At 48.5% G+C, this 142,691-nt stretch overlaps 3 protein-coding genes across 3 annotated transcripts; 2 read left to right on the top strand and 1 right to left on the bottom strand.

Annotated features, from left to right (window-relative positions):
- Positions 1-77,314: 77,314 nt before the first annotated feature.
- Fam217b (family with sequence similarity 217 member B) lies at positions 77,315-83,183 on the bottom strand. The gene is made up of 4 exons (XM_048349426.1): positions 82,484-83,183; positions 82,080-82,165; positions 79,201-79,803; positions 77,315-79,107 (listed from the first exon to the last, which is right to left on the bottom strand). Exons 2-4 carry the CDS (start codon positions 82,103-82,105, stop codon positions 78,693-78,695), a joined length of 1,044 nt encoding a protein of 347 aa, XP_048205383.1. The 5' UTR covers positions 82,106-82,165; positions 82,484-83,183; the 3' UTR covers positions 77,315-78,692.
- Positions 83,184-83,645: 462 nt separating this feature from the next.
- On the top strand, positions 83,646-85,444 carry Ppp1r3d (protein phosphatase 1 regulatory subunit 3D). Its single transcript, XM_048349425.1, has 2 exons — positions 83,646-83,803; positions 84,372-85,444. The coding sequence occupies exons 1-2, from the start codon at positions 83,646-83,648 to the stop codon at positions 85,420-85,422; spliced, it is 1,209 nt and encodes a 402-aa protein (XP_048205382.1). The 3' UTR covers positions 85,423-85,444.
- Positions 85,445-89,392: 3,948 nt separating this feature from the next.
- Positions 89,393-142,095, top strand: Sycp2 (synaptonemal complex protein 2). Its single transcript, XM_048349688.1, has 44 exons — positions 89,393-89,490; positions 93,413-93,474; positions 94,195-94,338; positions 95,932-96,060; positions 97,164-97,268; positions 97,476-97,500; positions 99,511-99,596; positions 100,400-100,485; positions 100,748-100,782; positions 101,498-101,640; positions 101,721-101,773; positions 101,958-102,003; positions 102,812-102,907; positions 106,045-106,105; positions 108,935-109,083; positions 110,070-110,144; positions 110,791-110,937; positions 111,966-112,065; positions 113,134-113,291; positions 115,536-115,605; positions 115,913-115,970; positions 116,616-116,740; positions 116,890-117,320; positions 117,985-118,112; positions 119,013-119,049; positions 120,041-120,105; positions 120,196-120,253; positions 120,715-120,770; positions 121,415-121,472; positions 122,003-122,171; positions 126,400-126,437; positions 127,191-127,358; positions 128,964-129,159; positions 131,110-131,306; positions 134,270-134,455; positions 135,260-135,350; positions 135,578-135,727; positions 136,243-136,373; positions 138,000-138,094; positions 138,211-138,310; positions 139,557-139,615; positions 139,769-139,847; positions 139,954-140,010; positions 141,305-142,095. The coding sequence occupies exons 2-44, from the start codon at positions 93,451-93,453 to the stop codon at positions 141,380-141,382; spliced, it is 4,542 nt and encodes a 1,513-aa protein (XP_048205645.1). The 5' UTR covers positions 89,393-89,490; positions 93,413-93,450; the 3' UTR covers positions 141,383-142,095.
- Positions 142,096-142,691: the final 596 nt, after the last annotated feature.

Raw genomic sequence — 142,691 nt, 5'->3', positions numbered from 1 at the left:
TGTGGTTCGCATGCTGACGCCCAGGGTCTTGTCTCCTCTGCTCGAGGCTGGCACTCTACCACTTGGGCCACGCTTCCGCTCCCAGCCCTTGGCTGGCTTATTGGAGATCAAAGTCTCACAGACTTTCCTGCTGGCTTCCAACCACCATCCTCAGATCTCAGCCTTCCGAGTGGCTAGGATGACTGCAGGCCTGGGCTCGCCAGGGGGAGAGTGGAGGCTGGACACTGTGGGCGGGCAGGCACCGCTGGGCTCTCCACCCCTGGGGCCACAGCGCCCCCGCAGGCGTGACCCCCACATCTGGGCTCTCCCCCCACGGGGCCCCAGCGCCCCCTGCAGGAGTGATCCCCACATCTGGGCTCTCCATCCACGGGGCCACAGCGCCCCCTGCAGGCGTGACCCCCCCACATCTGGGCTCTCCCCCCACGGGGCCACAGCGCCCCCTGCAGGCGTGACCCCCCCACATCTGTGTTCTCCATCCACGGGACCACAGCGCCCCCTGCAGGCGTGACCCCCACACACATCTGTGTTCTCCATCCACGGGACCACAGCGCCCCCTGCAGGCATGAACCCCCACATCTGGGCTCTCCCCCCCACGGGGCCACAGCGCCCCCTGCAGGCGGGACCGACTATCCAACCTGTCTCCAGCCACCGCCAGCCCGTCCACTCAGCTCACACCCAGCCTGTGACAGACGTTTCCACCCATCTCCCAGGCTCTGCCGACCAGGAAGCACCGAGTTCAGGAAGAGGGCCTGGATGGATGGACGTGAACCCCAGAGGAGCAGCCCCCACCCCCGCCCCCTGCAGCCCCTGTTTCTCTGCTGTCTCATTTCTGAGCACCTCAGCTGCCCAGCCAGAAATAGAAGCCTGGCGTGGGCTGTGTCATGGATTCTTACAGCTATAACATTTGGGGCCTTTTACTGGGACATAAACTACAAGCTAAAATGTCACCAGATTTTATTAGACAATCTCAACTTAATTGCGAATAAGTTGATATACTCATAAAAGACGGTGTATGACGGCCGTCTCAAGCAGGGGCGTGGGGACCGGCCAGGAGCACCGAGTGCCGATTCTCCTCCACTCCAGAAAGCACCGCTGCGTTGGTGAAGTACAAAGAGGGAAGAATTATGTTGGCAGGAAGCGACATTATTACTTAATAATAATAACACGGAGAACCAAAGGTTAAAAGAGGTCAGCAAAAACCATGTTCGAAGACCATTTTCTCTGGAATAAAATTTTCATAAAGAGTGCTAAGTCTCTTTTATGGTCCGTAAGACTGTCATTGGGAAATTAATGAGGGATCCGAATGATAAATCTGCTTTCACAGGGAGGAGCCTGGTTTTCTGGGAAAGTGCCCACTGCCCCATGGCTGTAAATGAGGGTAGACACGAGTATGTCTGGAAGAGCCAGGGTCCCCGTTCGGGACATCACAGTTGCTGCAAGTATGACCTAAAGCAACAAGACTGGTTTGCTCTCTGCAGATTGGTCATGAGGTTCCTGGTTGGTTGGTTTGGGTTTTGGTGGCACTGGGGCTTGAATTCCGAACTCCAGGCTTGCCAGGCAGGTACCGCGCCAATCGAGACACCTCTGACCTTTTTCGCTCTTGTGTTTTTGGCAGAGGGAAGTCCTGGACAGAGGTCCGGCTAGGGACCCTTCCTGCTATGACCGGGATGGCAGATGCCCCTCACCACACCCGAAAGGGGTCGGCCGCGCTTCACCCCACCCCCTCCCCACCCCCGAGCGCTGCGCTGACCAGCAGGACCGCGGCCTGTGGTCCCACGCACGTGCAGACGGGGCATCCTCGATCTCAGAACGGCCTCCCTCGGGGCATCCCCTGGCCGCGCCACCCACCCAGACTTCCCCGTCCCTGGGACTGCCAGGGTCAATTAAGGTCGCGCCCTCTTCCCAAGACCAGCCCGAGGCTCCTGCCACCCCTGCTTAGGACTCAGAAGACCCATGCCAGCTCCGGCGCCGGTGCTCCTGCAGGCCATCGGGGCCCCCGGCCGCGCCCCACCACCCAGGCCCTCTACCTAACCTGGGGCCTCCACACTCCCGGAGGGCCGATCCTGCAAGAAGCCCCAAGGAGCCATCCCAGAGCCCACGAAAGGGCACCTCAGCCTCTCACCCTTCCCGGGACTCAGCCCGGAGACCCAGCACCCGCCAAGGCCCACGCAAGAAGTTCAGTGCCGCGTTCCTATGAAATGATAAAACCCACGCCTCAGCCCCACGCCCATCAAGGCCACAGAAACTGTCACGCTGCAAACCCTCCTGCAGTTAGGAGGCCGGGTGAGGTCTGTAGAGAATTAGGTAGTCGAGCCAGGTCTAGAGAAAGAGGGGGGAAAAAACCCCCATAAAACAAAAGAGGCTTCAGCTGCGAGGGCTTTTATGTGCAAACCACGCTATGCTATGCATCTTCGGTGGCCATCTGTCTGTCTGTCTACCGAGATGTACCCACGTGGAAACAGGCGGATTCCAGGAGACAGACCACAGCAGCCTCTCTGAGAAGGGCCAGGCTGCCGAGGGGCGCGGGAACGGCAGGTGGGGGTGGTGCAGCAAGCAGACACGGACAGAAGTATCCGAACCGCCTCTGCTTCCTTTTTCCAAGAGGATGTGTTCATGTATTGATAGCTAAATTAAATATTAATTGCTTTTTTGGAATAGGGGCCTCGTGATACGATCTTGTCTGAAATGTATGGATGAGGCCATTTATAAAGCTGCTCGGGAAGCCAGCACACCAGAAACTCCACAATGCCAGCCCAATGCCTGCTTTGCTTCTCAATTAGAGGAAAATAATTGGGTTACTGGTAAGAAAGGAAAGCAGACTATGGGAATATGTGTGATCCTCTACACCAAGCGGTTATCAATTGACAATTTCTTCAAAAAGCATTGCCCTCACCCTTGGGATTTTCTTACTGGAGATGTTCTGAGGACTGGTGGTTGCTAAGAGACGACTAAAGCTGAGCCCATCCAGGCAGTTTCCTCATTCTTGCAACCGGATTCCTATCTTTTAATTCACGGTCACTTTTTAACGTCGGCACAATGGAGGCAACTTACATTTAAGGACACCAGCGCGCCCGTTCCCTTTGGGTGAGGAGTCATTTTCATAGACTCAGGGAGGCAGACATCACAAATCAAGAGCAGAGCCGGGACACCCCCTGAAGACCACCTCGCCCCACCCCACATTGTGAGTGGGAAGGATCGGGGAGGAGAAGGGACCGCTGTCCAGGAACCTCTGCCTGAGCTGAGCTGGTTAGCAGAGGCCCTGGCGGCGGACTTGCTCGGTTTCCCACGTCTGCTGCCTTTCCCCCAGAGCCTCGGTGGCCCTCTGGTGACTGAAAGAATGACAGTGAATCCTGAGGCGCAGCACACACGCCAGGCCCTGGTTTAACCATCGATTAGGTCGGTGGTCACGGCTCGGCGTTACATCAGCCCTGGCACGGTCAGCCTCCTGTCGGGCTCAGGAGGAACCCTGTGACCCCAAGGCCCTGGGGCGGGGCGAGTCTCTGGCCCTGCGCAAGGAGTGCGGGAAGTCCTTTTCCGCTCACATGGCTGGCATCCTTTTTGTGATCATGAGGAGAGAAGCTTTGTGGCTGGCCAGCAGCGCTCCATCCTGAGAGTCAGCCCTGCTTTGTGTGTTTACACTGGCTGGAGTTAGGTTTTCCCCTCACGTCTGTCCAAACGCACGCTCTCTGGCATACATCCTTCCCAACATTGAGAGCGTGCACCCTGCACAACGTTATGCAGAGGACAATTTGACAGCGCCAATTAACATTTCAAGTGCTTGTCACTCACCCCTGAGGAATTTATCCAAATTTACCCCTATTTCCCTGAGGAATTTATCCAAAAGAAACCTTCACCCAATTATGTGAGGAGTTTTCCCCCAAGGGCTTCGGCTGAACAGTTTACAATAGTGAAAAATTATCAACAACTCTATGTCCATCAACACAGGACTGATTAAGAACTAGGGCCGGCTCCGTGCAGTTCCACAGGAAGGAACCCATGATTCATGGTTAAGTTACAAAAGCAAGCTTGTACGGGCATGGTCAGGCGCTATCTCTTATTTTTGTAAAGTGTGTTAACCATAAGACACTTACATATATCGGTGGAGGAAAGTGTGGTTGAAAGATTCGGGGGATTAAATGAGGGCTTTCTATTTTACAAAATACACAGAATCTTGAGCACTTTGGGCATCTAATGAGGATATACTGCTTTTACGCTGGAAAAAAAAAAAGCAAAGAAATGGTACTTTAAACTCCACAGAGAATAATTTGTCTTGAAGTATTTGACTGTAGTAACTTCACAATGCTAGCGTTGCATAACACGCTTCAACACTCCCTGCCCCTCCTGACCCATAGCTCCTCATGCCTCACTGCGCGAGGCTGTTCCAGAATGTTCTAGAATGTGTGCACTAGCTACTGCCAACACCACTGATGGCCACACGCTTGGAGAGGTGGGCTTCTGTCTTGGGGTATTTGTGTATTCATGGCAACCCCTTTTCTTGTCTATTCTTCTGACCACCAGGATAGTTTGGGCATCGCTCTTAGCCTGAGAAATAGAAGGCAACTTCCCCACTGGCTGGATTTGCCGAGACCATGAGCCTCTTGCAAGTGCAGGGACTCGGCCTGGGACTTGTCCCCTCGGCTCTTTCCTCACCTACAGGGAGGGCACCGAGAGTGTTCCTCAAGTGCTTAGCGAGGGCCGGACAGACTCATCTCTGGGAGTCGTCAGAGGGACTCGCCCTGCTGCCAGGCCCAGGACGCTCACCCCCGGAATCCTAGCTTCTCGGGAGGCTGAGGTAGGAGGACTGAGGGTCGAAGCCAGTCCACACAAAAAGTCCAGTTAACCCTCAAAAAGCTGCACGTGGGGGTGTGGCTCCCAGGGTAGAGCATCATTCTTGGGCAAAGAGTTAAGGAGAACGCGAGACCCTGAGTTCAAGCCCAGCAGAAGCAGAAGGAGAAGGAGAAGAAGAAGGAGAGAAGAAGAAGAAGAAGAAGAAGAAGAAGAAGAAGAAGAAGAAGAAGAAGAAGAAGAAGAAGAAGAGGAGGAGGAGGAGGAGGAGGAGGAGGAGGAGGAGGAGGAGGAGGGGAGGAGGAGGGAGGAGGAGGGGGAGGAGGAGGAGGAGGGGGAGGGGAGGGGAGGAGGGGGAGAGGGAGGGGGAGGAGGGAGGAGGAGGAGGATTATTTATCTGCCTTTGTTTTATTATAGATCCATTTTTTTAATGTGTGCACTCTCCATCATGTGAGATGAAGATCATAAATAGTAACCTTGCCTTGAAGAGTGACAGGGCCTGAACTTACTTGTGAACAGTCCTGACTGGGCCTGCACTTGGGCCCCGGGCTGCGCAGACCCCCTCCCTTCCTTCCCTCCCGTTCTCTCGGGACAAGGCTCTGCTTCCCTCTGGCTCTTTCTCCCTCCTCCCTTCCATCACTGTGGCACAAAAGCCAGAGCGGACGTTCAAAGACGCCTCCTTTGGATTTCCACGCAGGTGAGGGGAGCCTTTGATCTCGACAAGGCTGCGCTGCCACTTCACGCCATGGTTTATGAAACAATTTCAGACTAATTATTTCTGACAACCTGCAAACATTTGTAAACTTCTTCGGGAAGGAAACCACAAGGATGCCACTCCCGGTGAAGGAGGGAGGGGGCCAGGGTGGGGGGGCATTTTCTTTGCTCCTTGGGGCTTCTGTCTTTTCCCATGAGAGAATTCCGAAGCCTTGATCTTCTAAGAGGCTCCGATTTCCACTGGGATACAGAATTAATCATGCCCCCTTGGCAGCCTTTGTGAGTTAAATTTAACTAACAGGTGAAAAGCCAGAGTGGCCGCGTGGTTCCCGGCACGCCGCCGCCACCTCTTTTGTTGAATGGCCGGATGGTCTTGGTCCGGGCTGGACTCCCCCCTAGCTCTGCGGTGCCTTTGTGTGGTTTGAATATGCACCTCCCCCCTGGAGCCCCCACAACCGCACAGTCGGTGACCACCAACCCAAGGGGTTGAAAAGAACCTGGATTCTTAATCAGCTCCACCATTAAGGGAAATGACCCCAAATCGTAGCTATTTGCAATGAACCTGAGCAACCCCAGCCGGAAAAGCCTCTAGTTCCAGAAATTACACATTCAAAGACCAGTGAGACCCCCCCCGGGGATCTGGGCTGCAGAAAAATAGACCCAGGGTCCCTACCAGGGCCACATTTTAATACCCTTTTCATTATTTGCCATTATTAATGCAAGTATACACACCGGAGGCTGGAAGAAATGTTGTGAAGTCAACCAGCCCTTAAACCCCAGCTAATCCCTAGTCAATTAACTATATCCTTTCTTTATTAAATGAAAAAAGAAAGAAGGAAGGGAGGGAGGGAGGGAAGAAGGGGGGAAGGAGATGGGAGGAGGGAAGGAAGGGAGGAAAGGAGGAAGAGAGGAAGGAAGCAAGGAGGAGAGGAAGGGGAATAAACAGCATTTTGAACCTTTTGTTGAATACTAGTGGTGGGGGGGGAGGACTGACCATCCCCTGGGGACCGGTGCCCGTGCCCTCCAGCTCCCCACCTCCTCCAGAGCACGCCCCTCCCTCCTTACTTCCAAACCTCTTCCTTTCTTACTTCCTCCTTACTTCCCCTCCCTCCTTACTTCCCAAACCCGTTCCGCGCGCGGAGGATGAAGCTCTCCTTTCCCTCTCTCCCACCGTGGGAGGAAGTCCCAGTCCAGGCCGTGAGGAACGGGTGACACCCCATGCGTGGCGGCCTGGCCAGGCTGGGTCTTGAGGGACGCAGAGAACACAGACCCACGTGAGGGTTTCACGGGGTGTGTGTCCCTGTGGCCCGTAGAGATGGGTGCCGCCTCATCGGGGAACTCGCACCTGGGGCCGGCGGGGGGGGGGGGGGGAGGCTCACTCCTGGGTCTCCAGGAGGATTGACGAGAGGAGATGGAGCTCACCCTGCCTAGCTTGGCAGCGGCTGATCACGAGGAGCCCCAAGGAATACAAGCAAACGACAAGGCAGCCTTGTCCTGGGGGGAGGGGGCCGCCCCCCCACGCGTCTGCACTGCTCCCCGCGTCGGGGTGCCCCCCTCCCCAGCCGCGTGCTCCCCGAGCCCCATCCCGACTCGGCTCGGCGCCTCCTTGCTGGACCACCACAAACTCAACGTCTTCGCTGCCCGTCTGTCGTCTTTCTGGAGGGAAAAAAGCTGCCGCTCCTCATGAGGGCGATGTGGAGCTGCCCGTCGAAGCCACGACCTAACGGCCAAGACGAGAGACGCCCTTCTCCAGGCGCGAGCTCGGACGCGAGGGGCCGCGGGGAGGAGCCCCTGGCACGTGCACCGCTGAGGAACGTCGGTGGACTTCTCTACGGCAGGAACAAAGGAGGGGATGCACGGCGAGGGCGAGGGCAGCTCGCCACCGTGTCCTGCCGGCCGGGGATGACATACGACAGTCCCTGCTCGCCTCTGACCGCACTGGGGTGCACGCTTGGGAGGAGGTACAGGAGAGAGAGTGCTTCCACAGCTTCCGCTCCGCCGCAGAGCTCACGGGTTGCTTTCCCCACCCACAGGCCATGCAAGGAGGCCTCCGGGAGGTCCCTGTGTCAGGACCTGCCCTGGATCCAAGGCCCCTCCTGCCGCCTCCTCCTCCTTCGCCTGGGACGCTGCTCCGGGCTGGTCGCGGCGTTCCCGGGCCAGCTCCTGGGCCTTGGCTGCACGCATGTGCACTGACCTCTCTGGTCCCCTTGTCGGGAGCTGGCCTCCCCAGGACCTGGCTCCCCTCTTTTCCTCTGATAGACAGGGCAGCAGCCCCCTCCTCTGCCTCTGCCTCGCCACGCTCTCCCCCCAGCAGCGATGACCGCCCCAGCCCCCCCCCCGCCCCCCTCCCCAGGAGGCTCTGCCCTCCCTCGGCCTGCGTCTGTGGCGAGGGACTCATTACAGTGCCTGCGGAGATTTGTGTGCTGCATAAGCGGCCAGGCAGGTATTGACTGCTTCTCTCCAAGAGTGGGCCACCTCCGCGCTCTGCCTGGATGGGCAAAGGTCCCTGCAGAGCGCTCTCGTTCATTCCGGGAGGCGGAGGGCCTCAGCTTCGCAGCTCGTTCAGAACCCAGCGTTCAGACCCGGGTCACGCAGGGCGAGCCCTTCCTCCTCAGTCCGTGCGATGTTCTGGGAGCCCCCACGGACCTTTCCAGACTCTCCAGCCCCAGCCGCTTCCCTTGTCAACGAGGGCAGTGGCTCCGGGCCAGCGTCTCTGATAGGCCCCATCATCCACACAGAACGTCACACCATTCATGGAGAAACCGCAGGGGCCTGGGAGCTGGCTCAGTGTTGGGCGATCGTGCGTGTCCGTGGGTCCGGGGCTGCCGAGAGGCCCCCAGTGGAACATGTCTGGAGAGCTGGCCGGCCCTCCCTGCAGCCCAGGGCAGTCCACCGAGGCAGGAGAGGGCAGGGAAGCAGGCCAGGGAAGAGCAGGTGGGTGGATGGACCGGACAGGGCAGGAAGGAGAGGGGCTACTGGCCAAGGCTGGGTGGGAGGAAGGCCCAGGCAGACCAGAACATTCCTGGTGGATTGCTGCCATTGGATTCCTCATCCTTCCAGGAAGGGCAACCTGCATTTGGTCTTCTGGAAACATCCATGTAGCGTGCGCACGCAAACACCGGCGTTCTCAGTCTTGGTCTCCCCATAGGCTCGAGGCTGGGCCTCTCACCTGCGACACTCGGGCCAGGGTGAGTTCAGTGGCGCTGGGCTCCTTGGCCACCTGCCGGGGCTGGAGTTGGCTCTGAACGGAGAGGACCTGAGCTGGACGCCGCCAGGAAGGCAGAGCAGAGGAAGGGGAAACCTCCTCCCCGACTCCATGTGAGCTCGGGGTCCAGTCGGTCTATGTGCGCCCTTTGATTTCTGAAATCTTGAGTTGGTGCTAAGAACAGCAACCCAGCCACTGACCCACAGGGCGGAGCCACGCTCTGGGTGTCAGTGAGCAGGGGAATGGGCCTGGGGCTCCATCCCGACGCAGGACAAGGCCTTGCTCCAGCTGGCAGGGGATGAAGGGAGAAGCCCCCCAAGTTCTGCACCAGCCCCAGCTGAAATAGAGCTTGCATTAGAGTGGAGTATTTACCAGCTCTAGAGAATCTATCGTGCTTGTGTGTGTGTGTTTGCACATGAGTTGTGTACATGCGCATGCGTGGGGGCTGTTAGGGGGTTGGTGTGGATCATGGCTGTAGGCTGAGCTTGCCTGAGCCCACAGCTGCACGGTGCGGTGCCTGGAACCAGGGCGGGTTCCTGTCCCGTGCTGGGGGGGGGGTGCGGGGGGGAAGCATGCAACCACTCCTGCCCCAGGCAGAGAGCAGTCACCAGGTTCAAGGGGGGCCCAGGCCGATCACGGAGGATCAAAGTTCCCGGGTACTTCTTGCCTCCTCCGCGCTGCCAGATCAAACTTGGAGCAGGCCTTCACCCTTCAACCGTGACGCTCACTCAAGTGTCCTCGGGCCTGGCAGCCTTGCTGTGAAACATCTGCTTAATATTCCATTTGTCGGATGTGCGGCTTCAGATTCATGCTCGCGGAGTCGCGGAGCTAGCAGCTTGTCAGGAACAACTTGAGGTGAATAACAAAAGAAGCCAGTGAGAGCCGCCCATCAAATGTCCCCGCACTGTCACCGGCCAGAAGCCCTGGACAGCCAGCCTCCCGGGCTGCTTCCAGAGCGGCCCTGGGCCTGCGTCCTGACCGGGCTTAATCCCGGTTTCCGGTGCCCGGGGGCGAGGCTCCTACTCATCCTCCCCCCGGGGGGCTGTGGCCTGGGCCGCTCAGGGGCAGCTGTCTGTGAAACTCAAGCCGTGTAGCTGGTTGCACGGACTGTTAACTTCAGCTCAAAAAAAAAAAAAGATAAAAATTATTTCCCTGTCCCCACGGAGACACCATCACAAACAAGCTGCGGAGCCCCTTGGGCTCACCTTGGGTAGGTGCAGAGGGACAAGTGGACCATGACTCTCCTAATAGATTGCAGCTCGTTCTGGGCCGCTTGTTATCGAGCGCGACACCCATGTCCAACTGCCACAGAGTTCATAAACAACAAGCATCGGCAGAACCAGGTCAGCGCGGATCACTAAGGGCAGCTGGACGCCCGACCGTGAGAGGAGCAGAGCGGGGGGAGGGTGTGCATTCACTCCGAGCCCCCTCGGAGTGGGGCTCTGGCCCCTGAAAAGTGCTTGCTGATGCCGGCCATCCCACGCCTGTCTCATTCCAGGAGACACAGGGCAGCCTCGGGGCAGCAACCCCGCCCACCGGGGTCTCTTCGACTTTTTAAAGATTGAATATCCGGGTATCCGATGCAGTAGAAGCTGGAGGGGGCGGGTGGCAGCTCAAGGCTGTTCTCTTCGCCACGTGGAAGTTAGAGATCAGAGTTTTCCAGCCACGAGTGGTCACCGTGGCTGGTAGCATCCATGGGACGCAGCCCAGTGGCACAGAGACGTTGAGGACTGAGCCCACGGTGGGAATGGCAGCCCACGGGAGGAGGAGCTCCTGGCCGCTCACCAGTCCAGCTCTCTCCCAACACAGAAATGGCCACGTTCTCTGGAAGGTGAAAACAGGGCTTGGTTTCACAGTCCGGTGCTCACAGGCCCAGGCCGCCATCTGCATGTGTAGCAGGTAGAAATAGGGCGTCAACAGATTCCAGCACCAAGATGGCGGCCATGCTGGGACTTGGCGACAAATGCCTTAACGCGGCTATTAGGAAGATGCTCTCAATGGCTGCAAGCATCTTTAAAGCCAATGGGACAGAAAGAGTTTGAACAATCTAGAAGCTGGGTGCTGTGGCTCACACTTGTAATCCTAGCTATCCCGAAGGCTGAAATCAAGAGGTTCATGATTCCGGACAGCTTAGTGGTACAGTTCTTGAGACCCCATCTCAAGCATTAAAGAGCTGGGCATGGCAGCACATACCTCTTATTCCAGTTGCTAAGGAAGCAACAATAGGAGGAACGTAGTCCGGTATAGATCTGGCCAGAGGCCGGCGGGGTGGGGGCGGAAGACTCTGTGGCTCAAGCTGTAGCTTTGCCTGGAAGTTGCAAACTCTTGAGCACCTCAACAAACAAATGGATGCGTCAATAAATAAATGAGCATTATGTGGAGGGACTCAAGTGGAAATTCTAACGCTGAAAGATCACAACCAGAAAAAGTTGACTGAATGGATTCAAGATCAGAATAGAGATGTCAGAAGCAAAGTTCAGCTAGCTTGAGAGAGGAACAGAAACCATCTGATCTGAATGCCATTAGAACCCCAAATGGAGAGGAGAAAGAACACGGAGCCAGAAAAGGATGCCTTGAAACAGTGGCTGAAGAGACACAGCGTCGGCAAAACACCTCCAGACTCCAGCTCAGCGAACTAAGCTGGCAAGAACCAAGCCTCGCGGGGCCTGCAGGGGGCCTGGTCTCGGGTCTCTGGGATAAGTCAAAAGGACCAGGGATGAGGCTCCAGGGGCTGGAGGATGGGTTTAGCAAGCCCCAGGCCCTGAGTTCAATCCTTCCCCCTGTAAAAATAAAATGCCCATTTGTTAACAAGCCAAAGGGGCTTCTTTCAACAGGAATGTGAGGAACCAGGAAACGGCAGGTGTCTGAAGGCCTGCAATGCACTCCGAACCTCTGAGATTTAAAAATGCATTTGGTGCTGGGGAGTCACGGTTGGGCCTCCGCTGGCATCCGGGGCGCAGGGGGGTGTAGAGGGCAAGCTGGGCCCCATGCTGCCCCCTCCCTGGCTCCATACCCACCCACACTGGGGGGCTCTTGCTCACGCACTGCGTACCCTGGCCCCATGCTGGGCCTGGGAGACTCTGATGGACACACGGACTCGGTCCTCAAGAGGCTCGGCGTGCTGTGTGTGAGTGAACCCCAGAACCTCCCTGGGAAGGCAGGCCGTCGCCCATCCCAGCCCCTGGGGCTTGGCAGAGCACCGCGCTGCGTCCTCCAGGAGCAAAGCCGACTGGAAGGCCAGCGGCGATGCACAAGGGCCGGCCTCTTCACACAGGTGCGACCGCTCTCGTGTCTGTGGTTTCGCAAATCGCCTTTTATTTTGGCACATACACGGCTAAGGTTGATGAATAGAATATATGGAGGAACAACAGAGAGAGAGAGAGAAACAGAGACAGAGAGAGAGCAAGACAGAGACAGAGGGAGCACCCCCCCCCACAGTGGTGGCCATTCACGGCTCTCAGGATCACATAAGCCGTCTCTAGGAGAGCCAGCCCTGAGCCACCGGAGCCCTGGGACCAAAACCTTCTCCCCATAGCCAGAGCCTCGGCCCTGCCCCCTGGGGACCGCCAGCGGCCGCGGCGATGGCAGGATTTGCGACACGTCCCTTGGCTCTTGACACCGTGGGCGAGGCAGGGCTGGGCCGCCTCCGCCTCCCAGGCAAGCCGCTGCCCAAGGCTGTCATTTCACTTCACCGCTCTCCCATTAAAGGGCCGCTGGACGTGAACCACGGAGCACGAGGGCCGCCTCCGTGTGCCTCCGCTTCTGCAACCCTGGGCGGCGCCCGCTGAGGGGCGGAAGGGGCAGGGGCACTGGGCTGAGCACCAGGCTCTTAGGGGGTCACCCAGCAAGGAGAGCAGCAAGAGCACTGTTGTCCATGCAGCCTTGGGGTGCCGGGCTCCGCCGAGGGCCCTAGGCACCTGGCTGGGTTGAAACTCCCACCATCTGCAGAAGATACCAGTCTGGGGTGGTGGGGGGGAGGCAGGGCCAGGACCCCAGGGCTCTTCTGCTCGCCTTCTGCTTAGGACCCCACCCTGTGTGTGTGCCTGTGAGAGAGAAGAGAGAGAGAGAGAGGAGAGAGAGAGAGAGAGGGAGAGAGAGCGCACGCTGAGGCTGAACAGACACTGGATGTCTTCCATGAGGCTCAGCAGGTTGTCAATCCACAGACTCAGATAAACTTGTGCAGTGGCAGAAGCGGATGAGAAGTTTCTGAAGTCGGTGAGAAATCCCTCCAAATCTCCGGCGGGCTGACAGCCTGGGCCTGGCGTCCTCGCGAGCAGCGCGCCTTGAGTTATTTGCACGCCTCTCCTCCGCACAGCACCGTGTGGACGGCACTCTCCTGGTGCAAGATGTGGGAGGAAGATACGCACACTTGCCCGCGCGCGCACACAATGCCTCCCACAGTAAATGGAGGTAATAATCACACAGTGCACAGCAGAGATGTGCAAGTGCCTTGTCAGGACTGGAGACGGCCACACCTTCCATGCTGCAGCCTTTTCTTCCTGAACGCTGCGTGGCTGGCCCGCGCGGGGCTCGGCTCCCGTCTCTGCTTCCAGTCCCCGCTACCAGGCGCCCTGGTGGGCTTGGCCCCACGGCAGCTAAGCAAGCAGCCAGTGCCACTGCCGCTCTAGCTCACCCGAGACCCAAGGCGCCCACGCAGCCTTACATAGGACAAGGACACCAGGCTGCCTGGAGAGGAGGGGAGGAGGGAGGGAGGAGGGAGGGGGGGAGGGGAAAGAGGGAGGGGAGGGAGAGAGGAGAGAGGGAAGGAGGGAAGGAGGGAGGGAGGGAGGGAGGGAGGGAAGGAGGGAGGGAGGGGAGGGAGGGAGGGAGGGAGGGAGGGAGGGGGGAGGGAGGGGAGGGGAAGGAATTTCCTTTCACTCTTGCCTAGCAGGTGCCTATGGGGGGAGGGGAATGCTAGGGAGGGGGAGCGGGCGTTATTCTGGGTGGGGTTGGCGGGGGCTGGGTCACACACTGGCTGGGGCCAGGCAAGGGCGCCAGGCTTTGCTCTGTGGGGTGGGGAGCTGGGAGGGCCTTCGGGGACAGGGGCAGCACGAGTTCGAGGCTCCGCCCGGCAGGCCCGCGTCTGACAGGAGTCAGCCTCCCGAGCGCAGATGGCTCCCGGCCTGCCGGGTCCCAAGCCTCAAGCCCGTGGACCCCTGAGCCACTTCCGATGATGAGGGGCTGTTGGCTCTGACACTCCAGGTCCTGCCACTGTCCCGTCACCACTGCCCCCCCCCCCCGCTGTCTGTACCCGCCCAGGCTCTGCCCTCCCTCAGTCCCAGCACCAGAGCCCGGGCTGCGGCCCCCCCAGGAGGGGTCTCAGTGTGTGCAGGAGCTGGGTCCTCGGGTTCCCTGGAGGGGAAACCATACGTGAGACCCGGCGCATCCTGGAGGCAGAGGGGGTTAGGCGCGTCCGCTGCGTGTCCACGGGAGCCGGGACGTACAGGTGGCCCCGTGGCCCGCTCAGTTCCCAGGCCGCTCCGGGGGGACACTGCTGACAAGGCACCCGAAAAGTGCCCACAAGGCCCTTCTGCTGCCCCAGCCCTGTCAAGCCAGCACGGGGCTAGTTATCCACTCCGGCTCGTCACGACCCTTCCACGGTCCCTCTGCCACGCGCTCGCGCTCTGCGGCCTTTGCTCTCATCTCGCTCCATTTTGGAGCCATCTTTCTCATTAAGACAAAGCTGTATTTTACCATACCAGAGTGTCTTTATCTAGAAAAGGTCCTTTCACCGACTGCTTACTTGTGTCCCCTTACGCTCTATCAGATTTCATCAACTGCCTCTCAACATAAACACTAACACAATCAATTGGGGTTTTGTTTGTGTTTGCTTTTCATTTAACCTGGCTTTGCCCTTACCTGCCTGCTTGCATTTTGGAAGCACCGTTTGCCTTTAGGACAATATCTTATTCACATGCAATATCCCTTTTTATACAAAGATGTTCTTTATTTTTCAATCATTTTTTAATTTTTAAATTTAATTTCATCGTCAATGTGATGCACGGAGGGGTTATAGTTACATACGCAAGGTAGTAAGGAGAATCTTTTGCCTTTAGGACAAAATCTTATCCACATGCAATATCCCTTTTTATACAAAGATATGCCTTATCTTTATTTTTTAAAAATAAATAACCTTCCTGACCTCTCCTTACCTCCTGCTTGCTGGCGTGGCTCTACCTGGACTTCGGTTTTGGTGGTTAGGCCTTGCTTTGCTTTGAGGACTGGGACTCAGAGCCTCGACTCTCCCTGGGCTTTTGCCCTCCTGGCTGGTGCTCTACCACCTGATGCTGGCGCTCTACTCCTTCCGGCTTCTTGGTGGCTCGTTGGACCTGAGAGTCCCCTGTTTGACACTCCATCCTCAGACCTCAGCTTCCTGGGTAGCGAGAACTACAGATGTTGCCACCAGCACCCGGCTGGCGAGCTCCACGGACCGTGGGTGAGCAAGGCCCTCTGTGTGCCACAGGATGTTCTGTTACCATCGCCCCCCTTGCCAACACCCACGCCGCTCCTCTCGGCCTCGGGGCTCCCTAACCCCTTGCCGAGCTCCTGGGGTCTCTGGGGAGGCACAGACGCTGTGCTCAAGGGCCTGGGTTCAAGTCTCAGCAGCACCCTTCGCAAGCAGGTGAAGATGAACACTTTGTCCAACAACACTGACCCTGAGCAGCTTTCCTGGATGGAGAAGGGGCGGGGCCAGGTGACTGTGGGGGCGGGGCCTGTGGCACAGGCGAAGCCTGGTGCCCTATGGGGGGCTCAGGGTTGGCTAGCCAGGGGTCCTCTGGCTCTCTGCATTCTCCTCTGTGGGTTCTAGCCTCAGACACACAACTTCCCAGCCAAGTCCCCAAACCAGATGCACCCTAATTCATGTAGCCTCACCTTGAAAGTCTATGAAGACTCTTTCCAGTGTTTGCCCCCAAATTGGATCTTTCTTCCCTCTTGGAATTGTGGAACCAACCACAAGACAGCCTCCACCCAGCAGCGAGAGAGACCTTCCTCCTTGGCCAAGAACAGAGGTGGAAATAAACTCACAGCCAACTTCTCCCCCATGGGGCTCAGGAGGGTGTAGAAACAGGGGTCAGCTAGCCAGGGCAGGAGGACTCATGCTGTTTCCCTTTGTGTGAATGGGAAGATCTTTTCTGGGGGCTGTGGAGCCGTCCCTTTCTCCTCCTTTGTGGTTGTCTGCAGCCTTCACCGTGGCAATGGCCAAGTGGCCTGGTGCTGCGACGGACCACCGAGCAAGCGGACAGGGTTGTAAGGAAGTCAGAAGTTGTCTGTGGTCACTCGGGAAGCCAACTTAGTTTGGCCAGCCCACTTGGAAGGAGGACTTCTAGGGGACAGGCCCCTGTCCTCACAGGATTAGGGTGGGGCAGAAATGCACCCAGGTCACCCAGGCAGGACGGAGGTTAACAAGCCAGGTCAACAGATACCGCAGCGTCCTGAGTCGGGGCCGTCCCGGTCTGAGCTCTGTGCCCGCACTGGGGGTCGGCCTCACGGCCGGGGCTCGTCTACTCAAGGCTGGTGCACTCCCACGGGAGCAGCCCACCCCCTCCTCGCCCTGGTTCTGAACCGCGGGACTGTCGCTCTCTTTGTATTTCCTGACTCCACACAAGCTTCCCACGCTTTGGGTGGAGGTTGTGGAAATGCATTCCTATTTCCCACGTTACGTAGTTCAAGTGCGTGTTCTGGGGGTTTCCCTGCGGCCCGGTCTGCTCTGGCCACGGGCCTTCAAGATCCCCTGGGGAGCCGGGCTTTGTGCTCACACTCCCGTCGTCTTTGGTCAGGAGTTCTCCCCAGCTGGGGTCCCCTTTGACCCCACAGTGGAGCATCCCCTGGGACAGAAGAGGGGTCACGGCTGAGGAACGCAGAGCGTTCCGGGAGGGAGCTGCTTCCAACCAGACCCGTCCAACACATCACCGTCAGATGTCCTGCCGGCCAGGTGGGCTGACGCCGGCGGCCTGAGCTCGGGACACACACCAAGGGGGGCACAGTCCGCGCGTGTGTCCCAAGTCCCTTTTCAAAAGGACCTTCACGGGTCACAGAGGTGGATGGATACCTGTCATCCTGAGGACTCGACACAGAAGTCAGAAAACATCTGTAAATAAGGCCGAATCAGGAACTGAGGCTGAAAGAACTCACTGAAAGACTTAGCCAGGCACCAGTGGCGCACACCTGTCATCCTAGCTACTCAGGAGGCTGAGATCTGAGGATCTCAGTTCAAAGCCAGCCTAGGCAGGAAAGTCTGTGAGACTCTTAAAACAAACAAAAAAAAAGCTCCCAAGGCCCAACAGCTGCAGTGGACACTGATGAAAGCAAACTGAGCAACTCAAGACTGGGGGGGGAGGGGATGGGGGAGGAATGAGGGAAAAAGAAGGAACAAATTACACTAAGCAAAAAGAAAAAAAATGTACCTATCACCTGACCTGGAAGGAATTGTTTAACTGTTAATATTCATAGAGTTCATAAGCAGACTAGAATAATGATGTCCACATTTGGAGGGTTAAAAAATGATGAAAGCAAGTGGGGGGGGGTGTGAGGGGGGAAGGAAGGTGGGGGAAAATGAAGAAGGGGGTAACAAGGAAGTAATAAGAACAAGGGGGTACCAAGTAGGACAAGAAATGTATTCACCGCCTTAAGTATATAACTGTAACCCCTCTGTACATCATCTTGACAATTTAAAAAATAACAAGTGTGTGCTACCTATGGCCTAGGGCCTTTCACTAGGTGCGACCTCCAACACTTCCCAACATCGCTGCTAGCAGGAGACCAGGCCTTTAACACTTCTGTTTTTCAGGAAATTTTCCCAACTATAGCTCATATATACCGTTCGTAATGCATAATTTTTAAAAGCCTCCAAACAAAAAACAAACAGCAACATAAAAAACAAACAAACAAAAAAGCAAGTAGAGCGGAGCTGTGGCTCAAGTGGTAGAGCAAGAAAGTCTCATGACAGCACCCAGGCCCCAAGTTCAAGGCCCCATACACACACACACACACACACACACACACACACACACAGATTTAAATATTTTATATTTGAATAAAATGTTTACACTTTAACATCAGTGGCTGCTCCTTTGGAACGTGTCCTCTGCTTCCCGTTACAAATTCTAAGGAGAAGCCACTTAAATGATCACAGTGTTGACCACTAAATAATCGTTCTTGAAGAGCTGAAAAAGAAAAACTCAATCCTTCTTAAGCAAGTGTGTGAATCCATCCCCGGCCTTTCTTTCAGTTGCCGAGCTACAATTCCTTCAATCCTGACACTGTAATCCTGATCCAGAGAGAAATGTTCAAAGTCACAAGAGCACAAACTCCTCTGGTCCAAGCGCCCCTCCACCCGTTGTCTTCGAGTCTGGGTGATGATCTCCAAACAGGAACTTAGCAAAAGAGCTGAAGGCCAGCAGCTGACCATGTATCTCAGAAAAGTTCAATGGGAATCCCCTGCTCAGTGGTGTAAATCCTCCTGGCCTGGGGGTGGGGGGCCTGACCTTTGAGCTTTGAGCTCTCGGTCTCCACGCCTGTGTCCCAGTGCGCTCTCTCTCTTCTCTTGTTCATTTCACTCTGACTCACTAGTCAATCCTTGTTGGTTGTTCACCTCATGAGTCTCATCTATGAATCCCTCCCACCTTGTTTCCTTCCTTGAATTCAAGAGCCTTGGATTCAGGGGGAGCACCCCCGTCTTCTACCCCGGGGGTCCTTCTCATCCGAAAGCCTCCCTTGGGACAGACCCAGGACCCGGAAGGTTGAGGCAGATGGATGGATTGAGCCCCAAAGTTCCAGACTGCCTTGGACAATGCAGCAAGATCCCACCCACCCAAAACAATGGGATACCCCTGGACAAGGGGAAGGAAGAAGGAAAGAAGACCGGAAGTTAGGGACGAGGGAGGGAGGGAGGGAGGGAGGGAGGGAGGGAGGGAGGGAGGGAGGGAGGGAGGGAGGGAGGGAGGGAGGTAAGGCCCAGCTGTAGGCCTACAGGCCAGGAAGAGCCTCAGCCTAGGGCCTGTATCTCCCTCCCTCCCGGCTCAGTCCCAGGCCTTGTCCTGGCTCCACGGGCACCCAGTGGACACCCCCCCCAAGCCTGCAGCTAGGTCTCCCCTTTCCTCCCCCCAGGCCTCCCCATGCACGCAGCACCCGGTCAGGAGCAGCGGCAGGGCTCGGTGTGCCTTCGCAGGCGGACCCAGAGAGCCGGCCCCTCGTCCTCTCTGCCCCCGCCCCTGCCCGCGGCGAGTCCCCATCTCATCAACCCCACGGCGGGCGGAAGATCTGCTCACCAAAATCTTATGGTTCAAACCCATGGGTTTGTCAGCACAACGTGAAGAGATTTCCTCCCCTTCCTTACTGTGACAGACAGATTCCATTAAAGTCTCCACAGTCCCGAAACTCCATCCCATCCCCCCCCACTGCCTCTCCCTAAGACGTGAAAGAGGGGGATCATTAGAAATGACAAGCGCTGCCCTCCCCACTCCAGCTCCAAAGCTTCATTTCCCGGTGGCTGCTGACATCAATAACGCCAGACAGGATAATTGAGTTTGCATAATACAGCCATCTCCAAGGGTCCCTCTGCAGAAATACCCCTCCCCACGTGAACCCCCCGGAAACAGACCCCGCAGATCGCAGGATCCAAGATGGCCTCCACCAACAGTCCCCCGGTACCATCTCCTGGAGTTCAGCTCCTCACCAAGCAACTCCTGAGCCCAGCTGAGCCCCTTCTCAACAGAGCGACCACCGGAAAGCAAGCCGTCATCTTCCTCTCAATTTCCTCCAGTACAATGGAGGTGTACCTAGGTTATCTTCACAGAGTTCAGATGTTGGGGGTCCTGTAACTGTCTTAGTATGGTTTGCAGAAGCAAACAATACAATGCTGCTTTGCCAATGTGCCTACTAACATTTATTGCTGATGTTTCCTTCAAATATAGTTAATAACATGCAGAAAAATGGAGCAACATAGAATTGTCAGCCTCTGATATATCCCAACCTCTGGGTGAAATATTCAAAAGTTTTGAAGATTAATGAGTGCATGGGGAAATTAAGTGAATAATAAGATCACTTCTTCTAAAGGTTGATTGGCAAAATGCAATTGGCAAGTCAGTTGAGAGGAGAAAACCGTCAGGAGCTCTGCTTTTTCCAGCCCAGGCATTGAGATCTGGGGCTCACCTACCCTCTGCATCCAGTCCCCCCTCCAGTCCCCCCTCCCACCTGAGTCCCTGCTCCTCCTGCCCAGGTCGCTTCACCCACTGCTCCTTCCGGAGGCTCAGCCCAGCGCGACGCAAGCACGAGCGTCTTCAAACCCATACTCGGAACAACTGAGGCGGGGAGGAGACGGAGCCAAGCCTGACTGGCTCAAGCTTAATATCCACGGCCAGGGATCCACGGTTCTGCTCCGACGCGGGCACGTGGGCATCCAAGCATCCAGGCCCTCCACACCCACGCTGCGGCTTTCCCGGGGAGCCCGGGCAGCCCCACCACGCCTGGCCTCTGGGCCGGGCTCCCGCACCCCGGCTGCCTTCCCACCCCGAGCCCTGTGCCCAGACGCAGGGGGCCGAGACCGGCAGCCGAGGGAGGGAGTCGCCCGCGAGGAGGTCGGAGACAGACGCCTGGGAACTGGACAGAACTGGGCAGAACTGGGCGTCCTGCCTTAAGCAGTGGCAGCCCAGCCACCCGCAGCACCCTTCCTCTAGGCAGTAATTAAGCTAAAATCACCGGAGAGTGCATGGAGGCTCGGGCACAGCGGGTAAGCTACGGTCTCACCCACAGCGGGCAGAGATGGCGTTGTCCCTGGTCAGGGGACCTGGAAGTTCTGCCCATTGACCTGCCACACCCTCTGCCCTTTGGCTGCTCCTCACCCAGTGTACCATTCAAACACTCACGCAGCCGCACCTCTCGGCTTTCGGCACGGAGCTGGCTCGCCAAATATTCATGAAGTCCACAAAATGTGTCCTGGGCAGCCTCTTGGGACCCTGTGACTTTTCTTTGATTAGAGGAGAAGACTGATTTCCCTCTCCACCTCTCAGTCCTCGTACTGTTTGATGGGCCTGGTCTGGGGGTCACACAGACCTGGGTTCAGATCCCTGCTCTGCCCCTGCACCCTGGGGGACTCTGCGTAGCCCCTGCCGCAGAGACTGAGCCCCTCTGCCCAGCACAGAGATGTCCAGGAAAGCCATGTGGAAAAAGGAGGCCTCCCTGGGCAGCTGAGCACCCACAAATCCCAGCACACAAGGCCCTAGCCCTCACCTGGGGCCGGATGGGGCTGAGGAGCTGAGTTGCATTCAGCGAAAGTGTGGCTCTTTTGTGTGTCACAAACCATTTACAAATCCCTCTCATTCTAAGCATCTTAACTCAAAATCTAGACCCCTGGGTCGGCTCAAAGCTCTCGTCTCTCCCCACCTTCCCTCGCCCCGATTCCCATTGTGCTAATCGGGCTCTGAAGTGCCAAGGAGGTCTTTTATTCTTTCCCAATCAAAAGGGGAGAGGCTCACATCTTAAGTCTGGATGCCGCCTTGACGGGTCACCTGGCGGATGCTCTTGGCTTCAGACGCGGCCCCTTTCAACCGATCCAGACAAATACGTGCTTTCTCCACACATTTGCTTAAAAAGGACCTTCCTTTCTCTTTTGTGGCCAAGGAAGAAGCTAATTTTATCACATCAGAGGAGATATTAAAAGGGCCGAGCAAAATGCAGTCAAATGTGCCAATTACGCCTTTGTGTGGCTTTCGGGGGGCTGGGTAATGAGGGTCCCTTTCCGGCAGTGGCCGGCGGCCAGGCCCCCCCCCACCTTCCGTCGGGCCGGCCTTTCTTGTTCCTGGCTGTGCGTTGAGAGTAGATGAGTCGCCCCACGCACAGAGGGACCTAGAGGGGTGCACGGCAAATTGGGGCAGATGAGTGAAACTCATCTACAAATGCTAAGTTGAGGACAAAGTCAGAGCTTCTGAGCTTCCGGATCAATAGTCCTCCCCTGCTCAGCCTCCCAAACAGCAAGTGCGTGATGGTGACTGAAGCCCGGGGCCCAGCTGCTCCCAGATCGTTAGCTTAGTATTCAGGTATCTCCAGGAAGGAGGGAAATGACAGGGGAGCCCCCGGCCAATCAGAGAGAGAAGGCTTTGCTGGGGTCCTGCACCTGCGTGGCAGAGGCCCCCCTCCCCCCCGCCCCCGCCTCCTGACAGGTGCTCCGGGAGGGCGGGGCCTTTGTGGGGGGGAATGCAAGGGGCTCGCTCCCAGTGCCCACCAAGCTCAGGGGCCAAACCATCGGAGGCAAGGATAAGACGGAATCGCAAAGCCAAGAGTGCGGGAGATGAATTCCCATCACTGGGACGGCCAGCTCTCAGGCCCGTGTGTGCGTGTGCGTGTGTGTACGTGCGTGTGCGTGTGTGTTTATTTCCAGTGTTCCTGGTGAGCGGTGAGCACCCAGAGCTTGCGCGAAGCTGAGGCTCAGGAATCACCAGATGAGTGAAAGCATTTCTGAAAAGAAGGTGCCAGAACAAAATCCAGACCCGTCTCCTGCCTTCGAGGAGGTGATTTCTGGGCCACGCGTTGACAGGTGAGCAGCGTCCCTGAGCGGGACTCGTCCTCGTGGTGAGGACGCCCTCGCCCCTTCCTGTCAGGTGTGGGAGACACAGTGTCTCCCCCAGCTGCGCCACCGCCACCTGCCAGAGCCACTGACAGAACGACTCCACCAAGTCCGTTTGGACTGACGGCCTCCAGATGTTCTCAACGGGGCCAAAGAGAAGGGATGCGCTGCGAGGGCAGGGCCTGGGCCAGGGAGGGACTGGCAGGTCACAGGGAGCTGCAGGACCAGGGACAGAGGCGCCCCCTCCCCCCATTCACCTTCTCTTATCAGGCAGGGGGTGGAGGGGGCCGAGCCGGGCTGGGTCAGGGCTGGGAAGGACCTCCGTGCTCTGCCATTGTGCGGGGCACGATCCCAGCAGGGGACCGCAGCTCAGCCTGTCCTGCTCCACCTCCTGTTTGGAGAGAGAGAAGTAGAAGCGCAGTTGAGGGACTCCAGAAGCCTCTTCCGGCCCACTGAGGAGGGCTGAGCGGGTGCATGGAGACCAGAGCTGCGGGGCCCTCGCCCGCCCCACGCAGGCCCACCCAGCGCCGGGCCTGGGCAGGCGGCGCGTCCCCCCCGCGTGCACTGCGGACACACAGAGCACCAAACCCCAGAGACCCCGAAGCCCCCGCCCGGCCCTCCTCCCTCCCCACACCCACAGCGGAATCTCATTCCTAGAGGATGCACGGCAGGCGATGGTCACACTGCAGAGCTCGCTTTTAATCCGCGCAGATTAGAGATCTCACCGACGACGTGTACGACATACCCAGGTCAGATCCACCCTGCCATTTCCTTCGCCTCACCCCGTTTCCGTCCACATCAATTGGATCGGGTTTCATTGCTCTCTCTTCATACATGCAACTAAGATGCTTCTACCGACGCCGTCCTCACCCACCCTCTCTGTCCGATGCTCTCTCCCTCCGGCACCCCCCACCTCCAACGAAGCCCAGCTTTCTTTCTCCATCTTCACGTATTTTTAATGCATACGAATCGTACCAAAGGTTTTCACTGTGCTTTCCCGGCGTTATACCAGCCCTCTTCCCTTCCTGCTCCTTCCTTATGGACCAAGCCCTCACCGAGGCCCCGGTGCCGTCTTCAGACCTGGCCGCGCTGCGTCTGGACACGCGCCACCCTCCGTCTTTCCTTGTCCTCTCCTTCCCCACACCCCGACGGGGCGCAGCAGTAAGAAGGGTTTCGTGTGGAAGTGACTCTGTGTGTGTGCGTTCCACGGGTGTGCAGGGGTCTGCCCAGCCCTGGATAGCTATGCACAGGTCGCCAGCACATCGGTTCTTCGGGTCTAACGTCCACAAAGCAGTGAAGGCGCACAATATTCAGAAGGCGGTGGTTGGCTTATCTCATTGAACACAACCATCTCCAGTTCCATCCATTTTCCAACGCATGGCACCCTTTTCATTTTTCTTTGTGCAGGTGTAACACTTCATGTTGCACATACGAGGACTGGCTGCCCGGCAAGGTTCGTTTATTAATTGTATTGGTTGTTCTTTTCCTGTTTACCTGGCAAAGATTTTCTCCCATTTCTTGCGTTGTTTCTTAGTTCTGATAATTCTTTTCTTTTGTTCTGCAGAAACATCTTAATCGGATGTGCCTCATTGGTCCATCTTTCTTCTTGCTTTCTGTGCAGTTACAGTCCCATTCAGAAATCAATTACCAGTGCTTGTAACGTCTAGAGATTGTACTGTTTTATTTTGGTAGGTCACGGCGCTTGAACTCGGGGCCTGGGCACTGTCCCTGAGCTCTTTTGCTCAAGGCTAGCTCTCTACCACTTTGAGCCTCAGCACCACGTCTGGTTTTCAAGAGCCTAACAGCCTTTCCTGCCCCCACTGACTTCCAATCACGATCCTCAGATCTCAGCCTCCTGAGTAGCTAGGATGGCAGGTGGGAGCCACCGGCGCCCAGAGAGTTCCTTATTTTGAAATAGTAAGCTTAAAGTTTCAAATCTAATTTTGAGCCTTTTGATCCACTTGGAGTTGATTTTTGTACAGGGTGATAGTTAGGGATCAAGTTTTAATCTCTTGCATGTAGATAATAAATGTGTATATATTATCCACCCTTGGCTCATAAAGTCATGTGTAACATTGTTTCCTGTTCTGACTTAAATTGTTAGATGACAAACCATGTTCTTGCCCGAGTTCTTCCTCCACATTTCTTTCTAGAATGTCCCTGGTTGGTAAGTGTCTACTTCAATTGTTGCAGAGCCGTCAGTGGCACTAGCCACCTCGTCCCGCCCCCCAGTGAGGAATGCATTCGTGCCAACTGTTAACCAACACAAACCATGAAAACCCTGGCCCACGCTTGTGTATCTCTGGAGAGTTCCCCGAGAGGCGTCTCTAGGTCTGACCAGATGGGTCTCCTGACTTTTCACAGTGGCTGGAACAGAGCTCTGTGTTCTCAGTGCCTCCTATGCTACTTACACAGTGCAAGTCCGGCAAGAAAGAGCCAAAGGAACCTGTTTGCCTGAAGCCAGCTAACCTGGAGGTCAGCACCTGGCATCTGACACCGATCCGACAGAAAAGGTAATTAGGGGAGATTTATGCAGAACATTTAAACAAGGCACGGGCAAATACGAGGATGAGTGACTGTTCACACAATCCAAGTGCGTTCAGTCTGTGATTTGGAAACACCTTCACAATATTAAAAGGCTAAGGGATAGAGACACACATAAATGATTATGGTTTTTAGAGGTCTTAAGGATATTTAATAGAAATATTCACTTCTGATAATTGAGAGTAGTGGTTACCTCTTACAGGACTTTTAAATATACACCTTTCAATCCAAAAATTACCGTCATAATGAATTACATATAATTATAATAATTATTTTTTTTAAATACTAGAAGCATTTCTTCAGAAACACAATTCAAGGGTTCTCATTATTACTATTGTAAGACTTTTTTCTTCAAGTGCTGAGCAAAGTAATTAGAAAGGAATACAGAAGCAGTCTCAAAAAAGAGAAGAGATAAAAACAATCTGAAGGCTGGATAATAAGGTCGGTATTCCTTGAAGAGCCTCAAATAGCAGAAAAATATTAAAATACTAAGCATGCAGGAATATGGCCAGTTATAGATAATACAGATCCATCAATGGCCTTCTCATTCATAAACTATAGCAAGTTGGAGAATCTTAATTAGAACATCATTTGCCATAGAACCAAACACTAAAACAGCCACAAACAAATTTAACAACAGCGTGCAGGACGCCCGTGAAACTCTCCAAAGAGAATCTGTTTGAAGTGCTCACAGGTGAGCACACACTATTTTCCACAGGCTTTTTTTTTTTTAAGACAAAAGGATAAACATTAAAACGTCTTTACTGTTTAAATCTGGAAAACAACTTTGTTTTTCTAAACCAGAAGTTCAACTGCGTTGCTAGGAAGGAATCAAGGCCAGCTTGAGCCCAGTAGGAACACAATAAGCCAAAGACCTGACTCTGGGGGCTCGAACGCATCACATCTGGCCCTCACCCCAACGTGCCAATCAAATCGAAGGGGGGAAGGAAATGTATTGAGTGTCCACAGCTGGGGAAGGAGGAGGGGGGAGGAGAGCGAGAATCAGTACTGGTGGGGGGTGACCCTTGTCACCAGATGTTTACCCTGCAGTCCTGTTGTGCCCAGATCCCAAGGTAACTTCAGGGGAAAATGGCTCAGAGCAAAGGAGACAGATGCAAATGGAAGCAGAGATAGCAAGTTGTGTTGTTGTTGAGCAAAGCGGTGGAATTCCTTTCTTGATGAATTCCCACTAGCACGCCGCCTTCCCTCTGCCAATACCTGTAGTCCTGTTGTTTGAAAGTTGGCAAATGCCCCCCCCCTCCACTTTCTGCATCCGCCAACAGATTTTCTCGGCTTGCGGGGTGTGCTTGGCTTCACAAGAAAGTGACTCTCAGATTTGATTCTTCCTCAGAACCGCCCGTGAGAGCTTTTCAGAAATACAAACTCCGGGCTGGGCCCAGGCCTGTGATACCTGAGTGGTTTGGTGGTGCTCAGCAGCTCGGGGGGGCTTCAAGGCCCAGCCACTGGAGGTGCAGCCGCGGGGAGGACGGACAGGTGGACAGACAAATGTCCCATCTCTCCTCAGACACCACAGGGTGGGCCTGGTCCCCACAAGAACCCCCCCCCCCCAGACCCTCATCACAAGCTCCAGGGTCTCTCAGGCAACTGGCTAAAATCAGGGGGTTTAGAGGGGGGTCCACAGTTCTCCCAGGTTAAATAGCTTACAACTCACAGGACTCAGGAAAGAGCCAGTCCTGGGACGAGAGTGTGGTTAGAAGGATGGAAATGGCTCCCCGTCCAGCCTCGCCTGCATGGCTGTTTTCCCGATGGCTGCCATTCTGAGATGGAGTCCCGGTGTGGTCTTGATGTGCCTTTGTTTCCTTGGTGGCTCAGGATGTTGGTCTTATCTCTCCGCTTGTCTGTTAGTCATCTGCGTTTCTCCCTTGGAGAACTGCTCAGTTCGTTTGCCCGTTTGTTACCCGGCTCTTTTATTCCTGTGGGGTTGAACGTTTGGAGCTCTGTACATTCTGGATGTGGGTTCCTGAGCCAGTGAAGGGCTGGGAAGCATTGTCTCCCTTCTGTAGTTCACCTCTCCATTGTAGCCACTCTTTCCCTTTGGGTGCGGAAGCGTTGTAATTTGATGCCATCACATTGCTTAGTTCCTGGGCCACTGGGTTCCACTCCGGCAGCATCACCGGCACCACCACCTCCTCGGTTCCCCTCTAACAGCCTCGAGTTTGGGGGGCTTTGCTCCATTTGTAAATGGAATTCCATATGGTGAGAGAGAGAGAGAGAGAGTGTCTCCGGCCTCCTGCTTGCAGCCAGCCACCTTTCCCAGCCCCCTTTGCCCGATGCAGGCTTTGGCTCCTTTGTTGAAAACTAGGTGGCTGTAGCTGTGTGGGCTTATATCTGGATCTTTGTTTCTATCGCACTGATCTTCATGCCTGCGTTGGTTCGAGTACCATGCTGTTTTTGTTACAATAGCTCTGTCGTATGATCTAAAATCGGGTATTGTGTGGTATCTCCAGCATTGACCCTCATGCTCAGGATTGCCTTGGCTGTTGGGGTCTTCTGTACTTCCACAAGAATTTTAGGACATCGGGATTTTCATGGTAGCTTATCTGCCTTGGGGCAGGATAGACATCGTCCCACGGAGTTGATCCTCTCGATCCGTGGAAACGCGGAGTTCTTTTTCCCTTCTGGCGTCTTCTTCAGACTCTGTCTTCAGTGCTCTCACTGCGATCTTTCCCCTCCCTGACACGGTTACTGGGAGTGTGCATGAGCACGGTCACTATGGGAACCAGTGTGGCGTTTCCTTAGATCCGAGGGGGATCTGTAATATGATCCTGCCGGGCCACGCGTGGGCACGAGCCTGAAGAACCTAAGACTCCTGCCCACCACGCGCACGGCAGCGCTGCTCACGGAAGCCAGAGTCGGGAATCCGTGCCGGTGCCCATCAACAGGAGACTAGAGCCAGAAGTGGAGCACTATTCAGCCATAAAGAAGAACGAAAGTGTGCTGTTTGGCAGGAAAATGGAAGGAGCCAGAAATCAGCACGTTAAGAGAAAGAAGCCAGGTTGAGAAAGACAAATTGTGCATGTTCTCTCTCGGACGTGGAATTTAAATGTTAAAATAAGGAATGGCAGGAACGCCAAACAGGTTCTGTTTGTGGGTAAGGATGAGCAGGAGGGTGAAAGAACATGGTGCAGGGAAGGTGCGCGTGACCCAAGTCCTCTAGACCACGTGTGAAAATGAAACAAGGAAACCCACTAAGAAACCTCTTTGAAGGGGAGGGCAGGAAGGAGCAAGAGTCACAGGGAGCGTCGACCGAGATGACAGGAGTGCGCGCGCGGGGACGTGCATTGCACAATCACCAGGCCCCAGTGACGGGAGAAAACTGCAACGTGACACGGATGGGAGGGAAGAGAGGCGTGTGGGTGATGAGCAGCCGGGGTGGGGGACTCCAGCGTCATCACCCCCGAGAGGTCAGGAGAGGTCCCCCTCCGGGTCCCCCAAGTCCTGCTGCAGTGCCACTGACCCCCGGGCCAGCCGGGCCAGCCCTGCCCCAGCACTGACCCCCGGGCCAGCCCCACCCCAGCACTGACCCCGGGCCAGCCCCACCCCAGCACTGACCCCTGGGCCAGCCGGGCCAGCCCCGCCCCAGCACTGACCCCTGGGCCGGCCCCACCCCAGCACTGACCCCCGGGCCAGCCCCACCCCAGCACTGACCCCCGGGCCAGCCGGGCCAGCCCCGCCCCAGCACTGACCCCTGGGCCGGCCCCACCCCAGCACTGACCCCCCGGGCCAGCCCCGCCCCAGCACTGACCCCCCGGGCCAGCTGGGCCAGCCCCGCCCCAGCACTGACCCCCGGGCCGGCCCCGCCCCAGAGCAGCTGTGCTGGGAATAGCCAACGAGGGGTGACAAGGACGGCCCGGTCCTGGGGCGCCCCGAGGATGCTGAGACTTGCTCTCCTCCGACGGGAAGGGGCTGGGCCGCGGGTCTCGCCGAGGCTGGGGTGAACGTGGCCTCCCGGGCCACCGCAGCGCAGGGCCGGGGCAGAATCAGCGGAAGGCGGACGGCCCTGGGCTCCGCATCCGGGCTCCGAGCTGCTCTGAGGCTTGGGCTCCACTGCTTTGGACCTGTAGCAAGGAGAAGCAGGGTGCTAGAGAGCAGGGCGGCTCCCGAGGGGCGCAGAAGAGGAAAGGAGGGGCCAGCGCCCTGGACCCCACCCCAGGGCCTCGCTCCTTACTGCCCACTTCCTCCGCGCTCCAGCCCAGCCCCTCCGCCATGGATGGGCCCCACCCCCCAGGAGCACCACCCGCTGGGGCCTCGCCCCCCACACGGCAGACCCAGGGGCACCCGAGACCCCTCCCCATCAATGGCCAACGTTCCCAGGAGTCAAACAGAGACAAGATGGCGGTGGTGTGAGTGGAGTGAGAAGAGGGCATGGAGCATTCTGGAAGGCTGTTCACAGTGCACTTTGGTGGCACTGGAGTCCCGGGTCCCTGCATCCACCTGGTGACAGGACAGCCCTCAGGGGGAGCTTCAGAGGAGAGGCATGGAGCACAGGAACCAGGCCCGCACAAGCCCACCACCAAGGCTGTGCCCAGCGGTGGCTTCTAAGGTGACTCAGTGCTCCCCAGGCTCCTCAGTGCTCCCCAGGCTACTCAGTGCTCCCCCTGGCTCCTCATTGCTCTCCTGGCTCCCCAGTGCTGCCCCTGGCTCCTCAGTGCTCTCTCTCCCCCTAGCTCCTCAGTGCTCCCTGGCTCCTCAGTGCTCCCCAGACTCCTCAGTGCTCCCCCTGGCTCCTCAGTGCTCCCCAGGCTCCTCAGTGCTCCCCCTGGCTCCCCAGTGCTCCCCAGGCTCCTCAGTGCTCTCCCTGGCTCCTCAGTGCTCCCAGGCTCCTCAGTGCTCCCCCTGGCTCCCCAGTGATGCCCAGGCTCCTCAGTGCTCCCTGGCTCCCCAGTGCTCCCCTGGCTCCTCAGTGCTCCCCCCCCCCGAGTCCTTCGCTCGGCTACCCATGGGCTGCTGAAGGAGGAGGGGAGCGGGCTGGGGTGCTGCTGGCACGGTCAAGGCGCTCACCCGCTCCTCTGGGGTCCCCTGGCCCGGCCCTGTGTGAGGAGGGCCCCACCCCTCCAGCGGGGCGGAGCCCAGCCCCTGGCGGCCGGAGGCTGGGGCGTCACTTCCAGGCCTGTGTGCCCCATTCAGAGTGCACCCCGCCCTGACCCTTTCCAGCCCCCCCCCCCCCCCGCTTCTCCTGGGAAAGCCAGCATGGGGCATGCGGGGACACTGTCAGCACAGTCACAGTGCAGGGCACGCGTGCGTGTGCACGGGAGGAAGGGAATTCTGTGTCCACCTGGAGCAGCCCAGGCCCCGCTCCACACTGAATCCCGCCGGACTCGCGTGGGGCAGGGACGCCCCCGCCCTCCATCGGCCACCCCCGCCGCCCCCGCCAGCCCAGGCTCCCCCTCCGTGCCCTGCCGTGGCCGGGGGCAGATCCTGGCCCGGGGCAGATCCTGGCCCGTGTGCCGCCCCGGCTCGAGTGAGGCGTAGGAGTCACCGGCCCGCGTCCACGCGTCGGCGTGGGTTTTCCTCCTGGCGTGGCCTCCGGGAGCCCCCCACGGAAGGTTCCTATGAAGGCAAATGTCTTCAGGGCTTTCACTTCCCTCCTGCCCCAAGTGCCACCATCTGAACTCGCAGTGTCACCAACCAAGTGGCTGTTCCGGCGGGCGGCGACGCGGGCGGAGGGGCACCGCGGGCCGCGCCCGCACATGCTGCGGGCTTCCTCCTGCCAGCCTGGAGCTGCCGCCCCGGCAGAGCCCCCACACACCCCGCCTTGGGCACAGGCGTGGTGGGGATACCACCAGGCACAGCGGAGGGCGGAGGGGCGGCGGCTCCCGGGCCCCCACTCTGCCCCAGGAAGGCTCCGGAGAGAAAGCAAGCTGGCGCCCAGATCCAGCCTCCCAGGAACCCCACAGTGCCGGCCCCCCAGCATCCCACCAGCTGTGGCTCTGCTCACCCCGACGCGGCCCGGCAAGGGCAGCAGAGTCCTGCACTGGCCCTGTGGAGCCGCGAGCACGGCCGGCCTCCCTTCCAGCCTGGGGGAGCACTGGTCCTAGAGCCCCAGGAGAAGCTGCCCCGCAATCGGCCAGTCAGTGGGCAGTGCCCTTTGGCCCCTTTGGTATTTTTTCGTGTCAATGGCCGGGGTAAGGGGGCTCGGGTGGGGTTGCCTTGCTCTCCCTGAGCAGCCGGGTCCCACGACAGCGGAGGTTTCCTGTCACCTGCACACTGTCCACGCTGGAAGACGCGTGGAGAGTACATTTCAGACATCAGGACTGCAAATCCCATTCTGTAAAGTGGGATAAATTACAAAAAACCCACAACCAACCTCCTAAATACCCAACACTCTTAAACACAGGCGTGCCCACCCCAAGGGCTTTGCGTGGGGAAGACATCAAACGTCGCCGTCTCTCCGAGTCCGCGGAAGGACTCCCGGTGCGAGGAGACAAAGCGGAAGCAGGTTCCAGCTGCAGTTCCCTCTGCATCAAGTTCGGTGGCTCAAAGGAATGACCAGGGGAAAGGCAGGAGCCGGTCAGACCCACGTTGAAGGTGCCCACAAGTGTCTGAACCCCACAGACAGGGAGGGAAGTGGGGCCTTTGGCACTGCAGAGCCCCCTGAACATAGCAAGTGGCAAAATCTCCACGTGTGCATGGGTGCAGACCGCGCAATGCACACCGTGCCCGTGCATGTGTCTGCATGCATGTAAAACCACCTACATGCCGTGCTGTGCACACCTGTATCCGCCTGCGTGTGCACACGCATGCGTGCTGCATGCACGACGGTTTGCACACCCAGGTCTCTCTACATGTGTGCAAGCATGGAACACAGCACGCGTGTTGTGTCACAGGGGTCCATAATGCCCATGTGCACATGCATGCAAATTGTGTGTGGCCTGTCTCACGAATGTCCATGTGGGCTACACCTACACATTTGTGTAAAACACTACATGCAAGGAGATGTCAAGGAGAATACACGCGGAGCCGTGCAGTCCAGTATAGTCTAGCTGTGTGTGTGTACATCAAGTGTGCACCTGTGACACGACGCGTGCACCGTGCTGCACGTAGGGCGTTCTCTACACGTGTGCACGCACGTGAGACGCCGCCTTTCGCCTGCCGCGTGGTGCACCCTGCGGAAGCCACGCCGCCGGCTGGGTGCCCGCGTCACCCCGCTCCGCAGGCCTGGGTGTCTGGGGAGGCCAGGCTCCACCTCCAGGGTGGCGTGTGGTCCCCTGTGGGGAGCAGGGAGTATCCTCACAGGGCTAGGGCTAGGGTCAGGCTCGCTCCCCCCGCGGGGAGGCCCTGGAGCCAGGCTGCCCGCAGCTGCTCTGAGACCCAGCCTAGAGCTTTAAGGAGAAACGGCCCCCTGCTCACACAGCAGACAGGGGACTCGAACCAGAGTCCGGGCGGTCGGCCTCCCTCCTCTCTGAAGGGAGGAACGTGACTGGGCCTTCCGGCTCCCCGGGGCAGGGAGGGGCGGGGCCGAGGGGCCGGGCGGATGGAGCCTGGGGCTATGGCTCTGTCTAGCCCAAGCTTCCCCGGGGGGCTGGGAGCCAGAGGTGCTGATGGCCCTGGGTGGGTGGGGGTGTTTGAATGGCCACGGGGCCACAGGGCGGGGGGCTCTGCCCCATCAGGACAGCCCCACCTTCTCCTCAGAGGAAACTGTCCAGCAACAGGCAGCCCTGGCCCCTGTGCCCTTCACCCACCCGGCCGGGGCGCCACGCCCCTCCACCTGCCTCTCTCTGGCCTTCAAGAGCAAGCGCCCTCCTTTCCACGCCGAGGCGAGCCCCGGCTGGTCCCTCTGTCTGGGGTCAAAGAGCTCCGAGACGCCGGGTCCTCCCTGCAGCGGTCCGGGGAGACCTGGGCATCCGCACCCGCTGGGGGCCCGGCCAGCCCCAGCCCCCCGTGGCCGGGAGGCCTCCTGGGTGAGGGGAGGCTGGGGCGCTTCACCAACGCTGGAAACGCCGGCGAAGGCAGGTCAGCCGCGCGGGGCCGCCCACCCGCCCGCCCGCCCTCCGGGGCCTGGGCCCGGCCGTTCCTGGCCTGCTTCTGCCATCTGCTGGCCCGGGATCACAACTGCCCCGAAGGAGGGCTCCTCTCCGTCTGCGGGCTCCTGCTTCCTCCTGTGGGCCCACCTGGCTTCTGGCCGCCCCGCCCCTCCCCTCAGACAGCTGGGCTGACCCCAGACCCCAACATCTCAAGACCCCAAGACGGGGGGACGGCCTTTCGGTCCCGTCTCGAGGACTGGAGTAACAGCATGAAACCTACGAACCAGGCATGGCTGCCGTCGCTGTCCGCCGATGAGGATGGTCAGGCACAGGGAGGTTAAGTAAGTCTCCCAAAGTTGCACAGCCCCAGAGCTGCAGAGCTGAGCTCTGAACTCGGATACAACAGGGCATGGCGGTGCCCACATCACCCACAACCCACAAGTGGCCCGGAAGCTCCCCCCACGAGACACCACCAGGAGAAGGGTATGGGAAGGGTGGGGGACAGAGGAGTCTGGAAATGGGTTCAGGGGTTCACCAGGCTGCTGTGAGCAGAGAGGGAGGCAGAATGCAGAGGCGACAGCGCAAGCTTTGGGGGGGGGGGTCGCTCCGAGGGTGCAAGGGCCGAACAGAGGTGTGTGCCGCGTCAGCCACAGCAAAGGCGCTGACGAGTCCTGCCCCCCCCGCTGCCCCCCAGAGCCCACGGGCCGCCCCCAACTCGGATGAGACTTCAGCCCTGCAGGGCAGCCCAGCCCAACGGGGGCGTCCTCGCTCCTGCCCCAACCTGCATCCATGCACCCCAGGCTCAGACCCGGCCAGGAACACGGACGGCGTCCAGGGGCCCCGCCGGGCTCCGGACTCCGCCCCCCACGTTGGGGCTCTGCGGTGCTTATCTGTCAGCCTAAAGACCACAGGCAATTAAGAGTCCAAGGCTGAGGAGCCTGTTTTTAATAATTCTGTCATTATTCTCAATTTTCAGCACCACCACACATGAAAAACCCATTTCCAGTTTCTCTCAAGGTGTTAAATGGCTTCAGCACGTTTGCTGACAGCCAAATTGCCGCAGCGCGGGGGCGTTGCCCGGCCTGGGGAGCGGGGGCTGCCCAGCCCGGCTGGGCGTGGCAGGGGGCCCCACCCCACGGAGGGCAGGAGGGGGCCCCACCCCACGGAGGGCAGGGGGCAGCCGCCACGGGCCCCGGCACGGAGGCTCCGCCCCACGCGGGCAGCCGAGTCACTGTGGGTTCCGGGCCCCCTCATGGAGCTGTTGGACGTTGCGCCCCACTTTGATTTCACAAGCCTCGGGGGCGGCGACTCCGCCCAGGTGAGGGCCCCGCAGGATGTGGGCAGGAAGCCGCTGCTTCCTGCTGGTGGAGAGCCACCACCGCCACCACCACCACCACCCCCCCCCCCCCGCCCCGCTGACCCACGCCCTCACACCTCCCCCCAGCTGCGCCCTCGGACGCCCCAGGGCCCGGGCCCCAGAAACAGGCCCGCCCCTGCACGACAGCAGCCTTGGAGGGAAGCAGAAGGAGGCTCCCCTAGGACGGCTGACGGCTGACGTGAGGCAGGCAGAGAAGACAGAAAGGGGAAAGGGGAGCTAAACCTCCTGGACACCTACTCTCTGCCAAGCAGTAAACTATCTGAAACATTTTTTCCCCCCAATTTATCCCTCATCGCCAACCCGACAGTCAGGCATTTTGCTCCCCGTTTGGCTGGTGACAATGGACGTCATGTCCAAGTTCACCTCCCGCCTCTGATGGGCAGGGCAGGTGCCAGGGTGTGAGGGGCGAGGGTGGACTGGGGAAGCCCCGCCTTGGGTGCTGTGCAGGGGGGTCCCACCCCTGGGCTCACGTGGGTGCTGGCCGGGGGGCGTGGGTTCCAGCCGTGGCTCCCAGTTACAGCGCCTCACACATCACCGCCGCCACCGCCACCGCCACCGCCATCCTCACCGCCGTCGGCACCGCCGGACCGCGGCCGAGCTCCCCGCCAAGATGCCGCTCTGGCTGCCGCCGGCTTCCCGGTGGCTTCCCGGTGACGAGGCACCGGCCGTCGGTCACAGCGCCCCCCACCCTCCCGTGCGCACCACACCGGCCTCGGATCCCCGGGCACCCCGCTCCCCGGCGCCCGCGCCCCGACTCAGGCCTACGTGGGAAGGCGCACCACAGAGCCACGGCCCCGGAGCCTCCCGTGAGAGGTGCGGACGGCCGCGCAGCGATCGTTCCAGAACATCGACCACTCCCCCTGGAACGCGGGGGACTCGTCGCCTGGTCTGCAGACCCGGTGGCCTTCTGCCAAGATGACCCGGCCCCGGGACACGCCCTGCGCGTCACCTCTCCTGAAAACGAGGCCAAGAAGGTATTTTCCAACCAGAACGGCCACCTCATCTGAGCATGGGCGCCGCTCCCACTTCCTGCGGCGGCGGCGGGCATGCGCCTGCCGGGGGCGGGGGCCACGTGTGTGTGTGTGCGTGTGTGCCACACGCGCGCATGTCTGTCCTGATCCTGGGCTGGCACTTGAGACCGTTCACCTTGGCTTGGCGTCGCCACTCAAGGCAGCCGCTCTACCATGTCCACCCTGGCTCCGCTCCCAGCTTTCTTCCAGCTTATTTGACATAGAGTCCCATAGACTTTTCTACGCAGGCTGGCTTTGAACCGCGATCCTCAGGTCTCAGCCTCCTGAGTAGCTGGGATGACAGGGGTGAGCCACCAGCGCCCAGCCCCTTGGTCTGCTCCTCAGGATGGGAGCTCGTCTTCCCCTGGCACCATCGTTCAGAGCTGGCCCCCGGCTGTCCACCTCCCCAGCCCCGGCAGCTCGGTGACCCAGCCTGCTGACTTCTGGGAGGCCACACGAGGAGGAGCTGCTAATCCGGAGTCCTGGTCACAAATCTGTCATCAGACAGAGCTTTCTTCCTGGCAGACAGTCAACCTGGACTCAATTTAAAAACCATTTTGTGTTCTGTGGCCAATGCTTTGTGGTTTCGTGGGACATCATCAAAACCAGCAGGTAAGCCAGGCATGCGTGACTCGTGCCAGCCATCCTAGCCGCTCACAAAGGCCGAGGTCTAAGGACTGAGACTCAAGGCCAGCCCAGGCGGGGAGGTCCATGAGGCTCTCATCTCTAATTAACCAGTATAAAACCGGATGTGAAGGTATGGCTCAAGAGCAAGAGTTCAAGCCTCAGTACCAGCACAAAAGGGAAAGACAGACAGAGAGACAGAGAGACAGAGAGAGAAACAGTGCAAAACACATATAAGCAAAAAGCCCTGTAGTACTAATAAATAATAAATAAAAGTAAACAGCGAAAATAATTTTAAAAATCGACTTTCTCCCAATATGGGTAAAATCACAACGTTTCGGCGTGTGATCAATCTGAAAATGAAATGTTCTCTTCCTTCTTTATTTATGACAGGTGACTTTCCTTGCCGGCTGGGCGCTGGACCTACTCCCCACCCATGGATCTGCCGCTCCAGGGCACTCTCTGGGAAAACCCCAAAGCTGCCCTTTGAGAAAGCTCCCCCGTGCCCTTCCCCCAGCGCCCTCCCCCCAACTCAGCCCCCGGACACGGCTTCTCAACCCTGGTGCTCACTGGAAGCCCAGACAGCCCTTCATTCCCACCGTTTAAAAAAGAGCCCCCGGCATGAAATGGCCTCGATTCTGGTTAATGCTGAACAACGTGGAGAGCGGCCACTGCCAGGCTCTGGTGTGCTAAGGCTGGTTACGGGTGGGGGGGGGGGGGGCGGGAGGGGGGAGCCTCTGGATCTCCTGGGCTCTACCCATCCGGAAGCTTCGCAGAGAAGCAAAGCGCCTGACCCGAAACTACATTTCCCAGAATGCTTTGTGCTCCGTGGGTGCAGGCCAGGGCGGGTGGTGAGGGGGAGGTGTGGATGGTGGTGCCGTTGGGCGGGGCGGCTTCTCCAGGACGAGGCCCGTGGACAGCTTCCCGGCGGAGGCCCCGGCTCCTCGGCAGGCCGCCCGCGAGGTTGAATTGGGAGGCCTGTGAGTCAGGGTCGGGCTCTGGTTTCCCCCTCCCCCGTGCAGGGGGTGGGCTCTGGTTCCCCCCCCCCTGCCGTGGGGCCCAGCTGTTCCTTGCCCTCCCCCGCTTCCCGTCGGGCTATTCTGCCCCCGCCGTCGGTGCTGCCGACCAAGGGTCGGTGGAGGCTGACCTTTGCAGGGGGAGACAGGAGCCTGGCTTTCACTCTTTACCGTCGCTCTTCATGGCGTAAGGCTTAACCTACAAGACATCTCTGTGGCAAGGCACGGGTGGGGGTCTCTCGGGAAGTGAGGCCTGCCCGCGGGGCTCCGTCCTGGCGCTCGAGAAGCTCGGGGGTCCGAGGGCGGTGTGCAAGCAAGCTCCGGCGAGCTGCAGGCAGACCGGAGCGCGCGGACGCAGAGCTGTGGGTTCCGTGGGTCTGGCGCACCTGGGAACTCAGGGCCCCTTGTGAACGTGACGCTCAGAGCTCCCGCGCCCGCCGGAGGAGGAGGAGGCCCCCGCCGCGAGGCCCAGCCCTCGAGCGCAGCCCTATCGTCCAGCGGGGACAGGCCGGGGTGGCCCAGGGCCGTCCCAGGAGAACTCCCCCGCTCTGGCCGCCACAGCCCAGCACAGGGCCACAGGGCACCCCAGGACAGAGGCGAAGCCGCAGCAAGCCCCGGGCACCGGGAACGTCACCCCCACCCTCCCACCAAAGCGTGCGCTCCGACCCCACCCGCTCCGCTCGCGAGTGGGTCTACATCAGGCCGCCCCGAGCGGCCATTTTCTCTAGCGCCTGGAGCTGCCCGATACACCCAGTATCTGCTCAATAAAAAAACATGCTAACGAGCGGGGAGATGAGCCATTTTCACTAGTGTTCGGCACCGGGCCCGTGACCAGGGACACCTTCGCAGCTCCTGGGTGCACCACCACTGTCCCAAGAACCCTCACCCGCCACCATTGTCCCCAACACCGTCAAGTTCAACAGCAGAGCACGCAACTGGGACACGGTAAGGTCCTCTCCCTGAGGGCTCCATGCAGATGCCCCCACCTCATTAAGTCTCCACCCAGTTACCTGGGTAACCTGCAGACCTGGAGGCAGTTACCTCCCCTTTCCCTGAGGTCACCTCCTAATCCACCTGGCCACACCCCTTGCCCCTGCCCTAGATATAAGGCAGGGCTGGGTGGGGGTCTCTCTCTCTCTCTCTCCCTTCTCTCCGGCCATGGATCATCTCGGCTACCTACTTTAAAAAACCTAACAGAGACCACGGGCGCTGCTTCCAGAAGCCTAGAAGAAAGGCGGGGCAGAGCGCTTCTCAGACACCCGTGGGCGTTCGGGTGACCCAGGTGGCATGCTAGCCAGGCGGACGTCCCAGAGCCCGGCCCGGCCCTGCTCCAGGAGCCTCGGGAGGGGGGGTTCCAGCACTCACACTGCCGCAGCACCCAACAGAGGTTCCGAGGCATAGCTGGGGTTCCCACCATCCGGGCCCCCCCTCCTGCCACAACCGCCCCCAGCAGCAACCCAGCCAGGGGCCTCGCGCCTTCCTCCCGCAGAGGGCAGCACAGAGCACCTGCCCCTGGGCTGGGGAGGAAGGGGCATGACCCGAGGTGCACCTGGGGGGGAGGGGCAGGCATGGAAGGGGTCCCCTTATCCACAGGCACTGGGGAGCCACCCGTGAAGTGGATGTGAACGGCAGGATGAGGTGGGAAGCAGCGGTGGCTCCTTAGAACCTAAAGCGGTGCCACCCATCCGAAGACGGCGCCATCCAACAGTCTGTATCGTTATTGAGAGCCTGCCCCGTCCCGCCCAACCCCCACGCCTGACTGAAGATCCTTCCATCCGGAATTATCCGTGAAGGGCAGTGTCTCCAAGGCAGGACGGGTGTGTAAGCAGATTCCACCGTGGCTCTCAGAACACCGGGCTGTCCCCCTGCGTCCGGCCCGGGTTCTTTAATCACGCTTGATTGAAACTTACCAACCCGGAATTATTAGTTAAAGGCCTCTCTGCAGAAGGAGGATTTATTGAGTGGGGAGACTTTGCAAATGGACGCAGATCCTGAATTGCTGGCTATTTTATCCGAAGCTGCACCGGGCGCCATGTTGGTGGCCCCGGCTCACGGTGAGAAACTTCACGGCAGAGGCTGATCTCCACGCAGCCAGCAGCGAGGGGAAGCTGACAGGAGCCCCGGGCACAGGAGTACCACCACCACCACCCCCCCAGCTCTCCAGGGGGCTCCTCTGGGCCCAGGCATCGCCCCCGGGGCTCCGTGCTCTGAGAGGAGCCCACGTTGGGAGAGAATGGCCACTTTGGTAGCCGGTGGACAGCTGAGTCATTTCCCTCGGGCCTCTCAAGGCCTGGTGGAGGTTGTTGATTGCCCTTATCCGTGTTTTGGAGGTACTGAGGTCTGAACTCTGGGTCCTCACGCTTGCTTGGTTCGCCTGCTTGGCTGGTGTTCCACCACTGGAGACGCATCTCTAGTCTAGCTTTTTGCCGGTCACTTTGGAGATGGAGTCTTTGGGACCTGGGTCCTGAGTGGCTAGGGTTGCTGAGTTGGCTAGAGGTTTCCCACCCCTGTAAGCAACGAAAGAGGAAACGAATACATTTGATTGCATAATTCTTTCTCCGTTTCCTTATAAAAGAGATAACAGAAACAAACGGAAAACTAGAGGAATTACCTGCAACACATATTCTGCCCATCACCCACAGTCCGGCACCGGGGTATTTTTAGCCCCCGTCAGCGTGGCCGCAGCTCTGGGCCCGAGCCCAGACGTCCAGGCCTGGCCAGGCATTCCTGAACGCTGATCCCTGCTCTGGCTGCGCCAGTTCTCACGGCTAATTTGGAACTTTCTGGGCTCTCTTTGTGACCTTTTGCCTGGTGCCCTTTCCTCCAGAGCCCAGCGCTTCTCCTGAGCCGCAGGAAGCGACCCGGGCACCTCTGCCTTGACACCGAAGGCGCCCACTTCATGGCACCGCTCAGGCTGGAGGGGCCCAGGGCCCTTCGTGGTCTCGATGGTGACACAAGAAGTGGCTGAGTGTGCAAAATCATTCATTGGATAAAACTCTCAGAACACAGAACCAGAGATGGAGAACACGCAGCCGCTCCTCCCACACCCGCGATGAACCCTCCCAGGAGCCAAGAGTCAGGGCTGAAGGGTGGGGCTTCCCCTGCGGCCCCCGCCGCCCCCCGCTGGCCCTCCTGGGCTGCTGTGCCCTCCTGCCCCATCCTCTACTTCCTTGCAGTTCCCGGGCCTCTCCCCACCCCCGGCCCCTCCTGCTGCTCTCCCCGGGCTGGTCTATCCCCTGCTGTCTCCTCTCACCCTGATTTCTCCTACTCTCCCCTGGCCCCTCTGTCCACTCCTGAACTCTCATCCCTGCTCCTTCTGTCCCTCTGTCCCCCTGTCCGCCCCTGCCCCCTTCGTCCCTTTCATCCCCCCAACCTGTCCACACAGAGCCTCCCCCACCTCGTGAAGCCGCTCGGAAACCCGCAGCCAGGAGCGTCACCACCGTGGAAATTACAAACAGAATGTCATGAATATTACAGCCCTTTCATCTGAAGAACCTGAGGATGTTTTTACAAATAATTCATTTAATTCTCGAGTATTAAATTTGAGATGGCAGAATTCATAATTGAATCCTTTTAGAGAGGAGGAATCGACTCTGTGCAAAAGCGCAGGGACTGGAGCCTTCTCCACGGTCACGCGCACGATTCCTCCAGGCGGCGTCCGGCGCCAGCGCCGGCCGCACAGAGCCCTGCGCGGGGCCAATCCCGGGCCCAGCAGCGCCCGCCCGGCCGGAGCTGCGGGGCTCGCACGGGGCCGGCTCTGCGCGCACGGGCAGCCGGCGGGCCGCACAGGCGGACGGACGGGAGCGGGAAGGGTGCGGAGAAAACCCCGTGTGCTCGGAAGACGGGGAAGAAACGCCAGGAAGGAAACAGACCCTGGAAGGCCCAGACCCCCAGAGACGCCCCGGCGTGGGCACACGCGCGTGGGAAGCCCGATGACACAGGCGGACAGCGGGGCCGGCGTGGGGAGGCCACCGGGAGAACACCCGGACGGCACCGATGCTACAGGGCTGTGTGCACGCGCCCGCCCACGCCCACCACGCCCACCCACGCCCACCCACGCCCACCCACGCCCACAGTCACAGCAGAGCTGGGGGAGCGGCAGGGAGACACCCCCCCGGGTGCACACATGCAGTGTCCTCATCCGATCACCGCATTGGGACCCTGGCGCTGCCCCAGGCCTGGCCGAGGGGAGCAAGGCCACGGGGAGCAAGGCCACGGGGACCAGCCTGCAGAGCCGAGGTGGCTGGATCATGAGTGGCTCCGTTGCTCCCCACATCAGCTGGGGTCCCCGGCTGCAGGCTGCAGCCAGGTCCAGCCACAGGCTCCCAGCTCTGCCTCACCCCAGCCATCTACCCCCCCCACCTTCCAGCCTCAGGGCTCTGAGCTCAGCCTCAGCACCCCTCCCCTTGCCCCTGCAGCCTGAGCACCCCTCCCCCAGCCCCCCAAGCCTCCAGCACCCCTCCCCCAGCCTCTGCAGTCTCAGTGCCATGTCCCAAGGGTGCCAGGGCCCCGTGGGTGCCCCTGTGCCGGCCACCCAGCCATCCCCACCCTGGTGACGGCTCTGCCAGCCAGCGCAAGTCCAGACCTGGCTAGGGCTCTGGGGACCCGGTCGTCCGCACGTCTCGAGACCCCAGGACGGGACAGTTGAGACGTGTGCAGTGCCTTTGCAAGCCTTGCCCTGGAAACCGTCAAAGGCGCAGCGGGGCTCTGTGGCCGGAGCCCAGCGTCCCGGCTACTCCGCAGGTGGGGACCGGGGAACCCAGTCCTGGCACGCAGGTTTGAGAGGCACCGTCTCCACGGACGGCCAGGTCCGGCGGCACAGCCAAATGCCGGTCGTCCCGGCCTCAGGAGAAGGACGGCGGCCTCCGCCCCAGCCACACCAGGAAGCAGAGCGGGCTCACAGCTCAGGCCAGGGTGGGCACAAGGCGGGATCCCGCCGTGAAGCCAAGCAAGGTAACGAGGCTGGGGTGTGTGACCCACGTGGCAGAGCACCTGCGCGGTGCCCCACAAGGCCCCGAGTTCAACCTCTGTGTGTAAGAGACAAGAGACAGAGAGCGGCAGGCCGAGGCTCACTCGCCGCTCCATGGACAGGAAGGTGTGGGGTGACTTTCTTGGCACTCCAGGGCTCAGACATTCTTTAGGGTCGAGCGATGGCTGGAAGCGGGTGCGACGGGGAAGGCTCACGTGTGTTCTTTTCCAGGGAGGCCGTGGAGCCCAGAGCCCACTCGCCCTCCCCCCCGCCCCCGCCTCTCGCGCAGCACGGCGCTAAAAGCAGAGAACAGCCGCTAATGCGTCCATGTTGTGAATGCCTTCCGCCTGCACTCCAGACCAAAGCCAGGGCTGCTTTTCACAAGGCGACAGGGGGCCGCTTTCACCAAGTGCGTTGTTTCTGTACAGTGAGGGTCGCCATCTCTCCCACCCACGGTATTTGAGTCCTTGCTACCTGGATACATCCATTTAGTCAATGGCACACACTTAACTTCTGCTGCTCACAGCTCACTTCTCTCCATGCTGTATTCTGTATCTGTGAAGAGTAGATTTGGCCCTAAGTGGCAGAAAATAGAAGCTAGTCATGCCGGGCTCCGGTGGCTCACACCAGCTACTCAGGAGGCTGAGATCTGAGGATCGCAGTTCAGAGCCAGCCCGGGCAGGAAAGTCCATCTCCAATGAGCCACCAGAAAGCCAGAAGTGGCGCTGTGGCTCAAGTGGTAGAGCGCTAGCCTGGAACAAAAGCACTAAGGAACAGCACCCAGGCCCTGAGTTCAAGCCTCATGACTGACACACACATACACATACACGCCAGAACGCAGGCACACGGTGAAAGTCAGGTTCTTTCCCCAAGGGAGGAAGAGTCAATGCATGTTAGGTAAGATGCTGTTCCCCACGGCTTCGTGCGCCAGAAAACCCCTCTTCTCGGGGTGGGCCTGGGTGACAGGGGCTGTCGCTACATCTTCACTGGCACAGGAAATGTACTCTCCCTGGTCAATGTTTCACTTGGGAAGAGGAAAGTTTCAACAACCGGGACGTCTTCTATGTTTAATAAATCATAAAAGCCAAGCCAGCACCAGGACGAGAAACTCCACAGAACCAAGACGATCGTTACTGCTCCTCGCCAAGCTGCACGGATGAAACGCAAAATAAATATTTAAGTCCTAAGACGGCAGCTATCTTTGGATAGCTAAGTAATTTAGAAGCTAATGTTTTTTAATAAAAGCACACGTTCCCCTGGAAATATTTACTTTTCCTGTTTTATTTCCTTCTTCACTGCCATTAGCAAGAATTGGTTTAATTCATGAATCTATGTACAATCCACTGGAGGCAAATGATTTTCACCAAACCTCCTGGTGCTGACATTTCTTTGAAGTGGGCTTGAGAATGGGAGGTGCGGGGGGGGGGGGGGGGTGGGAGGGGGAGGCTGACGCCCGAGGGCGCCCCCTGCAGGCCCCGCCAGGGAAAGGCGGCACTGGCGGTGTCAGCTGGCATCCATAGAAGGCCTCGGGGCCCGTGCTGGGTCCCTGTCAGAGGGCCTAGGAAAGCCGGGATCCAGGGGGGAAAAATGTTGCTGGCTTCTAAATGCACTTTCAGAAAACAGCAAAAATATAAATTAATAAACGTCTACTTAAATACCTACAGAACGCACTGCCTTGTGTCCTCGTTAATTGTTGCATGTGGCAGTCATGAATATTGCATGAGTGCTTTATTACTTTTGAAAACAAAAGAGGCTGCAGAACCTCTTAGCACGCAAGACTTCACAGATAGGCCCAGCCGCTGCCAAGATCCCACAACACACAGTAAATGAAATGAGCAAACTCCAGCCAAAAGCAAACCTCCACAACGGAGGCTGGCCACGAGCCTGCTTTAACACGGGGCGGAGTACATCATACCACGCGCCCCTCGATGTGGCCGTGCTCACGCACAGCACCCCAGAAAAAGGCCAAGAGGCCGTCTCTGTATGAGAGGCCTACAGGGCAGCTCAGCCTCGGCTGTATCTGCTGAACTCGGAGCCCAAGCAGCCCCGGACCACACCTAAACAATGAGCGTGACCTGCACAGTGAGCTGGATTTGCCCCTGCCCGCAGTAGTTGTCTGAGAGATACCAAAGCCTTGGGGGTGTTTTCTCCAGAGTACCGGGCCGTGACGGGAGTAGCAGAATGTGAGCCGTGATGAGCTCTTTAAATATCTGCAAAGGTTCCGTAGAAAGAAGGGAAATTTTCATTCCGACCTAATACAATGTCAGTATCATAATACTTACTATTACTAACCAAGGACTTATATCATCAATTCGGCATTCAAACGTTCATTCATTTATTGGATATATTTATCATTAAGGATCACAGTTAGTACAATAATGCTATTGTTAATTTTGGGTGGTACCGGGAACTGAACTAGGACTTTAAGCATACCAGGCATTAATATGACTGTTGGCTAGTACAACAGCAAACATAATGCTTCTCTCCATTTATCCTCAGGCAGGGGAGATGGGAGACGGAGACGGCATTTGCAAAATGGTATGCTCAGTAATTATGTTTTAGAAACTGTCCTCTCACATCTATAATCCTAGCAACTCAGGTGGCTGAGATCTGAAGATTGCAGCTCCAAGCCAGCCTTGAGTGAAAAGGCTCAGGGCCAGTGCCCTGTCTTCAAGCTCCAGTCCTGGCACTAAAGAACACAACAACAAGCCTGCCCTACCTTGAGGCCTGAAACCTCACATTACAATGTCCCATAGAGTCACTTGGGTCTCATGCAGACAAGGGAGCTGACTACAGAGGACATTTGCTCCCACATAATGTGTCAAAAGTAACTCTCCCCCCCTGCCCACCTTCCACCACCAACTTCCACTCATAGTAAGCAGACAAGTAAAGGCCCCTCAAGGATGATGGTTTCCTTTAAACTAAAACTTAGCCAGAACTTACTGACGCAAAGTTCCCTAAGTTATCTTAGCGATCCTATGATATATACAAGTTATATAATGTCAAGCCTTCAGTTTTTCAAAGCACATCCTACTTATAAAATTTTAAGCATAATTATTTCTGGCTAGATAATATTTTATCGAGTTAATCAAAAAGTGGAAAGGGAGCCATATTTCTCATTGTAAAACCACTAAAATACTGATGGCAAATGCTCAAGACACCATCTCTCCATTTATCTGTTTGTTTTCCACTTAAATGGAAGCAGGATCATAATTACAGAAATGTAAATAGCTTTCTAAAAAATCTATTTTCATTTTCCCTGGGTTTTACGCAGAGCTGCCAAATTGCTTCGCCATCTAGAGATGGTTTTTCTTTTTACCCTCAGTATGAGGTTAGGTTGCTAATGGACACATCTAAGAATGCACCGTTAAATTCAAGTTCTAGAAGATCAAATTTGTGGAAAAACAAAAAAAACCAGCTCAGCCTGCTGATCTCCTTGGATTCAAGATGGCTGGTTGGCTGCTTGGAGACTATCTTGACATTTAATCCAGAATTGTAGTTACTCCTGGGACTACAGGGTCATTCACTACAAACGAGAGAGAGAGAGCCCTGAATACTGCCCGCCCTCGAGAGTCCATCAGCCCAGTTATTTCCTAAACGACTCCTGACTGGTTCTTCATGCGAGGGGGCGCGTGAGCCGCAGCCATCCAGCGGGCCTGAGAGGGTGTGCGAGCCAGGGGCAGGACAGGCCATGGCCCCACGCTGGCTTTCAGACCCCCTGGGAGCTGCGACCCTGCATCTGGAGAGCACCCCCCCCCCCCCCCGCTGGCCCCACATTGCTGGTGGTGAGCAGGTAAAAACCCCTCTGGAGAAATGGAAGCCGCCGAGCTTCCGGGGGGAGACAACCAGCGCTGTCATCTCCAGGTGGAGACCGGAGCCCCCGGCCCCCCATCCGCTCCTCCCCCCGGGGGTCTAATCCCGCAGGTGTCAGGAATGCCTCCCCATCTGCCACCCCCTGGGTCTCCATCGGGACCAGGCCTCCCTTTCCTCCACGTCTGGCCCATGCCCGTGGCCCATGGAGCCTGCAGACGCACAAACGTCCTTTCCCTCGGTCGGCTCCACCGTGCTCTCCCTTCCCGCCACGCGGCCCGCACACCGCCCTCCCCCGTGCCCTCCCTTCCCACCCCGAGGCCCGCACGCCGCCCTCCCCCATTCCCTCCCTTCCCACCCCGAGGCCCGCACGCCGCCCTCCCCCATTCCCTCCCTTCCCACCCCGCGGCACGCACGCCGCCCTCCTCACGCCGAACCCCTCCGGTTTCCCTGGAGAACGGTCAAGCCACGGCCTCACCAGCGCCTGCCAACGGCCCCAGGGACAAGACCAGTCCTACCTCTGTGGTTATAAACAAGTACGAGAAGATTGGTATTTACGGTATTCACGCTCACACACACGTATAAATATAGCACGCATTTGCACAGGCATTGATGCATATTGCAAAGCATCATGCATTTAGACTCATTCACCTTTAATTATTACACACCTTTATATCTGAATATAAATAAAACTTTATTGGCATGTTGCCCTAACCATGTACCGACCGCTCTCCGTTTACCGCAGCAAGATTAAACGGCTACGGCTCTCAGACCCTGCAGTCTTTCCTATCTGGCCTTCCACCGGAAGTTTCCTGACCACAGGAGATGAATTCACTTCATGACATTTAGCCTGGTGACATATTTACCTGAGTAGATAGCTACTTGAGAGTAGATTTTTAAATACAACAACAAGCGCATCATCTCCATAACTTCACTAAGACCATTTCTTAGCTGACAATAAAGCAAAAAAGTTCATTACAATGTGCACTGATTTATGAAATGCATTAAGTTCCAGGCTTGGTGGAGAATGCCGCTCGTCCCGGCACGCGGGAGGTGCAGGCAGGAAGAACCGCAGCCCGTGTGCGGGGAGACCTGGTCTGTCTCAGTCACTTCGTGCTTTTCCGCGTGGAGTTTCTGAGACAAGGTCTCATCTTCATCTCCCTGTGCCTGGGCCTGGGGTTGGTGGCCGTCCTCCGCGAGACGATCTACACCGCCACACTCTGTTTGGCTCCCCTCTGATTCCCAATAGCCTGGCACTCCTCAAAGCCCGAATCGCCTCCAGCCCCTGCACCTGCACACGCCGTCCGTCTCGGCCTCTGTCCCCTCCTCTCCAACACCAGGGCCACAACCTCGGATCCTGCCCTCGGATCCAGAGGCGACGGAGCGCGGCAGCAGGCTAACAGCCGACCCCTCGCTGCTCGTGGACGCTCCCCGGGGCCTCGTCTCCTGCCTCTCGGTTACACACGGCCGGTAGCCGAGCAGCCCATGACCGGTGGGTGTCAGAGACACTGGCCTGGCCCACGCGCCCTCCTCCACCCTCTCCTCTGGGTGTCTCCTGTCTTCCAGGCACTTCATGGGGAGCAGCACTGCGGGGCAGAAGGAGCCTGGGGGCAGCACACACTTGGCAGTCTCTTGCTGAACGCCCACAACTGTGATGGGGTAAGGACCGTGGGGTTCCTGTTTCGCCACCCTGACACGGCGACGCTCTGCTCTCCTTCCCGACAGCCTACTCCTCCCTGCGGCATAGAGCTTCCTCAGCTTCCCCTTCTGGTCCATGCCCCGTCAAGTACCTGATCCTACAATCCCCTGCCTAAACCCGAAGCACTGATCCTCAAAAGCCCGAAGACGTTCAGACCCCTAGGATGCCAACCCTGCGCTTGATCAGACCCATGTCCTACTACGCCATCTCTGTGGGTCTCCTCGTGGGCCGCCATCCCTGCCTGAGGCGTCTGGCTGCCTGTTTCCAGGCTCCTCCTTCCCCTGCCTGTTTCCAGGCTCCTTCTTCTCCAGCTCTGCGCCTGTGTTCTCTTGCAGCCAACCAGTCTGAAAGCTCCCATTCTTTACTCAGTGACCAATTATTCTCACTGCAAAGTCTTTTCTGTCTCTTTCTTGCCTGAATGACTCAGTAAATGTTCAAGAATGGGCAGACAGAGGGCAAGTAAGTAGGTGAATGGATGGATGGATTTATGAATGAGGCAGATGGAGAGATGGGTGGATGAAGGGAGAAATGAAGGGATGGCTAGAGTTACAGATGGATGTGGAAGTGGATGATAGTAAATGGTAGGTGGATGGAGCAGTGGATGGATAGATGAGTGGATGGATGATGGAAAGATGCAGGGAGAGATGGAGAGACAGATGGATGAATGGAGGGAAAAGAAGCTTTGGTATGTTCACCTAATACCTCCAGGAGGGGGCGCTCTGAAATCTCAGTCAGTCCCGCCTGGTGTCTTGGGGAGTCTTCTTAGCCTCTCGCTAGCTAGTAGGGGTTCCTGAGAAGGCTGGCATCGGAGAACAAGAAGACGGTTGGGATATCGGAGGCCTTCAAACCCCAGGGTGGGGAGAGGATACAAAAGAACAGCTGAGCGGCCCAAGGGTTCCATACGAGCTCCGGTTCTGTCTGCGCTCAGCCTCGTCCCCCAGTGAAATGTCAGCAGCCGTCGCCAGCCCCCCGCCGCCCACAGAGGAGTCCCTCCCCGTCCGTCCCTCGAGAAGAAGCAGTATCCAGGCCCTGTGTCCACTTGTACACGCGGTCTGGTGCCCATAACGAGGGTGGACACGTCTGGCGGTGCATCTGCCCATCGTGGACCAGGCCTGTGGTCACTGTGTGCTTACCCAGAGCTGGGCAGGGTGGCGGGAAGGAAAGAAAGTTCTTGCCAGCAAACAAGTGAACACTGAAGCTCTGGTGTGGGTGTTAGGAGTCCCGTCACGTCCCTCCGCTGAAGCTGAATAGATAATTCATGGCAGACCTGGTGTGCGCAAAGCAAATCCGAATTTACAGTGGAGCCTGGGCCTCGCAGCTTCAACTCCAACCCCCTGAGGCTGGCAGCAGAGCAGCAGGCTTCTGTTCCTGATTCAGCAGTTTTGGAGCCCCATAAGATCAATAATTCATCACAAACCACCAACTAAGTCAGGAGGCTCACGGGGAAAGAACGGGGCCTTCTCATCTCTTTTTCCTTCTCCTTCTCCGCGCACACCACCAAGCTCAGAGCTCGAGCCTCCCCTAAGCGAAGCTGCTGCCTGCCCGGCAGAGAGAGGAGGTGGCCTCCGGCTGCAGAGCGGCGCTCCCCCGCCCAGCCGGGTGTCTGCTCACCCTCCACTCCACGTGAGCCGCAGGTGTGCACAGATGTGACCAAGGCCGGCCCAGATGTGCGCTCGCCGTGTCTCGCGTCCGTACGGCGACGGGGCCGGCTCTGTGCACACCATGGCGGCGAGTGGCTGCCCCCCGCCCTCCCGCGGCAGGGGGAGCTGGGTCGGGAAGTGGATAGACGGCTCCGACGCTGCACGGAGCTCAGGTGGGCCGGGCTGGGGTCCGGGGCCTGCGCCTCTCGGCCTTTACCACGTGCAGCGACGCCTCCACGGCCTGGCTTTCACACCAACCTCTCTTCTGGGCTGCATATTGGAGGGCGGGGTCATTCACTGTGTTTCATCCACAGTGACCGTCAGAGAGGGCAAGCCCAGGGGCATCGTGAGGTCTCCAAACTCGGGGCCCAGGAGCTCAGTCACAGGCTCCAGTGAGCACCCCAGGCCGCAGACAGACAGTGGGAGGTTTGAGTGAATACCTGGTCAGGAGCGTCCCCAATTCAGACCCTGGGTTTGGCCTTCCCAGGGCAATGAATGACCTTGGACGCATTACCAAACGTCTTGGTCCATGGGTCTCCCACTTTATTAAAGGGGTACACGGGGGCCGCCGCGCACTGGGAACCTACAACTCCCCAGCCCTCACACCTTGGCCAAGTCAAGTCAACCTGAGGACAGAGACTGCCTGGCACATTCCCACCCAGAGATTCCAGCTTCCTGGCCACACCGGGGCCCCGGATTCCTGACCCCATGGGGACCCCGGATTCCTGACCCCATGGGGGCCCCGGATTCCTGACTCCATGGGGACCCCAGCTTCCTGACCCCACGGGGACCCCAGCTTCCTGACCCCGCGGGGACCCAGCTTCAGCTCTTAGGCTCCCAGCCCTCGGGGCAGCATCTTGGTGTAGCTGGGCCCACACGGAGGCCCAGAGCGCCTCCATCCTTTCCGATCCCACGCAGAACACCTGGAGCCGTGGAGAGGCCTTGCAGGACACATCCAGGCCCAGAGCTTCGCCTGATGACCCCCTTCAGCCAAGGCAAACCACACCGCCACACCCCCAGACCAGGGCCGACATGCCACACAGACGGGGCTCTGCACAGACGCGGGGATGAGGCTTCCTGGGAGACGGCTGCCGTGGACTGGCTGTGCGCCTCCCAAAGCCGCCCCACGGTGGCGGCGTCCGGGCGGGGGCCTCCGGAAGGACAGGAGGTGTCGGTGGAGACCTGTGACCGCCTGGCACCCTAAGAAGAGTCACAACAAGCTCAGTCTCCCCCACCCCACCCCAGGAGCCCACGGCACGAAGGGGCCACCTGGATGGCAGACCTGCCCAGGCCAGTGCCTTGGTCTCACATTTCCAGCCTCCAAAACCGCGTAAAAACCCATTTCTACTGTTAAAACTCCCAGCCGGGTGTTAGGGCAGCCAGAGCTGACCCATATAGCGCTTACAAGTAAGCACCCCAAAGTTTAGCTCAGAGCATGGCCGAGAGCAGAATGGAGAGCCATGCCAGGGACCAGCAGAGCCTCCCACCTGACTCTGAGTCTCCACCATCCTCCTTCTGGAGGTAAGTCTCCACCCTTCTCCCTTCTGGAGGTCCTCTTCCACCTGACTGAGTCTCCGCCATCCTCCTTGTTCTGGAGGTCCTCTTCCACCTGACTGAGTCTCCACCCTCCTCCCTTCTGGAGGTCCTCTTCCACCTGACTGAGTCTCCGCTATCCTCCCTTCTGGAGGTCCTCTTCCACCTGACTGAGTCTCCGCTATCCTCCTTCTTCTGGAGGTCCTCTTCCCCCTGACTGAGTCTCCGCAGTCCTCCCTTCTGGAGGTCCTCTTCCACCTGACTGAGTCTCCGCTCTCCTCCCCTCTAGAGGTCCTCTTCCCCCTGACTGAGTCTCCGCCATCCTCCTTCTTCTGGAGGTCCTCTTCCTCCTGACTGAGTCTCCGCTGTCCTCCCCTCTGTTGGCTCTCACGGCCCTCTGGCCACTGTGGAATCCAGGTCCCACCCGTCCTGGGGACTCTTCCCACTAGGCTCCCCGTGCCGTGAGCATTTGATTGGAGAAGGGGTGTCCTGTGTTGCTTGTGGCCTATTTTAACCCCATGGAGTTTTTCCAGGGCTGCAGGCTGTACACAACACAGTCTCTCCATAAGTGATCACAGGTCAAACAAGGCGCCCCGCCCCGCCCCCAGGGCCAGCAGAAAGCTGGCCAGGTCAGGCCCCACTCCCACTCACTTCTTCCTAGGAGACGCCGGTGATTTTTGCCCTAACCTCACGCTCCCTGGGTCCCTCTGCCCTCTCTCGACTCGGGCCTTGGCTCCTGACTTCACCGTGTGTCCTCACCGGCTAGGACGGCTTGAAGATACATTTGCAATAGAATTCACACCTTGCTTTTAGTTATTTACAAATTATGTCTGCTGTAATATTTAGTATCATTTTGTGATATAACTGAGCCCCCTACACTGCATAGGCTGAGAATACCACAGTAAACGGTTTTGATAACACTTGAAGTTCTGTATCCTGTGTTTGATCAACGAGTTTACCATGATAAATCAACTGTTTACATTCTGCTAATAGTTGAAACTGTTGTCAATGGGTACCATAATCTTGTTACCTCAAAAGCCAATTGGTTATGTAAGGCAAATAATCTGGTGCTAAGTCAACATAACTCTACAGTTTCTACACATCACTTGGAGTCTGGGTTTTAGTTTACAGACTTCTTTAAATACAGTCGTGTGTGGGTGTGTGCCCACGCCAAGGCTTGAACTCACGGTCTCACACCCTCCCTTAGCTGTTTCCTTCATACCTGGCATGCTACTGTCTAAGCCATGCCCACAGTCTAGCTTTTTGTTGACTAACTGGAGTTAGGGCCTCCTGGGACTTTTCTGCTGGGGTTGGCCTCAGCCCTCAGATCTCAGCCTCCTGAGTAGCTACGATTGTAGGTGTGAGCCACTGGTGCCTGGCTTAACTGTAATTCTTAATGTTTTCTGAATTTTTTTTTTACTTATTCAATTTTGTTTTAATACATTTAAAACTGTAGCCCCGGGAGATGGTAGAGAAACATGCTAAAACTTGTTCATCAAACCACCCATCCTGGTTGGTGACAAATGTGTTGCCGTGTAGTCATCTTTTCCCCAGCTTCCATGCCATTTCTAGTACAAGAAACCGTGCTAAATATTCATCATACGCCACTGGCTTTGACAAAGAGCGGCGGCCCTGTCTCAGGAACGGATGCAATCGATGGCGTGGGCTGCAGGTTCCCGGCTGGCGTGGCTGTCTCCCGAGCCGTCGCGGCCCCTCTTTCTGCATCGGTCCCGGGTTGGCCGTTCCCAGGGTTGTTATCAGAAAGGACTGCAGCGCGCAAGCAAAGCCAAAGCGAGGATGGTTTCGTAATCCGCTCAGCTGTGCTGGGAGGCGCCCGCTCCCGGGGAGGAAGGAGCCCCACCTTTTCCAGGTTGGGCTCATCACTGGCCACTGCGGCTGGCAGGGGTGGGGACGTCCACATGGGGGGGGGGGGCTCGGCCAGTCCGCTTCCTGGTGGCCACCGCTTCTAATCTTCCATCCGTACTGGCCCAATTTGCCGGCGCTTTGTATCTTGAGGAAGGAGAAAGCAGACACAATTTTTTAAATGAAGCAGGGACGTCAAAAGGCAAATCCAACTCTGCCCTAGGGGCGCACTTCCCTCTCAGGGGGACTCGGGGATTCTAAGAGTGTTCACCAGTGTAAAGAAGGCACAGGCTGACGGTGCACAGTCCACGTTCACCAGCGTGCTGGCCGTCACCCTTGCTGGACTGGGCATTCCCTGACTTCCTGGGACAACCAGTCTCCAGGGAACTTCCTGGGGGGGGAAGGGGCTGATGCCTTCGTTCAACACCAGCATGCACGTCCTCACAGCAGTAGCCCAGGGCTCTGGACCAGGGCTGAAGGGATTCACACGTAGGTCCAGCAAAGCCTCCTTCCACAGACTTCTCCTGTGTGACCCTTCGCCGTGGTAAGAGGTGGGCAAAGCCCTCCAGGGCTTCCACGAGCCACTGGCTCGTTCAGAAACATTGCTCTAAGAAGGAACCTCCAACTCAGTGCAGCCCGGAGCCGAGCAGGACATGGAAGTGGGTGACTGAATGGAGTACCTACGCCAGCAGCCCTGCCTGTCCTTACAAAGGGACAGGATGCACACTAGGCCCCAGATGGCCAATCTGAGCATGCAGAAAGCTCAAGTCATTGTACATAATTCCTGCATTTTTGAAAGGCCAGCAACTTAAACAATAAACAACCAGAGTGCTTCTGGGAAGACGGGGGGTTGAGTGTGCACATTCAGCCCCGCAAAGGAAGGAAATCCTGCATCTTGAACACATTACGCTCAGTGAGACAAGCCAGCCACTAAAGAAGACCACCTTCCCTGGAGTGGGGACCCTTCTGGGAACCGAAGGGATGGGGAGAGAGTGGGAGCTCTCTTCAGCAGGTACAGCGCCGGGCTGGGAAGAGGCATGGCGTTCCGGAAGTAGACCAAGGTGATCACAGTCCACCACAGGAATCTGTTTAATGGTACCGTCTGCTTCGCACCGTAAACATGGCAAATCACGCCGGCGTGGCTTTGATTTGCATTTCCTTGATGGCCGGGCTCAACGACACAAAAGGCACGGAAGTCAGATGTAAAATTATGAACACATATGAAACCCTGCAGGCTCCACCGCACGCACACATAGAGACATCGCTTGCGGTGCTCACAGGGAGCACTGCGACGGGGCCACTCCGTGACACGGATACCTCGTCCTTCAACAAAATGAGTGCCGGGGATCTGCAACATGTTGTGGGGGGAGGGGGTCAGAGAGGGTCAGACAAGCGGTGAGGAGACTGAGGGTGGGGGGCGAATACAGTCATAATATCTAGTGTTCACAAGTGAAAATGGGAACAAGTCACAGGGGGGATGGGGAACGATGGGGGCGGGGGGCATTCACCCGGTGCTCGCACTCACAATCTCAGAGGTCGAACCGAAACCTTTTTGCACAACCAAAGATAATAAGATGAGTTTAACCAGCTAAACAACGTGCATTACTTTTTCTCCCCTCCCCCCCCCAGAGGGTAAATCTCCTGTGGAACTTGCCAAATTAAAACCCGCTTGTGTTGTCCAGGGGTGGGGGGAGCAGCGGGAAGGCGCAGATCTGGCCACAGGGCCTCCACCATGGGCCCCTCAAATCAGCCCACCTGGGAACCGGTCCCCAGAGGACCTGGGCAGTGGGAGGTGGGGGGGGCGGTGGGGGGGGCCAGCCAGCCCCAGTCTCCCAGCCCCACTCCTGACCTTCTGCCTACCCTACGTGCATTTCAGTTCCGCCTGGGCCCGGGGCATGGAAGGGCCACGCCAGGCTGGATTCCGTCCGTCTTAGTGACAGCGACCTACGTGCGTGTGCAAGGCAGGTGGGTCACACCTCCTGGGGGCCCCCTCGGGAGAAGAGCTGCTGCTCACTTTCCACAACAACAATAACCACCACGAGGCGGTGAGGTGCGTGAGCTCCATCACCCAGGGCCGCGGAGCCAGGGCGGCTTCGCCCGCCCCCGCTGCTCACCGCTACACAGATTGCCGGGGCTCCACAGAAAGTCGTCGGAACCCCAGAGCCCTGGCTTTTGCACCTCATTTATTATTTATGCTGTCTTTGATAGTGATCAAAAGACCGTCTCCGGCTCATTTTCAAATCACTTATGGAGTTCCTCTTTCCCTCCTCCACGCCTGGTTGGAAAGAGCCATCACACATCAGAAAGTAATGAAAAATGCAACAAAAACCATCACGTCATGAAACATTCATGTGACAGCTACACCACAGCGGCACCGGGGAGCAGGGGAGGCAGAGATAGCGACGATCACGCACACCGAGGGCACGCGGCGGCCAGACACGCGTGCGCGTGCACTGGAGGACGGACAGGGACGCCAGCACCCGGGGGGCTCCCCTCTAGCAGGCTCCCCCACACCACGCGGGAGGCCAGAGCATTCTGGGGCCTCGCCGAGATCAAGAAGAACTGGGGACACCGAGGCTGCCCCTGTCCGAACCCTGGCTCCCTGGCCCTCGAGCTGCGTGGCTTTCTGCAAGGGACTCCACATTTCTGGTCTTGAGTTTCCTTGTTGGTGACAAGCAGTCGCCATGCTCTCTCCATGGCCCAGGTCCCGGCGGCTTAGCATCGCGTTAAAGACCCCAGTGCTCCAATTGCTTTCCATGTGATGTTTAAAACTCGGAAGGAGAGCGGGAGAGGGAGAGAGAGAATTTCTGGGTTTAAAGAATTTTTTTTTTACGAGGAAGGGGGACACAGTGCTCAAAAAGAAATGTAGTCAGTACCTCCCTTACGCAGCTATAACCCGTCTGTACATCACCTTCACAATAAAATAACATTTTAAAAAAAAAGAACTTTTTTCTTTTTTAAAATGACATCAGAAAAAAATAAAACCTACATAGATCAATTAAATGGTTTTTTTTTTTTTGTTTTCGGAGGGTTATTTTTTTTTTGTTTTTTTTCAGTCATGGGGACTTGAACTCAGGGTCTGAGCACTGTCCCTGAGCTTTTCTGCTCAAGGCTAGTGCTCCACCACTCTGAGCTACAGCTCCACTTCCCCAGTAAATATTTTCTAAAACAAAAATGTGTAGTGGGTAGTAATATCAAAGATGGTTCGTCCTTATGTTACTTTGGGGAGGAGTCCTTGAGCACACACAGAAGTCTCCATGAGTCCCTGTCTTCCTCTCAACGTGACATGGAATACACGTACCCTCGGCAGCGGGTAAGCTCATGAGGTATCAGCTCCTTGTTCACTATTATCCTATCAAAAGGGCTGGAGGAGGTGTGGCTCAAATGGTAGACAACTTGCCCAGCAAGTTCAAAGCCCTGGATTCAGTCCCCAGTATCCCAAAAGAACAGATGTTTCGCAAAGGCCTTCCACATCTACAACCGCCTGGTTGTAAGGCCTTCCTTCCCCTTGCTTTACCTTGACAACACTCAGGATCCCTTTGTGGAAATCAGATGGGTGGAGCCATCCCTCCCCCCATCCAGTATGTCAATTCTACTCTCCAAGCTGATGCCAGTGGCATCGCCATCCTGAACCAAAACACACAACACACCCTAGCCAGCTTGACCTCAGACATTTGAATCTTATGCTGAAAGACACAGCTGTCATATCCATGTTCCACAGACGAAGACACACAACTGAAAAAGGGCAGGAAGGAAGGAGGGTGAGAAGGAAGCGGGAAAGCAAATGCAGGACCTTGGCACACTCGATACATTTCTCTTGCCATGATGTGAACCTTAGGGCATTTGAAGCTCTGCCAGTTAGAGGAGGAGATGCCAAGAAACAAGGTTTTTTCTGAGATCTCTTGTTTACAGCTGAATAACCTCAAAAGTACTCTGAGCCCTGATTCAGTGCACGGTTTTGCTAAGAATTTTAAAATAATATACAGCCTTGCTTATGCACTTTAAAAATCTTCATCCTTCCTAGATTACACACATGTGCTTGGTTAGATCAAAGTCATGACCTCTTTGGGGGGGGGGCTTGCAATAGGTCTTTAAAACATCTTATTACTCAATATTTTGGGAGACAGTATCTCTTGACAAGTACATCCAAATACTTGTTTTCCAGACTTACTTTTGAGAATACAGGGTATTTTTTTTTCCCTAAGCCAAGGAAACCTTTTTGAAGCAAGATTAGATTGTGATATTATTTTGATACACTTCCTGGTGAGGTGTTTTCATGTGAAGGCATCTCACTTTGGTTTATATAACTTTAAAAATATTTTAATGATCCCTTTGGAAAGCACTTGTTTATATCACTTATGCAGTAACAGTGCTTTGTGCAGGGGTTCTGTTTCAGGTGCTGGCAATCAAAGTCAGTCAATGGGGAGCTGATAACAGTGTGGGGGGGGACTTAGTCAATGAAATCAACAAATTAATTCAATAAATGCTCAGGAAGAGACTGTGAGCCTTTTAATTAGGTAGTCAAGTAAAGCCTTGCTGAAAAAGGTCTGGAGAATGAAGGAAGGATATCTACTTTTTTAAAATACAAATACAGTCCGGTGCCAGTAGCTCACACCTGCAATCCTAGCTACTCAGAGGCTGAGATTCAGAGGATCACAGTCTAAGGCCAGCCCAGACAGCAAAGTCCATGAGACTCCATCTCCAAAATACACAGCAAAAAGCATGGCCATAGGTGTGGCTCAGTTGGCAGAGTGTAAGCCAAGTATAAGACCCAGAGTGCAAACTCCAGTACTGGTTCTACACATATAAACACAATAAGTACTTTAAATTGAGAGGCCTGGTACAGTGGCACACTCGGGTGATTCCACCTTCTCAGGAGACGAGGAGGATTGCGGTTTGAGGCCAGTTTGGGCAAACTGTTAGCAAGAACCCATATCAGAACGTCAACTGGGCCTAGTGGCACATTCATGTCTCCTATCCCAGCTGTGCCAGAGGGACAGGTAGGAGGATTCTGGCCTGAGGGCGGCCTGGAGCAAAAAAGTGAGCTACTCTTTGAAAGTAACTTTAGTTATTTCAGTAAAAAGGGCAGAAAGTATGCCTACCAAAAGAGAGCCCCTCCAGACCTGAGCACTGCAAGAAGACAGAACTGTAAACAGACCCCAGCGACTCCTGGTTCACCTCTTGCATCCTGCACTCCTTAAGTGGTGGGGTTTCTCTAGCTTTGATCTTCCCTTAGTGCCCAGGAATCCAGCCGAGGGGAAGAGGGGAAGAGGGCCAGGCCGGCGCGTACCTGCCTCCCTTCCCTCCGGACCCAGGGCTGGCTCAGCCAGAGCGGGCATCTGCACCCACAGGGCATCCGATGGCGTCTGCAGACACTTCTAGTTCTCATTCTGGGAGGTGCTACTTGCATATCTAGTGGACAGAGAGAGGATCAGTATGATGCGAATCACAGAGTGGGTCCAAGCCCCGCCCCACGGAGCCACGCCCTCACCACGGCCCCACCCTCACCACAGGGCCCCGCCCACACCACAGGGCCCCGCCCTCACCACAGGGCCCCGCCCCAACATAGAACCATGCCCTCACCACAGAGCCATGCCCTCACCACAGGGCCCCGCCCCAACATAGGACCATGCCCTCACCACAGAGCCACGCCCCCACCACAGAGCCCCGCCCCAACATAGGACCATGCCCTCACCACAGGGCCCCGCCCTCACCACAGAGCCCCGCCCCAACATAGGACCACGCCCTCACCACAGAGCCACGCCCTCACCACAGGGCCCCGCCCCCACCACAGGGCCCCACCCCCACCACAGGGCCCCGCCCCCAACATAGGACCATGCCCTCACCACAGAGCCACGCCCTCACCACAGGGCCCCGCCCCCACCACAGGGCCCCACCCCCACCACAGGGCCCCGCCCCCACCACGGGGCCCCGCCCCCACTACAGGGCCCTGCCCCAACATAGGACCATGCCCTCACCACATAGCCACGCCCCCACCACAGGGCCCCGCCCCCAACATAGGACCACGCCCTCACCACAGGGCCCCGCCCCCACCACAGGGCCCCACCCCCACCACAGGGCCCCGCCCACACCACGGGGCCCCGCCCCCACTACAGGGCCCCGCCCCAACATAGGACCATGCCCTCACCACAGAGCCACGCCCCCACCACAGGGCCCCGCCCCCAACATAGGACCACGCCCTCACCACAGAGCCACGCCCTCACCACAGGGCCCCGCCCCCACCACAGGGTCCCGCCCCCAACATAGGACCATGCCCTCACCACAGAGCCATGCCCCCACCACAGAGCCACGCCCCCACCACAGGGCCCCCCAGCATAGGACCACGCCCCCACCACAGGGCCCCCCCCAGCATAGGACCACACCCTCACCGCAGAGCCCACCTCTACCACAGAGCCACGCCCCCACCACAGGGCCCCGCCCCCAGCACAGGACCACGCCCTCACCACAGAGCCACGCCCCCACCACAGGGCCCCACCCCCAGCATAGGACCACACCCTCACCGCAGAGCCCACCTCTACCACAGAGCCACGCCCCCACCACAGGGCCCCACCCCCAGCATAGGACCACGCCCTCACCACAGAGCCCCGCCCCTAGCATAGGACCACGCCCCCACCGCAGAGCCCACCTCCACCAGAGCCCAGCCCTCACCACAGGGCCACGCCCCCACCACAGAACCAAGCTCCACCTACAGCACACAAAAGTCATCATGGTTCAGCGCCAGATGCAGGAGACGCTGGTGTCTAATCTCCTGTTGCAGAAAACCAAACCCAAAAACAATCAAACAACAAGCCAGGCGGCAGACGCAAACCAGGCAAAACTAAAGCAAATGGTTTAATACCTATAAGGCTAAACAAGCTTTCCAATCAGAAGTACTAAGGAAAGGGACCTGTAGGACAAAAGTGGTAGGTCAGATGACAATTTTAAATGTGTGGCAAGAACACTGCATTTAAAATTTCACAGAAAAAAGTGAACTGGGAAGACATCTTTGAAGTACATATAGTATCCAGAATGTCGTTCTTAATGTAGAAGAAGCATGTCATCATCATCAAGAAGAGAAATGACAAATGTTCAGGAAAATGGACCAAAGAAAAGATCAAGCTGATTACAAACAGCAATGGCTAAGACACACAGGAGAGCTGGAGACCATCGGCGCACTGGTGGGCAGATAACCTGGAGCCTCACCTATTGGGTCAAGTTTCTACCAGCTTCTACCAGCACAGCTGCCCCTCAGGGTTTATGCAAAGCAAATAATGCAGCTTTTGAGGACGGAGATTTCGCTTACATACATTAATTCGCCAGAATGGGCTTGAGAAAATAACAAAAAGCGTCGATAAGAACATTTCAGACCCCTAAAGCATGCGTAAGAGAAGAGCATGTGGTGTTGCAAGCACTCTGCACTGGAACAGGAGGAGGAGCACACAGAGGAGCCCAGACCCCAGACATCAGAGAGCCGCAGCCCTGCTCCCCCCACCCCCACACACCAGCCTGCTCTCCTGCTGGGCTCCCTGGAGCTGGGCAGGAGCCTCCCCTGGTGGCCAGCCCTCCCACCCCAAGCCAGGTTGCAGGATGCTACAGGGCTTCCCTCCGGAGCTCATCCGCACCCACCAAGCTGACATACATTTTTAACGCTTCTTGCAGTAATTGGCTCTCTCCCACACCACTGCCCTGTCTTCCTCCATAATTCATGGCTCTGCTGGCAGTTCCTTGCTCCTAATCACCCTGACTTCTGCCTCTCAAACTGGGCCAACTGCAAGCCTCCCGCTTGAAACAAGACGCGCATGCTTGTTTTATGTTGATTATTTCACATTCCATTTATTATCCTAAAAGCTACATCTGAGACCTTCAGTTCTGTGAGGTGCCCAAGAAGCGTGAGTGTTGTTTATTTGTTGGCAAAGAATTTCTGGGAGGCTCAGTCACAAAGGAGAAAGGAAGGATCGTGATATTTTCTGCACTTGGAAAAGGTTTTCAGCTTTTTGCTATAGCCTTAAGATTTATTACCCTTGGATAAACAAACCATGGCGAATTAGCATGCTGGATTACCATATGGCCATTTGAAAATACATGCGCAAGATCTTCCACACAAATGAGCATATGGAATCATCCCAAATGTGAATGTATGGGTTAGAGGTAGTCGGAGATGACGAGGACCAAGAAAGCATTATTTGGGAGAATTAAGGAGTGGGTGGGAGGATGTGTTTGTGCCCTACAGAATGGAGCATACTTCACAAGTAAATAAGATTCCTACACCCAAAGGAAGGAAGCCGGACATTTCCCCCTTCCAGCTTGCTTTTAAATCCCACGGCAATTCCCAACTGGTGTTCTGTTTCCTTACAGACATACAGAATGAAGTAGTTAGCCTCCTCTGGTACCCTGCAAATCCACTCTTCGTTTTTCTTTTTTCTTCCTTATTTTTATTTTGTGCAAGAACTGGAGCTTGAACTTCAGCTTTAGCTTTTTCATTCGAAGCTGGCTTTCTATCACTGTAGCCACGCCACCACTTCTGGCCTTTAGCTGGTTCATTGGAGATAAGAGCCAATTGGACTTTCCTGCGCAGGCTAGCTTTGAACTGCAATCCTCAGATCTGAGCATCTTGTTGTTGTTTTTGTTGTTGTTGTTGTTGTTGTTTGCCGGTTCTGAGGCTTGAACTCAGGGCCTAGGCACTGTCCTTGAGCCTCTTTGTGCTCAAGGCGAGCCTTCTACCACTTGAACCACAGCACCACTTCTGGCTTTTTTGGGTAGTTCATTGGAGATAAGAGTCTCACCATGGACCTTTCTGCCCAGGCTGGCTTCAAACCATGATCCTCAGATCTCAGCCTCCTGAGTAGCTAGGATGACAGGCCTGAGGCACCAGTGCCTGGCCATCTGAGCCTCGTCCTATACAGCTAGAATTACAGGTGTGAGCTGCAGGCATTCCGCTTAAGCCCGACTTGTTGAATGTTTTGTGTCAATTCAGGGGCCTGGGGAGCACACGTGCTTCTAGAATGTCTTTTATCAGCTACTCTGGGTTAACAAGGTCGGCTGGGGTCTTGTCTTCATGGTTTGACAAACCAATCACCAGCATTCCGGTGGACGAGCAGGCTGTTGGGCTGTGGAGGTCTTGGCGAGGTGATTCCTGTGTGGGACACTTAGCTTCTGCCGTTTCCGCGGCGGACGGGCCCGCTGCAGCCCAGGCCGTGGCTCCTCCATGCTTTCCACCAGCGCAAACCTCCGGGCTGGTTTTGTGGACAGAGCTCTGTGGCGGGAACCGAAGCCTGTGGGCCGCAGGCTGGGCTTGTGGAGACTGAGAAGGGCCCGTCCGGGTCTCTCCTGGTTGCTCAGGTAGCCAAGGAGCCTGACACGTTTTCACCGCGTTCTCTCCACACCTGCCTCTACCCCAGTTTCCTGGCTGATTTCACGCTGCTGAAATCCAGTCTGACATCATCTTAACTTGATCCCATCTGCAAAGACCTTGTGTGCTAACCAGGCCGCCACATTCACAGGGCCCTCGGGTTAGGGCTCCGATTTATCTGTTTGGGAGCTAGGATGTAACCCAGAACACCTGGAAGGCAGAGCCTCCGTTTACCAAGCCGGATCTTTCACTCCCTTGTTCGTGCTGTGTAACTGGAGGAGACCACACTGGGCGGGGGGGGGGGGTGCACAGCCCCCCCCCCACCACCCCCATGAGGGAAGGGGCTGTAACTGGAGCAGGATTTACATTCTAATGGAGGAGTTCAGCAGTGAGCATGGAGCCAAATGCAGAAGCACACGTTCGTCCCAGGAGCGAGTAGAGGACTTGATTCCAGATAACACTCCTAGGAACTTCCGTGTGCATCAGCTCAAAGTCTGGTGTTAAACCTGCGGATGCCGACCCCTAACACATCACAAAACAGTTCACCGCAAATAAGCAGCATCAGTCGCCAGCGAACTATTTGGTGGGGTCCTCGGCAGCTTGGGTTGGTTTGATAAGGTGGAGCCCAAAGACCTGCTCCTCAGCACCACCTCAGAGCTGGTTGGAAATGCAGGGTCTGTCCCGCCCAACCCCCCACCCCCCCACCCCCGCCCCACTCCACTGAAAGAAGGTCTGCTTTTCACCTGGGGGTTTGCTTCTTCATTCAGAAATGCCACCTTGCACCCTCCTCCCCACCCCTCCCTCTTGGGAGTATATTTACTCCTTCTCTTCCAAAACGCTGCTCACTCTGCAGCAGCGGAAGGTGAGGGAGAAGCGTGTCCTAGGCTAGAGCCATCGCTATGAGTCTTGGGGAGGCTGGGGAGAAGGTCTGTCTAAAGATTAGAGGTTCAGAGCCTGGAGTTAAAAAGCTTCTATTTTATTGGGGGTATAAAACATTTGAGGCCGTTCTGAACACTATTCATACATTATTTTTCTCAGATCTTAACCCCCATCTTCCCACTGTGAGCAAGTTAATGGACAGCCAAGCAGGTCTGAGAACCCAGGCCAGTTTGCCTAGATCAGAGGGGAAACAAAGCAGCAGGCAGCTGGGGGGGGGGGGAGGGGGGAGAGGGGCTGTGCGGAGTGCATCACCTTGCACCTCTGGGCAGCCCCGGGCGCTTTTCTCAACTATTTGCCTTCCTGGTTTAGAACCTGCATTTCCTCTCCGCACGAGAGACCTTTGGGCTACAGAAGTCACGGGATCACCTGGACTCACAAGCCGCTTTAGCCCCCGGGGTATGATGACCTCTGTCAGGTCCCGAGCCCGTCTCCAGGTGAGCCTGAGCGGAGCCCGCCTCCATCGGCCCGAGGTCACTCAGAAACCTCCTCGGACCTTTCAGAGTCATTCTGTGGCCCCATCCCGGATGATTCAGAGAGCCCGACGCGGCCCCTAAGACCAAGCCCCACAGACGTTCACAGCGATTGCAGAAACCAGTACAAGGCCCAAGCCCAGTACCCTGAGATTCTCACCTGATCCCGTGTCCCTTGCATACTTCCCGAGCTGTTCATCGCCCGTGACGCCATCACTGTCCCGTGAGCTGACACAAAGAATGCTCGCCCGTTACAACAGTCCTGCAAGAGCCTCATGAGAAATACAAGCCGAGAGGAGATTGAATTTTAGATACTATAAAAGAAAGTGTTGTTGTCCCATTCACAGGATGGTGAGTGTGTTTTTCCACTCTCCTGATCTTCTAGAGAAAATAAACCCATCTCTGGATATTCATCTACACCAGGTCCACTGATTAGACACATTAATGATGGCTCATCAGCCCTATTATCCAGCAACTAGAAGGAGAAAATAAATAGAAAGAGTGAAATGGAGCATGAGAATTAAACACTATGATGCTCAAGTATCTGGGCTGGGAATCAAAAGCATGATTAAGGACTCATCACTAGCAACTGCACATCTGAGAATTTGTGCTAAGCAAATAAGGAGCTGTGCAAAGATGCCAGAGCAATATCACTGCAGTCTGTGCCATCATAGTGACAAGGTGGAAGTAACACAGATGCCGCCAACATGCCTGCAATCCCGGCTACTGGAGAGGCTGAGGGTCACCGTTTGAAGCCAGCCCAAGCAGGCATGTCCATAAGACACATCTCCAATTACCACCAGCAACAACCCAGCAAGGACAGCAGAACCAACATAAAGTGGGAAGTGGTGCTGTGACTCGCGTGGTAAAGCATCGCCCTTGAGGGGAAAAGTCAGAGTTCCAACCCAGAATTCAAAGCAGAACTCGCACGTGTATGTGTGTGTGCACATGCACATGCCTTCACACACATACACACACACCAGAGGGAACCACCAAATGATCTCATCCTCTAGTCCAGACACTCTGCAGCCTGCTAGCATGACTGAAGCTTGCCGCAGAAAAACCGGTCACGTCCTTACACCGGAAAGGGAAGTTGTGAAACAGTGTACAGGCTGTGATCTGGCCCTTTCATAAAAAGTTCCTCGTGCCCAAATCTGTAGGGAACCCTGTGGGAGAAGGCACTCTAAAATACCGGTATTTACCACCCCTTGGTGGAAAGAGGAGGGGTGGTCAAATAAAACACCTCCGGGTGGGGAGCACCCGGCGGGCCGGCCTACTTCCCATCCCACCTCATCAAAGGGCAGCACTGCCGTGCGGGCCGCACCCCCCGACGCTGGGTACCGGGGTACACGGAAGGCAGCCGGGGGAAGTGAACCCACGCAGCTTCCACTCACGCTCAGGACTGTGCACATTCCACCAGCCAGGCTCCGAGGCTCCCTGCGATGCTTGTTTGTTTTCAGTGAATTGAAATCATACCAAGTAGCGGAGGTATTTGGTTTTTTCCCCCGAGAATTTGGGGAGTGGCACAGCCAGAGAGAACCTAAGCCCGAGCTCCGAGGCCCAGTGGCTGCCGGGTGTGAGGGAGGGAGAGCGCCGTAGGGTGGCAGCAACGGGGGCATTGTGGGTAACAGAGCCTCGTCCCATTGCTGTCAGGTGGGAATGTGGTCCCGTCATCGTCAGCCATTAGAGTCCTGTGCCACTAAATCCAGGAGCCCTGCAGGATTTTCACACAATTCATCTACTTCTAAATGATGAAAGCAACGTTCAAGATTCCCACCTGGGGCCATGGAGACAGATTCCCATCGCCCGTCGATACAACCAGCCAATGCCACGAGGTTAGCCTGGTGCCCTTCCTACCCCATGTTACCACCTAGCCTCCAGCCTGTGTCCTTGCAGGACTAGACCCTCTCGGCAAAAGGGGGACGTGCTCGTCACTGGGCAGGGGCCTTCCTCAGAGGGGGCCTCACCTCCCCGATGCGTGTGGGCAAGGGTCCTGGCCTTCCTCCTCTGGCTCCGCGGGGGAGGAGTAAGAACCCATCTTGTCTGGGATGGACTTTGTGGTGGGTGGCTGTCTCTCTGGACATCACAGGTGTAACAGTGAGGACGAAGAGGAGGAGGAGGAGGAGGAGGAGGAGGAGGGCCACACGGACAGCAGACTAGATGGATAGCTCCCTGGTGCCGCGTACAGGCCTCACACGAACTCAGCTCTCACCCCCACCACAGCTGCCTGGGTCCACTTAGGTCATCTCTGAGGGGTAAGCAGGAGGCAAGTCAGGGGCCACATAGACGTAACAGCATCAGGATGACACTAAGCCAGAGGCGGCCCGGCGGTGTGAGGGCCCGGCTGAAGCTGGCGGGCGGCCGCCCGCAGCCCGGGCCTGGAGGACACGGAGCACGGTATGTTTTCATCTCGGAGAGAAGAGGCGTGGCTGGTCCTCAAGCCAGCGCGGCGTGGCTGCTTTCCGACGGGCACGGGAGAGGGCTATTTTAATTAGACGTAAGAGCACCCTGGGCACTTGTCTGGCAGTATCTTAAGATCTAAAGACCACATCTGGTTACTATTTCTTTTCTGCAAACCAAACATGGACACGAAATTAAAGAACTCAAAATTGCAATCTAGCCTCTAAGGAAAATGGAGACGCTGGATTCATTTATTAAAAATCGAGTGTTCAAATCCCTCCTTTATTTGATTAGTGAGATCATCCTCCTCTCATTGGAAGCTGCGGCAACTGACCTTAAAATAAAAATGGCATGAATTTGTAGGGACTCCCCTTGTCAGAGTCCCATAGAGACTGTCTGAAGTCACCCAAGTCTGGACTTGGAAACAACTGGAAAAGAACTGTGCGTTTAGGTTTTTTTATTTGTGTGTGTGTATGTGTGTGTGTGTGTGTGTGTGTGTGTGTGTGTGTAGAAGGCAGGGCCTTGCTTGTGCAAGGAAAGTGCTCTACCACCGATCCACCTCCCAGCCCTGCGCGTGCCTTTGAGGACTCCTGGTCCTTCTTCATTTCAGCTCAGGTCATGACAGTCACTTTTCTCGTTGTAGAAAAACTAACCAAAGGATTCTAATGTGTTGCTGCCAGTGGAAATGCTTAAAATCATTAGACACTACGGTTTCCTCGTTTATCACAGAAAGAAATTGAACCATCCATCACGATGAATGCAATGCAGTTACATATACACGTATAAAATGACATCAAGTGTCAATTGGTGGTGAGATTTAACTGAGAATTTTTTCCTGTTTTCCTCACTCATGTCTTTATTTACAAATAAAATTAAATAATAGAACTTGGCACGTTACACTGCCGTCATGATTTACATTGAGGATTACTTATTTAGAATTAAAATCTCAGCAATCTTCCTTCTTCCCCTAAACAAGTACATATACAGAAAGACTGAAAAAATACAGAAAGGCAAATGCTGAAATATGTCAGAAGAAAGCAAAGTGTGTGTGTGTGTGTGTGTGTGTGTGAGAGAGAGAGAGACAGACAGACAAAGAAAAAGAGAAGGCAGAGAGATAGAGGCAGATAGAGAGAGAGAGGAGAGAGGGAGGGAGGGAGGGAGGGAGAGAGGGAGGGAGGGAGGGAGGGAGGGAGGGAGGGAGAGGGAGAGGGAGAGAGAGGAGAGAAGCCAAGCAAATGAGACACAGATACTCAGAGAGTCATGGAGAGACAGAGGGAGAGATAAATAAGACTTTGTTTCAACTGAGACAAAAACAACTGGTGAATTGTTTTGGAAAGCGCTTTGGAAACCTTTATGCCTTCCTTGAAATTTACAAGCTTTTGGTATTAAAAAATTATTGCAAAACTTCATTTTTTTTTGGTAAAATAATGTTTCTAGCAGAAGGAAGCCGAGGCCAATACAGTGACACTCATCACTCAATTCTCACAAACCTTGATCGTCTATTCTGTTTGCTTCAGAATGGAGAGATGTAAATGGTTACACATAAGTTGGACATTCCCTGGGGAAGCCCTGCATTTCCTAATTCTTTTCTTAGAGTATTCCCCCATTCTAAGTTACAAGTAGCAGTGTGTGTGTGTGTGTGTGTGTGTGTGTGTGTGGCTGTAGTTCCAGCCTGTTCGCCCCAAGTCTGTGATTTCGAAAGGTCATCCCCAATACAGCCGTGCTGGGCAGAGGCGAGGCCTTTGAAAGGGGATGAGGGACGCCGCGCGTGGTTAACCTCTCATCTCCAGGGTGGGTTGTCTGCCACGTGACTCCAGCCCCTGTTGCATTCACAAGCTCTCTTGTCTTTCCGTCTTCCGCCGTGGGTGGACACGGCAGAGGCCCAGGTCCTACTCCCGCCCAGGGTCTTAGACTTCCGAGCATTCAGAACCACCAGAGCGCCATGACCAACTGCCCTGTCTCAGGCGAATTGCATGCCAAACAGACTGCAGCGGCAGAAATGGTTAGCTGGATGAAATCTGAACCCTCGCCTGGACACTGGATGAACATCCCGGGAGCACCCAGAACCTTGTGAGCGTGCGTGCCTGCACCCAAAAGCAGACTGGTCTCAAAGAAAAGCCCCCGTGTCATCCCTCGGCTGAGTCGCCAGCCCAAGGCGCCACTTGGTGCTGGGACGCCACCGCACTTGAAAGGATGACTGGCAGACGGCGACAGTGCAGGTGTGGGCTTCGGTGGTGAACGAAACACGCTTGCTGCTCCAGGAAAAACAACAGGCAGCATCTGCTCCCCGTGACAAAATTAAAGCTTTCAGGAAAAAAGAAGAAGAAGAAAAAAAAACAGAATCAGAATTTTATGAAACTTGTGTCTGCCACTAAGAACCTGACAGTTTCCCAACCATTCCAGCTTTTTCTGATGGTATCAGCAGACGTATTTAGGGATGTGGGCGGTTTTGTTTTGCTTTGTTCTTGTTTTGTGGAGTGAAGCATGTCAACATTTGAAACACCTGCCTGAATTAACTTTTCAGGACTACCCTGCAATGCCGCAAGCTGGCTACTTCTCAAGAAAACAAGGCTGGTTTGTTCGGCTGACGCAGCTCTGGAGGTTCGAAGGCAGGGTGTGGGATCCGCTCAGTCCTGGGCCGTTATACCACGGACCGGGTGGGCGGGTGGGTGGCGGACCTTATGTGGAAGCAAGGGGCCTTTGTGAGTCCCCAAATCTCAAACGAAGTGATTCAGACCGTAAGGATGACAACCAACGTTTTTGTTTTCTGTTGGTCATGCGGTTTGAACTTGGGGCCTTAGCGCTGTCCCTGGGCTTGTTCGCTCAAGGCTAGCACTCTACCACTTTGAGCCACTGCCCCACTTCTGGTTTTCTGGTGGTTCATTGGAGATGAGAGTCTCTTGGAGACTTTCCTGCCTGGGCTGGCTTTGAACCGTGATCCTCGATCTCAGCCTTCCAAGGAGTTAGGATTTTATAGGCGTGAGCCCCCAGTGCCCGGTGACAAATTTCTTGTTGACACTGGTACATTTGAATATATAAAGGGCCAAATGAGGTATATAACTTGGAAACAGGAAATTTTGTTTCTTGCGAAGGAATGGGGCGATGCGTTCAGCTCCTCAGCCGGGCGCGTGTGAGGTCACTGGCCGTGCGATGGCCTCTCTGGGCCCCAGCAGCTCCCTTTATAAATGGAAGGAGTGTGGCAGGTGTCACGAGGGGCCCTTCTGCCACGTACACTCTGTGGCATCGTGAGCTGTGATGGCGCCCAAATGGCCCCGCCGACAAGTCGGCAAGGGCAAGCTGGCGTGCTCAGAAGGTCGCGAGAGGCGGTGGCCATCCACGCTTTGCCAGTGAGGTTCCGGAAATCTCCGCAGTGTGCACCTGCGTCTTGCTTTCCGCACGCCGTGAACATGAACTTGAGATGGCTTGTGCGAGGGACGCAGCGACCCCGGAAATGGTTACGCCTGCTGAGCTGAGTCCCCAAGTGCTCGTGTCGTGGTTGCTGTCCCTGCCCACGGAGGCAGTTTGTCCAAAGAGAAGAGCAGGCACAAGATGTGCACAATTCTGGGTGTCACGCGGGGGCTGCCTCCTCCAGCTGCAGGGCCCACCGGGCTGTTTTACCCGAGTGGCAGCCGGCGAGCCCGGGGTGCTGCCCTCACTGCAGGCCGCCTCACAGCTGGGGCTGAACGAGGGACACGCCGCCCCCGACACGGGCTGACCAGGCTGGGCAGCTGCGGCGCACTGGGGGAGAAGGGCTGTGCATCTAATGAGGTACTGAAGGACTAAGACGTCTGTACAAAAGCACGTCAGGAAATGCCTGAAAATATCCCATTTGGGGTTGCAAAGCTTGCACTGGGGGGAGAACTTGGAATCTTACAAACCACGGTTGCATGAGATTCCTGTCCTCTACATCTCGGGCCGTCCGTGCGTCCATGAAGGGCAGGAGCGTCCTGTCCTACGCTCCCCAGTCTGTGGTCCTGGGCCGCCTGGGGGCTCACCCGGAGCCTGGACCGGGATGCCCGCTCAGCTGGGACTGAATCTCACATTTCACCCCACTTACATGAATCCAAAGTTAAAAAGTTCAATTGCCACATGTGATTAGCACCCAGAACCCTCTCTTCCCCTAAAGAAGACAGTACAGGGACCGGAGGTTTGGCCCAAGCAGTAAAGTGCCGGCCTACCAGTCACGAGGCCCTGAGTTCAAAACCTAGTGCCCCCCACCCCCGCCCCGCAAATACAATAAGGATGGGTGTGGAATGGATCCAGATGGGTGAGTTCAAATCTTGGCTGTTGCCTTACCAGCTGTTTAATGTCAAATAGATAATATACCTCTCTGAGTGAATGCTATGTACACGCACACACACACACACACATATAAATGTACACACGTAGGTTTACTTAATGCCCACATTGGTTCTGATCACAAAGGCATTATCTTCCCCACTCTACGCAGGCCACGTGCATGGAAAGTGCCTAGCACAATTTCAAACAGCTGGAAGGAAGGATTTTGAATGCTTCCACTCTAAAGAAATGCTACATGCTTAGGGAGACAGAATGCCCGGATGTGAGCATTAGGCCACGGAGACCTGAGTGCAGCATCGCTCGGCCACCCGTGAACACCGCGCGGTGGTTTTCCTCTGCGCAGCCCCCTCCCGGGCCAGTAAACCACAGACAGAGGCCAGGCAGTGGTCGGAACCACAGTCTGCCCTGGCCTGGAACACTATGAAAACACGACATTTTTCAAGGTTTACGTATAAGTTTTAAGTTGTGGCTCACCCCTGTAATCCTAGCTCTTCAGGAGGCTGAGATCTGAGGGCCATGGTTCAAAGCCAGCCTGGACAAAAGCCCATGGGATGCTTATCTCCGGTGAGCCACCAGGAAGCCGGAAGTGGTGCCGTGGCGCTAAGTGGCAGAGCGCTAGCCTTGACTGTGAAAAGGCCTCAGAGAGAGCACCCGGGTCACATCAAGTCTAGCACCATTATCAGGCAAAGACAATGAGATGATTTAGAGATGGTTAGAGATGACTTAGAGACTTAGATGGTTTAGAGGTTTTGCTCGTTACCTAGGGACTCGGATGCACCCTCCGATCAGTTCAACAGAAGCTTCTGGGGTCTTTGTGACGCTCCTAAGATGAACTGGACTTGAGCCAAGGTGAGGACCAAGGTGGACTAGACCCGGTCCCCAGCTGGAGTGGACCAGCCTGGGTTAGTTCACCGTGGAATCCAGAGCCAAAAATGTCTTCCCTCCCGCGCTGTGCCGCCTCCTGCCCTCCACTAATACTCAACAGAAGGAGGCATCCGCTCTTCCTGCCTACAGAAAGCAACCCAGGGGCTGGGGATATGGCCTAGTGGCAAGAGAGCTTGCCTTGTATACATGAGGCACTGGGTTCGAGTCCCCAGCACCACATATACAGAAAATGGCCAGAAGTGGCGCTGTGGCTCAACTGGCAGAGTGCTAGCCTTGAGCAAAAGGAAGCCAGGGAAATAGTGCTGAGGCCCTGAGTCCAAGGCCCAGGACTGGTCAAAAAAAAAAAAAGCAACCCAGGCAGGCCACCGTCAGCACTGTGGCCGCTGTGTGGCAAGCAGAATGCGCCCGTTTTTCTCACTGCGACCCTACTATTTATATTCCCACTTGAGCAGTGGCAATTGGCGCTGGTAGGGGGTAGATTTAGCTCTCCGTCCCCCTTGGATTGTTCCACTCATCTTTGATAGAAACCACTGAGATTTTTCAAATCATATGCCAAGTGTGGACAGAAATACTGTAGGAGGAAATGTGTTGTTAGAAAACTTAAGGTCTATTAACGTAACTTAAACCGCGTGTGCTTCCTAGGCAAATCTTAGGACAAGCCCCTTAGCTGGCTCCACAGACCTCCCATGACCCTCAACCCTCTCGTCCAAACACTGTGACCCCAGCGCGCCTTCCAGAGAGCGGAGCGCTGCTTTCTCTCTTTCTTGGTCGGTTTTTAGAATGTCCAACATGCGTTTCCTACAGCACGCTGTGCTAATAAAAAAAAAAAATTCCCTACAATCATGAAAAAGTGGAAAGTAATTAAACAATGAAACTAAAGTGAGAGAGGATGGGGGGAAGGAATGAGAAAAGGTCGCTTCGTGGTACAGTTCTTATCTAGCATGCTCAGGGCCCTCCGCTCTACGTCTAGCACGCACGCGTGCACACACGCGTGTGCGCACACACACACAGGTACCTTTCCAAGCCCTTTTTAAAGATCTCTTTTCCAAATATGTATGGACTCTGGAGGTTACATCATCGCGCCATGGCCTCTTGTGATCTTAATCTGCCGTTTTTGATCTTGACATTAAAGCAGCAGGGAGAGGGGAGGAAGAGGGACCCTCCAAACAGGGTCCCCAGCAACCTGGGGTCTTTTTGCTTGACTCTGAGAAATATGCTGGGATTCCCCCCTATATCAAAACTCAAGGTAGCAATGGACATTTTGAATTAAAATTTGATATATATATATATATGAACATGGATTACATTACCTCACTATTAATTATATCGCAGTGAGCTCTTCAGAAGATGGGACAGAGCTAACGTTTCCTGGCAAACTACACTGAGAACTCTGTAAGCTGAGCATTTTCATTGTCTGGGCTATTCCTTTAGTCCAGAATGAGTTTGCTGTTGACAAGAGTGGGGCATGCGGCTCTAGGGTCTCTAGATATTCCCCGTGCAGAGAGGACGCGGCATAATGACTGGGTTTCCGTGGCACTCGCTTTCAGAGTGGACACTTTGGCCGTGTCCGCCTGTGTGGCACGTGAGTCAGAGTCTCTGCCTGAGAGGTTGCAGGTTAGTGAGCCAGGGCGAGCGGAGCCTTCGCAGGAGGAGTGAGAGCAGATGGACTGTGCTGGGAAAGCGCGGGAGGTGAAGCCGCTGGCTCAGAGAAGGGGCTCGTGAAGGCTCAGGAAGCGCTCATTCCACCTTCACGCTTCCCTAAGGCGGAGGAGATTGGGGTTTTCCTGCAGAGGGAGCAACGGAAATCTCAACATGCTTGCACAGTTGAAAATAACTGAGCAGAATACCAGCTGTCCGGTAGGCCGGCCTTTCCCTGACGCTGCGCTTCTTCATCCAGATGGCGGCCCGGGGACACCGATGCCTGTCTTAGCGGGCGTGGACGGGGAGGGCCTGTTCTGAGCACCTGAATTCCCGTCTCCTTGGAAGTTCAGTAATATTCTGTGGCCACAGGGTGGCAGCTCCTGACTCCCTGTAAACGAGAAATCAAGAGCATGGTGTGTTGAAGAAGGGAAGAAAGGCCTGAGCTGCCATCAGTCACTTCCCTTACCCTTCTCACCCTGGGTGCTGGAGGGCGCCCAGAGCACCTCACGTTCTTCGTGTGTGTGTGTGTGTGTGTGTGTGTGTGTGTGTGTGTTACACTGATAAATGCATTATGCATGCTTCCAAGGAAGGATTCATTGCATCTTGAACTTTCCATGTGAACAGAACTCCCGTGGTATCAGGTGCTGGCTGAGCTTTGTTTTCAGGGGCGTTGATCAAGGCAGCTTGAACGGTCATTTACTGTCTTTCTAGAGAAACTACACTGAAAGTGCCCAGGCATTGGGGACAAGGACTCTTCACTAAGAATAAAGAAGTATTGAGCTCACCATGATATGAGAGCCACTAATGTCTGGGGCTAGGCTAACCCTGTCACCTCCCCCCACACCTGCCTCGCATCCCAGTCTCCCCTCTCCCTACTTCCTCTTACTGAGGATGGCAGCTCACTACCTTTCCGCTGCCTGCTTTCCTTTGGAGAGGGATAGGAGTCTCATTTTCCACCTCAGGAAAACAATAAAAAGATACATGCCACGTGTTGTTTTTCTTTTCACTCTCAGTCAGCATCTTTCAATTCTAATATTCACGGGGGAAAGCACTCACTTGTGATGCAGATTATTAGAGGGTAGAAACCGCTCCTCCGTCATCAATTCTGCAGTTCAATAACCAGCTACATGCCTTTTGGCCCGGGAGGGAACTGGTAAGGATGAGGCGATGATTTTCTCAGTAGTCAGAGTGTGGCAGGAGTGGGCGCAGGGAGGAGGGTGTGCGGTCATTAGAGCATTACAAAGCAGTAACTCAGACTTGCAGGTGCATAAGCACCAGGAAAACACGGTTCTCGAGCTTTAATGCACTAAGGATCTTGTTAAAATGCAGAATGATTCCGAATGGTTGGAGGCTCTCAGGAGAGTAGCAAGGTATAGCACTGTGCTACCTTAATGCAATCTGAAGTCTAAGATGTATTATTAGTTTTCTCTTGTGCTGGAGAAAGTTGTAATACTTTCCTTCACCTATCATAAAGGCTAGGCCCAATATGCCTCTAACCAAAGACAGGTTCACAAGAGAAAAGCAGGAGGCTTTATTCAAGCGTTGGGCAATAGGGGAGCTTGGCAGCAATAGTCTCTGAGATCTGAGTTGTGTTTCCATGTGACACACATGGACAGCCATGTGGAAATGTAGTTGGACAGAGAAACACGAGTGAACGTGGTGGACAGTGAGACATGCCCAGCAAGACCTGGTCTGGTCTGGTCTGGTTCAGGTGCGTCTCGGCCTCTTCCTTGCTCTCAGGCATGGGGCAGGACCATGCTGAATGGTGGGCTTTATTACCTGCTCCTGTGGCCAGCTCTTGCACAGGTCAGCGGTACTTCTGGGGTTGGTGGTGGCTTTGGGGGAGCAGGGCTCCCGTCTTAGGAGAGGCAGGGGGAAGGAGGTGAGGGAACCCCACTTCCGAGCCTCAGCCTTCTGAGCTCCACACTTCAAAGCATCACTCTAGCTAGGAAAATCCTGTGCGTGACATTCTCATTTTACATTCCACAAATCCCTTACAGTGGTATTACAGCACTTTCCTTAAATACGAAATTGCTGAGGACTGCCACGTTTAGATTGCAATGTATGGCACAGGGTCTCCAGGAAGAATCTTATGAATTAATGATTGTGATACAGGAAGGGCATCCTTCATTCTTCCGTGGCACACTACAGCTAGGCACAGAACCTGTTTGTGTTTGGACTCGGTGTCCTCCTCTCTCATTTCCTTTTTTAGTCCCGTGCAAAGCTTTTCCTCTGATTGGAAAGCAATAATGGGACCAAGTCAAGGCTAAAAGATTTCCTCTGCCACCTGGTGGATGATGTATTTTCAACAGCCATTTTCTGTGTGCTCTTGGCTTGGGCTTACAACCTTCAACAGGGCTCATTTTCAGACCAGACAAGGCCACTACTGCCACATCTAGTAGACCCAAAAGGCACATCTGGCTGGATTAGGAAAGGGAGGCCCGGGAAAGGGCTTTTCGGAAGGCTTACTGGTTGTGCGGTGCTGCCTTCTGGCCAGACGGCTTTCCTGGAGACCCCCGCACTTCTGGGTGTGTAAGGGGTGCCCTGGCGACTTTAAGTTTGTCCTTGTGGAATCGGCATCCTGTTCACCTACCTTCTCCTCGCCACCTTTTGTGGACTCACGAACTCACCGCACAGCAAGGCCTTGCCAGTGTCTCTAGCAAGTTCACGGTGTGTCACAGCACCGAGGTCAGCGCGCGACACCGTGTGTCCCGGCACCGAGGTCGGCGCGCGACACAGTGTGTCTCGGCACCGAGGTCGGCGTGCGACACCGTGCGTCCCGGCACCGAGGTCGGCGCGCAGCACAGTGTGTCTCGGCACCGAGGTCGGCGTGCGACACCGTGTGTCTCGGCACCGAGGTCGGTGTGCGACACCGTGTCTCGGCGTGCGACACCGTGTCTCGGCACCGAGGTCGGCGTGCGACACCGTGTCTCGGCACCGAGGTCGGCGCGCGACACCGTGTGTCCCGGCACCGAGGTCGGCGTGCGACACCGTGTGTCCCGGCACCGAGGTCGGCGTGCGACACCGTGTGTCTCGGCACCGAGGTCGGCGCGTGACACCGTGTGTCTCGGCACCGAGGTCGGCGTGCGACACCGTGTGTCTCGGCACCGAGGCCGGCGTGCGACACCGTGTGTCTCGGCATTGAGATCAGAGCTGGGGCAGGATTTCATCCCGGGCGATTCTTGGAAAGGACAGGAAGAAAACTTAGAAAAAAGCAAAGCAAAACAAAACCATGCCAGGGAAATTTAGATAACATCTTTCTGTTTAATTGATTTCCAGGAACAGAAACAAATTCACGTTCACAAAAACTTAACAGGAATTGTCTTATTACATACAAAACCAAGCACACCATCATTATAAGAGCAAATAAACATGCTGAATATCTTCAGGCCATGTTAAGTAGTGCCCTGAACACATAAATAAATAAATAAAAAATACTGCTTCTCTATACAGTACCACCAGTAGTTTCAAATTTTCAATATAACTACTCAAGTTAATAGCATAAAGAGGAAACAAACTTTTTATCATGTAAGGTGGCAGTTCCTACATCTGTCTGGAAAGTACCCTAACAGGCTGCAAGAACCAAAACAAACCATCTTTCTTCTAGCTATCAGTTATTGTTAAGAGCAATGATATTGCCATCCCTAATTTTGTCTAAGCTATTAATTATTACACCTTCTAATTACAAACCTTTGGTCCCCTTAGTCACTTAAAAATTAAGAATACTTTAAACCTCAACAGCTATAGGCAAATTCTGATCTAACATTCTAATTCAATATTCTTGTGCTTTTCTCCAACTTTTTCCACCAACCTATTCTAAGCCTGAAAAGTTTTTCTTACATTCTTTTTGGTTCTTGTCTCAGATTTTAAATGGTTCCAATTCAAGGTATATGTAAACAACTCCTCAGACATAAGAGGCACTTCTCACAAACAGTGACCGGAGTCACTAGACCAGCAGGATACGCTATGGTCTTGACACGATGAATTCATGATTCAACTATCCATCAAGCAGAACTTGAGAATAGAACGATTCTTATCTACAGCATTCAGTGCATTAAGATGTGCTGGATATGTGCATGAGAGATCAAAAACCTAAAATTGTGCTTATGTTACTTACTTCTAAAAAACCGAACACTGTTCATAGGAGCTTTGGTCTGACCTAATAATACTGGTTAAACCACCATCCTCTGTCAGAAAGGTATACAAAGGAAGCCATTGTTCCAGGCTTTTAGAACTGTCTCAACACACAATGTTATGACTTCCCCAGCTTAAACAACCAACTCTGATCAAAGGAACTGTGGAAAAAAATGCATGAGACATTACTTCTAGATTTCTTCATCATGAAGATCTATACCGCTTAGACACACAAAAGGAAAACAACTCCCCTCACCAACTCCAGATCTCGAAGAGCAGAGTACTCACATTGCTGCACAACCGGAAAAGGCCCCAACCTGGCGTAAACCCGTTAGTGTTAATATAGGACTATATTCGCAGATGTATGCAATGCCATGCTACAGCTGTTGGCTGGCTGCGAAGCTCTCACGAAGAGCTGCGTAAAATCTTGCGGAGAAAGGACAGGGGAGGAGCGGGCCAGGGGCGATGGGCTCATCTGTGCTCGAAGGGGCAGGCAGACGCGGACACAAGGGCTCTGCAGGAGGGGGACGGGCTGTAGTGTTGTTTTCCAAATACCACTCAAGGACCAGGGACAGCGGTTGAGAGGACATCTGAGGATTCAGGAAGCAGGCCCTACGATATATACATCTGCTCACACAGATTTCTGCATAAGACTTAGTATAACGGCACGCTCTCTCCAGCAGGGTGGTGTAAGGTGAACACATGAAAGAGAATTGCCAAGTACTGCTGGTGGCTCACGCCTGTAATCCTGGCTACTCAAAAGGCCCAGTATGGCAGTCAGAAGACCGCCGGGGCAACAAAGTCCATGAGACGCTTATCTCCAATAAACTCCACCAAAAAAAGCAAGAAGTGGAGCTGTGACTTACGTGGCAGCATGCTAGCCTTAAGTAAAAAGGAGGCTCAAGGCCAGCCAGCGCCCAGGCCCTGAGTTCAAGCCCAGGACCGGCACAAAAATAAATAAAAAGAGAATCTGAATAAATCTGGAAGGAAAGCCTTGAAAGACAAAGATTATCATAAAAATGGCCTATGCCTAGCAAGCTTAATGTCCAATTTTAAAAGCTAATCTTATTTAACCTTCCCTATTTTAATTATAAGTACATCTCCTTATGTTGTTTCTGATGACAGTATAGTGTAAAGAATTCTCAAGCTATTATGTATGTCCAGATGTAACATGCCAGGTTTTTCACTGTCTCCAGGATAAACAAAAAAAAAGCGGGGGGGAGAAACTTGGATGCCAAAAAAGAAAGAAACCAATACAATAATTGTTTCAAGGGATAAAAATCAAGCAAAATAATTAAGACATAGTCTATAAAGAGACAGTCAACCAAACGTTTGACACATATCCACAAATGTCCATGGAAAGCTCACAGTACAGGCCCAGGAAGGAGCAAAGGTGGCTAAGCAAGCTTCCCACAGGACAGCCAGGACGCCCTGGGGCAGCCAAGGGGCTCGGGGCCAATCCAGCAACTCTACCCCCAGTCCACTCCCTTCTGTGTGGAAATCCAGCCTCTCCCTCCCCACCCGCAGACAAGATGAGAAGCTGAAACTGGCTACTAGTCACTGTTATAGGCCAGGACCACTGGCCCTTCCTTCATGACTTTTAAGAGGCCGGCTTCTCACAGTTCTTCGAGAAGTAGTTTGCCTGTCAAATGGTTAAGGTGTCAAGTGGTTCCTGTTCCAGCCCCACCCAAATCAATAACCCTGCTCAGGCCCACAGACATTACACTGGGATTACAGAACTCCATGGTCTTCGCTACACCTCTAAATTTAACATACCCTTTAAAAACCATGTCAGAGAGACCCATTAACATTCTAGATGCCATTGTCTCTGGCAAGCCAGCAGCTTAGTGATAAATGACTGCTCAAAATAGAAACTCCAGCGCTCCCTAACTCAGGGAGGAACTAAGGCTTCTCCTGGGGGTGAAACAGAAACGTAGCTTCAGGAGCTTATGAAAAGGCAGGAGAGGCGGTAGCCAGAAGGGCTTTATTTCAAACGCGAGGACCTGTGACTGGCGGGCCTCCTTGTTTACCCCTTGGGTGATCTTTACCTAAGGGACTCACTCTCAGATGCTGATGACTGCTCATTCAAAGGAGGACTTACTTGACACAATTTCAAAGTGACCGCCTAAGAGTCAACCATCACCTCGCGTTTCAAGGTCCAGGACCCGGTCCCTTGGGGAAGCGGTCCCTTGGGGAAGCGGTTGGGACTCCACGGGTCTGCAAGGCATTCTTCCGGACACTACTTCAGTCGGCACGCGCTCGGCTTTCCTCCGCTGGTCCTGAGCTTCTTCTCGCTGGACGCGGTGCCGGGGCCGCAGTTGTTCACGTTCCCCTTCTTCTTCAGATGGGCGTGGGCTTGGGTCCTGGGGGCGCGGCCGGCCTCGGCGGGGTCCAGCAGCACGGCCGCGTGCCTGGGGAGCCGGAGGTTGCCGTTGGCTTCCATCTTGGGGTGGTGGTCACCGCGGGGCGAATCCCAGGGCCGCGGCGGCCGGGGGCTCGGGCCCGCCTTCCTTCTCGAGCTCTCCTCGGCCCGCGTCTCGGGGGTCTGCCTCTGAGGCGGGGGCCGGGTCCCGGGGGGCCCGTCCCCGCGTCTGGGGCACGCCTCCGGGGCGCAGCGGGGCGGGGGGCCCTCCTCGCGGGGCGCCTCCTTCTTCCTGGAGGGGCCTGCTGGCTTGGGGGTCCCTTCCGGGTGGGGCAGGGGCTTGGGGGGCGGCCGGGCCCGCCCGGGGCTCCGGGGCGCGGCGGGCCGGGCGCGGGCCCCGCGGCTCCGCTCGGCCTGCGCGGCCCGGAGCTGCAGCGCCCCCAGCTGGAGGAGCCGGTGGACGTAGCCGCCCCAGGGCCCCGCGCGGGCCGCCGCCTCGGCCCGGCGCTCCGCGCTCTGCAGCAGGGCCGGGTCGCGCAGGTCCCAGGCGCGGCAGGGCGGCGGCAGGAAGTCCGGGTAGCCGTAGGCGCCGGGCCCCGCGCCGGGCCCCGGGTGGAGATCCAGGGAGGTGGGGTCGATCTCCTCGGCCCGCAGGTGGAGGTCGGGGGGCGTCAGGGGCGCGGGGGGCAGGGGGACCCGCTCCGAGTCGGACAGGTCGCTGGCGCTGTCCTGGTCGGCGTCCTCCTCCAGGATCTTCATGGACCCCAGGCCCGCCAGCAGCCGGTGCCCCGAGCCCCCCTGGGCCCCCTGACTCCCGGGCCCGGGGGGGCCCCCCGCGGGCTGGGCCGCCCCCGCCGCCGGGGCGCGGCTCACCTGGGGGGAAGACGCGGAGGCGCAGGCGCGGGGGGCCTGCGGTGCACGCGGCCCGGGTCCGGACGAGCTCCTCGAAGGCCGCACGCGACTCCAAGACGGGCCAGCGTCCACACCGCTGCGAGAAGGAACAGGGCAGCTCTTACCACAGCAGCAAACCGGGGAACACAAAGGATCCTCGCCTGCTTCTATCTGCGGGGAGACTGGCGCTCGGCTCACACCACTGAGGAACACATGCAGCCAATGTGGACGCTTGAGTCCTAGTTGCACCAAATATCACTGCAAGATGCAGCTTAAAAGCTGCCCATGAGGGGCTGGGGATATGGCCTAGTGGCAAGAGTGCCTGCCTCGGATACACGAGGCCCTAGGTTCGATTCCCCAGCACCACATATACAGAAAACGGCCAGAAGCGGCGCTGTGGCTCAAGTGGCGGAGTGCTAGCCTTGAGCGGGAAGAAGCCAGGGACAGTGCTCAGGCCCTGAGTCCAAGGCCCAGGACTGGCCAAAAAAAAAAAAAAAAAAAAAAAAAAAAGCTGCCCATGAATTACCTAAAAGCAGGATAAAAGCTGAGCATCCCGCCGCCGCCCCATCTGAACTGGGGCCTGACACCCTTCTCTGCTACGGTTGCCTCACAATCACCGCCAGGAAGAACAGGATTTACCACCAATAAGCATTTTTGCCACAAAAGGTAAACCGGCTTCACACAGGCAATGTCATCTTCCTAGCCTCTGTGGTGAAAGGCCAAACAGCCCCAAAGAAAGGCACAAGCTACGGACTACCTGCCAGGCAACGGAGGCTGGCCAGTTCCTGCTCCCCGAGAGATGGCGTGGTGACAGGTCTCCCGAATTCCTCCAGAGACAAAAGAGTTGCACTGTGACTTCGTTTTAGTTAAGCACGTCTTTCTCTCTCCGGTCACCAGTCCCCTGTCCATTTAAAGCCAAGGCCAATGTCTGTACACCCAGAGATGGCCAAAAGATGTACTGAAGCTCCGTCTCCCGGTGGCGGACACAGAGCCAATCCCTTTTCTCTGCCTTTCTCCCTGCCTTTTTATTTGCCATATGACAGGAGGTGGCGAGACCTAAAGTGTAAAATGTCTAAACTTCGGGCCTGAGGTTGAAAGAGCAGGCTACATTAGCATTTAAGAAAAACATGACCATTTCTCCAAGTAGTTACAGGTTTAGGCCACTTGTGTGTATCCTACAAAACACCAGCTTGGAGAAGTGTCCCCAAATCCTTAAGTCGGGTTTATTAGTGTTCAACCATGTTTAAAAAGATTTAATGTAAAGCATGCAGCCTTCTTTTGCATGACTATCTTAGAGTAAATGAAATAGGCTGTAAAACACAAGTTTGACATCATGGGCTCTGGTGATTCTAAGTAGGTAACATGTCAACATGTAAAAATATAGCATGTGCAACCCACACGCTAAATCAAAATCTTATTAGTATCTCTCCCTTTAAATAGTTGTACAAAAAGGTTTTCAGTTTAATACATCCGTTTATGTGTACAATTCATCCTGATCAGTGTTGTCCTATTACTTTTCAAACAGGAGAGTTGTATTTGAAAGGACAAATAAAATCACATGGTGTCATTATAAGCCACTATGAATGAAAAATGGGACTGAAGCAATCTTGTGACTGGCAGGCAAAGGGAAATAATGAGAATTATGTCCATTGTTACATGGCAGAGGATTTTTCCTGAGGAAATTTATTCTGAGTTAGAATCTCACATCAGGAGTTCAAAATACCTTATTTTCAACTGACTTCCCAACAAGCAGTATTTAACTAACACTGTTATAAAAGTCCGATATTGGGGTGAGTAGAAATGGATGATAACTATTGGCCCAGTGGCTCCAACCACACTAAGTGATTATTTAAAAATGTGTTACTTTTGGTTAAAAAATAGAGTATGGGAAGCCACTGCCAGGAACACAACACAGCACACACATACAGTGTGAAGGAAGGAATGAAGGAGGGAAGAGCTGTAATCCAGAAGTCACCATGACCTCGGTTAATACTTCTATTTACAACCTGTGCCTCTGTCAAAAGACAATTAACCGCAGCGGCTCTTTATCTGGAAGGAAACCACATTATTCTCACACTCTGACTTGCAGAATTGAAATTCCTTTGTATCACTACTTAAAAGTAAAAATAAGTTTAAAAAAAAAAAGGAAAGCAACACAGGAAGGTGATCCAGGGCTCAGTGAAACAGCAGATTCTGCGAACAAGGACGGAATCGTGGCCTCTGGAATCAACCAGCTAACAAAGCTTGAATCCCCTTTGCTAGATAAAAATATAAACATGCATTTTTAGATCCACAGACTTTTCCAGTCACACATAGGACAAGTGAAGTCATGTGCCCTTTGCAAGATGAAGCAATTATCTGAAAACCACTTACATGCTTTTCTGATGCGGTTCACTCATCCTATTCCTTTTCTTGAAAAAATCACATGGCTGATCATCATCTAAGGTGTGATGAACTGTCTAGAGAAAGATATTCAGTGGTAAGTACTGTGAACACACACACACGAAGCATGCAGAGACAAGAAAGAGAAAAACCAAGAAAGAAAGGAAGAAATAAAAAGCAAAGAAAGAGAGAAAGGAAGGAAGGGAAGGAGGGAGGGAGGGAAGGAGAGGAGGGAGGGAAGCAAAGAAAGAGAAAGAAAAGAAAGAAGAAAGAAGCAAAGAAAGAGTGAAAGAAAAAAAGGAAAGAAGGAAGGAAGGAGGGGGGAGGGAGGGAAGGAAGGAAGGGAGAAAAAAATCTAAGATTTATTTCCCCCCCCCCCTCCAAATTCACACCACCTTTGCTGTGGGACTTAAAATATTCTTGCTCAATGTGCTGGAAGATGTCGACAGCCGGGGCGGTGACTTCTTTATTCTTCTTATATTTGGAAAGGTCACTTCACTGCCGGAACTAGAAACAACAACACAGTGACAGTAAGTACTGATTGCAAATCATCCTCCGACCAGTTCTGGGTTGGGTTGTCTTTGGTTTCTTAGTAGACGCCCAGTATTGAAACACTGAAGCTGTGCTGGGTGCCTGGTTAGGATTCTGACTTGTAAAATACTAGAGAAAGAATGCTGTCCTGTTTAGTTTAGTTTCTAGTTGCTTGTTTTTCACAGGAGATACTAGCTATGAGAGCAGACTGCTATAAAGTGCTGTGGATGAAGTCCACTGTTATACACACACACACACACACCCCAAAAATCTCCATAGAAGTAAAATGCTTAAGGAAACTTGTGCGGCCAATTAAGGTCATATCTTCCTCCAAAACTCCCATGTCTACTCGTTCATTCAACTAATGACAGGAAAGACTAGAAAATGGCAAGGGTTACTTAATACACAAGCCCTTGCTGGGGAACTTAAACTCCAGTGGGGAAGCTCTCCCCAAATGCTCTCTTCTCTATCAAATCAATCCATTAAAAGGTAATCAGTGTGCTCATACATGTCACATGGTAGATGTTACCGTTTGGTGATGTTTTGTTGAATGAAATCATGTGACTGATTCCTCCGGCCTACCCAAGAAGCGGAACCTAGACAGGGAACGCTTTTCTCGCCCCTAACAACCCTGCCTCTGTAAGATGGCAAGAGGTGGGGTTAGGAAAGGGTTGGGGTTTTCTTTCCCAAACCTTAGTATGTTTTCCTATATAATCACGCAAGCCATATTTGAATGGGTTTACACAGACATCACATAGGGCTTGTTCAATTAATTGACTTTAGCACCATCAACAGGCTGGACGCCCTTCGGATGTGTTCTTTGCCAGCCCTTTCATCCATCCATCTGCCTGTCTTCCCGTTTCATCCCCGGGCAGGGCAGTAAGGAGAAGCCGGGAGGGAAGGAAGGAATGGCCGGTGTCTGAGCTGCTCTCCCCCGCGCGGGCGGCTTCCTCTTCCTCCCATTCCGGGGGACCAGCCGGACCCCAGGCGCTGCTGGATTTCCTAACGCAGAGGTCGCCCGGAGGGATGGATGCCTCCAGGGCCTCCAGGGCGCAGAAGGCAAACGCCCAGTCTTCCACACCAGCCCGTCTGGCCGGCTTGCACGGGATCGAAGCGACAGACGCGCTCCCCGGAGCGCCGGGGGCCGACCGACCGGGGGCGGCTGCACGAGTCACGGCGGGCGGGTGGGCGCGCACTAGCTCCCGGGCTGCGGGCCGGGGCCGGGGCCGCGCGCCGCGTCCTCCCCGCCCCCCTCCCCGGGGAACGGCCGGCAAGGCATTGTGGGGATCGCGCAGCTCCCCGCGCCGGCGCTCCCGGGGCGGGCCGGGCGCGTTCCCGGCAGCCGGGGGGCTCCTGGCGATGCGGGCTCGGCCTCGCTCCCCCCCCACCCCCGCCAGCCCCGGCCGGTCCGCGCGCGGCGGGCGCAGCCGGCACCCGGGATCGATCGGCGGGGCACGCGTTGATCAGACCTGATCCGGGGCGGCCGGGCGCGCGCGAGGGGCGGGGGGCGGAGGGCGGGCGGGCGTGCGGGCGGCGGGGCGCTGCGGCAGGCCGGGCGCGGGCGGCGGCGGCGGCGGCGGCGGGGCTCCGGGGCGCGCGGACGGCGGGGCCCGCCCGCGGGCGGCGTCACGAGGGGCGGGGCGGGGAGGGGCGGGGCGGCGGCGCGCCGGGAAGTCGCGGCCCCGGGAGAAGCCCGCGCCCCGCGGGGAGGAGGCGGGGAGCGGCCGCCCGGCCACGCCGCCTTCCCGACAGAGGCGGCGCCGCCCTGCGCTCCGCCGCGGACCCCGCCGCGCCCAGGTCCCGGGCGAGGACCGAGGGCGCCGGCCAGGAGAGGGAGGGCGCCGCGGGACCCCGGGACCTCCGGGCCGGGCCCCAGACCGGGGGGCCTCCGCGCGCGGCCGGGGGCGCCGACGCGGCCGGCCCGGGTCCGAGGCCTCCGACCCCCCGCCTCCGGCGGGCGGCCTGCGGGGCCATGTCCGGGGGCGCGGGCTCCCGCCGGCCGGCTCCCCGGAGCCTCAGCTGCGTGTGGGACCTGGACGCCCGCGCGGCCCCGGCGCCCGCGCCGTCGGGCCGCGAGCCCCCGCCGCGGCCCATCATCCAGCGGCGGGCCCGCTCGCTGCCCAGCTCCCCCGAGCGCCGGGCGAGGGCGGCGGGCGGGGCGGGCGCGGCGTGCGGGCCGGGCTGCCGCCGCCAGCTGCGCGTGCGCTTCGCCGACGCGCTGGGCCTGGAGCTGGCGCAGGTCAAGGTGTTCGACGCCGGGGACGACCCGTCGGTGCCGCGGCACGTGCTGTCCCGGCTGGCCGCCGGCTCGGAGCGGTGCTGCGGCGGCGGCGGCCCGGACCCGGAGTTCGCCCTGCGGTGCCTGGTGCCCGACTTCCCGCCGCCCGTCGAGGCGGCCGACTTCGGCGAGCGCCTGGGCCGGCAGCGCGTGTGCCTGGAGCGCGTCACCTGCTCGGGCCTGGGCGTCGCCGGCACCGTGCGCGTGCGCAACCTGGCCTTCGAGAAGCAGGTGGCGGTGCGCTACTCGCTGTCGGGCTGGCGCAGCGCGCACGAGGCCGCGGCCCGCTGGCGGGGCCCCGCGGGCGCCCCGGGCGGCGCCGAGGACGTCTTCGCCTTCGCCTTCCCGGTGCCGCCCTTCCTGCTGCAGCCCGGCGCCCGCGTGCTCTTCGCCGTGCGCTACCGGGTGGCCGGGGCCGAGTACTGGGACAACAACGACCGCCGCGACTACAGCCTCACGTGCCGCAGCCACCCGCTGCGCCCGCCGCCCGGGGCGGGCGACGACAGCTGGATCCACTTCATCTGAGCCGCCGCGCCCCGCCGCCCCGCAGCCCAGGTCGGGGGGGGGGGGGGCGGTGTGGGGCGGGCGCGCACGTGCACGGCAATCCGGCCATCCCCCCACCCCCCCTTGGTGCGTGGGGAGGGCCCTCAGGAGGCGCCATGGCCTGCGTCCCCCCCCCCACCCCGTGTGTCGCTGTAAGCTGTCGCTGGAGACCCCCCACCCACGGTGGACGCCTTCTCAGGAATCCAAGTCCCCCCCCGTGAGCCCGCGCCCACTGGGAACAGACCGTGCCGAGGGGCGGGCACTCCTCCCCCCCCCCCCCGCCCCCCACGGGGCAGGGAGAATCTGAGCCCGCGTGGACTTGCCAGATCCGCAGCCTTCTCACACTGGGAGCTATTAATAGGCCGTCACCGCACCACCCTCCCCGGGCCTGGCCGTGTCTCCCACATGGACATCGGAGGAGCAGGAGGACGAGGACACGTATTGGAGCTTTTCCCTGTCTCTGTAGCCAGGACTCTCAAGTCATGGTTGGTCACGGTTGTCATGGATGGTCATGTATGTACCCGCACGTTATTAGGCCATTTCAAGCTACCGGCAGCAGTTTAAGTCCTGTCTTAACGTTATTTGCATTTTCAGGTGGCCTTTGGTTTCCAGCAACTGGTGCCCATTGCAGTTACCTTTTTGGTGACTAAAGGTGACTTTTTACTTTTCCTTGAGCATCAGGAGACTCCAGCATCCGTCTTTTGGAAGTCCAGATACCAAGGGAACCAGATGTTTTCAGCCTTAGTCAGAGCACTGGAGGAACAATAGTTCACAGGTTTTGTACTTTTAAGTGGTTAATTTTATACATGTAGATGCATACATACATACATATCAGGTTTGGTCAGCTGCCTGACAACTTTCTTTGTGCCTTTGGATCAGATGATTTTTAACATTTTATGGACTTGTCTCAGTTTTAAAACTGTGTGCTCTTTTGGGGGAGAGGGATCAAGACCACTGTCCTCTGTAATATGCCCTGTTCCCTAAAACTGCCACTGAAGGCTGAGGCCTTTTGGTGCTGAGCAGGGGGTCACTGATAACGTGCTGGAACTGAGGCATGAGGAGCAAGCCAACATGGACAACACCTCCAGCATGGGATGTTGGCCCACGATACAGCTGAAGCCACTGTGATCAATTTTGTGAAAGCTGTCATCCGTGAGTTAACTCACAAGTTTTTAAACACTTGCCGACATTTGTCAACTCAGAACCAAAAGCCTTTTGACCAGTTTGCTTTTGATAACTGCAACTTCACTGTTTTCAGATTCCAAGGAACAATATTGGCTTTCTTTAGCAACTTTTAATGTCAAAACACCTAACTTTGATTTAAAATACTATGGGTAAATTGCTGGCTATGATGACTGTGTACTACATTGATATGCAAGAGAGAGAGAAAGAGAGAGAGAGAGAGAGAAGCTTGATTTCCTGCTGCTTAACAAACTTTCCAATTAGGTCAGCAAGCCTGCCAGGACTTTGGCTGCTTTTCCTTTGGCTCCAGTCCAGAGGGCACAACAATGTCCACACTATTCAGGTACAAGTCAGAGCTTCCCATGTATTGTTGAAAGGCATGTAGAGAATCTTATTGCTCTATGTGAAAGTCACTTGCCAAAAAGGTTCAACTCACAAAGTAAATGTTACATCGTTAAAGTTAAGAGAACTTCAAGGTGCCTTTTTAAAAAAAAGTCAACATTTTGAAATTTAAAAGCTTGAACAGACTTTTCCTGTTGACAAAGAAGCTGTAAAACAGCTCAAGGGGGAGCTTTCAGACCCTAAACTACAGGTTTTGTTGCTTGGATGCTACAACTTTGTGGATTGTGCAATTGTTGGGGTGTCTCCCTAAACATTTTAATGTCTGTCGTATCAAATAATTTTATCTAAGCTTGAGAATGAAATTATATATGCAGAAATGTCTGTACTTTATTACGCTAGTGTGTGTTCTTCTTGTGACAAAGTTTAAATCACTCCTATTTAAGTCTTATTCTTCCCCCAAACACTGATGAATAACAGGCCTTGCTAAAAATAAATTGGATGATATCAGCTCCAGTAGCAGAGTTCTTGTATGTGTCTAAGAAACAAACGTTTTGCATGCTAGGTCAAAATGTGTGACTTAGGAATTTCGCTCTGGAGGTGCACAGGGGCTGTGATAAGTACACTTCTCTGACTCCCAAGTATGGAACTGTGTGTCTGTCTTGCCCCCAGGTAGTGACTCATTAGCCAGGCCCAAGACTTTCATGCACAGGAGGAAGGAAACAAGCATTTATTATGTCCTGTCTTACTTGCTCAGTTAGATTACTGGATACTTCATATGTTTGATTACAATTACTTTGTGGGACGGAATGCTATCTGGTTGAAATATCCCCATTTTCTTAGCGAGGAGTTGAAGTAAGTTAACCTAACGTGCCACAGCTGGTGGCTAGCAAATTCAGCATGCACACCTATACCAAATGCCGTGTTCGCTCTACCATGAGATATGGCATACAGGACATTTCCAGTAACAACTTTCTCGATTTATTGGGGAGCTGGGCTGCAGCTCAGTGGTAGACTGCTTTGTTTAGCATGATTGAGGCCCTGTGCTCAAGTGCTGGCAATGCAGAAAAAAAACCCAAGTGAAAGACAGTATTTTATTGATAATATTTGGAAGGTGATGGTATTTTCCCCCTTCAAACATCACAATCCAAAACTTCGGATAAGATAAAATACCTTTTTTTCTTACAGATGCTTACAAAATAATCTCGAGGCTTTCTGAATACACAGAAAAAAGAAAACTTTCGCATTTTCGTCTCTACTAAAAAGTGGCAAGCTGTGTGAGAAATCATGGCTTTTGCTTTCAGTGTATGTAGAAAACTTCCTGTGCACGCACATCTCCAGCATTAAGAGTGTTATGTCTACTCGAGGAAAACTAGCTATGAAAAGAATGATGGTGGGCTGGGAATATTTCCGAGTGGCAAGAGTGCTTGTCTGGTATACATGAAGCCCTAGGTTTGATTCCTCACGACCACATATATATAGAAAATGGCCAGAAGTGGCGCTGTGGCTCAAGTGGCAGAGTGCTGGACTTGAGAGAAAAAAAAAATGATGGTAATCTGCCAGGTCATGAGGCTGAAAACACTCGACAATCTTACATTTTAATGTGTAAGGAATTAAAGTCCAAACTTTGAAGATATTAAATACCCTTAATATATACATGTTTAAATGTGTAAAACCGTTGTGAAATGCATATGTAATTCGTCAGCTGAATTCCAAAGTTAAGCTAGGAGGATTCCTCTTACAGGCCAGCCATGGCAAAATTTCTAGGCTCTGAAAAACAAATGAGAGCAAAAGAACTGGGAACATGGCTCACATAGTGGAGCTGGTGCAATTGGGGGCTTTAATTCCCAGTACAACAACAACAACAATCTCTCAGAAGTAGATTCACTGTGGCACAAAGTTGCCAGGAAACGATTATTCTATATGAGTCAATGTGCTTTATTCCTCGAGTGAATTTTTATTCTTACTCCTTGGTGTTAATTTTCCTAAGTGTTTTTTGTTTGTTTTTTGGCCAGTCCTGGGACCTGGGCTCAGGCCCTGAGCACTGCCCCTGGCTTCTTTTTGCTCAAGGCACTCTGCCACTTGAGCCACAGCGCCACTTCTGGCCATTTTCCATATATGTGGTGCTGGGGAATTGAACCCAGGGCCTCATGTATACGAGGCAAGCACTCTTGCCACTAGGCCATATCCCCAGCCCTTTCCTAAGTGTTTGTGTGTGTGTGAGCTCCAGAGTATTCAGGTCCAAGTCAAGAGCTTCTTATTTGTTGTTCATGTTAGAGATGTTGTTTTCGTCAGTCCTGGCGTTTGAACTCAGCCTCTTTCAGGCCAGACAAGGATGCTACCACTTAAGCCACACCTCCAACTCTCATGTGTTGCTGAAATGCATACAAACGCAAATGTTGCTGCTGCCTTCTTATTTTCTGCCTGATAGTGATTTGACACGTGTAAGTACATGGCTACTGATCTACACTCGCAGCCTTTCAATCCATTATTTTAAAACAACCATTGCTCTTTAGATAGAAAAGGAAGGTAATATTAAGACACATTATTCATTTTGGTTTTGCCACGTCTATACCAAAATTAGAAATTGACCCCTCATGGATGCCAGATAAACCAAAGCTCTGTTACCACGAGAGTGTTTGGAGCAGAGGTGACAAACACAGCAGTCCAGAGGGCAGGAAAGGTTGGATGCAGTTCATTCCTGTGATGGGATAACAGCAGGGATCAAACTACACCGAGCCACAGAGGTTTTGATCGTTAGGATGTAGAAAACAGATGTCACACACGGGTGTGAAGGCCCTCCACACCCGTGTGTGTGCTCGTGAGCATGGACACCGGGCCTGGCTGGACCTCAAGCACCAGCCTGGTCCTTAGGCTCCGTGGCACCCACAGGCCCCGGGCCTGGCTGCCAGCCTGCTCCCATAGTGTCTCCAGCCCAGGGAGGCTTCCATCCAGACCCCACCCGGGCTGGGGGGTCCCGCGGCCGAGGCTCAGCCCTCCACCGCGTTCACCCGCAGGAGCGTGTGCGGCTGGGCCTGAGTGGGCCACCCGGGGAGCCTCCATGAGGCCTACGTGGGCCCACAAGGAGACCTGTGTGGGGCCCACAGGGGCCTATGTGAGGCCTGTGTGCCGCCTGTTTGGGGCCCTGCGTGGGGCTCGCGAGGGGCCCCACACGGTGGGGGGGTTCAGGGAGACCTCTGTGGGCCCTGCGTGGGCCTGGGAAGGGACTGCGTGGGGCTCACGAGGGGCCCCACACGGGGGGGGGGGCAGGGAGGCCTGCCTGGGCCCTGAGTGGGTCCTAGGAGGGGACTGCGTGGGGCTCACGAGGGGCCCCACACGGGGGGGGCAGGGAGGCCTGCGTGGGCCTAGGGGGGGACTGCGTGGGGCTCACGAGGGGGCTCACACGGGGGTGGGCAGGCAGGCCTGCGTGGGTCCTGCGTGGGCCTAGGGGGGGGACTGCGTGGGGCTCACGAGGGGGCTCACACGGGGGTGGGCAGGGAGGCCTGCGTGGGCCCTGCGTGGGCCCGGGAGGGACCCGCTCACCTGGTGCGCGCCCCCGCGGGCTAACGGCTGTTCCCTGGCCCAGGTCTCCGGAGACCCCGTGCCGGGGAGGGGCGGGTCCTGGCCCGCCGGCGCCTCTGATTGGGCGTGCGCCTCGCGGCGCAGGGCGCTCATTGGACGGCGCGTCCCGCCCTCCCTCAGCGGCGGGGGCCTGCGGGTTATCTGGAGGCGCGCGGGCCCTCGACGCTCACAGCGGCGGCCGCGGCTCCAGGACGGCAGGTCCCCCGAGGCGGGGCGGCAGGTGGGCTTCCCCCGCGGGGCCCTGAGGGGCCGGAGGCCTCGGGCCCGGCTCCCTGGCGGGTGGACGGGCCGGCCCGGCGGAGCGCGACGGCTGACGAGAGGCGTTGAGGGACGGCGGCGGCCCGGCGCACGGAGTGGGCCGCGCGGGGCGGCCTTGCGGGGCTCTCTGGAGCGAGCGTGGGGTGCCCGCGGGACCGGAGGGGGGGTCCCGTGTGGCTGCTGGTGGCGGGGCCTGGGGTCCGCGTGGGGGCGCTGGGTGTCCGCGGCCGCCGCCGGCGCTGCTCCCCTCAGGGGCTGGGGGTGGAGGCCACGCCGGGGGCCGTGTGGGCAGCTCGTGACCGACCCCACGTGCGCGAGGCCAAGCTGGCGAGGCGGGGGCTGAGGCCGCCAGGACCAACGGTCGCTGTGGAATGTGTGCCCCTCCCCCTCCCTCCCCACCCAAGCCCCCCTCCCCTCGGCCCTGAGGGCTCCACTGTCCGTCCCCTTTCCCTATGGTCCCGCCCTCTCCCAGTAACCACGCCCACGCCACAGCCCGTCCCCTTTCCCTATGGTCCCGCCCCCTCCCCAGGTCACGCCCACACCACAGCCCGACCCCTTTCCCTATGGTCCCGCCCTCTCCCCGGCCACGCCCACGCCACAGCCCGTCCCCTTTCCCTATGGTCCCGCCCTCTCCCCAGGCCACGCCCACTCCATGGCCCATCCTCTTTCCGCGTGGGCCCGCCCTCTCCCAGTAACCACGCCCACTCTCCATAGTCCATTCCCGACTTTGTGGCTCCGCCCCTTGCCCATAGCCCCATCCACTCTCCACAGCCTGTCCTTCCTATTGCCCCACCCTCTGCTCGTAGCTAGCCCCACCCACTCTCCACAATCTATCCCTTCCCTATGGCCCCGCCCAGTCTCCATAGCCCACCCCCTTTCCCTATAACCCTCCTCTAGGCCCTCCCCCTTCCTAGCCCCTCCCCCTTCTCTAGAACCTTTTATTTCCTAGCTAGTCCCTCCCCATCTAGGCTCTTTCCTTTCCGAGCTTCCGGCAGTCCCCTAGTCCCCACTCTAGGCCCTTCCCTTTCCTATTCCCTCCCTCCCCACTAGCAAGATACAGTATCTTTTTTCTCTCAAAATACGTTTTCCTTTAATTTTGAGAAATATTTTTCAGGCCATAGGGTTTAAAATAACATTTCAAAGAAAATATTCCAGTTTTCTTTGTTTTGGTTGGTCAACTGTCAGTCTTCCTAATGCTATTCAAAAGTAATCTCTCATTTTTACCCTCTTGTTTATTTATTTAGTTTGCCAGTCCTGGGGCTTGGAACTCAGGGCCTGAGCACTGTCCCCGGCTTCTTTATGCTCAAGGCTAGCACTCTGCCACTTGAGCCACAGCACCACTTCTGGCTTTTTCTATATATGTGGTGCTGAGGAATCGAACGTAGGACTTAATATATACGAGGCAAGCACTCCACCACTAGGTCACATTCCATATTTATTTTTAATTTTCAGCAATTCCGTATGGTGTGCCTAGACTTAGGTCTCTCTCTCTCGCAGGGATTTAAATCTGTAGATTTATGCTTTTTTACTGAGTCAAGGAAACTCAGTCATAATCTCTTCAGATATTGCTTCTGCCCTATTCTGTATTTCCTCTCTTAGGATTCAGTCACACATAGAGAAAGCTGCACAATATATTTTCTATGTTCTTGTACCCCTCCTTGATACCTGTATATTTTGTATCTTTGCTTCTTGCTGAGTATTTCTTCTGATATACTGTTTTGTTCATTTTTACTTCATCTGTGTCTTAATTTGCTATTAAACCATGTATCAGTTCTAAATAATTATTGACTGTTCTCACTTTTAAAACTATTTGGTCTCATCCCTCAACCCAATTTCCAATTCTCTGCCAAAATTCTTAGTCTTGTTTTATAATCTTAAAAAATACATAGCAATGAATGAGTTAAAGTGTCTCTTGTCATCATTACCATCTGTTTGTGCTGTGTGTCTACACAATCACTCAACCACTAGGCTTCCTATAGGTTTTCAGATATATACACATTTTCTCTGGACAAAGGGGAAAAGTGTTGTTCTCGGCTTGATTTTGGGCAGTTAGCAAGAAACTTGAGGCCTATTCTTCCTGAATATTCTGCTGCACATGCAAAATGTCTTTAGGTTGTCTTTACCTCATTTTATTATTTCTGTGTTCTAATTGATCCAGTTCTCTGTTAATGCATTTGTATATTCTTCTTTCCTTCAGTATTTTATTAATAGTCCCAATTTTATTCAGAGATTAATTCAAGTGTTACTTTCTTCATGTTCACCAAACTGAAACACATGTAACAGGCATCATTGTTGAGAAGTCTTAAGTTTATATTCTTTCACTAGGTAACTTTGTGACTGATGGGCAGGGCTTTTTAACATAAATTTCAAAATCTGTAAAAGTAGAGGCTTGAATACATTTATTCAAGTTCAGTACATTCTCTAAGCTCTCATCTAGGAATTTATTTCATTGGCTATCTAATTTGATTAAAATGTATAAAAATATTCAATGAAGAATTTAAAGTAACAGTACTTATCCCATTTGGCATAAGAAACTGCTTATTTATAGTATGTTAAGCTTTTTAAACTGAATAGAACTGATTATAAGTCACATACTTTTTTTCTTTTATAGGTGTTTCTTTGCTCCTGCTGTTTTTAAATAAAGTCAAAATGCCAATAAGGCCAGATCTTCAAGTATGTAATCCCAGACCCAAAGGAAGTATTTTAATTGCTAAGATTATTTTGTGTTCATTTCTTTATTTTTAGCGATGAAAAAGCTTAGGTTTCATGAAGTGGTCCAGAGGAGAGTAATTTAAATAACAATACCCTTTCATCTATTCAAGAGATAAGTTTTCAGAAGCTGTATTAAGAATATAAAGTACTTAAGATGCTGATTTGTTATATATACCTTTTTACTTGGAAAAGACTTATGCATTGTTTAAAGTTTTATTCTTGAATGTTTATATAACATTTTAAAATTGTAGGATACTTGATTAGGTAAAGATTAAGTTTTACTGTATCTATTCAGTGTGTAACTGTAGTCTGGAAATTATTACTTTAATAGCAGGAATGCTAGATTTTGTAAAGGTTAGAGATATATGTAAGAGTAAGGTTAGCTAACACTTGGTATAATTTTTTTGTTTTTTTTTGCCAGTTATGGAGCTTGAACTCAGGGCTTGAGCACTGTCCCTGGCTTCTTTTTGCCCTTAGCCTACCACTTGAGCCACAGCGCCACTTCTAGCTTTTCCCATATATGTGGTGCTGAGAATCCTGTATACGAGGCAAGCACTCTAGGCCATATTCCCAGCCCCACTTGGTATAATTTTTAAAAGCTGTATTTCTCTGTCTTTATGCATACCTGGCTGTAATTCTGGTTTTGATTCAACATATATGCTATTAACTATGCTTTTTTAGCAGTTGGAAAAATGCATTGATGATGCTCTGAGAAAAAACAATTTCAAATCTTTGAAAACGCTTTTACAAATCGATGTTTGTGAAGATGTGAGGATTAAGTGCACTAAACAGTTTTTCCACAAATTGGATGACCTTATATGTAGGGTAAGTACTCATTTTGGCTGAACAGTTTTTAAAATTATTATGTAGAATTTTATTTCCTAAGAAGAAATAAGAGGTATTCTACTAGAAAAATGGAATAGAAAGTCTGAGTGAGCTTGCTTTTAATTAAATTTTAAAATGCTTCACAAATTGCTTATTTTTGTGATATCTAAACAGTGAACTCTTCTTTTCTAAAGAAAATACACAGATTTTTATTTACAAAGGGCTAGCACTATAAAGAAGGGCTAGCACTATAGAGTATTATATAAACTGGGGAAAATTTTTGTACCTATTTTGATTCTAAACAACTTGATCCTTTTTTGAACAAAAAACTGTCTGTATATTCATTTTTTTTCTTTTTGGCCAGTCCTGGGGCTTGGACTCGGGGCCTGAGCACTGTCCCTGGCTTCTTTTTGCTCAAGGCTAGCACTCTACCACTTGAGCCACAGCACCACTTCCAGCTTTTTCTGTTTATGTGTGAAAGCGTAGTAAAGCATAGGTATCGGCCATCCCTGAGGACCACGCGGAGAAAATCACAGGCAGGAGAAGAAGGTTCATAAGGAGGTTTATTAGTGGGGCCATAGTTCCCACGGGGGAGGGAGCTACATGGCGTCTGCACCTTGTCCAGGTGGCAGCTTCTCTCTCTGGGGGTAAAGGGGAAGTGGTTAGGTGGTGAGCAGGAGTGGCTCATTAGGTATGGGTGGATCTGGGGGCTAGTGGGAGGAGCTGAGGACCTGAGGCTAGGGAAATGCTAACAATGTGGTGCTGAGAAATCAAACCTAGGGCTTCATATATGCTAGGCAAGCACTCAACTGCTAAGCCACATTTCTAGCCTCTGTCGGTATATTCTTTAGAAATGTTTTATTAGTTTATGTTAATTGCACAGGGATGCTTTCATTATTAAAATTTCCACAGTTTTACAATGTATTCCAATCAGTCTTACTTCCTCTGTTATTCTCCTGTATCAATATATTCTTGATGTGACAATACTTAAAAAAAAATTAAGTAGGCAATTTGTTGGATTTGATTTAGCAAATGTGAAGCATTTTCATGCTTGCGAAAATGTGATCAATAATTCCTTGGATGTTTTACTTAAACACAAGGATTTAGAATGGAGGGGATTGATACTCACAAATTTCTTGTGTTCATGTGGATCTCAGATGTTGTCCTCACATTAGCTGTGGTTTGGGCAGATTCCTTTATTGAGCTGCACTCTGGTCCTGTCTAATATAACTAGAGATGAAGACCATTTCTGCCTTTCAAGATTTGTGAGGATTAGAAATATATGTGGCTGGCTGCTGGCGGCTCATGCCTGTACTCCTAGCTACTTGGGAGACTTAGAAGCCCAGCCCCGCAGGAAAGTCCACCAGACTCTTTTTTCCAATTAACCACCAGAAAACTGGAAGTGGCCCTGTAGCTTAAAGGCTAGACTAACCTTGAGCAAAAGAGCTCAGGGGCAGTGCCCAGGCTCTACATTCAAGCCCCACAACCAACAAACCAAAACAAAACAAGAAATATATGTAATGCTGCTGGCACAATGTTTATTTCATAGTATTTTTCTGTTTTCAAAAACCTAAATACATTTTTTCATTTTAGGAACTTAATAAAAAGGATGTCGAAAATGTTTCAACCATTTTGGTTTCTATTGGAAGATGTAGCAAAAATATCAGTATATTGGGACAAGTTGGGCTTGTAACCATGATAAAACAAGGACTAGTTCAAAAGATAAGTACATTATATACATTATATTTGTGTGAGGGAAATATAATAAAAGACATTTTTATTAAAATAACAAGTGATCCACATTGTTGGAAAAAATCTAAGAACTTTATATGGAAATTGGAGAAAAATATGTTCATAACTTGTATAGTTAACAAGATAAAGACCACTAGGAAACCTATACAAACTCATTGAGAATTGTGTGAATTTAAAGTCACAAAACCCATGAGGCATTTACATGTTTTATTTTCTCTTTTGCTTATCTAAATCACTATTTAGTTTTATTGTTTTATATCATTTACTGTAAGTAATGGATATTGATTTTATTTTCATTCATTTCTGTATAATCAAAATCTGAAACAGTATCTGGGACTACAATATGTACTAAAAAAAACCCTAGATGAGTTTATTAAGGTAAAATAATACCATAACTTCTGATATAATTACTAACAATACAATTTCATGATAATTTGGTTTATCATTATAATAAATATATTTGCACTAAGAATTTAAAGATAGAAATAAGGGGCTGGCGATATGGCCTAGTGGCAAGAAGTGCCTGCCTCATATACATGAAGCCCTGGGTTCAATTCCCTAGCACCACATATACAGAAAACAGCCAGAAGTGGCACTGTGGCTCAAGTGGCAGAGTGCTAGCCTTGAGCAAAAAGAAGCCAGGGACAGTGCTCAGGCCCTGAGTCCAAGCCCCAGGACTGGCCAAAAAAAAAAAAAAGATAGAAATAAGGATCTTCTAACTGGAAATAAAATAGTTAACAAAGGGGGAGAGAGAGGGAGAGAGCAAACAAGTGAGAGAGAGAGAGAGAGAGAGAGAGAGAGAGAATGTTTAAAGGTTTAAGTTTTAAACCCAGTGTGTTGATTCATACCTGTAATCTCAGTACTTAGGAGGCTGAGGCAGGAGGATTAAGAGCTTGAGGAAGTGAGTCCTGTCTCCTAAAATTAAAAGATAAAAAATGTTATCTTTTGATAAAGTGCTAGAAATTTTATTTTTAATGATTCTTCCTGGGTTTAACATTTATACAAATACAGATAAATATTTTAAATTGTTAATATGGAATTCACAGCAAATAAAATGCACATTTATTTTTTACATGGTTACCTGGTTTGAAAAATCTGAAGAGATTATTCTGAGTCGAGGAAATTCAAAAGATGAAGGTGTTTTAAATTTGACAGAAGACTTCTTTGAGCTTTTGATGGTAAGTATCACATTGACTAAATGATGCTATTTTATTATTTTTAAGGAAACATTGTGCTTTGTATTTAAATTGTTTAGTATTAAATAGTTCATTAATAAGTACAAGTTAAATAATTACACCCTGAATTAAAATACTGTCAGTGTAATACTATTTGTAGTGGCTCATAATAGAAATACATTATTAATTAAATATTATTCATTTTTTCAGGCCATCTATGATATCAGTGATGAAGGTAAAATAAATGTTTTATTTCTGTTGGAACAAAAATTTGCTGTTTTAGCACAGTTTTGTAACTCCCATATTACTGTCCTAATATTAGGATCTAGTAAGCAAATTCAAGAATCAACATTTTCTGCAAAGTACAAGACATTAAAATTATAAATTTTGTAGGCCAAGATAAATGCACGTATTATGTGGGTTACACAACAACAAATTTCTAAAATGTTTTACTGATGTAGTTAAAAATATATATTATATGCATATAATTTTTCATATATGGATCTACTTGTGTGGAAAATAATGCTCTTTATGAGGAGATAACATGGCATTTTATAAATTTAAAAGCCAGACTTTCCTGTTTTCAAAATTCATGACAAATATTCATTTATTAATGTTCATCTGTAATGAAATTTATGTATGTCACATTAGAAAATGTTTCTTCATGCAGATAATGTCTAATACTCATGAGTTTATGAACATGACTTTAATTGAGCCATCCTCATTAATTAATTCAAAGTCATTCATTGAATTCAGTTATGTACTTTTAAAAATATTTGTCATTTAGAATGTCTTATTTTAGTAGAAACTAGTTACTTTGAATTGAAGTTTGTGTGAAATTCAAGATATGAAAACTTCCTTTGCACTAACATCAAGGTTAAAAAATACTACTGAACTTGAAATTGGAGCTTGGAAAATATAGTTTCTTATGAAGTTGTGGAAACTGAGGTCTGCTGCTTGTTTTAACTTTTGACAGTCTAGGAAGTATATAAAGCAGTATAGAATTATTACTTGCTATTTAGTTACATTAATTATTAAAATGACTATTGCAATGCATATTCACCAAATACACAGTATTTTTTCTTGTAATTTGGGACTTAACTCATTGAACAACATTCTCAACTCTGCAACTGATTACCCTAGGGGTTGAAGACAGTTTTGGAAAGATAACTACTATAGTGACTGTGGACAGATCTTGTTCAGAAAAATTTTATTATTGGCCATAAGTATGAAAGAGTCACAGTAAAACTTTGTCATTGACAAGGCATTAGACTTTATGAGTGATAGAGAAAGTAGGATATTCAGCTTCTATTTCTGAATTGTTATAACTGACAATAGTTACATGAGAATGAATGAAGCTTACTTTTGGCACTATTCATTATTAAAACACAATAGATTCAAATGTTTACACATGGAGCACCTGCTGATGATTAATACAGACATTTAAAAATAGGCAGTTAGCTGATTTAGTCATGTGTCAGTTTGTCCATACTTGATATAATGGAACAAAATTTTTGGTAGTAAACTGAGAATACAGAACAAATTGTAATTCGCCTTTCACATTTGGTTTGCAAGTGTCTTCTGCCAAGCCATCAGGTTGTGTTTTCTTAATCTCTGTGTTGTTTGAGGAAGACTTTCCCAGGATTGGGAAGTGAGGGTGATAAATTATTCATGCATAAAACTATATATTATATCATTAGATAAAAAGGTTTAAACAAACATAACTTAAATCATACTTAATGCTGTTTTCTCATTTTTTGGTTATCTTATTCTTTTCAGTTAATATAACAATCTAGTCAAAAAAATCTAGTCAAAGTGGTTAAGTTTTTAGGAGAGAACATGTCCTAATATTTCAGTTTCCCATCTGACCTTTACAAGTAAATCAGTGCATATTTTCGTCTGATTATAGATTTTCTTTCAATATAGTCACTTGAAAAATTTATATATTTATACCTGCAATGCTTCCATTGTTTAACATGATTTCTAAAATTTGCATTCTGAAGTGGCATGTGACACACTCCTCTGCATATATTTTGTACTGATAAAGTCTCATCTTTTGAAAATGGGCTAACTGGGAGGTAGCTCATATCATTTAGAACTTCATGAGGGCAAGATATGTTGATGTTTTTTATCAGAACTTTGGATACATGATTAAAAATTTAAGAGACCATTTTCATAAATATTTTCCATAAGAAAAGACAATAGGATTTGAAATTAGCACAAATAATTTAACAATTTTATTCAGGTAAAAAGCAAGTAATGGAAAATTTCTTGCCTCGAATTTGTGCCTTGGCTACCAACTCAAGAGTGAATATTTGTATTCAGCAAGAGGTAAGTTTATTTGACTGTCTTTTAAAACTTAGAGATAAGAAAGTAAAGAAAATTTGGTAGCAGTTCATCAAATTGAAAAATTATTATCTTGGGCTAAATTTCTTGGAGTTTTATTTCTTTTATCTGAGAATTCAGTGTCTGACATTAATATAATTTCTAAGTATTTAAAGTATTTTGTCAATAATATATATATATATATATTGCAATCAGACACATTCATTTTTTAAAAACAAAGAGGTAACAAAAATTCATGGCCATGAGTGATAAGAGGGGGTGAGAGTATGTATTATGAATATACAGAAAGATCATATGAAGCCCCCTTGTATAACTAATATATACAATGAGAAGGTTTAAAAATTCATAGCCATGTAGAATGTGTATGCATGTAACTCATGTGATAATAAATTACACTGTCCAGATGTAAGGAAGTCTAAAGTATTTAAAAGTCAAAAGAACCTTGTACATATAGATATATACATATATATATATAATCCACCCGAGCAAAAATTTAAATGTAGCAGTTTTCAGATTTCTTAGCTCTTAAAATAATTGTAAGTACATAATTTTGCAAAGAATACAAATGTCTTAAGTACAGGAGTCATATTCTACTTTTAGTTACTCATGGTTTATGTCATTTTCTATTTGCTATTTTATATCTGATGTTTTTTTCTCATACCCTACTCTATTCTGTGCATTAAATACACTGATTAAGAAAAAAATGAACTTCTAAGTTTATAATTCTATTTTTAAATACTTAATATTTCACTGAAAATAAACTTAACTCATTCTCTTTTGTTTTCTAGACTTTTAAGAAAATAAATGCTATGCTTGACAGAATGCCTCGAGATACCAGGAAAATACTTTCGACCCAAGAAATGTCAACTCTCATGTAATAATTTGCAAGTATTATTTTTATTAGTTGTTTAAGTCAAGAATTTAAAGAATGGTTTAGAAGGCAACATAGCAACTATGAATTTGAATTAAATCATCAAATCTATTAAGATTTATAAATTGAAGTATTATATGAGTGTATTTTCTCCCAAAGTCAATTATAATAGCAAACTAAATTTTAAAGAAGCCCTTCCCCCAAATACATGGACTTTCTTTAAAGGATAGTAGTCCTGTGTATAATCTGTTATTTTAATTCACAGGAGTAGTATGGGAGAAAGAATTATATATGCTGGAGGTAAGTATATAATTTTAAGATTTGAAGTTATTTCAAGTTTATGAATGGTATATTCCCTGATAAATTATTAGCATTATAATGTTAGCAGATTATGCAAAAGAATTATAAACTGTTTATGTACGGTGAAGCAAGCTTTAGATTACTTTAATTAAAAAACTAAATGAGTAGTATCTTTAGGACAAAATAATTTTTATTATAATAGGAATTCAATAATTTTGCCAAATGGTAATTTTATGAATAATAAGATAATTCCTAAAATTATATTGTGGGAAATTTAATATTCTTAGAAGACATAGACTTTTTAAAACAAGATATTTATTACAAGACCATAAATTTTCTTTCCTAAGTTTTCTATGAGCAAATTTTGATGTATTAATCCACATATAGAATAAAGCCTGGCTTAAAATATGCTGAGGTAACTGTAAACATCATGCTATACTAAAAGAAAACAGAGATTTTATTATTTATATATTGCTGCATAAAGTATTTTCAAAGAATATAACTCTAGTAATAACGTAGTGTTAGTGTCTTTGGAAATTAAAGAGTTTCTTTACTTTTTAAAAATGCATGTTTTTTTTCCTGTTAGTAAAAATGAAGAATTGACATTTATTTCTTATTTCTCCTGCTTGTTCTAATAACTTGCAAAGTATAAAATGTATTTTTATAAAGTTAATTTTCACAATTTCAACTTGCACAGTAACAATTGTTTTTATAGATTATGACTTACAGGTAGGCATTGTGGAAGCTTTATGTAGAATGACCACAGAAAAACAAAGACAAGAATTGGCCTGTCAGTGGTTTTCAATAGATTTTATTGCTAATGCATTTAAAGGAATTAAAGATTGTGAATTTGAAACAGTAAGTAGTATAAAAATTACAAAAATTAGTAACTTTTTGTTTAATTATGATTTTTAAAAGCTTTCTCTTTTTAAAATTAGGATTGCAGGCTATTTCTCAATGTTGTAAATGGCATGCTTGGAGATAAGAGAAGGTAAGTTTAACACAATATGTAACCATTTACTGAAAAACATAGAGAATTTTATTTATTCTAATATGCTAGAGTATAGGAAAATTTTTGATATTACTTAAAAACAATATTATACCTAACCTAAAAAGTTGCTATATTCTGTATCAGGCATAATCCTTTTTTTTTCTTAAACTATTTTGGATTTCAGGGTCTTCACATTTCCTTGTTTGTCTGCATTTCTTGATAAACATGAGGTAAGCTTTTAATTTAATGTTAGTTATTGGATAAATTTTGATGCAAGAGTTAAGTGAATTATAGATTATAGATTAAAATATGGCTAAGGATTCGTGTGGTTAATTAGCTTATAAGACATGTGGTCTAGTATTCTGTAAATGTTAGTGACACCAGGATAATGATATTGGATAAGTATAACTGAAATGTTGAAAGCTGAACTCCAAACCTTCAGATTCTTCAGATAAGCCTTTTAGTGACTTATCATATATATTCACATTATATCAAATATATTCACATTAATATTTTCAACCTTTATTAGCATCTTATTTTTGAGGGTAATTTTTGTTTTCACTATTAAAATTGCCTTCCTGGGGCTGGGAATATGGTCTAGTGGCAAGAGTGTTTGCCTCATATACATGAAGCCCTAGGTTCGATTCCCCAGCACCACATATATAGAAAACGGCCAGAAGTGGTGCTGTGGCTCAAGTGGCAGAGTGCTAGCCTTGAGCAAAAAGAGGCCAGGGACAGTGCTCAGGCCCTGAGTCCAAGGCCCAGGACTGGCCTAAATAAATAAATAAAAAATAAATAAATAAAATTGCCTTCCTTTTGTTTCTAAGTTAATCTAAATGTTATATTTTTCTGTTGTTTCTCTTCTAGTTAGAGTAGAACATTTATTTTAGGATACAATATAGATTCTAGACCCATAAAATAAAGCCAAGCAAGACAACAAACTAAAAAGTATTGGCCATGAATATAATCTGATAATAATTTTCCACTTTTGTTTATCTAAGCATAGCATATACTAATTTCGTATGTTTCTTTCACTAGTTGCAAATACCAGCAGATGAAAAACTTGAGGAATTTTGGATTGATTTTAACCTTGGGAGCCAGAGCTTATCATTCTACATTGCTGGAGATAATGAAGTAAGCTTATTCCATCTATATTATTTTATATATTTATCTATGCATAATTATAATTCATTTTGAGAATGCAGATTTATTTGTACATGTTTTTTTGAAGCCATTCTTTAAATGAGTTTTAATGTAAGGTCTTGTAATGTTAAGATAGTAACTTACCAAGCTAATTAAAAGTGGAAATTATATCTGATGTTTTATTGTAACAGAAAAAAATTGCTAAATTTTCTTTCTTTTTTTTTTGCCAGTCCTGGGGCTTGAACTCAGGGCCTGAGCACCATTCCTGGCTTTCTTTTGCTCAAGGCTAGCACTCTACCACTTGAGCCACAGTGCCACTTCTGGCTTCTTTGGCTTATGTTGTGCTGAGGAATCAAACCCAGGGCTTCATGCATGCTAGGCAAGCACTCCACCACTAAGCCACATTCCCAGCCCCAATGCTAAATTTTCATACTAATTTTTGCATGTTATGAAATAAAATTTTATATTCACCCAGACGAAATTGACGTCAGAAAGGATAACAATCAGATCTGGAAGTGTAACTCACTGGTAGAGTACTTAATGAGCATGTATAAAACCCTGGGCTCCCATTTCTAGCACTATATCAGAAAAAAAGAAAATGAAAAGACTACAGTTGTTCAAACATAGAGATACCCTATTAATAGTAACACTAACAGATGATGATATATAGTATTATTCATTCAGAAAATCTGGTCTTTGAAAGTAGTAAGTGAAAGATTCTTGTGGTAGCATTTGAAAGTGAATTGTAGTTCTTTTCTGTCTTTATATCACAATCATGCTTAAACCTTCCAAATAGATGGCATATTTTCTACCTGAGGAAAAGTACTTCAGCTATTATTTCTTAACAGCAGTAGCTACCACCTTATATTTGGTTCATCAGCATATATTGATCTCGTATTGTTGAATAACTACCAATTTATTAGTGAGAGTTGGTCAGTATGTACTAGTCTGGTTATGGCTGATGATAATATGTTTGAAGTCTTGTACTTGGAAGCACAAATCTATTTCTTAACAGATTCCTGTCCTGGTAAAACCTTTATAAGTAACATTAGCCAAATACTTGTTAAGATTACCACATACTTTATTTTTATTTTAAAGTGCCTTATTAAAATGTCTAATTAAAAATGAATTCCAATGACAAGTACTTCTTGCAAGCAAGAACAATTTTTATCAGTCTATTTCTCCTTTAGCATTCGAAGGAGTAACTGAATTTTCTTTTAGAAACAATCATTTTATTTTGGCAGAATAGTAATGAATTTTATGCCTCCATTCAGCTTGGTCCAGTTAAAGGGTAGGAAACCCCTTTTCTACCTATGACCATTTATTTACTTTTATAAAAAAATTGTGTCTGTACATTCCTTAGCTTTATCTGTTCAAAGCTAGAACTCTGCCACTTGAACCACAGCTCCACTTCTGGCTTTTTGGTAGTTAATTGGAGATGAGAATCCCATGGCCTTTCTTGCTTGGGTTGGCTTCCAGTCACAATACTCAGATCCCAGACTCCTGAGTAGCTAGGATTGCAGGAATAAGGTACTGTCGCTTGGCTTCATTTCATTATTTATAACATCACTCTCAGATCATACAAAATTATTAATTCAAGCAGACTGTCTGAGGGTAGCCAAAAGAAACATAAGCTATCTGTGCTGGCATGTAGCAAATGATTTGGGGGGCCTTCTAGGGCCCATGGGCCAGACATTCCCCACTTAGATTCTAAATTAGGTGGGATGTTCCTGCATTACACTCTAATGGATGATTTTGACCAGGAAATAGGTCATCATATTATGGTAGTATTCATGATATGCAGTGTATAACTGGATTTATAAATTATGTTCCAAATATTTATTGATGAAGATGCTCTTGGATACTTCTTCCCCCAAATATATTTTGAATCTTCTGTCCTCTAAATTTTTTTTAGCAATGGTATGTTTTTCCTATGCTTTCTGTTGCTCTCCTGAGAAACTATTCTCCATATAGTACCAGTTTGAACTCTTCTTTTCTTTCATAGTATAGCATCTAAGACTTTTTATGACCTGGTTCCTGGCTGTTTCTCTGCCATTCTCTGTGTTCCAGACATTTATTTCTTTTTCTCAAAAAGACCATAACCATTTCTAATTGTTTGCTTCTTCATTTGTTGGTTTAGAACACATCGTTTAGATTGATCCTTGCACCTTAATTCCTTTCCATTTAGGTGTCAGCACAAATGTTAACTCCTAAGACAGGTATACTCTGGTCATTCAATATAATGTATTATAATGTAGATAATGATCTACAATGCCCTTATTTTCTTCATAGTAGTGATTACTATTTAAAATAATTTTGTTGTCCATTTCTCCTCCAAAGAATATAATATTTATGAAACCAGGAATCTGCTTTTTCTTGTTTATATCTATTCAACAGTCACACTTATTGTAAGAATGAATAAATGGAATACTGAAAGAACTGAAAGATAAGTAGTATAGTTAGTGTATAGAGTACACATAGGATAGGAGAAAAAGGTGATATGGATCCAGTGAGTGATATAAGAGGTAACCTCAATTCAGTGGATATTGTGAAATTAACTATATGACAGATCTATACTGAGTACTGGGGGACCTATTCATGGTGGGAAGATAGATCAAAATATAGTGGGGCCTGGTGTTGGTACCTCATGCCTGTAATCCTAGCTTCTCAGGAGACTTGAGATCTGAGTGCTGTGGTTAGGAACCAGCCCAGACAAGAAAGTCCACAATACTCTTCTCTCCAATTACCAGCAAAAAGCTAGAAGTAGAGTTGTGGCTTAAATGGAAGAGTGCCAGCCTTGCAGGAGAAAGCCATGTAAGAATGCAAAGCCCTGGTTCAAGCCCCAATACCAGCACCAGACACACACACACACACACACACACACACACACACACACACACACACACACACACGAAAACCCCAAAACCAAGCCAAAACAAACAAAAAAAGAAAAGAGTGAACAAAGTAGATTAAATATAGCATGTATAACAGATAGTTAATCACTGGAACAAGAATATATATGTATATCAGTGACTTTTATAGTTCATGTAACTTAAAAATCGGTGCCCAACGAAGTTTAAATCAAGGAATAAATGGTTATATGCTCAATGCCCTTTCTTACATTGAAGGATCATCAGTGGGAAGCAGTCACAGTGCCTGAGGAAAAAGTTCAAATGTACAGCATTGAAGGTACTAGACTTCAAACTTACTTTTTGTGATTTTCTTCTTGTCTCATGCCATAGGGAATAGGAAATAGAAACTGCATCTTCTCTGGGATAACAAATGGACTAGTGAAAACAAAATCAGCACTTCAGAAATCCACGTTCATAAATTCATGAAATTCCTTCCCTCGAATTTTCCCTTCTCTGCCACCTCCCTCCTGTACTGATTTCTTTCCCTTCCTAGCTTATCTAAAAGCCAGGATCATACAGTGTATTAGCTGAAATATGGTAGATTCAAGGGAGAACTCAAGAGTATAATTCCTTAGAAAGTCAAGTTCAACAAAATAAAGACTGGGTACTTGAAGTGGAGTCAAGGGGAGAGAGGTAAAGGAATGAAGAGAAGGGGCTAGAATGCAGCTAGAATTCAATGTATATCCTATAAAATTAAGAAAAGGGAAGGGAAGGGGTGGATTAGGAGGGATGGTTGAGATTGTTGAAAGGGGTGACACTGATCAGCATGCTTTACATTCATAACTCCTTTGCTAAGTGGCAACTCCTTTGAATAACTACGCAAAGTATTGTTTTAAAAAGAAAACGGGGCTGGGAATATGGCCTAGGGGTAGGGTGCTCGCCTCGCATACATGAAGCCCTGGGTTCGATTCCTCAGCACCATATATAGAGAAGTGTGGCTCAAGTGGTAGAGGGCTAGCCTTGAACAAAATGAAGTCAGGAATGGTGCTCAGGACTTGAGTTCAAGCCCCAGAACTGTCAAATAAATAAAATAAAATAAATAGAAAAAGAAAACAAAAGCCACTATGACTCGGTGTGACTATTTTTGCATTATTACCCAATGAAATCCAAACATCTCTTCTCCCCACTTCTATAAGGGGGAATTGCTTAGCAATAAGACAGAATCGTATAATTTGGCAGGCTGGTATAGTTAAAAATTATTACGTTAGACATTTTAGTCATTTCAGTGCATATAAGGTAGTTTCCCATTACAGTTTTGATTTGCATTTTCCTAATAATCACTGTTGAGTACTTTTATACATGTGCTGCACACACACATGAAATACGCAGCATTTATGTTCCCTTGTGAGGCGTCTGTTTAAACACTTTGGTTTTTTTTTTTTTTTTTTTTTTTTTTTTTTGGCCAGTCCTGGGCCTTGGACTCAGGGCCTGAGCACTGTCCCTGGCTTCTTCCCGCTCAAGGCTAGCACTCCGCCACTTGAGCCACAGCACCGCTTCTGACCGTTTTCTGTATATGTGGTGCTGGGGAATCGAACCTAGGGCCTCCTGTATCTGAGGCAGGCACTCTTGCCACTAGGCCATATCCCCAGCCCTAAACACTTTGTTTTTCTTTTTATTAAATCTCCCCTTTAGTTATTGGGTTTTAGTAGTTTTCATGTATCCTGGATAAGCATCCTCTGGCAAATACCTTTTGTGACTATTCTTCCAGTCTACATTATGCTTACTTTATTAATTTTAACTTTAATTTGAAGTTTACCTCATCAAATTTTTATTTCATGGTGATTGCAAAGGCTTATCCCTGAATGACAATTTTTCCTTTAAAAATTTTGTGGTTTTAGTTTTTTCTTATTATTATAACCTACCACAAATAAATATTTGGCCATGGTGTTATTCAGGAATCTTTTTCTTTTGTATATAGAGGTATTTATTCCAGTATGCCCTTCCCTTTTCCACTGGATTTCTGTGTTTTAAAAATCTATAAGCCGGGTGCTGGTGGCTCATGCCACCTATCCTAATGCCACCTAATCCTAGCTACCCAGGAGGCTGAGATCTGAGGATCACAGTTCAAAGCCACCCTTAGCAGGAAAGTCCATGAGATTCTTATCTCTAGTTAGCCACCAAAAACACTAGAAGGGGCCCTATGGCTCAAGTGGTAGAGCACTAGCTTTGAGCTGAAGAGCTCAGGGGCAGCACCCAGGGCCAGAGTTAAGTCCATGACTGATCCCCTGCCCCCCACCCCCAAATCTATACGTAGGTTCTATAAGAAGGTCTAATTCTTGGGGCTCTCATCTGTTTCTTTGATCTCTTTACATTCCTTCTTCCAGTATCAAAATGGTACTGATAACCTTATATTTATGGATAATCATAAGTAGTATAAGCTAGTATGAGTCTCCTGACATACTACTGAGGGAGTTTTCAAGATCATTTTCTAAACAGAAAATTTTTGAATATCTAATTTATGAGTTTCTCAATCACACTAAAATGCCTACTGGAATTGTGATTGAGAAGCCTAGTAGAAAAAGACTAGATGAATGAAAAAGAAAATTGAAGAAATACACCACATACATAAACACCCTATCTTTATTATCCATTGTCAGCTTATTCCAGAGGTGAACTTATGTTCATAAAACAGCGTGCTCTAGTAAATGAGAACTCACTTCACCAGAGAAGACACAGAAAGCCTGCTTCGATCTTTTATCTTTTCTAGTTCTCTCTCCTATACATTTGTTAACATAGATAGTACCAAAACTTATTAAATAGTGATTGGTTCTAAATTTTTAAATTTTGATTCAATATATATATATATTTTTTTTTTTTGCCAGTCCTGGGCCTTGGACTCAGGGCCTGAGCACTGTCCCTGGCTTCTTCCCGCTCAAGGCTAGCACTCTGCCACTTGAGCCACAGCGCCGCTTCTGGCTGTTTTCTATATATGTGGTGCTGGGGAATCGAACCTAGGGCCTTGTGTATCCGAGGCAGGCACTCTTGCCACTAGGCTATATCCCCAGCCCTTGATTCAATATTAATATGCTGCAGTTTTCTTATTATACTAACAGGATGGTACCTTCAAATTGATATAAACTAATCAATGTTATTTGTTTGTGTATAGTGAAAGACTCAAAGAAGCTACTGTCTATAATTCTGCAAAATACAGTAAGAATTAGTCAAACAGAAGGAAAAGAATTGCTTTTGTATTTTGACATATCTCTAGAAATTACCAGTGTGACTCAAAAAATTTTTGGTACAAGCAAATACAAGGTAAGTTTTTCAACCCCTAAATATTAACTATTTTTTTTATAGTTTTGGTAACCCAGTTTGGAGCTATCAATTAACTTTCATTGTTCTTTACAGTTCTTAAAATGACATGATAATCTTAGATTTTTAAATCTGTACTGTGGAATATCTATCAGCTTGTTAGCCATATCCTTTGAGATGTCTGCTGGAAAGTATCTGAGAGAACAGAATTAGAAGCCACTGTTTAAGATATTTGAAGAATTCCTGACAAGTGTTTAAAAAGTAAGATGAAGCTGGGCACCAGTGGCTCATGCCTGTCATCTTAGCTACTCAGGAGACTTGAGATCTGAGAATTGTGGTTCGAAGGTATCCCAGGCAGAAAAGTGTGAGATTTTTCTCTCCAACTAAATCACAGAAAAAGCTGGAAGTGGCGCTGTGGCTCAAGTGGTAGAGTGCTAGCTTTGAGCAAAAGGAGCTTAAGGACAGTGCCCCAGGCCCAGAGTTCAAACCTCAAGACTAACAATATAAAAAAAGTAAGATGAAATAAATAATTGTTTTCAAGATACAGAAATGATGCCTCAGAAGTAAATACCTTTAAGGAAAATGACAGAAATAGAATAATCATTAAGACTAAGGATTAAAAGTAAGGCACTATTGTGGAGATGGCTTGAAATGGCCCATTGAGTTAGAGTAGGATTTAGATAAGATGCTTTCTTTAACTGGTACAATAAGTTGACAATTGATGGGATGTTTTTGGGAAATGTTCTTTTAACAAGCTTCAATAGTGAATAACAGAGAGATATTTGGGAGGAATCTTGTGCAAGGACCAAAATGACAAGCTTAGGAGGCTGTGGTTAGTAAGAAAGTAAAGGAAAGGTTCTGAAATAGGGTATTAGTATATGAAAAGTAACAATAATCATTTGGCAATTATTGAGGAAGCCAGATAGAAAAATAATTGCATTGAATGGAAAAAAAAGGAAAATCATATCACTTTCATCATTGGATTTTAGGAATTTACCCAGAAACAAGGTATTTCAGTTGCTAAAACATCTGTGCATATCCTTTTTGATGAAAATGGATCCCAGGTATGTTTCTTACTGATATTTATCATTGGGTTAGGCTTAACATTAAATAGTAATAAGGTTGGTATTGAATGGTGAATTAAAAAAAACCCAGGTAGTCTTAACATAAATGATACTGAAATAAAAGATATATTTTAGTTAGTGATAATTTAAACACAGTTATTGATAAATAACAATGTTGGTAACTTTAAAATTTAGAAGTATAAGCTGAGTGCCAGTGGCTCATACCTATAATCCTAGCTACTAGGAGGCTGAGATCTAAGGATCATGATTAGAAACTAGCCTAGGCAGGAAGTCTATAGACTCTTATTTCCAGTTAATTACCAAAAAGCTATAAATGAAGCTGTTGCTTAAGTGGCAGAGCACTAGCTTTGGGCAGAAAAGATCAGGGAGAGCTTCCAGACCCTGAGTTCACACAGCACACACACACAAAATTAGAAGTATGTGTCCTTCCATTAATGACAAAACTGTTTGCAAAAGTGGATATTTCTTTGGGGTTGACTTGTAAAAATTAATACATGGATAGAAGAAAGAAGGAGGTGAGATTTGTACATATGAAATGAGTAAGAGCTTTACTAAGACATAAAATGTTTTTTAAGAATGTCCTGTGGTTTACAGTTTTCATATAGGGTTTCTACATTTCCAACAGATGCTGGTGCCAGAAAGCCAAAGTTCACCAATTGAAGAAGAACCTGTTATTTTAAAAGAAAAATTTAACTCCCCAAACAAATCTGTTAACCCTCCAAAATGCACCAAAAATAACAACCAAGAGGACACCCTAAGTAGTCAGATCGAGGTAAATATGGTCAAAATAATTGCTTAAGAAATTACCATAGATTGTGTCATTGCTAGAGATACAAAAAAGCATCAAGAATGTGTATATTAATGGTTTTAAACAAGCCTATTTTAGTCCCTAAATATACACCTCTTGCAAATGCGCAAAACAAAGGAAATAATATCTTAGCATAATACATGCATGTGCATACTTTAGGAGAAGGCATATTCTACAGTTTACATTTATGAATTACAAACTGAGATATACAGGAGAATATATTACCATTTCCCCCACTCTTTATAGTGTATATTTACTTTAATTATAATATACAATAAAAACTTACAATGTTCTTTTTTTTGTAAAGCAAGGAAAGTAAGCAAAGGGTTGGGCTCTTTGTCTTCCCCTTCCCCCTCCCCCTCCTCCCTCTTCCCCTCCCCCTCCTCCTCCCCCTACTCTCCCCCACCCCTTTTCTTCCTACTTGTAGGCATATTCCATAGAACCATTTCTTAGCCTTCTTTTCCATACCTTTTCTTAAGGTCCTCTCCTTTTTCAGCTCCTGTTTTGGCATTCTACTTCTCTTACTAGATCAAAGATAGTCTCTCTTCCCATCTTTTTGTAAGTTTGCTCTAAATCCTGATACTCAGCCTTCTAAAAATCCTGATCTCTCTTTCTGGCAGAGCTTCTTAGTGTACACAATTTGAACTCTTAGAATGTAGACTTCTCTTCAATGTTCCACAGTCATATCTCCACTTTCTGTTCTAAGACATTCTCTGTGTGTCGTATATCTATAAGCCCTTTCTTGAAATTGTGCATCAGCACACTTTCTTTAAAACAATATTTACTTTGTTTTAGTTACTTTATTTATTGCCAAACACGAAAATAAAAACCTACAGGTTCAGCCTAGAACACAGAAAATTGTGCATATTTTTTTTATTTTTTAAAAAAACATGTAATCAGGACAAAATGTATGTAGTCAGGCAAATTGTTTTGAGGGAAACTAATTTTAATAAAGAATGTATGTTTACTGTGGTTGTTTCTCATGGCTTAAGATAACTACTCCTAGCAAAAGGAAAATGTCTGAAGCATCAATGATTGTTGCTGGTACCGATAGATACACTGTGAGAAGTCCAGTACTATTGGTCAACGCAAGTAAGTTTAATTGTCTTTAAAGATTTTTAAACAAGTATTGTATTTTGAATATGTTTTTAATTGAGTGGATATAATTTACCTAGAGGACATATTGAAGATATGAAAGTTGATCATTTTCCCATTACAAATTTCTGAAAGATAAAGTGAGTATTAACATAAAGTTTAAAAAATATTGTATTAATAATTGGTCATAATTCATGCAAGATGTAACATAACAGAGGTTAAAAATAACATTGAATCAGTCATTTTCTTGGACTTATTGATTCCTCACTCGATTTTTGTACTTTGCCCAGATTATCCTCTAGCTAAATTTAGAACCATCGTCTTACTATAACATGGGAGTTAAGTGTCTGATTTCATCAATTTGTTTAAAGGATTAAATAAAAATATATACATTTAACAACAAAAAACTTTGTAGAATGTTTAGACTGTGCCTAATACCAAGAGTATAGTATTACATTAAAAGTTTGGCACATATTAAGACTTCAGGTTAAAAAATATATTGTCTGCTACTTTAAGTATTTAGTGTTAATGCCAATTTAATATTGAACTTTTATTCAGAAACTCTAGTTACCTAGTAGTCAGTTTCCTAGTGTATGACAGAATCTTGAAACTTAATAGGTCTGAAATTGAGTCAGTCTTTCTGCTGCACACAACAATTTTTCCTCCACCATTTATCTTGTAAAATGTCATTGCTTTTACTTATTCATCTAGGCCACAAGCCTGTATAGCATCCTAGAACCTTCCATTTTTACTCACCTTATTTGAGTTAACTTTCTTTTCTTTGGGGGGGGGGGAAGGGCAGTCCTGGAACTCAGGGCCTGAGCACTGTCCCTGGCTTCTTTTTGCTCAAGGCTAGCACTCTGCCACTTGAGCCACAGCGCCACTTCTGGCCATTTTTCCATATATGTGGTGCTGGGGATTAAACCTAGGGCTCCATGTATATGAGGTAAGCACTCTTGCCACTAGGCCATATTCCCAGCCCCCCTGAGTTAACTTTCTCATCCTGAAAGTACCTCAGTGACAGAAATGACAAAGAAATCTGCCTGTCCTTTGTCCTCCTTTTAGTAACACCACGAAGAAGAAGAAGTAAGCCACCACAGCAAAAGCTAAACTTTTCAGAAAAAGTTAATGTTCCCAATACGTCAGAAAATGGAGTAGATGATGCTTTATCACTTGACTCTAGGGCATCTGAAGGACGATGCAGGAGAAAAAATACAGAAAAAGTAAGAATACTTAGGAAGTATTGTGAAAATAAGGTTTCACCATGTTGTTATGGTATTAGAATGTATACTGAGCTGTTTGTATTTGGAATACTTTCTTATTTAGTTTACAAAATTAATTTTTTCTGGATATCATTATTGTCCTTGAAAGCAGTGCTTACAAAAAAAATTAACATCTATTCACTATAGGTAAGGTGCACATTTGATAGGAGAAATGGACTTGCCATCAGTCTTTATTTCTTTATTTTTTGCTGGTCCTGGGGCTTGAACTGTCCCTGAGCTTCTTTTGCTCAAGGCTAGCACTCTACCACCTGAGCCACAGTGCCACTTCCAGCTTTTTCTGAGTAGTTTATTGTAGGTAAGAGTCTCATGGACTTTTTTGTCCAAGCTGGCTTCGAACTGTGATATTCAGTTCTCAGCCTTCTGAATAGCTGAGAATATAGGCATGAGCCACTAGTTTCTGGCTCATTCTTTATATTTTAGTTTAATACATATGTATAATTTTTCTTTGTAATTGTGAAAACATGCATATTTTTATAGCTGCTCCCATCTCAATATAGGAAACTATTTGCTAGATTAAGAAGGAAAGACAGGTAAGACAAAGTAAAAAAAAGTATAAGGCTTGGTACATACAGAAATGTGATATTCAACAGTATCTGCCCTTAAGTATATCAAAATTCTTGTGTAAGGATTAGACAGCATAGTGGGGTAATTACATCTCTACATATAGCATCATATATATGTATATGTATGTGTGTAAGTATATTCTGTGTATGTGTATATGTATATGTATATACATGAGCATATCTTAACCCCACAGGATGCTCCAGGTGAACCAATAAGACCTTTGAGGGAGATATGGATGGTGAATTGAGACTTGAGGATCAAAAGACTAGTTAAATAGATAATGAGCAAAGGGACATTTTTTTTCCAGTAGTTGAAGGGACATCAAAGGGAATGGATAAGGGAAATGGTTTCTTAGAGAAATAAAGTAATTTTGTAGATATTGAACATCCAGTATTTTTTCCCCTGTTGTGTGAAGATGGTCAGTTTCTCCTGAGAATCTGTTGAAGAAGGGGGCAATGGACAAATAAATAATTTGGAATGGCTACTGACAAAGGAAAGACCTAAAAATAAGTACAAGTGTTAGACAAAATGGAAGGCCCAGATAAAATTAAGACGACTTTATCATGCCATTAGTACATAAATATATGCAGTTTTCTCAAAGCCCAGTAGTCTTGATGTTATGGTTAAAACTAAAGAGCAAAGTGTAGAATTCAAAAAATTTAAATGGGCAAAAAGATAAAGGATGTAAGAAATGAAGATGTTGGAAAAATCAGTTACGGTAACAGTTTGATTCTTCTAGTTACGTGCTTCTTAATAAGGATACTATTTTTCAGTTCTGTGGCATGATCCTGATTATTGTTTTTTTTTTTTTTTGTGGCCAGTCCTGGGCCTTGGACTCAGGGCTTGAGCACTGTCCCTGGCTTCTTCCCGCTGCACTCTGCCACTTGAGTCACAGCGCCACTTCTGGCCGTTTTCCGTATATGTGGTGCTGGGGAATCGAACCTAGGGCCTCGTGTATCCGAGGCAGGCACTCTTGCCACTAGACTATATCTCCAGCCCTTGATCCTGATTATTGTAAGATGATTAACATCCTCCCTAAGACTGTTCTTGAAGAATTCATTGTGAAAACCTGCATGTTTTATAGCTGCTCCCATCACCATATAAGGAGCTATCAACTAGATTAAGAAAGATAAAACAAAATCAAGTATTTTGAGCTAGACAGCACATTTTTCTGAAGGTGATGCAGATTTTTATTTGATCTGTTGTACGTGTAAGTCTGTGTCTGTGGGATGAGGTTGCTTAATGCAGACAAAAAGTGACCAGGCCAGACCTGTTCAAGCGGTACTTCCTAATTCCCAGCTGCTCCGTGTGCTTGGGTGACCACGGCGTAGAGATGCAGGCTAGGAAATCAGCAGCCATAGAGAACGTGCCAAAACAGAATTATCATTGTAGCTATGGATGAAATTAGAAAATTTTGGGACCTTCTGCCTCCTTGTGTGCAATTAGATTTTTTTCCTGTGCTCCACTGTAGGCAGTGTTGTACAGTGGATATAACATGACACTATATGACTTCCATAGCTAGGCGCACTCATTTTTTTTCAACACTTAGTATCTTTAAAAGATTTTTTTAATATAATGCTCAATCTAAGTTTACATTGAACCTGTTTTCTATGTTTATAGCATATCAAAACTGCTAACATTGTAGAAAAGACAGAAAACGAGGACACTAAATTCCCAAACCAACATCTGAGTAAGTATTTTCAGTCAATTACAAAAGATAAGGGGTTGGAAGAAAGTAGGAGGGAGCACAAGAACTCTCAGTAATTCCCTTTTGCTCACTAAATTTCGTTGACATGAGAGATTTATAACAAATGTATTCAACTTTGTACAAGGCAATTTTTGAGATTATAAGGAAATAGTATATAACCACAGCTTCTAATAAATTTGACAAAGAGGAATGAAAGTAAGTCAATCTCTTTGTCCTACTACAGTTATAATAACCCCCATTTCACCTGCTAATTGCACACAAAAAATTCCATGATTTTTGTTTTATTTAGATGTACCCCATGATACTCTCTCTGATTCACAGACAGTGGAAAAAATAGATAAACCTATGTAAGTATGAGAAAGTACATTAAATTATTTAATGGATAGTAATGTTATTTTAGGTGGGTAACATTAGATATAGCACATTTGATGGAAATGGCCTTTATATTATTATAATGTAGTATTATAGAATTACTAATCTCTCAAGTATTACTATGATAGTACAGTAAGGAATAATCTATACTTCGTCTCCATGTCAACCAACATAATTCTTTTCAACTTGAGAAACTTAAAAAGAACAAGATTTTTTTTTAAAGCATTCAAGTGTAAATGTGAAAATTTTAACTCTTAAAATTCACAGTATAATAAAAGATATTTAGGTTGATCTCGAATTAGTAGCACTAATATGTTTTAAAATCTGATCAATTATATAATAAACTTAAATTTGTCATGACATGGGGGAGGTAACAAACAGTACAAGAAATGTATCCAATTCCTAACATATGAAACTGTAACCTCTCTGTACATCAGTTTGACAATAAAAAAATAAAGAAATAAATCAACCTGAAAAAAAAATAAATTTGTCATGACATGAAAATATTTCCATACTTTACTGCTAATTGTCTATAGTAAACATTGGCTAAACACAAAATTAAAGTCTTAGGAAGTATATACTGTGTTTTATAGAATTAAGCGAATGAACTTATTTTCTAGTGCTTTAGAAAATATGTGTGGAAATAAAATTCAGTCTAAATGGGCATGTTGGACACCTGTAACAACCATTAAACTATGTAAAAGCAAAAGAAGCAATACTTTATCAAGAGACACATTTAATCCAGGTGAGACAGTTTTATCGTAATCATTAGTAGTTCACGAATAGTATTTTCCTTAAATGTTTAACAAATAATTATTTTAATTTTATTTAATAAATTTTAGGTATTATCAATTTACTCATTTTTTAAGAATTAATATCTCATTTTCCCATTAGATGTTGGTGTCAACAAAAACTACTCTAAACAAAAATCATCTTCATCTATATCTGATGATGATTCTGAAGAAACAGTGGAGACTAAATACAGGAAAGCAATAGAGGAACCTGACAAAATAGATAAAGCAGCAGTAGTTTGCAAAAGAAACAATCAGCAACAAAATTATCCTAAATATTCAGAACAGAAAAATACTGAAAATGCCACACAGAATGACTGGCATATTGAATCTGAAGCTACTTTTAAGTCAGTTCTTCTAAATAAGACAACTGAAGAATCTCTGATTTATAAGAAGAAGTTCATATTGTCAAAAGATGTGAATACTGCTGTTTGTAATAAGAGTTCTCCTAGAAAAAGGACAAACAGTCATATAAAATCAGGGACAGAATCATCTTGTCAGCTTAATTCCTGGGATTTGAAACAAAAAACAAAGGTGAGTTCACATTGTTGTTTGATTTCCACATATCCATGAGATCCTTATATGATAAGAAAATGGAAAATGCTTGTTGCAGACTTAATGTGGTTAATTGCCTGGAGACAGGTGTGAGTTCCCTCTCAGGCTCCTCACTCGGCCCTCCCTGATCCCATCACTGATAGAACAGTACTTCACATGTGTCCAGCCTGCAGACCCTATTTATTCTTTTTGTGTTTTTACCCTTTAAGAAATTGGTTAATTTCATCCAGATGATCAAACTTGTAGAGATATAGTTCATTCAGTTAATAATAGCAATACTTAAAATATTAATAGTACTATCATTTCATTACAGGCCTTAGCAATTTCTGTCTGGAATCTTTTTTGGTATTCTTCCTCCAGTAACCTGGCTTTCGGTTATCAATTGCAATAATCTGGCTACTTTCCCCTTAAGTATTTTATTCTCATGGACCGTAACTTTAAAAAGACTTCTACAGAGATATATATTTAAAGATATATCTATGGTTTTTAATGCATTATAAAGTTAAAACGTACTAATTTCTGACCCCATATTTCTCTTTGTAGGATCATAAGAGAACTAAATTTTTATTAATTTCACTTTTATCCTTTATGTTCCTTTGAAAAATAAATGAAGAGTTTTATAGTAATTAATGGCTTGTTTCAGAGAGAAAAGTCAAAAGAGAAAGGATTTACTGAAGCAGCAGAATCTTTGATAACCCAAATCAATAAGAGATACAAAAAAACCGATGATACAAAGTCTACAAGAAAACTAAAGGACTCTTTGGTTGACAAGTATGTTCATAAATTTTACAAATAAATATTTTTCTAGCAGATAAAATTCAATCACACAGTTTGGAAAAGGTTAGTTTTAAATATACATTCAAATAATGTAAATTTTTACTAGAAAACAGTGAATTACTTTTAGAAAGTGTTAAATTTGGCAGTTAAAATAGCAGTCTATTTACAGTTTAAATATGGCATCTAGTTACAGTTTTAAAAGTGTCAACAAACCCCACATTCTATCAATATAGCACACCAACTTGATATAGTGACACATAACTATAATCCTAGCACCTGGGAGGTTGAGGCAAGAAGATTACAACATAGTCTGAGCTAATTAATGTGAGACCCTGTATCAAAAAAAAAAAAAAAGGATAGAGAGAGAGAAAGAAAAAGAAAAATACAACACACTACTGAAAACATAAATCTTTAGGATATAGACATTTTAGAATTGTATTTATGGAAACTTGTAATACTTAAACATTTAAGTATATTTCATAATGAAATTTCAATGAGCTAAAATTCTTTTAATGTGTTAAATTACATATTCCTGACTTGCAGTCCTTCTGAAAGTTAACTCTTCTTTAAAACGTCTATAGTCTATCTGGTTATTAATTCAGGTGTAAATTTATTTTGAACTTATTAAATGATATAAGGAAAATGACTCATGGCAGAACCCTACATTTAAAATTGTTTGGTACTTCTCAGTGCATTAATGATTCAAGTTAGTTCCTATTAATATGACTGAAGTTGTAAAAGTACCAGACTGACTGTGGACTTCACCTTTCGGTTGCACATGTTATAGCATATAGAATATATATTTGATGACTCAAGAACATTTTACCTTATATAAAATGTCTTATGAAAAATATTCTGATAATAGGCTTTTATTGTCAAAAATCTTTTTTACAGTGGGTTTTCAAAGAAATCTGATGTACAACTTAATAAGGTATGTATTTAGTTAATTTCACCAAACCTATAATTATACTGGATGGACTCTATTACAAACACTAAAATGGTAGTAAAATGGAATTTTATTTAATGTTTTTGTAATATGGCTAACAGATAACAACAGACAAGTATAGTGGCAAGAACTCAAAATAGCCCATTAACCTTCTGTTCTGTTTTTGAAAGAAAATGCTATATATAATGATGTGCCCAATATTTTCACTTTTTATTAATGACTCAGTATTTATCACCATGTTTTTTTGCTAACTGAATCCATCTGTCCTAACAGTTTGGTTTTTCTGACATACTAGTTTTGTTTAAAACAAGAACATTTTTTGCTACCCATCCAGATTTAAATACCAATTCTCTGTCTCCCCCCACGCCTTTTCTCCCCTCCCCATCTCCAGTTTCTCCCCCTCTCTATGTACTCAGTCATGGGGCTTAAACTTGGGGCCTGAGCTCTTTCTCTGAGTTCTTTTGCTCAAGGTTTAGCTCTCTGTCACTTTGAGCCACAATCACTGCTGGTTTTTGAGTGGTTAATTCGAGATTAGAGTCTCATGGACTTTCTTGCCTGAGCTGGCTTTGAACAGTGATCCTCAGATCTCAGCCTCTGAGTAGCTAGGATTTACAGGCATGAGCCATCGGTACCCAGCTATGGTCTGCTGTTTATAAAGCTAGAAGGTATTCCTGTGTATATGTGTAGTGTATACCACAATTTTCTTATACATCTGTCAACAGGCACTTATTTCATGTTTTAGAAATTATAAACAATGTTACAATGAACATGAGAGTACACATATCTTTACAAGGTGATTATTTCATATTTTTGGAGTATATTTTTATTCAATCTACCTAAGGAAAATAATACACATGCTAGATTTACATTAGTGGAAACTATTTGGAAAATTAATTGCATGTGATTTGTTTTGCCACATATAGTAATCTGCCAGCTTAAATTGTTTATGTAAAGTATTCTTTGATTTTTGGAAAAGGTTCAGAAAAGAAGTTACAGAAAATTGAAGACTACTTTTGTTAATGTTACTACTGAATGCCCATTGTAAGTAGTAATTTTTGTAACTTTTCATTTCTTCACATTTATAGTATATATTTAGTATAATGGAGCTAATATTTGTCCTCATTTTCACAGGGATGATGTTTACAATTTTAATTTGAGTGGAGCTGATGAACCTGTTATAAAACTTGGAGTAAGCTAGAAGCCAATGATTTTTTTGTTTTACTCTTTAGTAGTTACTTTGTATTTACTTTGTAGTTAAAGGTATGTCTTTTTGATGTGCACCTTATAGATAAGTAATAACTAATCACTGGGGTAACCAGTCTTGGTGTACCTAGTTTTTTTGTAGTTCTTTCATTTTTTTTCTCCAAATCTTTGGTAACTCAGAGGTAGAAGGATTGGCTTTATCACAAAAATCACTTTCTTTATAATGGGATAAATTTAAAACAAATATTCTCATTTTTTCTCCCATACATTTTATTGTATTAGCTTTCTTCTTAAGTAAAAATATTACAGCAAGTTTAATTTTATTGTTAAATTTTATGATCTACGAAATAATAGAAACTAGGTATTGGATACTTATCCATGATTTTCATTTACATTGTGCACTAAGAAGTCTTTTTTTTTCTTTTTAAATGTTGATTCTCTACATAGATTAAAGAATTTCAAGCTGCAACTAAAGAGACCTCCAAGGATAATTCAATAAAATTGTAGGTGTTTTCATTATAATTAGTTCAGATTAAAATTTAGCTTCCTCTCCCTTTAGCCTGCCTTTCTGAGAATTTTTAATATGAGGAGTAAATAAAAATATTGTCATGAGCTGGGCACTGGTGGCTCCTGCCTGTCATCCTGGCTACTCAGGAGGCTGAGTTCTGAGGATCACTGTTCAAAGCCAGCCCAGGCAAGAAAGTCTATGAGACTCTTAGCTCCAGTGAACCACCGGAAAACCAGAAATGAGCAGTGGAGCTATAGCTCACATTGATAGAGTGCTAAACTTGAGCAAAAAGAGTTCAGGGACAGTACCTAGGTCATGAGTTCAAGCCCAGGATGGGCCAAAAAAAAACGCTCTCCTGATTACTCCCATTATGATTTTGTTACTTTGGCCTTTACTTTTAAATTTAACATGCAAATTCTCAATAATTTGGGTATCATATATCTTACATCATAAAAAAGTCCTCCAACCTCTTTATTTTATAATTAACTGAGATTTTAAAAGGATAAATGATTTGTATAGAATCACATAAGTAATTGTTGAAAGAATTGAGAATGAACAGTCTCGTTTCACTGTCTAGTGCACGGTTTCTTGAGAAAATAACATGACATATTTTTAAATTCCTATGTATTTTTGCTTAAGGGTGGATTTAAGGAATCATGATGAGCTTGAAACTTCTCTCAGAACAAAAGATAAAAGAGTAAGTTATAATAACAATATTTCTATTAGTAACATTTTAACTCGAGATTATCAAACAACTCGAGAACAAAAAGTGCTTAGCTTTTTCACTCTATGAGTGTACCCATGTTTCTAGTATGACTTTTCTTAGAGTCTTTGAAATATTTGTTATAATTCAGTAATAGAAAAATTGACCGTGTTACTTCTTATTTTGACAGCTTTAGGTTATATTTTTAGAACCAAGCTGTTTAACTGCTGATTAACAAGACTAACACTGAATTACAAATCTCAAATATGTGCCTATCAATATCTCAGTAGCTTTCTTGGATAAGTCATTAATGCCGTGTAGATTAGTATGTTAAGAAATGAGATGTGAGGAGTAGAGATACAGCATGTACAAGGCCTGGCTTTAATCCTCAGCAGAGGGAGGGAATAAGGAGACGTTTTCTGTTTTTTAAATTTTTATTTGTTGGGGATAGCTTAGTTTATTTTGCATAAGATAGAGTAAGACATATTTCTTCACCTATTTTAAGCACTTTTCTTTTTAAATAGATGATATCAAGTCATATAAAGAAAAATCTCTTTAGTGATACTGAAACAGAACACACGTGTGATGATGGCAAGACAGACATTAGCTGGCTGCAAGGATCAAACACAAAACCACAGCCAGCAGCTTATAACAGAAATAAAAACGTGAGGAAATATACGAATAAGAAATCAAGTAAGAATTTCTCATCATTTCAATTACAGAATGTTCTATTGGCTGGTAAATATGCTTTCTGTGTAGACTGCAATGATATACCATAGGAGTAGAATAAAACACTCTACTCATTATGTTTTTGTTTTATTATTTGGTAATACAATTGTATTTAAATTAGTTTCTTTTATAAAAGGACCACAGGGACATAAATTATGATCTAACATATAATCCTTGGTTCATGCCTGTCACCATTTGTCATGGTGCACTATTACTCAATTATTTAACTAGCCACTGGAAGTGATATAATAAGTATTCATGAAACCATCATTCTTAAGAGAAAAGCAAGGCTTGGACCCTGACACTAACTTTCATCTACTTAATATTATTTATGTATTACTTATGTGCTTGTAATGTTTTGTATATATTTATGTATATGTATACATTTGACTTCATCCCATTTTATTGTATCCAACATAAATACACTTTAAGAATCCATCCAGATCTAATAAAAGTGTATAGAAAAGTTTCATACTGGCACAAAAGGGTTTTAATTCAACAGATCAGTTTTATGTACCTCTGCCTCTTGATGAGCATCACTCTCTGATTATTTACTTCTCTCATTTATCTCAATTCCACCCATCTCCTTCAGTTTCTTGGTTCTCTTTTCATGTATTTACCTTGAATATTATGACTGTTTGCCCCCCTGTTCCTCTCTTCATTCATTTGCTCCCTGCTTGAAACCCACCCCAGACATGTTTCAGCTTCCAAGTACTCATAGTCTGTCAGTCGTATAAAGGGGTTAAACTACGTAAATCCACTTCTATGTATACCTTACTTTAGTTTGATCATATATAGAAGCATATGGTCCTATGTATGTATACATATATGACTATATTTTAGGCCTAACTTCCACAAATAAGAGATGTCTATACCTGTTGTCTCTCTGAGGCTGACTTACTTCACTACCATAATCTTTTCCAGGTTCATCCATTTTCCTGCAAATGATACAATTATTCCTGATGCATATTCCTGTGTAGTTGTAGGGCACCTGGTCTGTTTCCATAATTTAGCTATGAGGAATAGTATTTCAATGAACATGGATTTTCAGGGGCCTTACTGTATCCTGTTTTACAATCGAATTAAAATTAATTTTGGATCAATGCCAAAGAATGTTTTTTCTGGATCATAGAATTGCTATACTTTGAATTTTTTTTTTTTTTTGGCCAGTCCTGGGTCCTTGGACTCAGGGCCTGAGCACTGTCCCTGGCTTCTTCCCGCTCAAGGCTAGCACTCTGCCACTTGAGCCACAGCGCCGCTTCTGGCCGTTTTCTGTATATGTGGTGCTGGGGAATCGAACCTAGGGCCTCGTGTATCCGAGGCAGGCACTGTTGCCACTAGGCTATATCCCCAGCCCCTATACTTTGAATTTTTGAGGAATCTCTATACTGATTTCCATAGTGGTTGCATTAACATACATTCCACTACCAGTGTGTTATGGTCCATGTGTTAAGGATGCCCAAGGATGGCATCCTCCTCAGCATTTCTTGTGTTTACATTCTTGATGATGGCTATTCTAGCTGGAGTGATAGGAATGTGAATAATTGTTTTGGTTTTCATTTCCCCTATGGCCAGGAATGTTGAGTATTTCTTCATGTGTTTATTGGGCCTCTGCACATCATCTTCTGAGAAGTGTATGTTTAGCTCCTTTGCCAATTCATTGAGTTACTGATTATTTTTGGAGGGTAGTTTTTAAGCTCCATGTATATTCCTTCAGATCCTTCAGATGTACAGCTAGCAAAGATTTTTTCCTCATTCTATAAACTGCCTTTTTAGCTTAATCACTATATCCTTGGGTGTGCAGAAGTTTTTGAACTTGGATATGATCCCACGTATTAGTTACCTTTCCTATTTTTGGAGCCCCTGAATTCTATTAAGGAAGTTCCTGCCTATGCCAATGAGTTCTAATGTTCCCTTACTCCCTGGAGTAGTTTCAGGTTGTACTTTGAGGTCTTTGATCCACTTTGAATTGATATTTGTAATAGATGAGAGGCTGGGACCCAGTTTTCCTTCTGCATGTGGATGTCCAATTTTCCCAGTACCATTTGTTGAAGAGGCTGTCTTTATCCAACATAGGTTGTTGCTTCCTTGTCAAAAATTGGATGTCTATAGTTGTGTGCATTTTGGGTCTTCTAGTTTGTAGCATGAACAGTTTAATTTGACTTCTTCCTTCTTTATTTGGATTCCTTTTATATCTTGCTCTTGCCTTACTAGGTCTGAACAGAAATTCTAGTATAAAATTGAACAGGAGGGGAGAGAGTGGGTATCTTGTCTTATCGTTGACTTTAGAGGGAATACTTCTAGTTTTTCCCCATTTAGTATGATGTTGGCCAAAGGTTTGTCAAAGGAGTGATTTTGAGGTACAGTTCTTCTATTTCTAGCATAACCAGAACCTTCATCATAAAAGGATGTTGAATATTGCTAAAGGCCTTTTTCTGCATCAATTCAGATGATCATGTGATTTACAGCCTTGATTCTGCCCATGTACTGAATTGCCAGAAACAATTTTTTTTGTATATTTTTTGCCTAAGTCTGCTACAAAGTATTTTTCTAGAATCTGGCCATTGCCTGTTCTTTGTGATAGTGACTTCCTAATGTAGTTGAGTAAAAAAGAGCCTAAGGTAGAGGTTTGTGCTAGATAATAAAATTTTCTTCATAACTAACCATCAATGATAGTGTTTGGTAAAACATAAGATTTTATAGATTCAATTTTAAAAATAAGGCAACTTTTTCTATTTATTTTAAGATTACAAGCTTTTATTTTGGGATAAAAATAACCAGTAATGCTCTGTGGTGGGTTCAAGGGTGGGCTTAAAAAGAAGTGAAAATAAAATAAATTTGAGCATGCATTTAGAGATGAAGATGAATCTTGCAAACAGGGGAAAGCACAACCAGGTACATGAACTAAAATATTGAGCAGGATTATTTTATACAAAGGGACAGAAGTAAGAAATGTCATAGTATATTTGGAGCATGTAGATTGGAGTAGTTGGAATATCAGTTGTATTTGTGTGAATAATAATATAAAGTAAAGCAGGATGTGATTATGGAGTTGACATTGAAGTTGATTAAATAATGCTAAGGAGATATAACACTGACATGTCTTCAAAGAACTTACAGTGTAGTGAAAGATGTACAAATAAAAATACTCAAAATGTAAAGTAGAAGACTAGAAGTTTTAATGACTTATTGAGAGGCTAAAATATCATAACCAGTACCTAATTAAATTATAATTGAAATTCTGTGTGAATTCATTTGCTTAAATGGTTGGATGATAAGTTGGATTAATGGTTGGATGAGCTGGTTTATAGCCAATATCAAAGGACTTTTCTTCCAAGTAAGATTTTATTTCTTTATTAGGATAATCTTGTTTTTGACTTCTAGATAATTATTTAGAAAGATGAAAATATACTTAAAAGGCAAAGCAGAAAGTGGCACCATAAGGATAAACCCTGGAAACATAATGAGTGGAAAATAAAGCAAACCATAGAAATCTTGTATAGGATGAGGGGACACTCATATTATTTAGAGAAACACATATCTGTGAAGTGAAACTGGTTTTTAAAGCAAGAGAAAGAGAAGCACAGATTTCAGAACATTTACCACCTTTCTTTCAGCAGAGGGAGTAGTGAAGACAAAGAGAATATATATATATATATATATATATATATATATATACATACATACATATGAAGTACATTCTGCATTATTCATCATTCAACTCTTGAGTGGCAAATTCATGCAACTTTAGGTTATCTGTGCTTTATTTGCTTAAAAAGTTTGATAGTATAAAGGAGAAGGAAAACTGGCAGTTTATATCATATCCCAAACTATAGTTATTCATTCTTAAAGTTTAAGTTTTTGAATGAGTGTAAAGATCCATCTTTTACCATCATTGATGCAGTACAATGTAGCTGTCTACCATGAACTCAGGGGAAAGGAAAGGTCCCAAGACAGCCTGTCAATCTTGGAGCCACATTTATCATCAAATCAGCTGAGAAGATTGGGGTGTGAACTGGACCTTGTGTCCTGGCAGTGTGAAGTCACATAAAAAGTGGTTTCATCAAATATTAACATATGCTTTAATAAAGGAAACACTTTTAAGTATTCTTATGTATGTAGAAATGCTCTAAGAAATTTAGTGTTTGTCCTTACCTATTTGAATTTTTTCCCTTATTTTTCTGAATTGTAGGGCCATCCTTGGAGAAGAGACAGCCAAGATCTATAATGGTAAGTCAAGAAATCAATGCTTAAGCATCCCTTTTAATGTTATTTTTCTTGTCATCTAAAACTAATTCTCATAATTTTCTTGTTATCCTTACTATTTTCTATAGTTCCTCCTCCCTTTGCAATACTTTCTCTTGCATTGTTTTATTGAATCATATTGGCCTTATTTTAAGTGGTTGATTAGTTGGTTATAGAAATGTTTGGTATTTTCTTTTACTTAAGTTAGATAATACAGGTCTCTTTAAAAATTGAGTGGAAGGAAAAGGTAAAATATCTTTTATAGAAGCATGGTGGCTCATGCCTATAAACTCAACACAAGGAAGGCTGATTGAGGTTCAAGGCCAGTCCGAGCCACAATAAGTGAGTTCAAAGTTACCTCAATTATGAGACACTGCATCATTCTTCCCAAGTTTGTTTACTTACATATGTTTTATTTTATATAGTTATGTATATATAATATATAACATACATAAAAATATATATTATAAAATGTTTTATATAATATGTAAACATATTTATATACATAAATATATACACACACTTATAGATTTAGAAATAATCAAGAATCATCTGTCCATACCACATATTATATAGGGATAGATACTGTATATATATCTATAGATATACACACATATATACACATATACACATATACATATGTGTGTGTGTCTTCTGCAGTGTCAGTCCTAAAAGAAAATAGCTTATATTTGTACCACAAATATTGCCTTAATAATTTTCAAGAATTTTCCCCTAAAGGAATCAAATAAAAACACCACCAAAAAGGAGAATGAAACAGTTCCAGATGGAAGAGCTAGACTTCCACGAAGAGCAGCAAAAACAAAAAAAAATTACAAAGATCTCTCAAATTCTGAATCAGAAAGTGAAGCACATGCAGATTCACCAAAAGATAACTCGCTAGCAAAGGTAAATAGATGTGATTAAGTGGTCATTTCTAAAAGCATCTTAAGTAATAAAACACATTTTTGTAGAAGTGACAGGTTTATCACTTTAAAAGAGATTCAACCTATTATATGAGAAAACATTTTATAATAATTCTAAAACTTGGTCCTTAGGCAATATAATACTCAATTTTACAATAAGTTGGTATTAGTGGTCGAACACAGAAGTCTAATTCAAGTAAAAGTACAATTTTTAAAATGATATTTTTAAAACAAAAATGTACTTTCCCAAAATAAAATACAACAAATTTTGAAGCCATATATATATATATATTTTTTTTTTTTTAGTAAAAGAAAAAAATAGCCGGGCACCAGTGGCTCACACCTGTTATCCTAGCTGCTCAGGAGGCTAAGATCTGAGTATTACGATTCAAAGCTAGCCTGGGCAGTAAAGTCTGTGAGACACTTATCTTCAATTAAACATACACACACACACACACACACACGCACGCACGCTGGAATAGGAGCTGTGACTCAAATGGCAGAGTGCTAAGTCTTGAGCACAAAAGCTCAGGAACAGCATCCAGATCCAGAGTTAAAGCCTCAAGACTGGCACACAAAAGTGTGTGTGTGTGTGTGTGTGTGTGTGTGTGTGTGTGTGTGTTATTTCCATATATTGCCCCACCTGTTACTTCATAGCTCATAAAGGTGACAGTCATATTCCAAGCACCTATGACTTAAACTTTTTTCAAGAAGGAAAAAAAACCTGTCACAATGCATCAGTTGTTAAATTTAAGCACTTATAAAGTTATCTATTAGAATCTGGTAATTAGTGCTATTACTGTCATCTCATTGAGGTGCCTTAGAAGGCACTTGTCAAGGTCATATAGCTGGGAAGTGGTCCAGAAACTGAATTTGAACCCTGAAAGTCTGATGCTAAACATAGGGCTCTGATTATTGACCATGTTGGCTTTTAAGATATTAAACATCCATATCTTTTTGTTTGTAACCATATTATCTTTTATGGGAAGGATTTTAAGGACTTTATAACTGACCTCTACATTTTTAAAAATCACTTCTTTAATTTACCATACATACAGTTAAGAAAGTCTTCTCTACACCACTCTCATCCTATTTCTCCTCAAATAAAAACTCAAGCAATACCTATCCTGTCAGACATTAAAATAATAAAGTTTTTCAAGCTCATTTCTGTTCACCCCCAGTATACTCCCATAATTGTATGTTAGACTCTCAAATATGCCATAGGCTGCTCTGCTCCCTCTGTTCTGATCAGCAGCAGCCTTCCTTACTCTTCTTTATCTTCTATCACGTTCTTTCACAAACTCCTCAGTATCTCAAGTGCCATGAAATCCAGGAATTCCTTTTTCTCTAAACTGAATATAATCACCATCTTTGAACTCTCTTATAGTATTTTATCTGTTTCTCATGATGTTTAGTATAGTTTATGTATTACATCTTCCTGGTATATAATAGTCTCACTAATGTCATATCTATGTAATAATTAACATAAGACTGTATATGATATATGTATGCATATATCAGTGCAATGTTTTATGTGTTCACATATGTTTATAGTCATGTATAATGGGAAAGTTATTAATACGTTTAGGAGAATATCCGTTCCAGAACCAAAACCACAAAACTACCAAAGAAACCACAAAAAGTCTTATCTGCTGAAACACAAAAAGGACTATCAAAAAAATGGAAAAACTCATCTCTACAAAAAAATACTCTGAGAGAGAACAGCCTGGACTTTTCTCCTACATCGCTATCTGGGAGTCCATCATCAATAGAATTAATGAGATGTGAGTATCATTTAATTTTCCTTCCATTTTTTGAATAGTTAACGATTTTCTACTACAACCAAATATGTAAAAATACAATCTGAAGACTAACTTGAAGGACTTAGTTAAGATTATAGGTAGTTAGCCAGGTATTATGGCATATGCCTGGAATTCCAGCTATTCCACAGGAAAAACTGGGAGATCACAGTCCAAGACCAGTCTGGGCAAAAATGCGAGAACCTGTCTGAAAAGCAAACTAAAACAAAAAAAATGTTTATGGGCTCAAGTAGTAGAGTGTTCAAGTAGAGGGTTCAAGTAGTAGAGTGATTATTGGCAAATGGTAGACTGAGATCAAGTCCTATCACCAAAGGGAAAAAATGAGGATTAGCAGTTAAACTTCTGTTTTTCCAGGCATGATGGCACACACCTGTAATCCTGGCTACGTGGAAGGCCGGTAGGGCTATGGTCCAATACTGGCCCACGCAAAAATATAAGACAGTACTTGAAAAATAACAAACCAAAGAAAGGACAAGGGTCATGGACTAAGTGGAAGACTTCCCTGCTCAGCAAGCACAAGATCCTGAGTTCAAACCCCAGTAGTGCCAAAATAACATTCCTTTTTAAACTAGTTAGTGATAGTAATTTATTTGCTAATATGCAAACAATGTTAGTAGCATGTTCAAGATTTTTATCTTAGGAAGTCAAAATCAAATGCTTCAGTATGGAAAATCCTTAATATATATTTACAAGGCTTTTTTGTTTTTTGGTGCCAGTTCTGGGCTTGAACTCAGGGCCTGGGCACTGTTCCTGAGCTTTTCTGCTCAAGGTCTGCACTCTTACCACTTGAGCCACACCTTTACTTTTGGCTTTTTTGGTAGTTAATAGGAAATAAGAGTGTCCAGGACTTTTCCTGTCTAGGGTGGGCTTCAAACCATGATCTTAGCTTCCTGAGTACCTAGGATTACAGGTGTGACCACCAGCACCCTGGCTATTTATAAGGTAGATGTAGAAATTCAGTTAATCTTAATTTTAATGTACTGTGAGCTCAAAATGTATTTAACAAAATAAGGATTAGGATGTTTTCTATTTTTATAATTTAGCAAAATATGTCCAAGGAATATTATGAGCCTTCTGTGGTCTTACAGTAGAAAATATTCATAAACCAAGAGGTTTTGCTTTTGTTTTAAAATGATTGGCATTAAAAATTTATATTCTTTGAAGCTCTAGCATATGTATGTCTTTCTCATACAGAAACTATGAATTTGTAGTTTTATGTCAGTTTAGTTTCTTGTGAGGCTATTTCTAATTACTAATTTCAGTTACAAGTCAAGATTTGAGCAATATGCTTAATCTTCCCCTAAAGTAGCTATTGGATCATTTTGTTTTCATTGTGGTTAGCACTATTGCTACATAGGAGAAATGGAGAGGATAGATGTATATTCTCTGATTCCACCTGGAAACTGTCTCTTTGAGAATTCATTTATAGTAACTTATTTTAGAAGTTAAATGTCCTAATTTTTGTGAGTTTGAGACCAGCAAATACTTTAGTTTTAATAACCTCATTTATTATGTGTCAGTCAGGATAATACTTTGATCATTACATTTTACCTCATATTGTAGATATTTTGCTTGAAATTGTTTTGGGGAGTTCTTTTTTTACCCCTTTATTGTCAAAGTGAAGTGCAGAAGGGTTACAGTTTCATGTGTAAGGCAATGAGTACATTTCTTGTTCAATTTGTTACCTTGTTTTGGAGAATTCTTAACATTTAAATTCATCAATTAATTTTTTCAAAGCCTTATAAAGTATTTTAAATATAAGTTGTTCCTAAATTATTGAAAGTGTATCTTTTTAAAATATAGCTGAGGTTTGGAAAATTATTGTATTCTTAGAATTTAAATAAACCAAGTTCTTTTTAAAGCAGACATCAACAGTAACATTGACCATACATTTGTTTTGTGGGGCAAATATAGGTAAAGAAAGAGAAACAGAAAAGAATTTTACTCAAGATTATGACTGCACAAAAAAATCACCTTATCCAAAAATTTCATCCCCTGAATCCTTAAACAGTTCTAATGAAGCTGGAGGTTCAGGAAACTCACCTCCAAACAAGCCTGACTCCCCAAGTGCAAGTGAAAGGCGCTCGCCACTTGCGGCACCGCTGTTTTTGGTAAGAATGTATTTGAAAGTGGTAAATAACTTGCCTTAAAAGCCCAACCAGGGGCTGGGGATATGGCCTAGTGGCAAGAGTGCTTGCCTCGTATACACGAGGCCCTGGGTTCAATTCCCCAGCACCACATATACAGAAAACGGCCAGAAGTGGCGCTGTGGCTCAAGTGGCAGAGTGCTAGCCTTCAGAGTGCTAGCCTTGAGCAAAAAAGAAGCCAGGGACAGTGCTCAGGCCCTGAGTCCCAGGCCAGGACTGGCAAAAAAAAAAAAAAAAAAAAAAAAATCCCAACCAAAGCTGGGCCCTGGTGGCTCACTCCTATAATCCTAGCTACCCAGGAGGCTGAGATCCCAGGACCGCCACTTGGAACCAGCCCTGGCAGAAAAGTCTTATCCACTCAAAAACCAGAAGTGGCTTTTTTTTTAAAGTGGGTTTTTAGCTGTGGTTAAAAGTGGTAGAGGGGGGGCTGGGGATATAGCCTAGTGGCAAGAGTGCCTGCCTCGGATACATGAGGCCCTAGGTTCGATTCCCCAGCACCACATATACAGAAAACAGCCAGAAGCGGCACTGTGGCTCAAGTGGCAGAGTGCTAGCCTTGAGCGGGAAGAAGCCAGGGACAGTGCTCAGGCCCTGAGTCCAAGGCCCAGGACTGGCAAAAAAAAAAAAAAAAAAGTGGTAGAGGGCTAGACCTTGAACAAAAGAACTCAAGGACAGCACCCAGGCCCCAAGTTCAACTTCCATGGCTGACAAAAAATAAAAAGGTTTCACATAGTTTGGTTCCAATTTACAAACCTTCTTACCTACACCCCATTTTCCTTATTTTTAAATAATGGGGCTTAATTTTGAAAACTCTGAAGTCATGATAAAATTGTAGAACTGATTACAAAGATTCCATGTAGTGCACTTAACTGTATGGATACAGCTGAGTTTTGAGTCAGACTGAACTGGATTTAAATTCTGGCTCTACTACTTGCTAGTTGTGTGACACTTTACAAGTTACTGAAGCTCTTTATACTTCACTTTTCTTGTCTCTATGATGGGGCAATGAAAATTAAATAGGCTGAACTATGCAAGTAAATAAAATGTTTTATTTTTAATATTTGTCTACCTTTGCATACAAAATGTTCAGAGCTTGGCAGTATAGCTGAGAGGTGGCAAACTACCTTTTAGCATGCATGAAGACCTGGTTTCAATATCCAGCATTATGAAAGCACTGGGCAGGGAGGGATTCTTGTTAAATTAACTGTTCAACATAATTGTAGCAGAGGTCTAAAAGTACCGATATACAACCAACCATTTGTTCTATACTGTAGCTGGGATTCTAGGCATGAGCCACCATGCCTGGCTTTATTGTGTGTGCTTGAACTCAGGGGCTGGCTACTGTCTCTGAGTTGGTTTTTTTGTGGTGGGGGGGCGGAAGAGCAAGGGTGTTTATTTATTTTTGCTGAAGGTTAGTGCTCTAACCCTTGAGCCACAGCTCTGCTTTTAGCATTTGAGTGATTAATTGTACATAAGAGTCTCATGGGGCTGGGAATATGGCCTAGTAGCAAGAGCACTTGCCTTATATACATGAAGCCCTGGGTTCAATTCCCCAGCACCACATATACAGAAAATGGCCAGAAGTGGCGCTGTGGCCCAAGTGGCAAAGTGCTAGCCTTGAGCAAAAAGAAGCCAGGGACAGTGCTCAGGCCCTGAGTCCGAGCCCCAGGACTGGCCAAAAAAAAAGAAATCAAGAGTCTCATGGACTTTCCTGCCTGGGCTGGCTTTGAGTCATGTTCCTCAAATCTCTGCTTCCTGGTGACATACCAGCCCTTGGCTCTGTCCTGTCACTTTTAAGTGAGTGCATTTTCTATATGTAGAAGGCTTAAAGTTCCTTTTATTCTTTTTGTTTTGGGGCTGTACCGGGATTTGAACTCAAAGCTTCATGTTTGCTCAGCATACTTGCTTGACTGGTACTCCACACTTGAGTCACTCGTCCAGCCTTGCATTTTGTGGCTATTTTGGAGATGGAGTCTAGTAAACTTTTGTGCCTAGCCTGCCTAAACCAGTTTTCCAGGTCTCAGCCTTTTGAATAGTTAGAATATAACCATTTTGAAATCGGTCATCTTCATAGGTAGTTTTCTCTCTCTTTGTTTTTTTCCTATCAGGGTTTGGGCCCTGGGCCTTATGCTGGCTAGGCAGATATTTGATGGCTTGACCCACACTCTCAGCCCTTTGTGTTTTCATTAGTTTTTGAATAGGGCCTTACTTTTTGCCTGGGTCAGCTTGGACCACAATCCTATTTATGCTTTTAACCTAGCAGGGATGTTACCTCCCGCCACCCCCCCCACACCCGCCACACAGAAAAAAAAGGGTGTTGTTTTTTTTTTTTGTATCTACAACAATCTTGATGAATTCCATCATAATTGTGTACTCAGATTCTCTTCGAATTTTGATATGGACATCCATATAGGCTGCTATTCGTGATAACTTCTGCATTTTCTGTTCTGCTTCTGGTTCTTCATATTCTTTGTCTTGTTAAGGTGACTAGACCACTGAAGCATAATATACTTACGAGCAGGCTTCTTTATCCATGATCATCAAGCTAATATTCTATTTGTCTAATAGGTACTTAAAAATTATGAAATGTGGGCTGGGGATATGGCCTAGTGGCAAGAGCGCTTGCCTCATATACATGAGGCCCTGGGTTCGATTCCCTAGCACCACATATACAGAAAACGGCCAGAAGTGGCGCTGTGGCTCAAGTGGCAGAGTGCTAGCCTTGAGCAAAAGGAAGCCAGGGACAGTGCTCAGGCCCTGAGTCCAAGGCCCAGGACTGGCCAAAAAAAAAAAAAAAATTATGAAATGTGAATTAATCTTCTCAAACTAAAGTAGCTTAATGTTGCCTCTTCTTATGTATAACATTTTCTTTTGTCTTTAAACAGTTATCTTAATTTCGTATTTCTGTTTCTCCCACTCATTCATAGCCTAGACAAACTCCAACTAAGAATAATACTGTTATGGATAGAAGAAATATAAATTCTGTAGAACTCACACAAGAAACACAAAATTGTAACAGTGATTCAGATGTTAGGAGTAATAGTTCTGATAAACACCTTGTGGAAATTCAATCTCCAGCTATCATTGGAAACCATATACAAAGCAAAAGAGAGGTAATATACTGTTGTTTTTTTAAGTTTCCTTAAATTAAAATGATTCTTGCAAGAATCAAATTACTAGCCTTTTCTGATGCATAAAGAATATAGACTGGACTAATCTTAGAAAAATGTTTTTGAGCAGAAAAAATTCACACTTAAAGTGAAAACAGTAAGGTCTTAGACAATGAAGATATAGCTTCTAACCCCCTGGTTTACAGATTGATAACTAGGACTCTTGGGTTCATAATCATGTAGTAGTCTGTCTGAGTTTCTTACTACCATAAAAGTCCATCATTCTAACAACAAAAATAACTAATAACCTTTAAAATTCAGAAGGTCAAGATAGAATATTATGGTTAGAATGGGCTGGGATTTGAGGTAGGCCTAAGAGGATAGATGGGTACATACAGATTAAGTAGAAAAAAAACAGTAACCTAAATAGAGGTTACTAAGTACAGAAAAGGATTATGCATTCCAACAGTAAAATAGAGGGTTAAATCTGAAAATTTTTGTTAAAAGGAAATAATTTAAAATTTAATTTTCTATGCCCCCATTTCCTAATTCAAATATGGAAACAATAACCCTAACAAAGACAAACTGAATAGCAAGCTTAGTCAAAAAATTCAGCTCAAAAGTATTGCTATAGGATTGACATTAATCTAATAACTAGTGTTAAAGATAAAAAAGAAAGGATAGAAGCAAAACAGTCTGAAAAGGAATTGACAGCATTTGAAATATTCTCAGTTTGAGAGTGATGGTCCCAGATGAATCCATGCAGACTTAAAATACCTGTTTTCTAATTTCCATTATGTATTTTAGGAAAACAGTTCAGTATCTTCAATGTCCCTATCTATTGAGGAAAGACAGAAACTAGTATTTGATACGCTCAGCGATACTACTCATGAATCAGGTATGTAGTCTCAGCCTTGCTTTTAAAAGAGCTACTAACTACTTAAATAATATTCTGAAATTTCATCTAAATGAATTATATATAGTGAATTTAGCTAATGTATAAAGTTTAATACACAGTTGTTTAAAACACAATAGAAATAGCTTAAAGGCTTATTAATAAAAGGAATGAAATAGTAGGCATTTTTAATCAAAACTGTAACACTATTATTTTTCACTCTTCATCAGGCCCCACTCAGCATCCTAGATTCAAACGAATAATCACAGAAGATAATGCAAGTAATTCTGAACTGGACACAGAAGAAGAGGAAATGAGAGCACACTTGCCTTCCAAAAGACTGTGTAAAATGGAAGATGCAGATAGTCACTCCTATCAATGTAGGTAGCGCAAAATGCTATGATGTGGAAGATGGCTTCTTAGATTTTGAATACTTCATCCACAAAATAAGCTCCTTTGTAAAGAAAACTGGAAAAGTCGAAGATAGATGATTTTGTACCACAAATTGCACGTAATCTGAATGATGTCGTAGTAACTGTCTTATCTACTCAGTGAACTGCCCCATCGTCCAGTCACTTCTTACTGCATATAGTGTTACTAGAGTTTGAGTTGGAGCATGGGTGTGTCACTCATTTAAAGCAGTTACGAAAACAATCTCCAGATGCTCCACTTAAAGTTGCCGTATCTACATGAGTAGTTGCCACCTTAAAGGGTTTTTGTTTAAATAAATAGGAATTGTTTTGTTTTTTACATTTAAACATGAGGTCTACTTTTGATTTCATAATTTCTAGATTGTACATAGAATTAGAAATAAGAAAGATGGTTTTACCTAATGACAAGAATAACTTTGAAATAATGTAGATTTTAACTCTAGCTGATTGTTTTCACTTTTTAGTGTCTCAGAACATATCTCCATTATCACCAAAGGACATTTCCATTTCTGAGGAGGGCTGGGGCAGTGACCTGTCATCAGGCGTGGGGGTGCTTTGCGAGAAGATCAACTCTGAATTTAAGAGGAAGCTTGATGTAAGTTCTCAGCATTGAAAATGATTGTTTACACAGCATAGTATGCCACGCTTTTTGTCAGACTGTTGGTTGCTTGTTCCTGGGGCAACAGGAAACCTGTTCATGGATGCAACCGTCTGTACATGTGCAAGACTGAGAAAATTACCAGGTTTAAAAGATCTCACATAACCTTGAGTTTATCCCACATCTCAAATCTGCTATTCATTTTCTTACTGTACTAAGTCTTTCTCTTTTGCCCTGTTTTCCCTTTCAGTTTCATATGTTTGCTTTTCTACGACTTTTCTGAACAATTTTCTTTTCGTGCCTTCTCAAGACATTTTTAGGACAATTCTGGGGTCTGAAGTCAGGGAATCATGCTTAGTAGGCTGGTGCTTGGTAGGCCGCTTAGTCCACACCTCTAGGCTTTTTTTGCTGTAGTCTGTCAGGGTGTATCTAGATTGAGATATTCTTATTGTAAGCTTACCACTATACTAGAATGACCGGTATCCTCCACCATGCCCAGCTATTTACTGAGGCAAGGTCTCTGGAACTCTTTGCCCATGCTGGCCTCAAAGTGGAGTCCTCTCAGTCTCCACTTACTGAGTAGCCAGGATTACATGCACAAGCCAATGCCCCCTGCCTCGTTAGTCATGTTTGTGTCTCACAGAGGTGACCATTAGTGAAGGAAGTGTGGTACAGGACTTTACACTCCCAGCCTTAGTCTGCCAGCTCTGTACTTACATATCACTAGTTGGGGGATCCAATGAGATGATTTATGCTTTCTAAAACACTTTTTAATCACTAGTAATGCTTTCTCGGATTGATAGTTCTTTTATGCTTTTCTTTGAAGATATTTTTCAGCATGTTTTTGGCACTGTGACTTGCTTTGACTTTTTCTTCTATTTAAGGGTAAAATCTGAAGTTAGGTAAAATTCTTGACATTTAGTTTGTTTTTACCTTTTTTGCTTAAGGTCAATCTGGTCTAAATGGAGAATACATGATGTGTATGTTCTGAAACATGCCTGTGACTACATGTGAATGCATGCTTTTTGAAAAATGTTAAGAGCAATGATTCTGTGTATCTTTGGCTGTGCTATATCATAAAGAACTAGAACCACTAGAAGTTTTTGTTAATACTATTGGCTGCAGTGTTCTTATGAAAATAATTAGTGAATTCAACCAAAGTCTACAATCAAAGTCTTAGCCAATAGAATTAGACACTGCTCTGACTGAACTTCTTTATTAAACTTCAAGTTAGTACTGGGACTGTGGCTTAGCAGTAGAGTGCTTGCCTAGCATGCATGAAGCCCTGGGTTAGATTCCTCAGCACCACACAAAAAGAAAAGGCCAGAAGTGGCAGAGTGCTAGCCTTGAGCAAAAAGAAGCCAGGGGCAGTGCTCAGGTCCTGAGTTCAAACTCCAAACTGGCAAAACAAAACAAATCTTTATGTTAAAAAACTGAGTTTAACATAGTTCTCTTGTTATCTTTAGTTAAGAAATAAGAGAATTGAGAGGTAAAATTTTTTTTTAATTTTTTTTCTAAGTTCTTAGCCATTCACATGTCATGGAAAAGGCTTTATGCATAATATTCTTTGTTTAGAATGTTATTTTATAAAGGTGTTTTAATTTTAAAATGATTCTTTTTCAGGCTCGAAATAAAATAATAGAATATTTTACTATGCAGTCTTGGAAAACAGCTCAGCAACATCTCAAAACAATGAACCATCAAATTCAGGAGAATAGGTCTGTAATGAAAATTTATTCTGATAACCTCTGAATGATGTACATTCATAAATTATGAATGCATGTTTTGGATGCTGTGGTTTTAAATTTTTTATCTCATTTTGTTTCTTTAATAGAATTAAAAAACTTGATAAATTCAAATTCATCATCACAGAAGAGCTGGAGAATTTTGAAAAAGATTCACAGTCCTTAAAGGATTTAGAGAAGGAATTTGTGGTTTGTGCTTTTTAGAAATTAAGTTCTATTAAAAACTTGGTATTGGCATAATCCACTTCTGAAAACTTTCAATTACTTGTTGTTTTGAGGGAATATCCTGAAGATTTGCATTTTCCTCATTTTTTTTTTAATTTTGCTTGTTTGTTTTGATCATGTTGGGGGTTTGAACCCATAGCCTCGCATCTGGTAGGCAGATGCTCTACCGCTTGAGCCACACTCCTAGCTCCTTTTGTTTTATTTGTCAAATAGGTTTTAGTGGTTTTATCATGTGAAGCTTGGACTGTGATCCTTATGCTTCCCAAAGAGACGGGACAAGAGTCACATGCTACCATGTCCAGTTATTGCTTGAAATGGTGTCTTAGTAACACTGTGCCAGACTGGTTTTAATCTGTAGCTCTCCAGATATCCAACTTCCAAACAGTAGGGATTATAAGCATAAGGCACTATACCCAGATACCTAGCCACTTTTCATTCTTTTGAACATAATTTGTTCTCAATTTTATTTTAAAATCAGCTTCATATAAACTATAAATTGCAAACAAGTTTATGGTAAAACTTTTTTTTTTTTTTTTTTTGCCAGTCCTGGGCCTTGGACTCAGGGCCTGAGCACTGTCCCTGGCTTCTTCCCGCTCAAGGCTAGCACTCTGCCACTTGAGCCACAGCGCCGCTTCTGGCCGTTTTCTGTATATGTGGTGCTGGGGAATCGAACCTAGGGCCTCGTGTATCCGAGGCAGGCACTCTTGCCACTAGGCCATATCCCCAGCCCCAGGTAAAACTTTTTATAACATGGAAGAAATCGATATTTTTACTTCCAATTTTAAATGTACATATATTTAACATATACATATAAGTAACACCTATTCAAATGGTTTAAGTTAGGAATAGTAGCAGGAGAAGTGATTCACACCTATAATCTCAGCTCTTTGGAGGCACAGATCATGCAGATCATAGTTCAAAGCCAGACTGAGCAAAAATTAGAGAATTCCCTGTCAACCGACACGATGGGCACGGTGTGTACATGTGTCACCCTTACTGTAAAGGCAACATTGGCATAGGTTTCCCCAGGCAAACATGCAAGACCCTAGCTGGAAAACTAAAAGAAAGACTGGGAATATGGCTTAAAAGTAGAGTACCTGCCCCAGGAAGTGTGAGGTTCTGAGTTCAAACCCCCAGTACTGCCCCTTCCCCCTCAAAAAGACCATTTGGAATAGTAAAGTACAGCTAGCTTTTGTGTCTTGAATTTTAGGACTTCTGGGAAAGAGCACTTCAGAAGCTCAATGTGTATCAGAAAAACGAACAACAGAGGTTAGTATTCCCTTCAGGACTAGAGTCTACATATAAAATAGATTTTAAAATCAGCAATAAGTTTACATTTGAAAAAATCACACATTTTACTTTTGCAATTCAACTAGAATTCCTGATGAATACGAAAGTAACTCTCATTTGCTTGCCTGTTAGGCTCCGTCATTTGGAAAATGCGTTGAATAAAAATGTCTTTGGTAACAGTGATTTTGAAGAATCTGTATTTTCATCTCAGGTATGAATTTTTTATACTTACATAATCTTGATATTGCTTATTCTAACTTGTTTTCTTTCGTGGTGAAACTTTTGTCAATTTCATGGGGGAATATGCTCATTTTCAGATGTCCTTGATGAAAGAAAACATGAAAACACTACAGGACAAGCTCCTTAAACAGATGGTAAGTCAGCCAATGAGGCTTTCTTTTCTCTCTGTGAGGCGTCTCACTGTGTGAGGTAGGCTGGCCTTGCACCCATCAGACTCCGTCCTCAGCCTCCCAAGTACCGAGATTACAGGCAGTCACCACCAAGTCTGACTGCTTTTGTATGTTTTATGAGGTCTTCTTTTTCTTTTTGGGTTGGGAGACGGCAGGCTTAGCCTTATTGACTTTTAGTTCTTTAAATCATATGAAACTAGTTATAGTAAAAGAATGAAATAATTTAAATAAGTCATCCATCCTAAGGTGAAGAATATAAATTTACAAACATGAGACAAGATTAAGTGGGATGCCTGTGGCTCACCCTTGTAATCCTAGATACTCAAGAGGCTGAGATCTGAGGATTGCAGTTTGAAGCCAGCCTGGGCAGGAAAGTCCGTGACACTCTTATCTCCAGTGAACACCAGAGAACTGGCAGTGGGGATGTGGCTCGGGTAGAGCGCCAGCCTTTAGCGAAAACTTCAGGGACAGCACCCAGGCCCTTAGTGCAAACCCCACAACTGACCTCACCCCCTCCAAACAAAAAAACAAAACAGATATAGTTTTAGGAATTACTTATTTTCACCATTTCCAAACACTGTGCTCTAAAATCAGGGCAGAGCTACCTGGAAAGGCTCAGTAGGAGAATTACCCATTTGGAAAACAAGACTTCATTTACATAGATAAACAAAGTTCACTTTATAAAGTTCTCCTCTACTATCAGCGGCTTTCTGATGGTAAAACACACCTAGAGACACTACCCATGCTCCTCTACATGAACATGTTTTCTTAAATATGGGAGGCACACTTTTACCCTGATACTTATCTGCAAGGTGTATGAATGTACTTAGAAAAATTTGCTAGAATCTCAGCATAGTAAAATGGTAGAACATGAGTATGTTGTGACTAAATTTGCCTAGCTTGAAGCAAACAAGAAGCTAGCCACTAGACTACGTGGACCTTTACTGAAATTTTTTTCAGGCTATTTTCATTTTACTTTCTTCCCTCAAAAATTAAATTTCATTGATGTAGTGATTTAAAAGTTGGCAAGTCCTCATTTAGTTATTACCTTGAATATAGTGGTCTTTATAGTGTCCTACAGATGCCTATAAACAGACTCTGGGAGACTGAGTCGAATGAGCATTGACAAAAATATCCTATGGAAAGGGATTATTTTAAGATTAATTCCTGTGACAGACTGATATATTTTCTATCTTATGTGGTGCTTTTACAGTGATAATGAAAATCTAAGTATCATTTTTTTTTCCCTTGGTCATAGCAAGAAGAAGAACTTCACAACATACGCAGAGGACTGATGTCATTATTCTTGGCTCATGGAAGAAATAATAATGCGTGAAATCTAGTTGCTAATGTTTTATCTAATTATTATCCTTTTATATAACTGCAAAGAGAAGTAGATATCACCCAAGAAAGTGCATATTTGTAGGAAATGTGCACCAAAATGAAAGAAATGCCTGTCTGATAAATGAAAAAACTGCTGAACATGACTTCAAGCCCAGAAAATTTTTGTCTCCCTACTAGTGTTCTTTCTTTTTTTTTCTTTCTTAGAAAGGGAACATTTTGGAAAAACAATAAAAGGAATTGGATTATTCTTATAATAGTTATATGTTAGCTAACAATGCTCATCAAACTAGTTTAAAAAATTGCATCGCATAAAATGTACCCAGAATACATTTGTGTATTCTGAACACATTTAATAGTTTTAGATTAAAAGCTATATTATTAAAATGTGTAAACTAGTTCACACTATTCAAGTTATAAAAACAGAAGTTAGAAAAGTCCTGATTTAAGATATTTATAAATGATATATCAATAGCTTCAGCACACTGTTGGCAGGTATGCGTTAATTTGTTATTCCAATGTATTAGAATGCACTAAATTTCCTAAAGTTGTAACTGTGTTTCCTAAATATTTCAATTCAATGTAGCAGGCTGTTTGGCAAATACTCCAGTATCCATTGTAATATTTTGATAATTACTTTTTATCAAAATGAATGCATTTGATTTGTTATAATATTTTAAACTTGAAATAAAATGTTCGTTTCACTTGCATAAGTATGATCTAATTGTTTATTTTCCTATTTTATGAATATCCAATCAAGCCAAATGCCTTTCTCCCTTTAAACACCTGAAGTGTCATACCAGGTAGTCCCTTGCCCATTTAACGGCAGCAGAGGGTCTGAAGAATATCAGTATTTAGATACAGTGGTGAAGTAGCGTCTTACTCAAGATATGAAGGAAAACAAGCCGAGTAGCTCCTGCTTGTCATCTGAAATAGGAGGAGATGTGGAGGACATCGGTTTGAAACCAGCAGGAGCAGAACAATCTGGGAGACTCCACCATCGATTAACCAGCAAAAAGCCTACTTGAAGGTGTGTCTCAAGTAGAAGGATGACAGCCATGAGGAAGAAAGCTGAGCACCAGACTCAATTCAAGCCCCAGAACTATCCCCAAAGGGCGTGAGTACAACCCTTACCTTTGTTCATTCAATTATTAGCATCAGTTAAGATTTTAAAATTTATTAGTGGAGTATTGGAATTACTATGTCAAAAGAGTAGCAGCTCCTCTTTAATATTAACTATTACTCAAGTTGCTATTCTTGTTGCCTTGTGAGAATTGAGAACTAATTCTGTCATGCATGATTTA

This window comes from Perognathus longimembris, chromosome 6, assembly GCF_023159225.1.
Source record: "Perognathus longimembris pacificus isolate PPM17 chromosome 6, ASM2315922v1, whole genome shotgun sequence".
NCBI lineage: Eukaryota > Metazoa > Chordata > Mammalia > Rodentia > Heteromyidae > Perognathus > Perognathus longimembris.
This window is presented reverse-complemented; position numbering and strand designations above follow the sequence as displayed.

What these genes read in the sequence shown, in the direction of transcription:
- Fam217b (XM_048349426.1), bottom strand. Translation starts at nt 82,105, where the DNA reads ATGAGTGAACCGCATCAGAAAAGCAT. An exon ending in GAACCGCATCAGAAAAGCAT is followed by an intron (nt 79,804 to 82,079) that starts GTAAGTGGTTTT and finishes TCCTTCTCGCAG; the next exon opens with CGGTGTGGACGCTGGCCCGT. An exon ending in AGCCGCGGGGCCCGCGCCCG is followed by an intron (nt 79,108 to 79,200) that starts GCCCGCCGCGCC and finishes AGGCCCCTCCAG; the next exon opens with GAAGAAGGAGGCGCCCCGCG.
- Ppp1r3d (XM_048349425.1), top strand. Translation starts at nt 83,646, where the DNA reads ATGGATGCCTCCAGGGCCTCCAGGGCGCAGAAGGCAAACGCCCAGTCT. An exon ending in GCACGAGTCACGGCGGGCGG is followed by an intron (nt 83,804 to 84,371) that starts GTGGGCGCGCAC and finishes CCTTCCCGACAG; the next exon opens with AGGCGGCGCCGCCCTGCGCT.
- Sycp2 (XM_048349688.1), top strand. Translation starts at nt 93,451, where the DNA reads ATGCCAATAAGGCCAGATCTTCAA. An exon ending in ATTCCCAAACCAACATCTGA is followed by an intron (nt 115,606 to 115,912) that starts GTAAGTATTTTC and finishes TGTTTTATTTAG; the next exon opens with ATGTACCCCATGATACTCTC. An exon ending in ATTTGAAACAAAAAACAAAG is followed by an intron (nt 117,321 to 117,984) that starts GTGAGTTCACAT and finishes GGCTTGTTTCAG; the next exon opens with AGAGAAAAGTCAAAAGAGAA.